Here is a 114620-nt window from a genome sequence, read left to right on the forward strand (position 1 = left end):
AAATGAAATTCATGTTAAGTCAAATTTGGTATTTCAAATGTTTTGAAAAGAGAAAGAATATTCTGTATTCAAGGATTTGAGTACTTTTAAGACTTGTTTAACTTATTAATGATTTTTTTTAAAAAAAGAAACTTTTTCATGAAGTCTTTTGTTTTCTTGGCAAGAATAAATTGGCAAAAAAAATGGTATTTGTGCAAAACTGAACTGTGGCATCAAATCAACATTTTTTTCCAAAGAAGAGAGGTTCTACCAACTCCAACATACTGCAGCTGGAGATACTGAAAAATGGAAGCTGTCCCTAAAAAATGAAATTTGAAATGAATGTGCATAGGTATTACAATGTTCAAACTAATATTTGGGTGAACCTGGTAACTCAGTGAGGATCATTTGATGCAGTGAAAAAAAACACTTGCCCTAAAAGAAACATAGGACTCACCACATGCTGTGGCAGGAAATCTCCCAAGCAAGTCTGCAACAGGCTTGTCAAGCATTTATTCAGACTACAGCAGGTGACTTAGACAAAGAGGAGGAAGAAAGCCTAAAAAACGTGCTAAAACCCCTCAAAGATAGGAGCAAAGCCGACAAATTCCACTTATATTTTTCATTTCAGAATAGTTCCTTTTTAGTGTCAAGAATCCACCAGAAACAATAGGACCTATCTGGAGCTGTGCCTGAGCCCTGGGACACCACTGTATTCCTACAGCAACAAATTGTCACTGTTTTCATTCATTGCCTTTCTCGCCATGAGGTTCAGATCATTGATGTTCTTCTCCACTATGCAAAAGTAGTACAACAGCCTGTCCCCAAAAGCCAGGTGGGTTCCAACTACCAGTGTTAAATCTGCATAAAGTGAGTGGTATGGTGGCTTGCAAAACTATCCCTGATTCTTGGACCAGGCTCCACCTGTGAGCTGTAAAATGGTAGCTTTTTTTACAAGGTTGCTTTGTAACAATTCTGGATCTGCCCTGTGAGCATCCACTTGGAAAAGAAAACATACCAGAGGAGTTGCCAATTTTTCTGTAATTTTGTTTTGCCTTTGAAATAAATTCACTATCTTTGGAATTTTGACAGCAAGTGTGAGTATGATCATCTTTCCAGAAAAGTGCAAAGAGCATACGGAGGAGTGTTTTGACATTACATGCAGACTGGAAAAGAAGATTGCATATAATTATCTGGATGTCATCATCCTTAGGAAAACTTCTGGCATCCTTTCACTCAAAATATTTGCTTCAGCCCAACCTCCACAAATGATTAGGAAACATTTTGTGATGCCAACAGATTATTTGTAGGAAGTTTGTAAAGAAAAATATAATTGATGTAAAAAAGGAAAAAAATCCCTTTTAATCGGTTCCTCGTGCCAAAGATTAGCAGTGATGTTGACGTGTGCAACATAATCAGTCATAATCAAATCCTAGCTGGAATAGTACCTCAGATGTTGTTAATTGTATTCCTATTAGCCTAAATTTGGTTTACCCATTAAGTGCTGATGGAGGAGGCAGAAATTTGTTCAAGATACTGTATGTTTTCTGTTAGCAGCCTAATCAAATGGATGGAAATACACAGCAATGGAGCACACACAGTGGCAGATTAGAAATGCCCATAGGGATTGAATGTCTGCCATGGAGAGTTTGCCTGATCCTCCCTGCTTCTGAGCTTAAAGACTTCAAAATGTAGCTGAAAATAATATCATCTCTACCAGATATTCACACTATCCTTCCAGGATTTAACCATAAATTACAGAAATCCCAACATCATTCTTGTAGTACTTCATTAAATTCTGAAGGCTTTTCCCTAAAAAGGTACAGACTGCCTGATATTTCTCTTGGCTTTTCCACTGCTCTGAGATTTAGGTAGCCTGCTAGCATGTGCAGTTCAATATTGTTTCAACCTACAGGATTCAACATCTCTTTTTGAAGTGAAAATATGATGCCCTGCAACCTCCGTCAAACATGCAAAGTTCGCAGCCCTCTCTGAGACCTCCCACTGTGTCCAGGAAGAAGTTTTGCTGAAGTTCTCAGATAATACATACTTTCCTCACCTCACTTCACAATACTTCTTTCCCCATTTTGTCCTATACTCCACTTGCTCCTTCCCTATTTTAAACTTCTCTACTATGTTCTATCAATACTACTTGCCCAAGATTTATGAAACAATATATAGGGAAATAAAAAAAGCTAGCTATGGTTTAAAGAAGGAAGAAAATTTGGCAAAAACCCTTTTGAAAAGGTAATGTCAGCAGGGAAGTTGCAATCACTTCAAGCACACATTTTTCAATTCTTGAGGCTTGCACACTTTAGTACAGTGCAAGTTCATGATCATACTATGGTTCACCATATCCAGGTATTGTACCTGGCTTCACACTCGCATTTCTCTCTCCTTTTGTTCAAGAGAACCCCATGAAAAACAGCCATATTTTTCCAAGGAAGGGCAGTTTCAATGTTTTTGCTTTTCTTCCACAGGTGGGCTGTAGACCAATGCACATGACCAAGACCTCTGCATACTGCTGGAGCATAAATTAATTATAAAACCGTGTAGTCTCAAAGAAGTACCTTCACCAAGAGTATGTGAACATACTAGCCACTTAGGGAAACAAAACAGTAGCTAAGATTCCTTTACAGAGGAAAGTTCACTGTCAAAAGCTTTTTTCCCATAGGCTAAAAATGCTCATAAACTACATGAAGAGTATATTGTAACTAAGATGAAGCTGTTTCAATACATAATGCTAAACTTTTTGTTTCTACTTCCTGCCTTCCCATGTTTTAGCCCAAATCCAAAATATAGGGTGACTGTGCATGCCCCTTCTATTGCGAGATGCTGGCATGAAATAGCACCTGCTTCACAAGATTACCAGGTAATTCATAGCAATATCTCATTTTGACGAACATCTATTGTTAAGGAGGTATCATTTGACCATTTCTACCAGCTTATCAATTTTATTTTTGCCCTGTTTTCCATGTGATACACATTTTTCTTTTCTCTGAGGTTAGTAAACTACAGCAGCAATGTTTTGCATCATGCCTCTTGCACTTCCTGTATCAGATCTAGGACAGAACATGTACGAATCTGACCAGAGGTCCCCATAGCCAGTGCCCTTCTCCAGAAGTGGTCAATGTGGATAAAAAGAGCAAAGTATAAATGTAGAGGAAGAACACAGAAGTGTTTTCCAAGAAAAATCTGCCTTCCTATGACAGTTTGTGGTGAGGCACCTCTTGAATAAAAAATGCTACCTTTGTATATAATTCATTCTTGATAGGTTTTTCTCCCAGACTAGTGCAAAAAACGTCTGAATTGGGATGGAAAAAAGTTCTGTTAATTCTAGTACCCTACCTCTCTCAAAAATAGTTTGTGGAATTTTTGACCTTGCTACTACTACCTATAGTAGAAATTACACCAGATATAATGGCAAGCACCATTCTAAATAGTGGTTAACAAAATGGAGAATACTGTTTTCTCAGCTTGTTTCTTTGAATGTGCTTTTTGGTTTTTTCAGTTCAGTTTTAAACATCATCTTGCATAAGGAGAGATCAGCAGAAAATTATTTGCAATACATATTCTTTGTTTTTTAAAAAAGCCTCTATACAGCAAACATTTGGAAACACAGTTAGTTTTCCTCTTGAAACATGGCTTGAGTCTGGTTGCCAAGTTGCTCTTTCCTGTCACACATTGTACTGATTCTGCAGCTGAGCTGCTGAGTACCACCTTCTGTTTACTGCTATTGTGCCAAGTGTGCAACAACAAAACCCATGTAAGTATAGTTTAGCACAATTCATTCTGGCTCAGCAAGCAACCATTGTCCCTTTGGTGCTCTACAACAGCAGTTACCTGCAAAACCTCGGTGCTCTCATCTTAAATCTTTTCCTTTTGGTTCCAAGTCCATGAGGTCTTTAAGACTGGTGACACCACAAGCAGGCCAAGATTCTTCTACACAATCGTGCCTGAATGCCCAAGATTTTCTTGGATTATCTCAGTATTTAGGGATTTTTTATTTATTTATTTTGTACTGCATTAACTCAGTCATTTCTAGTAGAGAAATGGCAATGCTGAGTAGAGAAACACCAATAATAGCCTTAAATTTACACCGTCTACACCAAGATATGTTTAGACTGCCACAGCATGTGATATTTATGCACACAGATCAAGTTATCTGCCCAGCCCTCCATCCCCAAGCACACTGAGCTGTAGCAAAAACTCCAACATAGTTTTAAAATATTCAGACTTTGGAAAAGAGAATCCCTGCCTATCTGCTTATATTTTTTCTTGGTACTTGCTACCAAAATGCCACTGATGGAAGGAGTTGAATTACCATGTGAATTTTGATCTAGTTAGCAAGCTGTCATTAGATATTTTGTCTTTCATCTCCACTTGTTTACTCTGCTACCAGGCAGTCAATGGGACATCTGCCACAGCCGGTGTTAACCATAGGTCACTTGTGGTCTGTGGAACAGTAGGCAGTGTTTCTTAGGAAAAGTCAGTATATGCTGTTTTGTTCATCATAGAAAGCAGGAGTCATGAGCTCTTGTGTCATTCACCACGGAAATGGGATATCATAATTATGTTAGTTACATCATCCTTTTCTTCTGCTACCACATACTACCCTATCTACCTCCTCTCCCAGTTTCACAGACTCTCTCTGAGGACAACAGCTGCTGTCCAAGATGTTAAGAAAGACTTAATGTCTCTACCTTGTAACTTTATTTTTATCTCCTGTTTGTTAGTATGGGACACAGAATTTTGCAGACTTTATTACTAAAGTGAACTTGACAAGTGGATTTCCTGTCAATATGGCATTGCCAGAAATGGCTTTTATGCTGTATTTTACACAACACAAAGATTTTTATGTGAAATTTTTGAAGTTAGGATAGACAGGTTTTTTTCATTCAGGAACACAAATAGAAGGGGGAAAACTAGGAGAAAAAACAACAGTATATCCTTTAAAAATGTTTCTTTTGCAGACATCAATAAAACTTATACTGAAGGAAATAAAAAATTCAATTTTGCCTTAATGAACTAAGATCAGATTTCAAAAGGATCTGGGGAAATTGAGCTGTGAAGCTCAATCTCTATATTCAGTTGCTGGAATGAGACAGATGCATTTGCAGGTATTAGGAGGACCCACACAGACTGCTTTCAGTGCTCCCCATATGCCCCGTTAAGTGAGCCAGTCTGCTTCCAGAGAGTGTCTACCATTTCCAAAAGAAAATGGCAGGTTCTTCTGAATACCTGACATCCAATTGTCCAGCTATGGGTTCTCCAAGAAAATGGAAGAGTGTCGTGGCTTTGATGTGCTGAATGTCAATTCAGTGGTTTCCAAAAAGCAATCAATAGAGATTTCAAACATAATGAGACAGGTCAAGTGCTTAAGTATTTCCAAAAACCCAAGGAAAAGTCGGTTACACAGCACCTTCTGAAATCAAGCCTCTGGTGTGCCAGTGCTGGTAGCGGTGGCATGCAATCTTGGGTGAGATTTTTCCAGCAGCTCTTCAGGATCAGGCACTTCCTACACTTTGTCAAGTCTGGCTTTTAGGCATTCCTAAAATGCAGGGGGATCATGAAAAGATCTGTGCAATGAGGAACTTGCCATGTGGTGAAAGGGACTCAAACTAGGTCCCTCCCTGAAAAAAAACAGATGGAAAAATACAGACAGACCACATCAGTGCTCCATGACCTACATCAAACCACCCTCCCAAACATCTCCTAAACCAGTCAAGAACCACATCAGAATAAACTTCCTATTGCTGAGATCTGTCAGACCAACAGCTTACAAGCATTGGGGCATGACCCAAAAATGGGTCACCAGAGGACACCCAACTGGGTTTCATCTCACCAACTGAAAGGGCAGTAAATCCCTGTGGTTGCTAAAACCAAGTTGGAATTTTAAGCCCAGTGAGAAGGAGCAATTCTTTCCCTCACCCACACCTTCCCTTCCTGCTGTAGCTGTGCTTGCCCTGGATTCCATCTTCACTTGCCCACAGCAAGGTAGATGACCTGCTCTTGAGTTGCCCTCTCAGACCCCCATTGTCCCTGTTCAGCACTGACAAAGTGCCCATATGATGCCACAGTATTTGTCAAGGAAATGTTGCCCAGGTGCTGAGTAGCACAGGAACAGCCCTATTCCACCCCTATGATTTGTCAGGCAAGCAGCCTCCAGGCTTCCTCACCTTCAAACTCAAACCGAAGCGGTTTCCAAGGTCTCAGCTCATGCTTGATTACCAAGCCCACTTGGTTGCATGATTATTATTCCCCACATTACTGGTCAACTGCTCATAAAGGGACAATGTTTGTATTAGATATGACTTATAATGCTTCTATTTTTGTTAAATGTGAGGAGGAAGACAGCAAAAGCAGTCACACACAAACGTAGCAAGAGCTGCCCAGTCAGTGCTAAGAGAATATGAATAAAAAGTTAAATGGAAAAACTAAGAAAGTTGCTAGGCCACCAGTCAAACTGTAAAGTCCAGCATTAGAGGAGCCTTTTAGTATTTAACAAATAGAGCTGACATTTCACTAGCTGATATGAACTATCACAGCAGTTACACAGGGGCTCTCTCAATGGAACAGATGGGAAATTTGTCTTCCAGAGTTTTCTGCATAGGGGCAAGTCAAAATGCAGCCGTTTCTACTTGATAATAGTTGTTTTACTAAGTACCAACGAGAAAATGAAAAAAAAAATAGAAATAGTAAGAATGTTTACTTGTCTGGAGCGCTGTGTCCCTCTGGTAATTGCAATGCAAATAGAGAGTGAAAAGAGTGTTCCTGCTGCTGTTTATATTCTAAAGAAATGGGCAGATAATAGCACATGAGGAAACAAGACAGCAAAATCTGAAGCAGGGTTTACAATACATCAACTGTTATTATGTTTTTCCCTGAATATCATGTTAAAAATTCCAAGGCAAGTCCTGCTGTGTCACAACTGCTGGCACCCTACTAGATTCCAGTAGGGCAGGGGTGGTTAATGGTATTTGTGTTAGAAGCACAGAAAGCACTGTTAGTTCCCTAAAGTGAGAATCATACCTAATTTTGCACTAATACTACCCTTTTCTCTACTAAAGAGCTTTAGGCTCTAGTCTCAAGCGTTTCATAGGTTTTATGGTTTTAACTTACTGTGACATCCCTCAGCAGCTGAAGCACAGATAACGCTATCTTGCAGATAACAAGTGTGCATGTGGGTAATCCATTTAAGTTCTTTCCTAGATTATCTGCCGGTAGCAAATGTGCTTAAAAATTAATCATTCTTTCTGTTGTGTTTTGCTCAGAAAATCCATGCTCTTCTTATCAGGAGTCAATAAAAACTTTTCCAAACATTAAGATAAGTAAGTATGGCGGTGAGTTTTAAAACATTGCCTTAAAGGAATTCATCAGTATATACTTTGCATGACTAAGCTTCTCTGATTCACTGCTGGGCTCTGGCTGTCTACATTGACACTATATAACTGTGGCCCAAAACCACCCTGCCCCTTGTCTGACATCTCTCCTGCTGTGTACACATGCTTGATGTGGTTTTTATGGTGTTCACAAGATATTAATGAGGTCTTGATGTGTTTTGTTGCATCAGTGATGCAGTTTGCTAGAGATTTATACGAGTGTTTTCATTTGGGTTTTTTGTCAGGGAGAGACCTATTTTGAGTTCCTGTCAGTTGAATGCATATATATTCATCATTGCCTTATGATTTCCTGGGATCCTGAGAAAAGCAAGAAGAGCAAATCAAAAAAATATTCTGTCTTAGGAGAATAAATTGAAAAAGCATATGATGTTTAGATTATTTTATCTGAAAGGCAATAGCTTTCTCAGAAGAGTTCTAGAGTCCTGCAGAAGCGGCTCAATGAAATACAGATCTGTATGGTACAGACTCACATGAGGTAGACAGCTGCCGTGGCAATTTGCCAGGTGCACCAACCATCTTCCTGTCATGGGATACATAAACAAAACAAAAAAATGCAGTGGTGCCCATTTTCTTACTTTTTGGTAAACTCATTTCAGATCTCTCATTTTAAGAAATCCTCTTCTTTGGGGCGGCAATGGTGATAAAAAAAACCCCTCTGCTCCTCACCTTCTAACTCCCTAGAATAAGGTGAAAAATCACATTCCTTTTTTCTCTACTCCTTTTCATTAGGTACTAAAGAATATTCCTCCAGTTTCTTTTTGCTGCCTGATTAGACACTTTTCATCTGCTCAGTGTAGCCACTGAAGATTAATTTGAGCTGATTTAAATAAAAACTACAATTACATATGCTCAGTTGAGCAGATTTTTACTGAACCATATTGATGCTATTTATTTATCTTCAATACCCAACTCTGGTTACATATGACAGAGTTTAACCTGTAGAAGATTTACGATAGTGAGTTTAAACCCTAGAGAATGGCAAAACTCTATATTGTAGTGACCAAGCCATGTCACACCATGTCACGACACACTATCCAAACTCCTTTCACTCTCCAGGACAGGCATTGTGTTCAGTAGTATCTCTGATTTTGGGTAAAATTGAGAGGTCCATTGCCCCTCTTAGAAGCTGGATATAAATTAACCACTGACACTGTTCTATAGGATCTGTCCCACCTTCCTTTGGTCTCAGTGTCAGCTCTCACACCTCACCTCCCCTTGAACCAGTGCAGCATAACACGGATGGAAGAACCAAAGCTAGACACGTAAGTGTGATATACACAGCGTACTTTCAAAACTCTTTGGTGCAAAGCCAGCACTGGGTTGTTGAAAAGCATGATAGAAGGCTGTTACTTACTATATTCCAGCTGCTGTCATAAAAAAAATCATGCTGCTTTAAGTAAATGCTAGTAAAATATCACATTCCTTCCTTCAGTAATAAATTAAACAGTTTGTGAAAATATTACTGAATGAAAAATATTTGGGAGGATCTGGTTTTTCATAAAACAGCTGGACCTGCAAGTTTTGCAACATACAGCACCATCTCCATCTTCTGAAGTAGAGCATAGTGGTGAATACCCAGTTGGCTGTTTTTATCCTTGCCCACTTCTCACACAGAAGCCTACTGGATGGATAATCTCAAAAAGGAGAGAAAGTATAGATGTAATACAGTTGATAGAATTAGAAATTAATAGCTAGGAGATCAGTGATCTAATGCATATTCATAGAAAGAGGCTCCCTTCATATATTTCAGATATCTGCACTAGTTTCTGTGCTGATCCAATCCTGTGGTATTAGATATCCCCAATGCATGAAATCCCGTTTTCTTCTCTCTTTGAAGTTGTGGTATGACTTCAAGGGGAAAAGGAAAAGGCTGGTAGAGCTTTTGAAGGGCTTACTGCAGGATCTGTAAAATTAGTAATTATTAATATTAATTAATAATTACATTTGTAAGCACAAAACATAAAAAAGGACTGAGGTCTGTTGCAGAGAAAACACTCCCTAGAACGCTAGGTAGGTACAGCATTAGTCTTGTGCTGCAGGTGTGGAGGTTAGGCTAGAAAACAGATTAAGCAAAGATCTATTAATTCAGAGTCCATCTCCCTGAAAAAACAAGAGATCAGGCCAAACTGAAATTGATGCCCGGTGACTTCAATGGTTAGATCATAGTCTCATGATACGAGGCACATCACATAGTAAACTGAGCTGAGGCCAAGAATAATGAACAGAGATCTCATTAACTGAGATTATGCAAGTTCTAAATTTTACTAAATCATTTTAATGTCACTTCTCACCACAAGTGGCAAAAATAATACAGTGAAAGCACTCTGTATTTGCAGTACCAGACATGCCTAGCATACTCTCTATGAGTCCACAGAGATTATAAAAATACAAACAAATATTTTTTAATCAGACCCAATTAATTTATTCTTAATCCTGTCCAAGTTTTTTTTCAACAATAATACTGGTGTGCTGTCCCTGGAAATTTTTTATCACACAGAGGACATAATTATTTTTAAAGCTGTGGGAATGCACATGCAAATATGCTTTGCAAATGTGTAGAAAGTATGAACAAGGTTATAATTTAATGAGGACTAAATTGGACAAATTCTAATCTTACAGAATACTTAAGATAACCTACTGTTCTGTGTAACAAACAATTTTGGTGTGCCACAATGCTTCAGTGAATGATAGTTTTAAGATCTTGGGAGCAACAGACTTATAGTGTTCAAAACATAACTGTAGTAGAAAATATGTGGCTATGTCAAAAAACCTTTTCACATTGTTTATATCTATCTGCTGTCCACGTTTGCTTTGCTGGTATCCTTCTAGTCTGATCCTTGTAAAAGTAGATCCACCAAGGAGAAATGTCACACAGAGTTGGAGAATTCTTTTAATAGGAAGGAGGAGCATGGAAACATTTAACAGGAAAATGGAGTATATCATTCCAGTGCTAATGAATAAAGTGAGAGCAGATTTATGTAAACACAGTCCAAGTTACAGAGTTTATAATTTCTGTCTTTGGAAGCTGCAGGAAGAATGAGCTGTAGACTGAATTATGATCTACCTCAGCATTGACTGTCTGGTGTGATAGGGAAAGATACTAGTGTATTGGGTTGACCCTGAGTTGATGGACAGTCTTTAAGACCAATTACGCTTCTCACAATTTACATATTTAAACCACACAGAAAGGCGGGACTTCCCCTTTTTGTCGGAGGTCGCCTGCTGGGAGGTGGGGGGGGCTCCGAGCCTCCCGGCCCCCCCGGGCCGGGCCGGGGCCACTGCCCCTTTCCCCCTTTCCCAGCGCCGCGGCACGGACCCTGGGTCGCTGGGGGGACTGTCCCAGAGCCGGAGGCAGCTCAAACCAGCCATGGACTGCCACAGCTAAACCCATCCAGCGCGGCTTCTGGGGACAGGCGGGTCTCTCTCCTCTCCATGCGGAGCCGGCGGAGTCAACGGGAGCCGGCAGAGCCTCCTGTCTGCAGACAGCACACTCCGTGCCGAACTGAAGAAGACACCACGCAGCCCGCAGCACAGAGGGAGCGAGGCTTTCCCCACCGTAAAGCCTGAACAAGAACACCCTTCAACATGGCAGCTTCAGAGTCAGAGAGAAAGGGAAGTGAGTCCCGTGGGACGGAGCTGGAAATGGCGATGGGAGAAAAGAGGGCGGTGCCGCGATTCTGGCGCGCAGCTTAAAAGAAACCTTCTTGCATGCCGTGGTAAGGAACTGTAATACCACAAACTGTTTGTCTCTTTAATCCATTTGAAGAACATGGGGGGATGGAGTATCTTCGTGTGCCTGTGAAGATTGTGAAGAGTGCCTATGCCAGGCTATATAGAAGTAGTAAGAGGCTGTTAGAGACTTGTGGCGAAGAAAAGCCTTTGTGTGCAGGCCAAAATAACTTATCCTTAAAAAGATGAATAACCCCATGTGATGGCCCATGTTTTGTAGTGTGAAGGAACTGTGAGATTTTTCATGGGAGAGATGTTCTACACACAGCAGATTGATTGTTTCCGGGCGGATCTGCTGTTAGTGGCAGTTTGGGAACCACGTGCAACTGAAGGAAAACCCTTTTTTCCTTAAGCATAAGAGAGAGACTTTTCAAGAACTGGAACACTGACTAACATCCCATGTTCTGTTATCCCCTGTGTGAGCTGGGTAAAAGGAGAGAAGTGCTGGAGGGGGGATTTGCTTTAATTTTGTTTTGTTATTTTCTCTTTACTTTTAATTCTATTAGTAATAAAACTCTTTCATTGTACTGCAACTGTTTAAGGTTTGTGCCTGCTTTGCTTTTCTCCTAATTCTTATCTCACAGAAGGAAAATAAGTAAGTAATGAATATTTTGAACCAAAACCACTACATTTAATTGGTGTTTCTGCCTGGTTTTGAACTCAACCCGCTACAACTAGTTATGCAAAACTGTGTAAAATTCAGTCTGCTTTTAATCACATTTTATCAAGAAATCTTTTACTTAGGGATATACTTTTGGCCTATCAGGCATTCTCATAGACTAGAAATTTTGCTACATTTCACGGAGAAGTTAGATCAGCAATGACTGCGTGAGATTAAACCCAGCAATTTTGGCAACAATAACAACAAAAATCATACTCCACAAGCTGGAAGACTACCTGTTCAAAGATTATCTGATTTCTTAGACCAGGAATAACACCATGCTAGGCTTCCTGCAGAATGTAATTTTGTTTTAATCATGTTGATCGTTATTACAAAGACTTTTTTTTCGGAGGCCAACAATGTCACATCCTCTATGTCAAAGGAGAAAGTGGATTTCTATTACTGGTTCCTTCCTCTTAGGTGGCAAAGACCTGTGAAGCTAAACTTAAGACTCCTTCCTTCTTTATTTTCAAATAATTGAACTTGAACTAAGGGGAAGGTAGAAATCTATCCAGAAAAAACAGTAAATTTTATTTTTTTCAGAATTTCTTGCTAATGAACTGAGTAAGTGTGGAACGTCTGCAGAAATCAGGAATAGCTTTTCAGCTCTTCTTGAAGCTGTCATCTCCTCAATGACTTCAGGAGGAGAGATGAATTCTCCTTGGGAGGGACTCCTGGAGGACAATATTTTGTATTTGGTGTTTCAGGTGGTAAGTGATCTCTGATGATCCAGGGAGCTTATTCCAGACCCCTCCTGACACTACCACCCTCTGTAAAACTTCTGCTGGATCCTGTGACCGCAGTCATATTCCACAAACATTTTGAGCAGCTCCAGACCAGCTCTGCCAGGAAATTTATGATGTGCCTTATAGGAAATAAATCTTTTCATGTTTGGAAGAGTCTACTTCAGTCGTCAAAATCAGAAGAGTCTGGAAATCAAAAAGAGCAGCAGACCCACAAGCAATTATCTTGGCTCTTTCATTAACTGCAACTGCTGAGTTAAGTAACAATTAGGGCTTTATCCTCTGTAGTAAAATGAGCAGATTGTCAGGTTTCCTGTGAAATTTCTGCCCTTTTTTGAAACCATCTCCTGAGATGTACAGCACCGCTTTTTGGCCGGTGTATTATGGGCACCTGTATGGCTCTCTGCCCGCTCCTTCAAATAAGAACGAAAGCCACTTTACCATTTACAGCACATCAGGCTCACACACCAGGCCTGGTAGAATTTCACCACAAAATATCTGCATTATCAGTATGACAGCATATAAAACCAAAACACTTTTATGTATTTTTAAAGAATTGTCTTTCGTTCTTTGTAATTAACTGACTTTTGTGCATGTAAATGCACAAAACACAGTCATAGACATTAAAATTCGATTATATATTTCAAACTCAGTTCCTTGAAATCAGTGAAATCACTGACACTAGCAAAAGCAATAAAAATGTTCCTTTTCTTGTGAGGAAAAAACCCACAACAAATGCATGTATTTTACATTTACATGGGTATCTTACATTTGAACATACTCACAACCCAGAAAGGTGGCAGTCATAATAATGATACAGATAATTGGATCACACTCAAAATAAAGTTGTTACTTGGAAACAACTCAATTTTTTGACAAAAGCATATGGCATTTATTATCACATTTTTCATAAATTAATGTCAAGCCTTTGCTTCAATATTGAAAGAGCCATATGTCCAAATTTGTCTCTTGCACATCGGGTGATAATCAACACGGTCATTCACAATGTAATAACATCAAGATTTAAATACAACAAATGTAAGGAAAAACTGTAAAATCTGGATGCTTATCCTATGACTTTGACAAAACCGTCTGAACTTGATACCTTTGCAAGGCTGGTCTGGAAATACAAAGGAACTGATATTCACATAGAAGAAACAGATTGTGTTATCTTATAAGTTGTTTACTGCAAGATTTCTCTTGCTGCTCACTCTTTGAACCATGAGGTAATGTTAAACTAACCAGTCTTTAATCAATGCGTTCATTATTCCTAACTAGAGTCACATAAAAATTAAAAGCAATCAGTACTAACAGCAGAACAAGTAGATCCCCTGAGCTATTACTCTTCTATTCAACACTTTTTTCTGTATAACATTATGGTACTTCTTAATCAGCACCTGTTTCCATGATCTTGGAAATATCAAAGAAATAATATGTATAAAGTTTTGTTCATATGTTTGTTTTGTAAGTTGCTTCTGAGCTCCTTTTCTTTTTCAGTTTGAAAGAACAACTACATTTATGTATACAAGAAAAAACATCACCATGTGATTTTTAAGTGTACCTGGAAATTTTTACATTGAGAACTGTCAAATGAGGGGGTTAAATCCATAAAATAACAGTAAATATGATATTGTAAGCATTATTGAATAACTCCATTCCTGCCTCCAAATCACAAAATTGATTAGAGACTCTAGATTCTTTAAAAAAATCCTTAGGGAGTTTAAGTATTGCATTGGGAGAGCTTTAGATACTTTGCTTGAGTTTTGTGGCCCCTGTAAATCCTCAGCTAACATGGCCACCTCTGAGTATACTCCTTGCCCAGCCATGTACCTTCGCCTGCTCCCCAAGGAAGTTGATCAGTTTCCAGCCTCCACTTTGCAAGTCAGAACAGCCAGTTATTTGTTGCTAATCAAATACACATTTTCCTATGACGGCAGTTGTTCCAATGGACCTCAAAAGAGCTCAGGTTGTTCTCAGGCCACAGTTTGGATAGCACTGATGGAAAGTTCCCTAAGGGCTTTAATTTTCAAGGCAAAGTGTTCATGTAGAGGTGCAATCAGGGAGCAATTGATAGGATGCATGTGCTTTGTATCTGCAAGCACCCCACAGCAAACTACATGACCCAGATAGCAGTTGCCTTTAAAACTATGGCTCTTTCATAGTGCTGCCTGTCTCTCAGTGTCATTACTTGTCTGTTGTGAACTTGACTCTCTGTACAAAGAGAGCAGCTGACAGTGAGACAGAGGATCACAGGCAAACTCACAGGTACCCGTTATTCTTAGTTGACTTCAACAGCACTAGACTTTTGTAATAAAGCTGGGGACCAAGTTCAGACTGTGCCAAATAAAAGTTCCTGCAGGTGAAACAACCATGGTCTGGGAGAATCAACCTTGCCAGTAAATTACTGTATGACACATCTTTCTTATAGAAACAATTTTCACAATAAAAATGGGTCCAAATTCTTGCCAGGTTTGGGCTGAAAGGTCTGCTGGTTCTCATTTGGTCAGCAGGTCAGGAACACTCTGGGACAGTCTGTTCTGTTTCTCCTTTGCAAAGCAGATTGTCTGCAGTTGGACACAGATGTTTACGGGTTGTCATACCATGAACCGTGTCTCCTATCAAATTACAGCCCCCAGTCCACAGAGTGAGTGTGCCACTTCAGTTACATCTCAGTGTGTTTTCCATGAAACTGTGGTATTTAAATTTGGGTCCACCCTGAGGATTCTAACAGGACATAATTAGAAAGGTTGTGTCTTGCCCAGGGTCCCACCACCCAGGAACCATGGGCAGGCTGCAGCCTTTCAGGGTAGTGTTTTCAGGAATGTCTTTGATGTGATTTGCACTCACAGAGGTGCATAGTGTGAGTACAGAGGTTCACACCATCTGCAATGTTTGTGCAAGTGGGCACAAGAATAAAAAGTCCCTTTGTTGCCTGCCCTCATCTGCTCCCACACTCAGCTTTCAAATGTGGGTGCTGGATTCAGATGGCACTTTTCAGCACCTACAATGACGTGACTGATGCACTTTAGGATTAAGCCGTGTAGCCTTTTGCCAGACTGAGATATTTTGTGTAGAGCCTCATGTTTAAAAATTCATCAGATGTTAAAAGTTCAAAGTGGTTTCAAATTATCTGCATCTCAAGAAAGCGTCTGTAATTGAGCACATTTGAGTTTCATTTCTTCCTATGCCACCACCAATGAAAGCTTCTTGTTTAAGTTTCCTTAGGTAGAAAAAGGCAATAACAACTTAATCATTCACTGTAACAAATGTGCCATGCACAGCATCATGGTGCTGAGTAATCTGAAGACATTATTTTGTTATGATGCTATATTTCATTCCAACATTCCTCTCTACTGCCTCAAGAACCAAGTTTCACCCAAAGATCAGAACTTTTTGGTTTTTTATCTGAGTGTTAGTAGCCTGGAGTGAGTGGTACTTTGTTTTCCTTTCACAGTAAGGTCAGAGAGTGCATATCTGCCCCACCAGATTAAGAATTAACTGGTAAGGCATCTGATGTTCAAAGGAAGTAATATATTAGTGCAAAAATCACAAAGGTTTCACCCTCCAGCTTCCAAATATTTACTCTTAATAATTTCTTCATCACCAAAATTTCAGAATTTATATCCTTACCCCTGTCTAAAAGACACAATTGAAGACAAAGGCCCCCTACATTGCAGTAAAGCTCTTACTCAGTGGCTCTTTCTCTAATTATTGTTAATTGATTTGAAATTAACTAAATAAGCGATCATTTTTATCTCAACAGGAAGAAGGGGGAGAAGTTGCACCTCTTTAGCTGTACCTTTTTGTTTCATCACAAAACACACATCCTCCCTGTCTCTCAGTGCTAATAACTTCAGGTACTGCTCTGTGCTCAGAACCTCCCACGAAGGGAGTGCTGGACCACACCCTGCAATAAGTACAGGGGCAGGGACAGGTGAGTGTAGGAAACTTGTGGTTCAAATTCTCCTGGGTATGAACAGCCTGGAGAAAAGGGTGCAGGGGTGTGTGTGTTCCTGGGGAGCTCATGGATATTTGCCTTGAATGTATTTGGTTTGAACATTGATATCAGGTGCCACAGCTACCTAACCCAAATGAGGTTTGGGCTGTCATTCCCTAGCCTGGAGAAATCTTGAGATTTTAAATCAGTAACTTTGTCTTTCCATATGTTTCTCATTCAATGAGATTTCCAGTTAAAATAAACTTGGCTTTGGGATAACAAAGATAATCAAGGCAGCTCACTATCCCACATCAAACTCCTCCCTTCCTCTGCATTAACATTCTCTGGCTTGGGTCTGATGCCATTTTAAGTGTTCCTACTGCTAAATACTGTTTTCTTTCGCTGTCTCACACTCCCTCTTTCCCCAATAATAAGGTTGTTTACTTGTTCTCATGTAACCATAGTATTGTTCTGTCACTTCCACACATGCAAAAAAACTCCCTTTGCAATGGAAAGAGATCCTGCAGGGAGAAAGCAGAAAGGAAAAGGCAGCAGAAGGGTCCTGAGAGGAAGTTCATGAGCTGGCCCAAACACATAAACACAGACGAAGGGCAGACCACCCTTCATGAGTCCCTCACACCTAAAGGAGCATGTGCAACATTTCTGTTGGAGGGGGCTGATGTAGAGGATTGCAGTGCCCTATATAGATTCAGGTCATACTAGCAAGCTCTAGAGCATGGACAGAACCTTTGCATTGCCCAGCCCAACATTGCTGAGGTGTTCAGAGGCCATTGGTTTGCATGGTGGGGCTGTCCTCCCAGAAGCAAGTTTTAGCATTTTTTTAACACATTTAGCAGAAATCCTTTCACTTCAAAAGAAACTGTTGTTGACCACACCAAAACATCAGTGATTACTGGCTTTAGAATAGTAATAGTAATAATAATAATAATAGTAATAAAACTTATTTCAAGGTGAGCAAGGGTCACGTAATGCTCATGAAAAGGTCACCTTGTAAGGTGGCTGAGAATGAGGAATTCTGACCTTTAAGACTGAACGTAGCCCTCTAAATGTGTCTGCTTTTGCTAACCCTGAATACAACATAAACTCCCAGTAAATGGGCAATGGCTAAGGAAACAAAGAGATCCTGGGAATGAGACTGCTGCCTTTCTCCCAAAGAACCTCCTGTTATCAAGAGAAGTGAATGGTCTGGAAGAAAATTTGTTGATGTCTGTCTTCCCCGAAGGTACTTCAAACAGTAAATGAACACACAAGATCCCATGTTTATTTTCTTTTAAATATATTTTTGAAAATATTGTGTGATCCAAAATATGTGTTTTTCAATTTTTCATGGCCTGGCCATGAGTGATGTATTTTATCCATATTCATAACAGTGTACAAACTTTCTATTTATAGCTCTCTCCACAGCATAAATTTGGGTGGGCATGCTGGAATTTCCTTCTGTGGCATATGGTAATCCTTTACCTGAGGGCTTGCTTCAAATAAATGTTTACATTCCTCTGACAGCTCACTTGAAATGTAAAGGAACAAGGTATGTGAGTCTTCCATTAAATAACTGACTGCATTTACATGTTTGGGGGAGGAAGGCACATAACGTTCCTACACTGGACTGGCTGCAGGAATGTCCAACCTTGTTTCCTCTCATAAATATTTCATAATAGAAAGGGCCTTAAAAACATGCCAATCCAAACTGCGGATTGACCCTTCCAACTCCAGGCATCATAGCTAGGAGGGACTGAAATAAACACCACAAGTAAGCAGTGCCTGCAGTGGGCAGTCATCTGTGGAAACCACAGCCTCCTCTTTGGTCCTGGGGGCCATCGTTTCATTTGGAGGCTATTCCAGGGAGGGCTGGCTGAAAGGGAGGGTGGTGGGTGGCAAGGGTCACACATCAAAGGTGCAAAGAAAGGTGGAAACGATCTGGAGAAAAACTTCCTAGTCTGGGATAGGGTTTCATTTTATGTTACACAGCTCAAGCAAATGATGTTTTTACTGATGTAGATGAAAGAATGCCTCAGCAGCTAGGGATAAGCACATTGAAGCAGTAAATAGGAAAAATGTCTACACATGGTGATTATATCCAATTACTGAAGTAAACGTGCCACTGTTTGCTTATTAGAGTACCAGGTCTACTCAAGCTCCTGTGATTCCAGCTAGTCATATAGGGTTTCTTTAACCTTTTAATCATTATTCATACTACCAGGGCTATTCACTTAGCCATCCTCCTTTAAGCTGCTACCAGACTGGGGCTGGCAGGTTACCAACACATCCCCAAGAGAAAGAGAAGCACAGGAAGTCAGGAGTTTGTTATTCCACAGGAATCCAAACCCACAGCTTTCTCTGGTCACTCCTGCCCACCTTCCTTGGCAATTGAGTTCTAATAAGATATCCTTCAGCTGCCTTTGATATCCTTTACTGAGGGGACATGATGTTTAGCCCCAGGAGGAAGGTAAAACACAGAAGCTCTTTCTCCTCTGTTGCTCACATTCCTGCACAGTGAAAAATGTCTCTTTTCCTAGTTACAAATCCTCATGATATGACCCCATAAGTGGTCATCAAGAGGCCCACATTTTTGCTATTCCTCTCAAATGTTATCAAGATCACTCTCATGCCTCTCTAAATGGGAACAAGGAACTTGTGCAAACTGAGTAGAAATAAAATTAGTATTGGTTTAAGCTGACCTCTCAAAAGCTGAAAAGTGCCTGAGTGGCATCTTGTCCAGGACACTTAGTGGCTGATATGTACCCAACAGCTCTTCTTTAAAGGAAGAAAAGCTTCATGGATGTTACATGACATGGATGTTACACTGGCATAAAACTAGGGGAAGAAAATGGACCCAAGTAGCTACAGTAAATTATAATTACCACAATAATAAACACCAGCCTCTTCTCTGAGGAGCAAAATTTCCTCTGTAACCTTTAATTAAGTTGGGATCTGAGCCTTTTGTGGGCTATTTTCCTGCACAGTGGCCAATTTACACTGTGGATACCAGCTCTCATATATGTAAAGTAACCTGTCTGAGTGTGACAGAAGAAGTCAAAGATACAGCCAGGGGCGAAAACAAACCAGACCATAATACGAATGTACACATTTCCCACTAGAATCTGATAGCACATTTATTCAAGCCTAGATTTCATTCTTACTTGATAGTCCTACACTGATACTGTCCCATAGCAGCTCATGCATATCAGCCCAACCTTTAGATCAAAGCCTCCCAGACTAGCCTTGCAGCATGTCCCCAAGGTAGGCAGGCTGATTGAACTTTTTGTCTAATGATGGAGGTACAAATATTGACATCTTAAGATTTCAGTTGAGTTTTTCAGTGGGATTTCCTTGTATTTGGAGAAGTTCTACGGTGTTTAGCGGGTGAACTGTAAAACCCATCCATGGTCCTTCAACAAACAGCTTCAGAAAATCATTGCAAAGGGGAAGAACAACCCTTAAAACTGGGCTGAAGTGTATCACTATATTTGGTTTTGTAATCTTAATGAAGACGTTCAGACACACCTCCTAAATAATCAGGACATTGCAAGGCATGTTCCAGTAGGTTTCAGCACACTTCTCACCACATGGTCAGTTTCATGCAGTTGTCTCCACAGAAGTGGAATTTAGAGCCCTGTCATTCTAAAACACTCCTCTAATACATGGATAATGTTGTATATCTACAGCCTGCCTGTATCATTAAGTCCCATTACAACTGCACTTTGGGCTTCCATGTAACTTTTGTGTGGCAGAAGCCAAGGGAAGGGGTTGCTGTTTTCTGCTCTCAGGAGAAAAATCCACACCAGGGACTCTGCATGTAAGTGAAAAATTGTCACTGCACAATAACACAAACATCTGGTCACACAACCTCGATTCTTAAAAGAGAGCTGGGTCCTCCCCCCAGACACACAAGGGAAGCTAGGTAGTCTTGTATGGCAAAACTGAACTACAGATTACAAATTGCAAAGCGGCAATCAGATAATGTCTGTCAGATTAAAGATGAGAAAATAAGAACTTTTAAAAATCTATGTAGGGTTTGAAATTATATCTCTATTGTCACAGTCTGAAGGCAAGAAAATCTGTTTTTAAAGTGCTTTGTTCCTCCAAAGCAGCAGTGGCATCTCTTAGCATCCAAGTATTTAATATGGGTTGGGGATAGACTGTTTAAAGTCTTTGAAAATAAAAGGAATTTTCTTTTCATTCTTCTTTACCAGAGTGGAAAGTTGCTTCACAACTTTTAAATATTTGCAAATTCATCCAGGTTTGAAAAAAAAGCCCACCCAAAACACTATGTGAGATGTATAAAACCACAAATTCCTTGAGGCTTGTTTATTTTCAAGTTAAGAAAACAAAGCATTTTATGGCTACCAGAAAGAGGGCAATGTGCTTTTGTGCTGATTACATCAAATACGGTTTCCCAGTGTCTGAGGAACAATTTTCTGTCAAAAAAAATTGTTTTGACCGAGCTTTGGGTAGTAATGAGCTTTTACTATTCAATAAAGTTCTGCTTATCACTATCAATCCAGTTGCAGACTGTGAATTACTTCTATTTGGTAATCTATTGGGATTTATAGCTTTCTGTGAAGCCAGCAAACTGTCTCACATACCTCTGTAGGTATGTCACAAAAAACCCACAACATCCTCTGCAAATCAAAAAGCAATCACTAGAGTAAATATTCTAGAAACATCGCTGGTTTAGTACATTTCAGCTTTTACTACATATGTGTACACAGATACCAAATTTTGCCTGCATTCGTGTACTTTGGAAATTATTGGTAGGAGTGCATGACTGCTTTGGTGTATAATTCCCAGTGACTCACTCTGTCTGTACTGGGAAAAGACAAACCAGTCCACAGAGGACTGAGTGCCTGCATGTCAGACTATTGGTTGTGCGTAGGCTGACATCTGTGCAGTATCACAGGATGTATTAGTGGTGCTTGTCCTCATCAATATCACTACATTAGCACTTGTGTTTTGTTTCTAGACTCACCAGTTAGATGCTATTGGTAAATATAGGAAAAAAAAGAGCAAGTTGTATTTTTTTATGCACTTTGATGTTTTAAAACCTGCACAAGATACAGCTGATTTAAAAACCATCCAGTTACAAAAAAGCCCAACCCACATTATTCATTATGAATGATTTTGAGTGGTGTTTTGGACCCTGAATGGGAGACACACCCACAGAATTAAAGCTGTACATTATACAATCTCATAACTTTTGAGATTTCAGTCAATGGGACCTCAAAACACTCAATGCTTCAGAAGTGTGGAAGTTATGTGATATGTTCCTTTGAAAAAATCATGTTAGTATCAGAAGTTAGTGCACTGCAGAAACAACAAAAGACTAAGGTTTGTAAGAATATCCAATTAACTACTGCTGTTGTACACATTATTTTATTGAAAGTATGTAAGGAAAACCAAATTTCAAACAACCCGTATGTTTGAATAGTAAGTAACATCTTGAACTACATCTGTTAAAGCACTTGGTTTCTGGATAGATTACAGCTAGCCTTCACCAGCCTCTTAAGTCTGGGTGAATGTAGAAGGGGGAAGGCCGAGTTCAGAAAACACCATTTTGCTGCCCATTTTTTTCTGTGTCTTTCTGGAGCATTGTTCCAAAACACAGGGCATTATATCAATAGTGCTGGTATCAGCTCACAGAGCATCTTTCTATCTCCTTGGGGATGTCACAGCTTGTGTGCCAACTGACCAGGAAATGAAGAAGCATATTTATAAAAACAGGAACAGAAACTAATCCATATGGCAGTCTGCTTCAATCAAGTTCTTCAAACCTTTTCATGTCTGTTGGACACAGGCAGGACCAGGCCCCCACTCTGCCAGGCAGCTTCCTTGCAGGCATACTCAGCAGCAAAAATCTTACCAGTTATTCCTAAATGCATCCATCCTTCTTTGAACTGGAGGTCTGAGGTCAGGGATAATTAAAATATCATAATATCTTCCACTATGCACTCTTCTTTGTAGAAGCTTGCTGTCTGTGACGCTCTTCTCTCTGGCATCAGCAAGTGAAAGAATAATTCATCCTTTGTGTCCTGTATTATTTTTAACCTCTCAAGGATGCAGAAGCTCTTTTCAGGAGACACTAGGTCATCTGAAGAATCATGCCCACAGCCTCCAGTAGACCATCTCCACGAAGACATCCTCTTGGGATTCAGCCAGTTCTCTTGTTCCACAATCTGAATTGCCTCTTTCAGATGCTCATCTGAGAAGAGGTGAGAAGAGTTAAATATCAGCCTTGAATGCTGCTTTTCAAAGACAGCCATGTCATTACTCATTTTAAAGTAAACAACTCTTGCACTGCACAGTAGAATGAGCTAGGTGTTTCTTGTGCTATCTATAAATTGGTGGTTTTGTCTGGTTTCTTTATTTCCTATGGATAAAGGTCTGTAAAATACGAAAAAGCCTTATTTATTTGTGTACAGCTTTGTAGCAAAACCAGTTTTCACCATTAAATCACATAATGACCTTATCACTCCCTTTTATTTCAGCAATATTTGGACACACTCAGGCCTCTGTTGAATACCTTGAGGACATGACAAGACATAATCTGACCACAACTGTGTTCCACTGGATTTTTGCTTGAAGGTCTAGCATTTTCTTCCTCTTCCCTCATATTTCTATTTTGTTTTTCCCACTTAACTCTATTACAAATTCTGCCCTTGCCTCCCTCTTCAATGATTTTTTTCAAAATTCTGCTTTCATACATTTTTCCTCTACCAAGATAGCTCAGCAAAGTCATCTGTTCTTTCATCAGGAAGCCAAGAAATGACAGTGACAGCGTATCTCTAATAGCCAATTTAAACAGTGAGGAGTTTAAATGCACCATGGATCCTTTTCATCATTCATCCAGATCCATTCTATGAGCTGGCAAAAGAGAGGAGCTTCTGCAGACACCATTACTGGTCGTATTAATGATCTCATCTCCTCTGACATAGGAAACACAACAGCTAGTGGTCAAGGTGGCTGGGAGTAAGGAATGTATTGTATTTCTTAAACAGAAGATGACCAAATGACCACACAGCCACTGCTGCTAGTTTAGAGGGGAAAAAAAGAAAAATGCACTTTTTCTTGAGTTTCCAAACTATCTTAGGAAAAGTACTATTACTATATGTGTTATTTTTAAGAGAGATAAAATATCCTTGTTGCTTGTGACACTTTTCAGTGTGAATTCAAAGTAAGTGGTAGGAACTGTGTGACAATGGTTCATGGCCTGAAATATCTGCTTTATTCCCAGACAGCCAGCTCTGCTTGAGATGCTGTTCTTCTGTAAAGTGTTAGAAGGACCATCAGAGCATGTATCCTGTCTCACTTCTTCAGATAGGTCCATACTTCTACCAAGACAAGCTAATGATATGTTTGATTCATGTCATTTGAAAGAGTGTGAGTGAGAACACATTACACTGAGTTACCAAAATAATCTCTCAGGTCTCTGAATTTTAAGAAGCAATGCATGTAGATCTGGATCACGGAAAAAAAAATAAAATGCTGATATAAGATGCAGGAAAAGCAATTCTCCAGGCCCTGTGTTTTCCATGCAGAGATTCCCTTCATGGTGGCAAAGGAGCATTTCAGCCCATCAATTGACTGACTGTTGTAGTATTTGTCGTTGTGGCACTTACTTGTTTTGCTAAAGGAAATGCTTTTGCAGGGAGCGCACACACAGCCTGGCACAAACCGGAGTGTGCCCACATTCCTGACAATGATGGTTTACTTAGCTGTGCAGCGGGAGGCTGTTTTCAGCTGGCTGGGTAGAGTGCCCATTTTTTCTTGAAAAAGGGGAAACAGTAATACCATGAAGAATTGTGGACTTGAGCTGCCTGATTTCACCACCAGATCTAAATTCTTCCAAAACAAAATACCTCAAAACTTCCAGTGGGCAACAAGTTTGTACTCTGCTGTGGCAGGCTGTGGAGTGTTTTCTTTATGGTGACTTTCAGCTAGCTCAGTGTTACAAACCAGGCACAGTGGCCTTATTTAACAATTGGTCTCCTGGATGTTAATGTGGCATAACTATTTTTGTCCAAAAACTCTGCTTTTTTTGTGGATTTGTTAATCTACAAAAGTTAAGCGCCCTACGATGGCTTCTGCAGAGAAAGTAATGGAGGATTCTGCCTCTTCCTGATGGCTCTCTAGTGACATCAAAGAGGCTGCTTCATTTAGGCTAAGTTAGCTTCAGCTTAAACCTCTCCCCAGATAAAGAAAATTTAACTTAATGAGTCCATGACAAAACTAAAAAAGTCATACAGTAGAAAAAAAGAAACCAGCACTATGAGATATTTTTAGAGCAAAATAAATGCTCAAAACCCAAAAGACTCAGGGTGAAATTTTTCTCCCACCATGTCAGCCATCCACTGACATAAAGGCAGAGGTCAGACACAGTGGCTCAGTTACATCTTTCTTCTGTTCTGGCAGTGGGATTTGAGAAAATTGCACAATTTAGGCAAAAATGGTCAGTATCTTGAGCCAAGCGCTGTGTACTTTTGACTGCTGAGAAACAGCTCTGGTAGCCTTGCTCTAGCTGGTGAATGGGAACTAAGTGGATCATATTTTTTACATCAATTTCAGGAATGAGATTATAGCCCTTGACTCAGAAATTACATCCAATATTTATTTTGATGGATTTCTTTTAATTTATCAGGACTGACTCCTTCAACAGTCAGTCATTGTTTTCCCCACTAAACCCACGCCATAAATTATTTCAGTATATTGCCTTTTGGTTTATCTTTCCTTACAGTAAGCCCAAATTCCTTGATGAATGGCAATCCATGTGTAAGCTGTCTGAAAGATAACCTCTTACTGGAAACTGTACCATACATAATTATGAGTCAGTCTGAACAACAACAGAAACAGCCTCAGTGTTTTGATTCGTGAGCTCCACTGTGAAATATTAAGCCATCTTGATAACCCAGGGCAATAAGACAGACTGCCTGATTTCAAATTTTCTTTGTACCGTCTTTTTGCACCAGAACTGCCAAATTGCCCCTGTTGAAGATTACAATTAGGTGGAAAAGAATGACAGAAAACAGATTTACTCCTGGGATGCTGTCCTCTCTGCTGATCACATAAGAGATCAAATCTTCACTCTCTCCTTCTGTAGAACCTGGTGTTTTGGGCCTCATCTCCTTCCTAGGAAAGGTATTTCATTTGGAATGATCCTTTCTGTATTTATTTCAATCTTATTCTTACCAAGCTGAAGTGTGTGAAGTAGCCTGTTGACTTTCTGCTTCATGCCTTATGCTGAATTCCAGATTAGCACAGCTTTCTTGCAAATGCTGGGATTTATTGATACAATGCGTTTCACCAAGTTTGCATTTCCAAGAAATCTGTCTCACATGCTAAGGGGGAGTGTAGGCTGGAGCTGCTCATGAAATGAAAAATGTTCTCTTGACTACCGTAGGTATAAATTGAGGTTTGATTGAAACTCATCACAAAAAAGTCATCCAGAAAGGATTCAGAAGGAAAATTAGTCATTGTCTTGGTAAAGCTGTCCTTGTATTTCCCAACAATGCACACAGTTTAAAAATAACAGTCCCTGGAAACCAAGAGAAATATGACTGATGCTGACTTGATTTAAGTGTAAATGAAACAGCACAAAAATTTAAAAATACCTCGAAGATAAACACATCTGTTTGTCTGTCTCATCATCTGTCTCACTTTACAGCAACTCTTTCTTTTTCTGTTCCTGTTCTGTTCAGCTTCGCCATCCCAAATGGAATCCTGTCTTTCTTTTATTTAGTTTTATTTAATTTAATAGAAACCATTTATTTAATTGCTTTTTTAAACTTAATTTTTAGAAATATATATGAACCAGTATTAGGATATTCATCAGTCTGCATTAATATTGCCTGCAGGAATTCCTTGGGCCTTATAAACAATTTTGTTTCAGGCAGTTTGTTGCCAGGATACAGGAATTCTTGATGACAGTGGACTCAATTAGCAATTGCACATAGGCTGTGGGCATGCACCCTCTTGGACTGTGCCTGCACCAGCTGAAGAAGTCACTGAAGCAACACCTCATCCCCATGTGCTCATCACCTTCTCTCTGTGGCCCCTATCCAACGTCCATCCAAAAGAGAAGAGACAATGCTGAGAATTTAAAGAAGACTGCTCCTGTTTTTGACTGAAACAAGTTATTTGACTGAAACAAGTTATGGGAAGTCACATGTAGAGCCTGGACAGCAGATCAGAGGGGATGGTAACTTCCAGTAGCAGCACGGGGAGGAGGCTGTGGCACTCTTTTTGTTGGCACAGCTGCAACTGGAACAGGGCATGCATCCATAGCCTTGCACAAACAGCAGCTGCAAGGGAGGAGACGAGAGAGCCAGCAGAAATGCCATATGGGCAAGTCAATGTGCATGCAGCTTGAAGCAAAACATCTTGGGATTGCACTGAACTTACTCCACTCCAGGCAGCGGGAGCTTTGCCATTTATGTCTGTGGCAGAAATAATTCTGAGTTCTGAGGACGACTTGAACTGCATTAAAACAGTGAAAGGACTGTTTATCACACATCATAAGATGAGTGTCAACTTGCTAAACCACATAATTAGATCATGTGTCCGAGCCCTGAATTCTTACTTATGCACCTAAAGAAATAGATTGAATTTCATAAGCACTGGGAATCTAGGCATCTCCTGTTGACTTAGTCATTCCAAAGGCAACTGTGAGGTACCCAAATTTTGGGAAAATGAAACCATTTATATGGCCATGGAACCTACTTTTAAGTGTATTTGTGTTAATCTTTCAGACTGTGAAACTGAATGCAAGGAAATAAAACCTAATTGGAAAGGCAAATTTTAAATGATGCCTCCCTTATTTAAAAATACAACAAAAACTGTAAGAATACCCAAATAGATTAGAGCAGCACAATTATAGTGTTTTGGATAACTGTGGTAAGATCTTAGTTTAGTATCATCATGGTTAAATTTCTGCTAGGTACATAATTTATTTTCTACAGAGCATAACCAGTTATTCCCATCAAAACAAATCAGTCTCTAATTTCCAAATCTAAAAAGCGTGTCAGTAACTTCAGAAGCTCTTATTTTTCAGACGCAAGTAAGTAGACCTTTCAGCTTTTGTGTTAAGTGATAAAAGAAATTACTTAAATGACCAACAGCTACCACTGAATAAAGCAATGACATTTTGCCTCTTCATTGATTTTACTGTATCTTTCACAGTGTATTTAGAGGTGAAACTGCCCCACTGCCAGGGATGGAAAGATTTACAATGGTTTTGTACTCTTGACTGAGAAGTTTCATGAGAGTGAGGCAAAGAAATTATTCTCTCAACTTGATGGTTTCTAGATTTGAATGTGGTTGGAAATGGAGTGTTTAACCATATCAGTCACCTTGTCCAAGCTCACTGAGCAAAAGGTGTGGCAGCTGTAAAAGGCTGTGGAACACCATGTAGTGAGCATGGTGTAACCAGACCATGATTCAGTGTAGAGGGGGCTCTTAACCTTGGAAGGAACAGACAGGAAAAGAGACAGGGAATGGGGAAGGTGAAACTCTGAGTAATAGGAGATATTAAAAAAAAAACAAAACAAAAAAAACAGGTAAATTCTCTGCATGTACTGCATGTACTTAGTCTTTTTCATTACATCAAAACCATGTGCAGTATACTGTAGCACACTCATTTTTACAGGCAAAGTTATAGATATTGCAGTATCTCACTTTCCAACCCTCCTTTCGTAATCTCTTTCCCATATGTTAAGGATGTCATAGTAAAGAATCAGATCTGCTGGACACAAAGTTCATATGTCAGGCACCTGAATATTAAAGGTGGTAAAGGCAGCTCTGAACTGCTTTTATCGATTCCCCAGACCCAGAGCAGCCAGTGCCTCAAAGTGTCTGGAGAGATGAGGGAGCAGTAACTTGTCTTTCCTCCTTTATGCTGCCTGCAGAAGCCTGCTGGGGAAATCTGTGCTGGCTGAAATCTGGAAGGAATTAAGATGTTGTGTGCATTGCCCAGACAAACAGTGTCCTGACATGGGCCAGGTCCTCCTGGTGCCCACCCCCAAAGCTTTTGTTCTCTCTCCACTTGCCATATGATGTCATCAGGCAGTCAAGCCCTACCTTGAAAGCGTGTTCAACCCGATATACATTTATTCAACCCATAATTTAACCTAACACACAAATGAAGGTAGTAATCGGTTACTGACTTTATAGATCAACCAAAGTGATGTCTTGTTACCAGGGACCTGTCATCTCAGGGACTGCTTGCCACTGGAAATATATGAGAGCAGCATGATGTTCTTGCCAGCCTTCCCCCTCATCTCTTCCTCATACCTTGACTGACCCCTGCAATCCCCTGTATCAGCACACTAATCCTATGCTGGTACACAGCACAGGTCCATGCAGACCATGTTTAAAGTGGACTTTTGGAGCAGCATTAGGTGAGCTCTTCCTAACTGAGGGATCTGACCATGCATTTGGTAGTGCTCTCCCTTGCTAGGAAAGCAGGTGTTCTAACATGAATAGGAGAACAGTGCCATTCTACCTGCCATTGTCTGTGTTTGAGCATCAAACACTCAGACTGTGCTGAGTCCTTGAAGTTCAGATGGAGATTGAGAATGAAAAGCCTTCCCACTTTTAAGTGTTCTCTTTTTCAGTACAAATGCTCAAATCAATTCAGCATTAGTGAATCAACAATTAAGGTCCTGAATGAAAAATCAGTTGTGGATAAATTTCACTCAAAATATATTATGGCTTAACTCTACACTGAAAATACTTACGTACATGTTTGCTCTGATTCAAGAACTATTTGGTTTAGCAAGAATTAAGTTAAATACATGTATTAGTGCTTCTAGGCTGAAGTCTAAGACCTTGATTCAGTAAGTGATCTCCTCAAATGAGACACAATCATTGGTCATGATAGGTCCCAACCTAATGTGCCAAAAAGCTGCTACCTGAAGGGTGAGACAAAACATCCAATTTTGCTTCATATTTGCATGCACTAGGCATGCATATCTGTCTAGTGACTACATCTCAGCTGACTGTTGGCATTATCTTAAGTTAGCATTGAATTTCTGACTCTGCGAGTATTAAGCTGGGTTCACAAGTGCAACAAGTCACGGGTCACAGCAGGTCGCAGCAAATAATTCCAGCCTAATTGCTTTGAAAATGTCTAATTTCCAATCCCTCTTGGCATTTATTCATCTGCTTTCAGCCATTGCAAGCGCTTCCATTCTGTCAGATTTCTAAATCATTATGCAACATGTCTCAGTCTAGTACTGGTCTGCTCCTCTCATCTGGTCTTACATGTGTTCTTAGAGCACTTCTACTAACGAAATATAACCACAGTAGAAGTGCTTCCACCTTTTTGCCCCAGATAATATTTAGCTCCATCCTCCTCTTCCCACTGAACTGCAAGAAAAGCTCTGAACAGCAGTGTGAGATGTTCAGTCCCAATTCCATCCTCTCCTGAAAGTCCTTTTCATGTCCCAAGGATTTAGAGGTGAACACTATAAATTACAGGCAATAGACTGCTCTGAGATCTTCTTTGATGATTTGAGTAATAAACTACAGTGAATAACCACATGCTCATTAGATCAGAGAATAATAATGAACAATTTTACTGACTCTTGGGTCTGATATTCCCATGGCCAGGAAAGCACCTCAACTGCCATAGTTCTTGACTGCTTGACTATGTTGCTGGAGGTTTTACCTCTGGTAGAGGAGCCCCTCTTCCTTGGCTCACAGCTCTTCAAGGCTCTGCCCTGTAAAATGCTGCTTTTTGCCATAGATTGTGTGGGAACAATCAATACTCCTGTTGTTTAATAATTATCCAGAAATACTGCATCCAGTTTTTAAAGGCAAAGGAAAGGAATTAAATTTCACATTCTTCTCTCTTATCGTCCTGTTTCTGTTAGCCCTCGTATTATTGAAGAAAGCCCACAATGGCCATAATCTGTGTGAATTTAGCATAGCACAGGTAGGCAGTGATTGAAGAGAGCTGAGGATAGTGAATGCTGATAAAAAACCCCTGCAATTGCCTGCAGTTTAAAGATTGTGAAGAAGTGGATTTTCAGATAATATTTACTCTGGTTTAATTTTAATAACACTGGCTTTTTTTGGATCCTGCTGATGAGGATTTAGACCTCTCTGCTTATTGTGAAAGGAGGGTGGGATTCTTAACTTTCAGGCAGTGAAATTGTTTAAGACATCTAAAAGACTAAAGCTGCAGTACAACATTGAAAATTCCATCCTGAGCAGCAGATTTTTAGTGGTTTAATTCCCACTGATTGACATCAGTCCAGGTGCTTTTTAGAAGTTTATCTCTACAGCCTTAGGTCAGTCTCCCCAGGGCAGGGACCAGCTATTTCATCTGTCTGCAGAGCAACATCTATTCATAGAGTTTACAGTAATAGCAAATGCAGTGGCAACCAACAACTTACTATCAATTTAGATATATGAAGTATGCCACCTGGCCTGGAAGCATTTGTTTCTTCTGCCCTTCCCCTCCGCATATACTGCTCCCCTTCATCTGAGAGCAAAAGATTCATCACTATCTCCCTCCAATGGTAAACTTCGGTAATTTCTTTTGCAGAATGAAAAAAGATATTAAAAGATACCACAGTACCCATTATTTAGAAGTTTTTCCAGTCTGATGAGTAGAGGGAAAGACTGATGATTTTAAAAGTCAAATACCCTTTAGAATGTGCAGAATGACTCTCATTTATTATGTATTTATTCATATATTATAGAATCACGGGGTTGAGCCAGAGGCTGAGCAGGAAGCTCTATTCCAAACTCCTGCTCACAGCAGGGCCAGCTATAAGCTCAGACCAGGGTGCTCAGGACTGTGTCCACTCAGGTGTGGCAAATGCCCAAGGGGTCCCATTTTCCTCAGCATGAGAAAGCTTTTCCTTACAGCCAGCCTGGACCTCTCATTTCACCTCAGGCCCCTTGGCCCTTGGCCCCTCATCATGCAGCACTGTGAAGCCCTGGCTGCCTCTTCTCAACCACCTGCTCATGGGTGCTGATTCCACCCCCAGGCTAGACCAGCCCTGTTTCTCCACCTCCCTGCACAGGAAGAATGTTTTGTTCCCAATGCTTCAGAGGCTCTCACTGAGCTTGCTCCAGTTTGTCCATGTCTTTCCCACAGAGAGGTCCCAGCTGAAGGCAGCACCTACACATGGTCTGACAAGTGCTGAGCGGAAATACCATGTAATCTAGTGTCTGTGCTATATGACAAAATATCAAGCTTGAGAAAGATCTCACTGTCTTTCTTCCACGCTCACGCTGGATGTCTCTTTCTTTCCAGCATTTGGATGAAGGCAACTGTCAGCCTTTAGCTGATGGCCACTGGGCAGAGTTGCCTCTCCTGTACTCTCTCCCAGGCTCTGGCCTCTGAGAGAAGAATTCATATGGCAGTCCTGGCCCTTTACAAGACCTTTCTTTTCAGGGCGTGAAGAGGGGGTGGGCCAGAGAAGAAACATTCAATCAAAGCATGTGTCCTTTACTGAAAACATGGAAAATATGAATGTAGCTCAGCTGAGAACACAGATAGCACAAGTCAAGGTTGGGTCTTGCTGTGGTTTCACTGTTTCCCGGTAGAAGTTGCAAGAATTTCCATGCTTTTCTGATCTGAATTTCATTTGGAAAGTATGTAAATAGCTATTTTCATTGCTGGTACTGGCTTAGTCAGAAACTCATGCTGAGGAAGCCAGGCATTTTCCAGAATTTTCACAAATAATAAAGCCATCATAGCTCACTCAAGAGATGCTAAAAGAGAGGTTTGACAGCATACCTGTGGAACAGCTCAGTGTGGCAGAGCTACTGGTTGTCACAACTCAGCATGCAACACTGGCAGGCTGTACGAGGTAGCAAAAGCTGTGCTATTGGACTCCAAATCATCCTTGTTAATAGCTGTGAATTTTCTTGCATCCTTTGTTGTGATACGCTACTCTGCTCCTGGCTTGCAGCGATTTAGTCAGCAACATGGTACAATAAATATTAAGTGTTCAAGTGTATGCAGTTTTTACAAATAAATTCAAGGGCTATGCTCACACAGTTTGCAACTAATTCCAGGGATTAAAATGATGTGCTTAGCATATGTGTATTTATGCATAAAGAAAGACATGGAATAAAATTGGAGGGGTAATTTACTCACAAAATCTAATTTGACAAGATAAATTTTCAGAAGCACCTCTGAGAACTGCAAGTCTTGGTCATTGTCACTGTCAATGAGACTGAAGTGTTACTCCAGCTAGTTAGTCTAACAAAGAATTGTCATCCATGAGATGCTCGAACATTGTCACATCTTAAAATCTAAATGTGCAAAGCAGAGAGAGAAAAGAAAAAACCACTGCAAGCAGAGCCAAAGAAAGTAATTTTGGTGCCCATGGTGGAATATAAATTAGTTTTTCCTCCTTCCCAACCCTCAGCAGACAGCAAGCAGCAAACTCAAGGCAGCATCAGCACAACTGGAGAAAGAGGCAATTTTGGAGAGGGGAACTGATTATCTGAAACACACTGGGAATTAAACTTTTCAGCTTCTGTTTGTCAGAAGATGGCTGAAAGTTTCATTCCCTGTTCCTTAGTACTTGTAAACTGTGGAGGTTAGGATCCTGGTGAAGCCTGTCAGCGAGCAAGCTGTGCCTGGTGAGAGGCACTTGAAATGGTCCAGCATTTACGCTTTTCCGGATACTCAACACAAGGGCCACCCTACAGTAGTATACAAGCCTGGGAGATGGTTCCTCTTCCCTTACCCTCCTAGAATGTTTATTTCCTCTTGGCAAAGAAGCATATCTGTCTTCTAATTGCTCCATACTGTGATTCTCTGTCAGATGATCCAAGACGGTGCCTCTGGGGACACAAAACTGGCCTTCTTACGGGTCCATCGCTCTGGGCTGAGCATTAAGCATGTAGTGAACTAGGTGCTGGATTTCTTACTATCTCATTTTTAATGTCTTTAGTCTGATGATGTTATTGCCTGTCACATTTCCCCCTGCCTCTTTCCATGATAGATCAAAAGTCCTAGAAAGGGAAATTAGCCAAATCTAAAGGGTACCATATTTAAAATTTGTATGATCTGAAGATCTATCTCCTAGTCTTTCACTGTAGAGTCATACCATTCCAAAGGCTCAACATACCAAAATTACTTTATTTTACAGATACATAGACTGAATTCAGGAACAAACCAGTATAACAACATGAAAAAAAAAAAAGGATGAAAAATTAAATAATCATCAAACCCTCATGTATTGCTCACCTCTAAAAAATGATTATTTTTACTATAATTATTTGCCATTCCAAATGGTAAATGATAAATTTTAAACAAATAGGAATAATAGGAAACCCTAGATTTATGTCAACAGTCTGAAGAATTGTGTGATAAAATATTTATCCTAGGCAAAAAATTTTTACTAGGATGATTTCATACATTGCAGAAAGAAAAGGTAAAGCTGTCTGACAGGCAAAAGGGAAAATGCCATTTTCAGGAGAGAAGGTACATACAAAATTCAAGCTGGGACCAATATTTCCTAGTATTATGTTTTTCCTCTCTGTACATTTCTTATGATCAGAATTGCTTCTTAATAAGTTCCCCTAGCAAAATTTCACACTAAGGAACATAAAAGTAAAAAATATGTTATTCTTAAACAAGAAAACAAAGAATTCTTGGAAAGAATGTTTGCTCTCTTACTTATAAAGTGCTTCTAGTGAATGTACCTGATCATTTGACATGAGGTCATTTGGGGGCATGTACTTCTTTGTTATGTTTTAATGACACACTGGTGTGTCATTAAAAAACAGGGATTACATAGATAACCAGACAACACTAATGATACATTTTCTTAACTATGTAAAACTTGCTAAGTGGGCAGGTACTCACTCGATGTGGTACGTTTCTATCTGTATTCAAATCTCTTTTTTCTCCATCGGTTCCTAAATATTGCTGAATTTTATTGGTTCTGGGCTGAGATCCTGTTTGATGTGCCTGAGTACATTTCAGCACAGTAAGATTCCAAAGAAATGCATTATACCTAATTCAATATACAATTTATATAATAGATGACACATTAACAGAAATACATTCTAAAGGGTTTTTTTCCAAAGAAGCAGAGAAAATGAGAAGAGAGTCCGAAGAAAATCCTGCGTTAAACAACCAGGGAAAGGTCTGTCCAAGTCTGCCATGGGCAGCTCTGATACACATTATAGCACATAGTGTTCTCTATGGCAGAATCCCACAGACATACGAGAGCACAAATATTTATTTCAGAAATTTGGCCTCTGTGGTGGAACATAAACATTTTGTATGTTGCCTGTAGCTTATTATCACAGATCTAATGTTATATTTCTCAGAAATCAATCACCTAGAGTGCACTTTTTACTGAGATCCAGGCTAGGCAAGGAATAATAAGGCTGTGTATTTCAACGATAATCCAGATGCAAGTATAGGTGTATCCCCCAGGAGCCTGCTGGAGAGCCCTGAGTGCCTTGACTGTGGGCCAAGCCATCGGTATTGTACTGTTTATGGTCCTTTCCTCACATTCACAGCCAGCCCTGGAGCCCGCTCTGTCTGGACGCTCCAAGAGAGCTGGGTGTTCTTGGCCAAGGAGCGGGTGTTTTTCCACAGCTGGGACAGGAAAGGCTCAAGTGGGTACTCATGAATGGAGGGGAATTGGACAGGTTTCTGCTGCTGGGAGGAGGTAACTTCTGGTCAGGGGTAAGCTGTCAGCAGAGGAAGAGATGTATGCACATGCTTTTCATGGAAGAAAAGACAGAAAGCTTGGTAGGAAACACACTCATTTCTCCACTGAGAAGTCTGATATCCGAGATCCCACGTAGAGGTCTCAACTGGCAGACAAGAGAGATTTCTTGTCTCATATGTATCCAGAGATATTTCCACACTGGGGAGAATGTCAAGTGCGATTTTTAAAAACGTTTGAGGTTCACCGGAGTGAATCACATCTACTGCCAATTAATTTACTCTTCTTTATTTCCCCAGTAATTAGAATAATGGAATAATTAGAGGCAATGCTTCTCCACCCGCAAGATACACTTTGAACCGTCCCTTTGCAGTATCAGATAACTGAAACATATTCACTCTGACCACAAGAAGTATCTATTTTATGAGTTGAAACAAAATATCCCTCAGTATTAGAAAAATATTATCCAACTGTATCCACGTGTGCATTGGACTCTTTAAAAATGTATGGCATGAATTGCATAAACTGGCTACAAAAAAACTTAAAATTTTTGTTCTTAAATTATTGCACAGGGATAGTTACAAATCTCTCTTTGTGCTATGATACAACATAACAGAGGAACTGTTTGTGATTTTGTTTTCTACAGACCAAGTTCCTCTCACCTTTTCTGAACCAGACATGAATAAATGTTGCAGTTTTTCATGGTCTGCCCTAGCTCACCAGATCGCTATCTCAGCCTCAGTTCTATTTGTCAGCCATTTTAATTCTTGACTGTGGTTGTGGTACCCACAGCACAAATTAGGGCAAACTTATGAGCTGCTGTAACATGCAGTCTCCCATCCATGATACTAAACCTTTCTATTACCTAGAATTGGCCAGGAACAAACCACCCTTTCTCACTTGCATGCCATGGACCTCAGGAGAGTTAGAGTAAGGCACTAAAAGGCTAATTGTGCTAACTTTATAATGCATGTGAGAAATCCCCCGAGGGAATGTTTGGGGGGAAATCGAAGACTGTTGGTGTTTATGCAGGCATGCTGAGAGGCACTGACTTCACTGAGCACCAGAACCTGGCTCTCTATTCCCCTGATTGTGCCAAAAGCCCAAAGAAGGAACAAATGAAACTCCTACTGATATTTTATGCCCCTAGGACCCTGCAGATTAAGAGAATAAGAAGAATCCCATGTTGTACCTTGATGAGAAAATTGGCATGGTGAGATGGAATCTTCTATGAGGTATCAGTACTAAAACTTGGATTAATGCCCATTAATATAAGGATGAGTCAGGAACTGGCTCCTGAAGTCTCTCAGTGATTAAGGGAAGTAGTAAGCTTATGAAAACATCCAATATTATCTGAGATTTGAGTAACCTTTTGGATACCCTTTTGCCTTTGACTATAGAGGTAACCTGATAGGCTTCTGCAGCCCTTCAGTGTTCACTCTCAACTTTACCACCTTAAATAACTTGTTATTATTGGTAAATTTTGGCACTTTGCTTCCCAGCCACTTTCTAGAGGACTTCTGGAGATGCTGAGGACAGATGCTCGCAGAACACAATGGATGACATCTTCTGTTGTGAAAAGTTGGCACAGCTCTCTTGGTATTATAATCCTTTTAGATCTGTAGAGACACCAAATCTAAGTACACAGCTGTGGCTCATCTCAGCAGTTACGCCACTCTGTCATGAAATAATCACCAGTGGTATCTTCAAAATATGTGTCACTCCTTAGAAAGGTGGTGAGAGAAGGATAGAGATTTACAAATCATGAACTGTGCAATAGATTTGAATAAGAAATTATATTTAGAGTCTGTAGGCTGATTTTCAAAGGTTGCATGAGTCAGTAGTCTTCATGGGGCTGAATCAGAATTGTTGCATCTGAATATATAGGAAAGTGTGAGGAATTTTTCAAAAATTATTATAAGTTCTCCTTGCCAGTGTTTTTGAGCACCCGGTTTGGGTGCCTGTCAGAAGTCCAGAGCAACAAAATTCCCTTTAAATAAATGAAATTAATAAATGATCAGTTACTCATTTCATTAAGCAATCAGTAGGAAGATCACCTGAAACTGTCTTGTGAAACTTCAGGAAGCCAAAATCTTGAGATTACTTCCTTGATTATTTTAATTGTTGTTTTTGTTGCTGTTGTTAATTGTGGATGCAGCAGATCATCTGTCTTGAAGAGGACCAAAATTCACTTTTAAAATACTCCCATGAGATATAAGATACTACAAATGTTTTTTGTATTGTTTTAATATTGTTCTTTTTTAAACTTCTATGCCTTCTACAGATGTGGTCCTAAATTAATTAAAGGGAGGTTAAATGTAGTGCAATTTCACATGCTTTAAAATAAATTGTTCTTCAACACTTGTGATTAAAAGAGAAACTCATTTAGATGCAGAGAGTGGCTAAAGCTCTGATTTAAAATAGGTGTAAACCAGCTTGAAGATCACAGACCATCTGGGTAAGTTCAGACGCAGTGAGAACATCTTGACTCAGTTTGCCTCCAGGTGCACAGGGCCAAGAAAATTCAAGGAGGTAATGAGTGATTCAGGCTGACTGCTGGTCAGAGACTGTCAAATATCCAATTCTCTCTTTTCTCCATCTCTCAGCTTCCAGCCTAGAACCTTAGCTGGCAACTCAACCTGTATGCTGCTCTCCTGCTAATAGTAAGCCAGTACTACGTTGTGATATGTGGTGAGAGAAACAGCATCCTGCAGATAATGAAGATTATTGGTTCTTCAACAATGTGTGTATGTGTGTGTACATAGAGAAAAATAGAGTGTAGGTGATACGAAAAGAGAGAAAAGACAATGAGAAACAGAGAGGAAAGAAAGCATTTGCCATTGATTAATATTTGCTATGAGGATGGCCCCTGTACAGAGAAAATATTTTCCCCATCAGACTGCTTTTGCTTTTTTTCCCCAAACCGTAGCCTGAAGAAAACAGGAAGAAAGAAACCTTCTGTTTTTCCAGATATCATACCAGGATGCCAGCCTTTTCCTAGGTCATCATATCAACCTTGCTGATTGTTCAGCCCACTGTGATCTGCGTAAGTTGTTTTAACAGTTGTGTACCAACGGCAAACATTTGCCTGTTGCCTTCCTGTGTCACTGAGCTCCTCTCTTTGCCCAGGAACTCCTGGCCAGCTGCCACAGACAGTAGACTCACCATCTTGCCTTGGTCATATTTGTTACCTCACTCTAGATAAACACAGCTGACCAGCAGCAGCCAGTGTCCCTTACTCAGCTACTTTTCCTGACAAACTCTATAGTCATGAGGCGCATTGTGTTATTGATTTGGAGGGTGACTGTCTTCACAGGGCTCTGGAGAAGGATGCAGTCAGAAAGTGTGAAGAGTTAAAACACAAGGCTCCAAAACAAGCCCTGTGAGCCTCTATAACTCCTAGGAAATAACCTTTTCCAGGTTGACTGAGGAAAGCGTGAATTAACAGACACCAGCTTAATCAATTCACTGGTTCCAATGTAAAATAACACTTCTTGGCTTGCCCAAAGAAAGGAAAGAATGTGAGTTTAAAGAAGGGAAAATATTACAGCTAAAAGGGCATAGTTATCTTCAGGGAGGGTGATTAATTGCCTGAGAAATACATGGTCTGAGAGCTCATGTATAAATGTTTAGGAAGCACCCAAAACCAGTTCATAAAAAATTCCCTTGAACATAGCTTTTGCCACACTTGTCAGTTTTGCTTTTATCTTAAAGATGCAGGGATATCTTGCACTGAGGCCACAGTTGCAGAAAGGATGAGTGTCAGTGATTGATATGGGTACCTGGGAGAGTTGCTGCAGGGAATACAGCATCCTGGAAGCCCCTTCCTGCTCTAATGATGCTTCTCATCTGCAGTGACTCTGGGTAACTCACATTTATGAAAAGAAAATCTTAAAAATCAGAGAGCCAGACAGTGAGCAGAATGATTTCCTGCTGTTGTCTGGTCTGTCTGCTGTCTAACCCTCTGCCACTGCACCAAATTACTTTTCTTGCATTTTCTGGTTTGAATTTTTCCTTCTCATGCTCTGAACAGGACTATTAAAGCTCTGCTAAACAAGTTCTAGAAGAGGAGATTTCATTTGATAGGTGCTGGTAGGTGATCTCCAGATACAACCAGAGATCTGTTGTGGGAAGAAGGAGAAAGGAGAATTTTCACCACTGACAGCTGTAGCATAAATCTCTATTAGTTTTATTGTATTTGGTTAAAATAGTTCTCAGCTGGGCTCTCTGTGGAAGTCAAGGCTACACGTTGCCCCTGTTTTTCACCCTGAATAGGGATTTTGTTCCTTGGATCCTCTGATGTCATGAGCTCAATTTTACTCTTGATGCAATGCCCACTTGCTTTTTCCCTGACTGCCAGCAGCACAGAAACAGGCACACAGGGAGGAGGAAGCCCATATGTCCAGTCACCTACCCACTAGGGCACACAGCTGAAAACAGAAAAGGAAGATGAATGGAAAACAGTCCAAAACCCAGTCCGAAAGAGCTGAATAAAGCTACAGAACTGGATAAAATGGTCCCTCTTACCTTAGGACCTGCTGTCTCAGCTCTGGAGGCAATAACAAGCTGGCTTTGTTTTTGTGATCCAGCCTCTGGTTTGTGGGAGAAGGCTGGCAGCCAGAGGCCCTTGCCCCGTGCTGGCAGGGGAGCTGGGGAACGCTCACTCCAGGACAGTCAGCGGGGAGATGGATTTAGGCATATTGTGCGCACCTCCATAAGTCTTCTTTTCTACTATTTTGTTATTTGGGCAAGCATGAACCTTTCCAAGGAAGGCATGATACAGTAGAAACAATATGTAATGTTTTCCAAGTAACTGGTTGCTAACCTACTATTTAAAAAAAACAACTTGATAATCTATTGTTGGCATATACCCTGTTCTACTGAAAAGTTATTGAGGGTAGAGCAGAAGAGAAAGGGAGGCAAACTAACTGATTTTGATACATCATTTTCCAGGTGATTTATATTTCTTTACACAAAAGCAGCACAGAATTTGTTAACATTCACAACTGAATTAAGAATGAACATTTATGGTAGAGTCTGGATAAGCCTGCAAGAAACTCGACAAAAATACTGAATTTCAAGTTTTTAGTAGTTCTCCCTTCTAATAATCGCAATTCAGAAAAAATCTTGCCAATTCTTCCCCGTATGATCAGAATGTTGAAGAACAGGATGATAACAGTGAGTGGTAATATAAAGTATTAGCTTCTGAAAAGTTCATTAATTTGTCTCAGCTACTGCTATATGTCTCCACAGAAGATGAGTTAGAAGAGAGGTAAATATCAGCATTGATGAAATTACTCATCTTTGCAGCAGGATTATTCTAAAACTGCTGAACCGTATCAGTTACTACTAAGGTTTCCCCATCATTTCCAATTTGCAGGTCCTATTTTCAGTTGTGTATAATATTTCTGAATGCTTCATTTGGAAAAATTTTTCCATGTCTAGTGTCTGCTTTAGGCTGCTTTGTTTGTGGAAAAATTCAGCCAAAATGATTCATTGGTTTCCAAGTAAGAGGTTAGTTAAAAATACAATGTTTTTCACACAGTAAAAATGTTCTGATCCCTTTTCCCTGAAGTCACTGAAGTATCCCTCTTGTTTGAAACCTGGGATTGGGTTTAACAAGAAGGCTGAAAGGAAAGGGATGCTCAGGTAGGACAGGTGGGCCTAGAGCATATTCTAATGTATAGGTACTAAATCAGCAAGCCTGACAGTCTCTCCTCACTGGGGTCCTGACAGCAGATGTCTGACAAATCTGCTGCTGGGTCATTCATCCTTTTCCCCTCTTCCATATCGGTCACTTCTGGGCGAGTGTTGTTCAGCTGTCTGCAAGAACCAGGGAGCTTTGGACTGTGTGCTTGGAATGCTCCCTGGCTGACCAAAAATTGCAGATGCTCCTCTCTCCTTGTCCAGGAGAAACTGAATTGTGGACATTTGGCTGCTGAATTGTCAACACCTGGGAAAAGCAGCTGGTATTTTCATGGGCAGCACCTAGAGGCTTTTGTCTGATTTTCATGTCTTGCTATTTTTAAGGATGAAATTGCAGGAAAAAAAAAATTAAGAACATCTCCCAGGTTGCAGAGTCAGGCCTTTTCATCTATGGTTTTTACAAGATGTCTGCCTTATCAGTTGTAGAGAATAAATACAGGGAAATATGAACAGCGCTGAGAATGGTCTGGCAGGTTTTAAGAAATTCAGCAGCTGCTTATTCGGAATAGGAAAAGATACATTGTTGTTGTCTCATCTCTTTGCACAGAGGGAGTACAGAGCTGTGGTGCTGGTGGGGAATCCTCATAATCCATCAAAGAAATGGGGCACTTCTGGGAGACTGCTGGTCTATGTGCTTGTGTGGGCATGCCCTGCACTGCATCAGCGCATCCTGTCCTGGCTTCTCACTCAGCTCCATTTCTAATTATTTCCTTCTGCACATGTGTAGGTAGGGGGGTATAAGTGTCAGGAGCTGGAGCAGGACCATGGGTCATGTGTCCAGGTACCAGCACCCAGATTGGGAGAGGGTGTGTGTGTCAGCGTGTCACTATCCGACAGTATCACGCTGGTTTAGCTGGTGCACAGGACAAGGGGCTTGCTTGGGAGTTGAGGAGGATGTCTCTGTGTGTGTGTGTGTGTGTGTGTGTGTATTTAAACACCAGCAAATGGAGCAGGGTAGTGGGACTTTGGGGCTTGTCAGTCCGGGGGACAGCAATCAGAGGGATTCACATTACATATATGGAAATATTTCCCATTGATGGGTCTTCATCACGAACTGCTGGAGGAGGGAACAGGGCTAGGCTGTTTTTGCTGTCTGTGCATGTGTAAGTGTCACTGTTGGTGTTGCCTTTTGGGGTCAATCTGTGTATTTGCATGTGTGCATGCCTCATGTTTGGCCATGTGTGCCTGTTGGGGATACACGCTCAGTCTTGCCACTGGCTAGACCTGGGGACGTGCAGCAGCAGCAGCTTCACCCCTCTTGGGATGCCAGATACAGCAAACCCAAATAGTTATGGTATTTTTAAATGTAGAGTAAGCACCCTGTGTGCTAATGGGAAGGTGAAATGGACAAATAAAATAGGCAGATAAAGCTGATAAAAGTATTTTAGTAGTTCCCATTAGGTGACAACTGAAATGTTACAGTATTTTAACCCCTCCCTCTCCCACAGCCCATCAGTTTTTTAAACAGTGATGGGTGTTTGAGGCGCTGCTGGCTGCCAGGGAAGCAAGACCAGGACGGCTGCAGAACTCGAGTAATTCTCCCTTGGTACCACAAGATGGCAGGACCTTAGTTTTAAATATTTCTGCCTTATTGATTCTTCTTGCTTCTTTTTAAAATTTTTTTTTTTTTTTTTTAATTTCCTGTCATTTTTGGGTCGCCTGATACTCTAAGATACTGATATTTACATTATTAAACTTAGAAACTGATTATAAATGATGCTTTCTTAGTTATGAGGTTTTGTCTGCATAGTAGCTTTTCTTTAGCTCTGGAGGGGTTTAAACACTTTAAAAAATGGTAAAGTAAGTATAGCTTGTTGTAGGTTAGTGCACCTGTCTGATTCTGGATTTGTACCATTTTTTCCCTTTTTGGGAGTAGGCAAATATCTTTATACTGGTAGAAATTACAGATGTAACAGTTTGCACATAAAATGCCCCAGCTTTTTTCCCTGGGCAACACCTTAGTTAAATGACTTGTTTGACAAAGGCAGATGCTCAGCTGTTGTTGGGGGGTTTTCTACTTTTGTAAAGGTATTTTCTGAAGTACACTGGTACTGCCTGAGTTCAGCTCTTCCCCTCTCACCTCTGCACCTGCACATGATGCTACCTCAGCAGGCAATAAGCCAGATGGGGGCTGAGGATGGGGTTCTAATGCCTGAGTGTACATTGGGCCTTCCCTCATTCCTTCACTGCCAGTGAGTTCTTCCCCTTGCCTGGGAGGGCAAACAGCAGCCTTTAGGGCTGGCATAAAAGACTGCTTAACACCAGCTCTTTGTTTTTTTCATGGTATGAAGTGTCCCTTTTATTGAAAAGCTTTGAGCTGATACCATGTGCAGATCTCTCAGAGGGCAGCAGAGAGTGCTGTTCAATAAGCAGTTATTTTTTCTATCTGGTTCTCTCTTTTTCAAGTTTTAAAGCAAAATTGAATAGGAAACCATGAAAGGAGGGGAAAGAAGTATTTTATTCCTTCTGCTTATAGGAAAGAGCCCTCCCTCCTCCATAAATTAAGCAGTGTACTAAATATAAGCTGGATGTGATCAAAAAAAGACATGAAGAGCCTCACAAGTTTGGCAAGTCCATTTCTCCTGCCTGGGTACCTCAGCTGTCCATTGCTTCAAGGCTAGCAGGTGGGCAGGGAGGTAGGTCCACAGCATATTGTGGGGAAACTGGCAATTACCTGCTACCATTCCAGAAGTCAACACTTTAAAATTCCTCCTCTGTTGTTATCCCACTCTGCAGGCAGGAGCAGCAGAGAATACTTCAAGTATTCATCAGGGCCAAAGAAGCAAGATAACAATTTCCTTGTGCCAGACAGAGTAAAATATGTGGCCTTTTTTTTTTTTTTTTTTTTTAAGACAAAAGAAAAATTAAAACCTTAGTAGTAACACCGTGATTAGCAGAGATGTTGTATTACATGTTTTAAGGTAGCAGAGGAACAGAAAAATTCTAGATAGGTTTGGAATAGGAATAGTGGGAGAGAAGCCAGAGAAAGGAAATTATAGTGGTAAACCAGCTGGGAACTGAATCCAAAGAAATGAAGATAACCCCTAGTCCACCAACTACTAACGGAAAGAGAACAGCCCTACTTTTCCTGTTGTTGCAATATTTGAAAACTGAGAGTTTTCACTGAAAATTAAACCGTGACGAGGATACTGTATAGATGGATCTATTTTACTCACTTTGTTGGGGTTGAGGCTGACTAGAGAATCTAGTATGAATATTTTTCTAATATGAAATCTTTTCCTCACCTTGCAATTTTCAAAATTTTTAGCGTGTTGCAATGTCATACAAGCAACTTTTACAACAAAATAGAGACACACTCTTAAAAAACCCGGTCTCGTTTAAAAAAACCCTACCAAACAAACAACCCAGAAAAGAGCCATTTCTAAGAATCAGTTTTGGCAGACAGATATTAGGCCTTTAACACAGACATTTACAGAAAGAAGAGGTCCTTGGAAAAGGTGAATTTTATCTTTCTATTTACAAGGGAAAGCTCTTGTCTGGTTACCAGACTATCTACTGCTGATTCAGGAATGTCCTTCAAAGTGGAGAGTTTCTGCCATATCTAAGATTACCTGTCCCAGATAAAAAATTGCTAGGACTTCAGATAGGAGATGAACAACAAGATGGACAGATTTCATAACCTGAAAGTCTTGGCTAACTGTCTTTTCCAGCCTTCTATAATTTCAGTTTGCCTAATTGTCCCCAAAAAATTCCCTTTAATAATTTCTTCACTTCTGCACCAATATACTCTCTGTATATTTCTGGCAGTTCTCTGTCTCCCTGTGGTATCCATTTTCACAGATTTATCCATCATCACCCTTTCTTGAGTGGTTTGGAGGCATATTTCTTGTGATGGCATGGATAGACTACTGAACTTGGGACTCCTAAGCTTGGTTCCAGACATTAGCTATGAACTCAATTGTTCTTTCCATCCATCATGCTTTTCAAAAATACCTGCAGGTTTCATATTTAGGGATCTTTTCTCTTCTCGCTTTAGCTCAGTTCTTCCACACCCTAGCTAAAAAGCACTAACCTTTGGGGGTATGCTCAGTTGGACACATCTATCTTTAATTTTCTTCCCCATGGTCTGATTCCTGAGATGCCTTTCTCAACTTTCTGACCTACTTTTCTCTGTCTTGCTGGCCTTGGAAGACTAACTCCTCTACTGCTGAAGGAGGTTCCTATAGCTCTATAATGGATTTGTTTCACCTTACACCAGCAGCAAATCCAACCTGTCAAATCTAAAAATGCATCCAGGTTCAGTATTTCACTTACAGTCTCCCAGAGAGGCACAATCCAGGAATAGCTTCTCTCAGATTTATTACATGATGCCACAAATAATGGCCAACACTTGAGCAGCTTCTGAGCTTTGCTCAGAATGGTGCAGACTTGTTACTTGTTACTTATCTTGTTACTTATTGCTTGTTACTCGTTACTTATCTAAAATACATAGATATATATACATTTACTGTATTCCCCAGAAATGCCTTGCAAGGTTTTGCACAGGTTATGAAGAGGTTTTCAAACCTTATCCCCTTAAACATCTTGAGATATCTTCTAAAGACAAGCTAGTCATGCAGTCTTAAGACAACCTGTGAGAAAGAAAAATATACTGCACAACATCCTCTTTGAGACCTAAGGGCATAAACTCTCCATGAAACCAACAGGAGACCCACAGAAATGCTATTTGTCTTAACAAAGTAGGCATTTTTAACATATTTTCTCTCGTACTGATAATGTGTGCTTAAAGGCATTTGAGATTTTCACATTATTTTTATTCCTTCATAATTCAAAATGTTTCATAGGGTCGTACCAAGCCGTAAGAAACTTTTATTCTCTAGTCCACAGGTTAGAGCAGGGGAAGGAGTTAGCAGCTTGGATTTTGCCAAGTTTTCTCTCAAGAGATTAGAATTTTTTTAGTGAAAAAATACTGTTATGTTTCTTAAAAATCGCTGCAAAGAGGGAAATTAAATCATGATTAAATAATGGCAATGTGCTCAGGAAACACTTGCTCAAGCCTCTCAAACTAAAAGACACAGTAATTTTTCTTTTTTTTTTTTGGTATTTCCCAACAGAGTTATAAACTACAACTGGTCTGGTCTGGTGTCTCTAGTGAGAGAACCACATTCAGATCCCAGATGGTTTCTTGCTTGCTAGGATGCAAGGAGCTTGGAAGCATTTACAAGGTGATGTATATGCAACCCATGGGAGGCATCCATAGGAAAGGAAAGAGCAGTCTCACAGAAGGCAATTTACTTTGCCAATAACTCTCTGAGTCCCCAGGAGTATTTACACAATCTGTTTGTGTTTCTCAAGAAGAGCTTTCTGTCCCTCAGAGCTCACCTCCACACCACAGTGTTAGCTGCCATTGGTAGTGAAATTGCAATATGTTGTCCTTGAGCAAATGTGAAGCCTCAGATTTCCTGTTACATGAGTCTGTTGCATGCAGAGTAAAAAGACATGTGCTTAAAGTAAATATTTTGGTAGTATGCTCAGAAGCAGACTGTAAGTCACATTTTTAGTCATAAATTTTCTAATGTTTACCTGGTATCTTACGGTTTTCCTGTGAAATAGAGTCACCACAAAACTAAAAATTCAGTCTCAGTAAATAGTCTACTTTGCTTGATTTGATGTACCAACATTAAATGCTCTCATACCTTTTGCCTAGGCGAGTACCCTAAGCACCAGGCCTTAGGTTTTGGTAGATGGGGCAACTGCACCTGCACCATCAGCAGTTTGCAGGGGCTGAAGTAGGGAAACTTCATGGCTGTTCCCTTTGTTCAGCCTGTGTCTGCCTCAGTGCACCTGCAGAACACTGCTGTGGGGATGGCAAATGCTCCTGGGGGCACCTATGACCTATGGAAACCTATTTGGGGGTGGAGGAAGCAGGCTGGAGGAGCTCTCTGTGTCACAGCTGTCATTTTCTTCTCCCAGCTTTCCCCTCTGCTAAAAGGTTGAGGATAAGTTTTCTCTCTCTCTCTTTCACCCTTATGGAAGACATAGATGTACCAAAAACCAGAAATAAGAGGCAAAGGGCAGAAGGAATAAAAATTCTTAAACATCCCAATAGTAATAATTGGTCTAAAAATAGTCACTTTCTCCTTGATGGAAGGAAAGAGGAGAATAAGGCCAGTATTTCTGCTGGATTTTATTTATTAAATTTGTGCCCCTCTAGCATCTGAGATAATACAGCCAAAAAGCCTCTTTTAAACAAGCCAGACCTCCTCAGTGAAAGGAATTAAGCCCAATACAGTTGCACTCCCACCAGCTGGGGCTGTGCCTCTCACCCTTGTGCTGGTCCACACTTGCACCCAGCCTAGATGTCACTGTATTCAGCCATGGATGGGCTGACATGGGATTGTATGATGGGCCTCCAGGATGGGATATGAGATCAGAGAATGACATCCTCCTCTACAGGGACAAATATCAGAGCTACATAAACTCCAATGCTCCCTTCTCAGACTTCCTGTGTCCTGTTTTTACCACACACCGGCAAAATCCCAAAAGGTTGTTGATTTAGGTAAGAGGAATATTTGAGGAGAGCCACATGTTCATTAAATGGAAGCTCTGTAATGGATAAATAATAGACCCAAAAGGGATTAAATACTATAAATTGTGTATCTATAAACAGTCTGCAGGTGACAGACAGCTGGACCATTTTGTGGGGGAAATGATTAAATCAGAGTGGGATTTTCAGCATTTATTCCAGAATGCAACCCACTAAGTATTTAATCCCACTAAAATATTTATGTATTTAGATTCTCACTAGAAACTTTTAACACATTTCTTCACAGAGAGAAAATAATGAATAATTGTTAAAAAAGGTATTATGCTTAGTAATTTTTGTGCTCATCATCTACAAGTCATAGATTTTCCAGTATATACACATCTTCTCCTGCACCATGGTTTGCTTGATAATAGTATTTACTGTATATGCTTTTAACTATAATTATTCTGAATGCCTTGGGTAGAAACACAAAGCAAGAACATATGTTTTACTAGAACTCAATAATGAGAGAAAACCACAGAGATCTGTGTCTGAGAGCTTTTTCATGTGCAGTGTGACTAGGTGTGTGTTTTCTACATGTTTTTTCTTCAGTGACATAGAGTTAGCTCATGGCATGTCTCACTTTTATCCTTCGAATTTTCAACAATTTCAGACTGGTTTTTTTATTTGTTTTCTGGTTTTAAGTTTCTTTAATAATGTGCTCACATCTGTCTTGTATCCTTTTATTTGGAAATATCCCAAAACTCTATAACCAGTTTCTCTTTTTATTTACCTGTGAAGCACAATTTTCCTTTCCATTCCTCCAGAAGCCATAAAACACTTGTGGATTAAACAAAAATGAGTATTTAGTGTATATGACAGGTCTTCCTGATATGCTGTCAGCTATGTCTCACAGACATCCTTTCTGAGCTGGCTTTGCTTTACACCATCTTGTGGCATACTGCATGGCAAAAACAAACACCCATCTGTTCACATGTTCTTAGGATGGGTGCCCACAGAAAGGAAATCCCTGTAGATAAGAAACTGCATCAAATCAGAGAACAGACAGAATGGAAAATAACCCTAGATCTGCTTTATATTTGTTGCAAACCAAGTCAACCTAGGATGGATGCCAGTGGTAGCAAATGAGACATAACACTGCATGTGAAAGGGCTCCCCTGTCCGACACAAAAGCTCTTCTCTCATTTCATTCCCTGTTATTTTTCCCCTTGCTTCCTGAAGAAAAGCTGTTCAAACATGCCCATCTTAGAAATGGGTTTAAGCATAAGAAAGGCTGAGGTCCCTGCCGACTGCTGTTACAATAAGATGCATCCTAGGCTCCATGATATCTTAGATGGAGGATACCCTTCACTTTTCACATTCAGAACAGATCTGTACAAACAATCACTCAGAAGATGTTTTTGCCTATATTTCACCAAGACTGCTCTTTGTTTTTTGTGTTTCTCAACCAGTTGTATTTGGGAACACAAAACAGAAGAGCATAGTTCTTCTGCTGGCAGGAAGAAGACACCTACGTAGATATATTTCTGTATTGAAACATAAAAGAGTTTTGAATTGAATATTATATTGAATATTTCAGGAGTTTAATCCCAAAAAATCCATCTGCTGTTTGGCATACGCCTTCTCCTTACCTTATCCAGGACCAAAGGGAAGAATGACAGAATATATCACTGTCCAGGTATATTTAGAGCAAGCAGCTGCCCAACAATGGTAAAGAAATTTCCCACATGGGAGTTTTTCCTAGCCAAGTATGGATACAGCATCAGAAGGATAAAGCAGGCCCTGTGAACTTTTACCTTCATGGCTCATTTTAAACTCCCTTTATGCATAAGTTCTGTAATGAGATTGTTATAGCTCCTAGAAAATTAATCTATCCTTGATTAATTCTCTCATCTCTGCTTGAGGCATTAGCTGCTTCAGTGCCTCTCTCCTGTCAATTATCATATGCATTGTCATTTTGGCTACATGCAGAGGTGCCCTATCAGCTGTGTGATGTTTTCCTTTTCACTTTTCAAATTCAGCGAAGATGGTTCCCAAATCCTCTCCTCGTCTTCCTTCTTATGTGATTTTTTTTTCACAAAACAGCCTGCCCTCCTTTAGAGGAAGAACTTTACAGAGAGCTGGTATAAGTTAACAGTCAATGAACAAAAATGGGCAGAAAACCATTTTATCTCAGCTCAGGTTCTCGATCTGCTCTGGACTCACCACAGTGCACAGGAGTGCTCAATGACATAAAATGTACATAACAAAGCCTGCGTGTAACTAAGTCTACAGAGGTTAACTGTAGAGCAGGTGTTGCAGCGAACAGGGAAGCACTCTCAGCGTCCAGACTAACTTATTTTTACAGCCACATTCCTGAAAAGTTTATGCATTACTGAAAAAGTTATAGCTTACTGTAACTGCAGCATGGCTACAAAAATGAACTTTTTTTTTAAATGTTCAAAGCCCTTTTCTACCGTGTGCCATAATTTCACTGGGGAGCAATAAACTGTGTCTCTTTCAGGAATCTTCCCTACCCAACACCATCTAAATCAAAAAGTTGTGATTTCCAAATATAAAAAAAAACACTGTACAGAAAAACTACTTCTTAATCAGCTATTTGGCCAGTTGTGCTGCTCAGTGTGTGCTAACAATAGCTCCTGGCAGGCTTGGCTCTCTGTGCATGCCAGAGCCTAAATGTGAGATAGATGTATATTGCTCCTGCTGTCCAGATCAAATCTAGAAAAGGAGCGCCTACTTCTCACCAAAGATTTACTCACTGAGCAAGTATCTTAAGAGAGAAGAAACACCCTGAATTGCCTGGGATCAGGAAAAAGAAATGCCAACCAAGCCAAAGGATTTGTACAGGATTCACTATGGGGAGACTTGGAAGTTCTGCCTGTCTTTTCATCCCTTTAACACCCATAGCTCCCAAGTCTCAGGAGCAGAGATGTTTTTGCAGTGTGTTGCTCCCAGGAATGTCCTCCCTGAATGAATCCTTCCCGTAGCTTTATGGCATGTGTCAGTCAGACATACCCAAATATATGTTTGCAAGACCTGTCCATACGGCAGTAATTTCATTACCTGCAGATGTCAAGAACCAAGGCAAAATAATACAGCACGGACCAGGCTGAATGTGGTTAACTAGGTTGCTTTTAGTTTATTAATTTTACCCATATACATAGATGACTTTGAAAGCACCACGTGAAAGAGTCTGAACAAAATATAAGAAAACGGTACAGGAAAAGATTTCAATATTCAATGTGTCAGTGTACCTACTGTATTTCATACATATTTTACATTGAAAACCAAAAACCCCACAGTTTCCAGAGGATGTATACATTTTGTTTTGATCCGGCAAATTTAGTTTATTAATATGTAAAAAAATAAATCTACAATAGCAACAGTGCAAACACATCAGAACTTGCATGGCATACAGAACACAGATGAATAAAAATTATTATACAGAGAGCCCAGTGTTTCCTATGGTACTGGCTGTGATGTGTACAACAAACAACAGGGTGAGGAATAAACTGCAACTTAAGCAGGAAGATGAGCTGCATATTACTGGCTCTGTCTTGTATGGTCTCTCTATTTCAGGAGGTAAAGCTGTCATGCCTTGGATCTGAAATTAAAATAACAAAAAATTATCAGAGTTTTGTCACATAAGATCAGTAAACTCTTTTCGCTCTCAAGATAATTGGCAGCTTGCCTGAGAATCTATTGATAGTTTTGTACTTGGATTGTGACTCTCACTGTGGAAACATCAAGCTCAGTAAAAATATGAATATATTGCATGCCAAATGATCAGCCAGTGTGCATATTCAACGTTCTCATCTTGAGAGCAGCAGTACACACTGGCATCCTCTCCATTAAAGCAAGGTTACACTTTGGTTTGTTGGTTTGAATGACCTTATTTTGCTTTGTGGGAATGTTTGGATGGTTTGGTTGTTGTTTTCATCCTTCTGTCAAATAAAAATGAAAGCTGGCAGTGGCAGTGTCACTCTGCTATAGGGATACAGGATGATATTTGAATGCATTCATTTCTGCATGAAAGGCTCACACTTGCACGTCCAAAGCAGTTGTGTACACATTATTCCGTGGAATCACAGAATGGTTGGAAGGGATCTCTGGAGGTCATCTGGTCCCATGTCCTTGCTGAAGCAAGGTCACATGCAGCAGCGTCATATTGCTATATATATTGAGTATTTTTCACTCTTCCCATAGAACTCAGTGCAATTTTATGGAATTGGATGTAACTACATGTTTGTTATGGTTTTGACATGAAATTAGAGACATTTGTGTACACTGCTCAGCTTGCTGTTCCTAAACTTACTCCTCACGTGTCAAAGAAAATAAGCTCTGCAGAAAGTAAGCTCCTGGGCACATTTTTGAAAGTTTGAATGCCCACCTGTACAGCATATGCTTACTTTGGGGATTTTTTCTATGTTGCTATTATTCTGTACTGTGGAAAGAAACCCCAACTAAATATTGACTTAATCTTAGCAAACACAACACAAAAGTAAAACTGAAATAGGGACCAACTCTATAGAAGGATGATGGTATTTTCAACTCAGTTGTCTGCTTCAATTTTTTTCAGTCTTGTAACAACTCAGGGATTGTTTGACCATTCAGGTTAAATCTGTTCTTGATTTTGATGAGGATGATCATTTAAGTGTAATATCACTAATACTGGAAGGGAAAGGAAAGAGTTCTAATCTTAGCTTTGATGAATATGTCCATGTCATTTGAAAAAGGAAAGTGTGATTAAGGAAGAACTAAGAACTCCCAGTTCCAGTGAGCTCATTCTTTGACTACATTCTTTAAGTTGTAAGTATTGTTCCTTCATCCTGTAAGATAAAGAGGAATGGCATTTTCCAGAAAGTATACCATTAAATAAACCCGGCCTATCCTCTTGATAAAATTTCTGTGTGCTTTTCATCATCTTAACTTGTCCTCTGACAAATAATCAGTGAAAGAGTGACTATGCAACTGCTACTGGCCAGCAGCTGTAAAGGTCAAGAAGTTTAACCAAAACTGGTGAACAGTGACATGTACTGTCTGTCTACAACCACTTTTCACAGGAGGTCTACCATGGGACAAATACTAGAAAAACCCAGAAGCTCTTTGATTACTTACAGCACACAGTATTTCTTTGACATCCAATGGGCAGAACAGTCTGACCTATGTTGGAAAAACCCAAGAACGCTGCTGTAGGAGGGGCAATTTCTTCACTACCTGAAAGGACTTGTGTGACATGCTATGAGGCAGCACGGGCTATCTTCCAGGGTGAGGAGAATGAGGCAAAAGTCTTCTACTAGGAAGTACTTAATCAATAGTATCTCATAGCAGCTCTGCTATACTGGACTGAAATCACAATAGGAAATAAGCCAGTACAATGAGACTGTCACCCCTTCTGAGCAGAAAATCTCAAAAAAGTAAGAGCCTTGAATGTGGAGTCTGTAAAGGAGTTCAAAGAGCAATAAATATTTTTAAGTATTCCCTTCAGGGATGATACTACCTGCACTAGCCATTCTCTATAAACACACATCAACATTAAAGATGACAACTTTTCTCAACAGTCCTGGTAAAATACCAGTAGATATTTAGAAAAAATAATAATTTACTGGGGTGTTATTTTTTATCTTATAAGGTTTTTTCATCAAGACAACAAGGAAAGTAAAACTACAGAAGATAAAATCTAACAAAGGTGCACAAAGGAAACAGACTATCCAAATGTATTTTTATGGTCCAATACTATAGACAATTCTAGGACCAATAAAAAAAAGACTTACTGGAAGATTGTTCATACAACTTTAGGTTGTCTAGATGACCAAGTTAAGAAGGTAGATTCTTTGTTATGCAGTCAATAAGCTTTCCCTTAGAAGGTGACTCAGAAATGCAACCTGATTTAGGGGTTTTGAATCATCCATTGCAAGACACTAACATAAGTCCCTGACCATGGCAACAGTGAGGTAGAACAGCTTCCTGGCTTGGCCAATTAGTCTGGACACACATGTTTGCTCTCTGATCAGCTCCAGATCCACTGAAAGACCCCATCCTCCCATTACTGATCCCAAGTACTGATTAAAGCTCCAACTTTTCTATTCTTTTTAAATGCTGCTAAAACTCAAGTTGGGTGAAAGCACTGCTAAAACATTCTCATCATTTGTTATTGTATGTAAATGCAATATAGCTGTGTAAATATCCTGAAGAAGTATAACCAGATATTTATTCATATGCAATGAAACACAGTAAATCAAATTAGTTTTGTAGCATCCTTGCCTCCTTTTCAACACACGGACTTACCGACCATTCTGCATTATCTGTTTTTGAACATCTCACATTGACAGGTAGTTTAAGCACAAGTTGATTATAGGAGAGACCCTCTGATCTGGACCATTTGAATTTATTCATTGCATCCATAAAAGACAGGTTTTTATATTGCTTAGGACTCTTGATAATGAAAGGCCAAGTCCTAAAGAAAAATAAACAATTAGATTTAAAACAAGATAGATACATACATACTATCAAGTTGAAACTGATGAGGAAAAGCTTTTGGAGAATCTCCTCAGAAAAATAAATGCACTACTACTATGTATATTATGCCTAGTTCACATTCTCAGCTAAGTTCTCTTCTACTGAAAACTGATGCAGTTTCATTGATTTTGACAGACTTATGAAAGGCTGTCAGCATGTTAGTACTTGCTGCCAGATGCTTTCAGAAATGAAGGACTTCAAGAGTTACATTGTTGTTCTCTGATCTACAAACTGAATGCACAAGCAATAGAAAACAGATCTTCTGCTGTAACTTCTCAAAAAAACAAAGCCAAAAGAAAACCACACCCTCTTCTAGGCTTGGCAGGCCGGGCTGCCAAGAAACATTTGCCATCAGGAAGCTGCTTCCAGATGGTTTTGCTGAGCTCAGGTCAAAGCTGAGCCTAGCACAGGAATTGCTCTGATTTGCACTAGTTGGCAGCAGATAATACCTGGTGTTGTGGACATTGCCTTGGCATGTTCCTGCGGGCTGGCTGCAAGGGCTCATTTTGGAGGGGTGGTTTAGAGACCTACTGCTCTTCTCTGAAAAACCTATTTGCCCAAGTGTGGGAATCGTCCCCATGAACAAATGGGGGCTATCTCATTTCCCACCAGCCAAAGACATGGAAAGGGAAGGAATGAGATTCTATTTAGTAAAGAAAACTAAAGAATAGGAACAAAGGAAAACTAAAACAAAAAAACCAAAAAAAACCAAAAAACCAAACCCAAACCTTTTCCACTGTTTCTGCTTTCTCCTTGTTTGACTTTGCTGGGATGAATGGAAACAACATGGTGGAGGGATCAAGCTTTTATGAACACAAAGTCAATACAGCTTGCAGAAGAATAAAAGTATCTAAAACTTTATCAAGCAACCTAATTAATACTGCGTTTGGAGCATGAGTTATCTTCTCAAAATAGTTTTGACAGATCTGTGTTATCTTGCAGTAGGCTGTCTCCCACTTGCTTTGGGTAAATTGCCTGTGCCAGAGTTCTGCTCCCCTCAGCATCTAGGCATAGAGGACGTAATTTTAATCAACTACCTATTTTGGTACGTGGGCCACTACTGTGGCCCAATCACTTTCATCTCTGCTCCTCATGATTTAAGCCATTGTCTCTGTTACCAGACAGAGGAAAAATATTTTAAAATGAGCCACAATGCCTTGATCCTGCTCCTAGTTTGCCTTCATGTGTAAGTCAAGAGAGACTTTGCTAGAGTCAGTGAAGCAATTCCAGTGTTAGACTGACACAAGAGAAATGTGTATCAGGTCACATATCCTTAGGCTGACAGAGCTTAAAGAATTGTGGATTAGGTCATAAATACTAGAGGCATTATTAATCTCCTCTTCTAATTACTATTCCATTTGCGGCAGACAGTCTGCATACTTACTCTATTCAGAACATCATTATTTCCCCAGGCCAAATGTGCATTTTTTCCTTAAGTACAGTTATCATGAATGAACACTCAAGAGAGCATACATTTGTTAGAATATTTTCTTTCTAAGCTCAGAAAGACTCTTTTAGACAGGACTAATTTAGAAATTCTGTTCTCCCTGTATTAAAAGAGGTTGTAAATGGAAATAGTGTGGAAAATTATGTAGACATTGATTGCACTGTGACTTCCTTCAAATTCTTCTTTGAATATAAATTTCAGAACTAAGACCACTAAGCCTGTACGTCAAATTATTTTCCAACAATAGTTTATAGGGTTTGTTAATATAAACTCTTTAACCAAAGACAACTTTTAAATTTTGTGGTGACACAATATCAGTCTATCAATTTGATTTTAAAATCTTACTATTACCTTAGTTCTGTGTAACAAACAAAGAAGTGTAATTCTTTCACACAAAAAGTGCATTCTGCTTTTTATTGTTTGATTATTTTTCTGCACTTCATTTATTTGGGAACTTTGCTCTTTTGACTGTTCTCACTCTTTACAATCTGCTGTTGAGACACTTTAATTTTAAGCACTATAAGGAGCGTATTTTTGTTAAAAGAATTGCTGACAACAAATCTACCCAGGGAAATTCAATAACCATGCTCACAAACCCCTTTTCAAAATTATCTCTTTATATATGAAACATTGACATGTTTTAATAAATTGATAGATTTAGAACAGTGGTACATAGACTTTTTACAGATGATTGTGGTGAAAAAAAAAAAAAAACCCATGTGAACAATATTTTTTCCTTAAAAGAAAAACTGCAAAAAAAAAAGATGTGAAATAATTTGGCAAGAGAAATACATAGCAGCAGAGCATATTGACCAAAAAAAAAAGTGGCATGAGTGGCCATTTTGCACTTCCAGAAAGAAAGAAAAGTTGTATAAAAATGATCCAAGAATCCCACAGACAGAAACAGAGGTGATACACATATTCATAAACGTTTTACATACCTGACTGGTCTATAGATTTCCTTAACGCCAATGAACTGGAGCTGTTCCATTATATCTGGAATACTTGCACAGCGGGTCAGGTTGATTCTTGGGTAATAGAGCAGATATGACAGGCACATTTCATTCCTGGTGCTCAGACCACCCTGAAAATCGGATTTTTCTTTAATCAGGTAGCACTGGAAGCCCACACATTAAATCACTGATTAGCATTTATATGCTAATGAAAGGTATATCAGGAGGTCCAATTCAACAAGTTTATCTTTTACAGGAGGTTATCAAGTAGCAAGAGTTTATTACATGATTAATTACAATACGCTGGAAGCTCAAGCAATGGCTTCCAAGTTAAAAGACATCAGAAAGAACAACAGTGAATAAAATAAGGCTCATATTATATTGAAGTGTACTGTCTGAGAAGTTCGGGTTTGCTTTCAGTTGTCCCCAAGGTACTTAGATCTACCACATTTCAGAAAAGGGCTTCAAAGTGGAACAGAAGAAGAAAAATCCTTGTAGGATAATTAATCTGTTTAATAAGAAATTAAGTGAGCTTTACCTAGTAAAATGGAGGCTGGGATGGAATATGAATCTATCTGGACTCTGCTTGTAAGTACATATGCAGATAAAGAGTGAAAAGGAAAATAATTATTTATGTTAACAGGTAATGTTGACTCAAGAAAAAATGAGCATGCATTATAAAATCACTAATTAGAATATAATTTCTAGCGAGCAGAAGAAATAGACTCTTAGACAGTCTTCCATTGAGAACTGTGGGGCAAACAACTAACTTAAAATTACTCTTGGTAAACATGGACAAGATTATAAACTGCATGTTCCTAAATCCTGTGTGGGGAAAGTTCCACAAGTCTCACAGAACCACAGGAATAGGCATGGAGAAAACAAAACACATGAGCCAAAAGTTAGTGTGGTCACCACACAGGAAAACAGGACAAAAACTCAAAAGCCCTCATTCTTGGTCTTTTGCTTTTCATTGTATAACTACTGCATGTGCCTAGATTCAGGAAGAGGTATCCCTGTGCTCTCTGGATGCCAGGAACTGCAAAACAGAAACCCCTCAGGTCTCACTTCCCAGAGGTCTGGATTCAGCCCCTCCCCAGGAAGTGGGATCAGACCCTGGCACTGGCAGCTATATCCCTCCCATAGACATAGTGGGTTTGGCATCACTCTATGTGTTCCTAGCCAACTGGCACAGTCCAGCTCATGCCCGAGTTACCAAATTTACTTCACCTCCAAAACCCAGTGGCTGCATTGTAATGGCCAGTGCCTGGCCTCTGTTAACCTATCCCAGCTGCTTCTGGGACACTGTGCACTGCCGTGTGCCAAACCAGAGCAGGGCACCCTTGATAGGGAGGGGTGGTTTCTCAACTCCTCTTCCCAACCCAAAGGACTTCATTCTGCCTGGATTCTATGTTAGGCACAAAACTAAATAGTGGAGAAACATCCTGGCCACAGCTTATCTAAAAATCAAAACATAAGAACTGGCAATTACAACTTTGGGGAAAAATGCGTAACAAGATCATAAAAATAATTCATTAGAGTACACAGAATTTGCATGTTAATACCTGTTGTGAAGAAAACACTCCTTATACTAGAAAAGCTTGACTTTTGAGGAGTTTTTATGAGCTGACCTACTTATTTTTATAAACTAGTCATATGAAAGCTTTATGCAAGAGATCAAACTAAGATCACAGTAGTTCAGATGACTTTAAAACCTAAGAATCTGTGAAAGACAATAAATAATTATATGCACACAGGCATTAGCAAGTAAATTCACTCATTTTTAATAGTGTTCTATGAAAAACATTTTAGTCCCCAATATTATCTGTGTATTTGTTTTGATCCACTAAAATATTGCTTACCCATGTCATGCGAATTCGGTCCACAGTACTGTAGTGGCATTCTGTGATTAAATTATCCCCCTGAAACACAAAATTTAGAAAGTTCACAGTTCTGAAGTTTATCAACACCAGCTTCAGGTAACCACAGATGACAGCAAGCACTTAAGAAATAAATATCAGAGCAGTGGATATGACTTTTTGAAAGAGTGAAGGATTAGGTAATTGCCATATGTTAAGGCCTTGGCAGTTAGCATTCATATTACACCAGATCCTCAGGGATCCCCCATGGATTTAAAACGGAGTCTTGTTAAGAGTGTTGTCTGGCTTTCGTTTAAAATAGCAATGAAGGTACCCAGTTATCATCCCATTTTCTGGAAAATTATGTAGTAGACAATGTATACAATGATTCTTGCTCCAAAACTCCTCCAGTGCTACTTTACCCAGGCTAATTTACCCTGCCAACTTCAACAGAAATATTTGGCAAATGAGGAAAAGAAGGCTTTCTACATCACAAAAACAACTATTTCTCTGCCAAGCCTGGGAGTGGAGGAGTGGCAGGCAAAGACTTCACTACATTGACAGATATGTATGGGAAAGGCTGAATACTTCCCTTCTCAAGTACATACAATTAACTTTTTGGTGTCTTGAGAAACTGATCTACCTATTTGGTAATACTTTCACTCCCTGTACCTAATCAAGTACAAATCCAAAAATCACCAGATAATCAAGTGGAATTTTTTTTGTATCATCATCTTCCCTTATCAACCACTGTACTTCCCTAAAAAAAAACAGATCACCCTTCAAAGGCTGAGAATTTCTCCTTTCCTACAGGCTGTTTCTCCAGCCCAATGCTAGCACAATCTGTACTCCAGACTGCTGGAAGAAGGTGCGTCAGCCTCATGTCAGCCAAGTGGAGACAGAGGTTTCTGAAGTAGCATGAACTGGCACACTGTCACTGCTTCCAGTGGGAATATGCTGTTCCCACCACTGAGGTCTCCAGCTCTGTCTTACAGACTGGATAACATTCACTAAAATTGTTACTTCCGTGAGACTAGATCTGTTGCTTCCAAATGGAGGAGAGAGTGCTACTGTGTGAAGAAAGAAAGTAACCTGACTCCACAAGCTGAAAGAAAGATATAACCTTGGGAGAGCTTATAGAAACAGAGAATAACAAGAACTTATATGAGAAATTATACTATTAGTTAATTGATTAAACTGTTCTCTGAATTACACCAGATGATGACTGTAAAGCTGCACTGGTAATTTTGCATAAGATGAAAACAATGAAAGGCATAAAAAACTGTTCTCTTCTGAGAAAGAATTCCATCTTCTAATTGAGCTGGCTCTTTTTTCAAGTTTCTGTTACTATCAAATACTGTTTATAGTTTTTCTGTTGTCTATTTCCTTGTGTTCTTGAATTTCAAGAGGCCTTTTTGCTATAATCTGCATGGATTTTCCTAAAAATATTACAGGCTTTCTCTGCAAACCTGTCATCTTCTGCCAGCCCTCTTCCTAAACCCTTCAACCTTCTTTCCTGAAGGAGGTAACACCGGTTTGTCTTTGAAGTCCCTAGACTACAAGCAATTTGACTTCAAAGAGTAAATTCTGCACTTGAACATCCAGATTTTGCTGTAGAAATTAAACTATAAAGTTAGCATTTTAGCTTCTTGTCTTTAAAGTACAAATATCAAAGTCTCACAGTGTGGGAGAAGAGATATAAGAGAGAAAGGGGCTTGAAGAAAGCCCCTGAAGTTTAAACCATGGGGCTCCTGACCCTACTTGAAGTTCAGTCGTTTCAATGGTCTTTTCAGATCCCTCTCCCTTAGTGGTTCCAATTATGAACAAATCCCATTTTTCAACGTTTTGCATCTGGCAATTAAATAACATGCTTCTTTACATGCACCAGGACAAGCTGGCCTGATCTCTCTGCTGGCCAGATCTGGAGCACCCAGATTTTGCAGCACTAAAATTTCTGTCATCATGCCAGAACTTAAAAAAGATGCTGGGTGGAACTAACAAAAGAAGAGTGAATAATTTTTAAATGAGTGACTCACACAAAAAAATACAGACTCATTTCATGCAATACTTATGCATAGCTACTGTTTTATAATATAATTGTAGTTGGAATATTCCTACAAGTTATGTTACATTATTTTCCGGAATACTGTAGGATGTTGTATGATACAGAATTTTATGATTTCTTCTTTCAAAGGGTTTTGGTTACTAGTGAAACATCAGGTGGAATGTGATCATGGAGTTTTACTTCCAACAACAAAAAGTGTGAAACAAACAGAAGACTTGGCTGATTTTTAAACATGTTTGTAAGGCTGGGTACTTGCTGTGTGCAAATACTGAAGATCTGCTACTTGGTTCCCACAGCCCTGTAAAACCACGAGGCGGCATTTCCGTTACTCTTCTTGCTGGATGCATCAAGATGGTACAGCCAGGCACATATGGGATTTTCTAATCTGCTTTGTTCAAACCTTTGTGGTAGTAAAGTTCAAATCAAGTTATTGTGGATATCAAACATACCCAAAGAATAGCTTGATTTGATGGACCAAGCCAGTTCATGTGGACACTCCTGAGACACATTAGTGACTCTGAGATAAGTGGAAAAATTAATAGAACATCCAAGAATTCTATGATGCTATACCAAGAAATTATGTAGCAATTTAATCCTAAAGATGAGAAAACGCTGGGCACATGATCTCTTAAACACTTTCAGGAAAAGAATTAAGAGTGTCGTACTGGCAAGATGGTTCTTTCTTCTTTCAGGTACTGAAACTCCTGGAAGTTGAAGTCAAACTCGTTGTCATAAGCAAGCAGCTTCTGTTCCTCGCCGTTGTGGAAGTGGCGCATCCTGATGGCTCTGCCAGCAAGGTGAGCATGGAGAAGTACCGCAAACACTTGAATCCCAGCAGGTCTCTCAGCACCTAGAGCCTGGCCAAGAGAAACCAACATCATCAGTGTTCCCAAATGCAAAGTAATGTAATGTAATGCCATGTGCAAACAGAGTGAAAGTACATTAATTAATGTAGTTTGCATTCACTCCGTTTACTGAAAAATGCAGTCTGGGGCAAAACCAAAACTGTAACTGAAATTCAGGGTTTATGTACAAAAAAGGCTAGGTTTTTTCTGTGGTTATTTTTTATAACAAAAACATGTTTTTACTCCTAATGCACACATTTTTTAAAATGAAAATCTACTGGACTGCAAATAATTCTCAATAGTTTTAAGACTTTCAAGGGAATCGTACTAAAACCTGCACATTAATTTACTGCTAATGGCTGGTAACTAATGAATGGGGGTGTTTGTTGTGAAAAGGAATTTCTATGCAGTTATGAATGATGCCATCATCAATATTGTGCTGAAAGATGCACTTAAAATTGAGAGGCTGTAGTTGTAACATCCTCTACTTTCCATCTTTAAGTGAACTGGTAGTGAAATACTGAAAGTTTATATTTAAAACTTTTTCCAGGTCAAAAATGTTTGCAAATTAACTTTTCCAAATTGACACAGATCTGACATCATTCCCATTCTAGCTGAGATCTACCGTTCTAAACTTTGAGTATGCTCAAATTTTATTCTTGTTCAGTGCTCTAGATAGAAATAATCCGTTATCACAATACCTTTTAAGAGCAGCCCTAGGGTCAGAAACCTCATGATAATAGGTTACTCAAGTGTTTTAAGGATGAAAAATGCCAGGAAAATACACAATATTTAACACCACCAAGAACAAATCTAAATTCTGTATCTAATGTAGCCTTCATTGTAAACTATGTTATTAATTCAACCTTTATAAATGACAAAGTATATGAAAATCTCCCATGATGCAGTCACCACAGATTTTAGACAATGCTTCCATTACCTGCAGAGATATTTAAGTTATTTTAATGAAACCAAGTACTTAATAAATGCATAATTTTGTACCATGGACCATTCAACAAAACTTATTCAGGTCTTCAGTTTCTGTGGTGGTCTACTATCACCTTTCAGGCTTTCACTTCATCATTAGGAGCCTTTCACACATCCAGGTCTGAATTAGTCTCAACTTTTTTTTCTGGGCTAGCTATTCCAAGTTATTAATAGCTTTGCCATGGAAAGTAATGTATGCTTACATATTGAACACAAAATTAAAACATTGCAAGTCCTGTGTCATTCGTTATTACTCAAATAAGTAAAACAGCCTGAGTAGTGAGCATGCCAAATACCCAGTTCAAAACCACAACACTTTGGAGGACAACATGGACCACCAGACTCCTTTGCTCACATCTTTTAACTGTAACTCTCAATCTTCCCAAGAAGTTCAAGTGACTCTCCCAATTATTTCTATGAATGAAAACCAATGGATTCAGTCAAGGGACATACCTCTTCCAGACATTCCAGTGTGCAGTGACCCTCTGACACAAATTCAGGCATGCCTGGTGGGATATTGTGGAAGAGGCTGACCCAAAGACCAGCTTCAATAACCCCAGCATCATATTTCCTTAAAACTGGAGTGTAAATCAGCCTCAAACCAGAGTTATCTATCATGCCTGCAACAAAAGAACACAGTCAGCCATGGCTGAAAATCAGTGTTTAAAAGAAGAAAAAAACCCAAACCTAATTGCTTCGTGTTTTTCATGCTATGTCCTAAGTTTTCTGAAGGAAAATCAAGGAATCAACCTCAATAACCTTGAAATGAGTCAAGCCATATGCAGGAAGTGGTTTTTTCTCTTTAAAGTTTTCAAGCCACGTGCTGTCTTCTAGTTGAAAATTTTATCTATTTCTTCATCTTGAGTCCTACCATTAATTATATTTTTCCTTTGTTTTGGATTGCCTGCTACATTACAGTGTATCTGAGATGACACATCCCTTTTAAAATCTCTCCAATTAAGAAGGCATCAATTAAACATGAAAATTGCCCTACTAAATCCCAGAACTGTAGACAATACCCCCACTTTGAGGGAAGTAGACAAGAGAATTGCAGAGTACTTTAATGTTGCTCTGACTCAAGCACTTCTCTTGATTTCAAAACTTAGTTTAAATAACCAAAGCCTGCTGTTTGGAGGCTGTGTTTTTAAGAGTCAAAATAATACAAATCTATTTTGTTCACCCACATATGTTTAGCCATATGTGTTTGTTTGCGTATCTATTAATAATTTCTGTTGCCTTTATCATCTAAATGCTTAGAATTACTTGTCTTGTATTAGTCATTTTTATTAGTCAAGATATACAGAAAAAAAGGATTAATTTGTGTTTGTACAAGAACTACATTTTGTTAGTTTTCTGTTTATCTCTTTGTATTTTGGAATAGTAACTGAAATAATTTCAATTTTGAAAATTAAAAATGCAAAAACCATATCAAATATCTCAGAGAAGGTAATATGCTTCCTAGTGACCTATATTAGTCTTCTGAAAAACAAAACAGACATAGCAGTGCCTGAAGCCAAATTTTATATCAATATGATATCAGCAGTCTATTTTAAGATAAGCAAATTGCAGAGGGACACTACCCAGTCACTAAAATACCTAAGATGGAGTAGTGCATATGATTTTTAAGGAACAAAGGATAAGAACTGTGCCTAGTCAGTTAAGAATGGTAATCAGCTATGAGACGTTCTGCAACATACAAATCACATTTAAGGTGATAGATCCTGTTCCACAACATCCCAACTTTAGCATTTGGGAATCCATACTCATTCCCTTCCTGGAGGAATTTGTACAACCTCATCAACTTGAATTTTTCCTTTGTGGTATTCCTGCTTCAAGCTTGTTGCTAGCATCTAAATGTCAGACACTCTTATGGTATGTCAGTTTCTGGTAAACAATTCCAAAAGAGACCACCTTTCAAATGAGAAATGAATGTTAAGGACTACAAAACCAGAAAAAGTGAAAACCATCCATGTTAAACTAAAAAATGTTTGAACTCTTCCTAGCTGGGAGCCGAGGCTCACTACCAACCTGAGTCACTTAGGAAAACATTAGCCCAGGTCACGATGTGAGGGAAAAAGTGCAGCCTTTCACCACAAGACCCAAACTGGGAAAATGCAGGTGCCAAAACACACAGATGAAGGTGACCCAGTGGCAGGTTTGCTGTTGTGTCAGAACTCATTTTTCCCCACCTGAAGCAGATGGAGAACCCAGGTCTACTCTCTCACACTCCTGGCACAATCCTATACTGTGTATTTTGCCAGGAAGGGGGAGAAGTATGACCTGGATTACAAACACCCTGCTCTGCCTATGCTGTCTGAATTTTCCCAGGTCTTTTGGGAAGACTATCATACAGCACAGTCAATTCAAACAAAATGATGAATTTAGGGACACAGCCAAATCAGACACAGTTTTTCAGCATGTGACTTCTTGGGCTTTCATGCAACATTTTATGAAAAAGCATACAATATCAAGGATGCAAATGAAGTTTATTGCATCTCATGCAAATCTGCATGCTGAAAGGACAGAGTCTGCCACTAAATAAAAAAGAAATTAAGATAGTTCATTTAAAAGATGAAAATGGGAAATGACAGTAGGGCAGAACACCATAACCCACACAGCAAATTTTATTTTAACACATGGGGATGTAAAGAAAGGCCAGTATACTATGCTGCATTGGATTTTACTCAGTTCATATATAGCAATCACTACAGTAGCTTAATAAACTTCTGTTTCAGAACAAAATATATCTTTCCCAAAGGCATCTTCAAAGTTCTCCTGATTTTCCTGGGATCCTTGGTTTCTTCCTTTTATTTCTTCTAAATATAAATTAAATTCAGAAAGAACAATTTTAAAACACAATTATAAATGAAAAGCCTATCTTTGAAGATAAACTGACTTTACCCAGTGAATGGTCTAGAAACGTGAGTCTATACTTCTTCTTCAGAAACTGCCCACAGTTCAGGTAGACCTTTTTTTAAAAAAATACTAAAAAAAAAATTGAAAGGGCAATGGGAAAAACACTGTGAACCAGGAACTATTGATCAGGGAAAAATAACCCTCAGCTTTTTATTTGCTCTGTTTGCCATGCAGTGCAGGGATGAGGACTTGTGTGTAGTGCATTTTCCAGCCCAGATGTTTTAAAGCGTGTGAGGCTACAAACCTTCTGTGTATGATGGATTGTCATAATGCACCTCCATGAGGACAAACAGAGGGTCAGCTGCTGTGCCAATGGATAAGCCAACATGAGGAGGGTAGGTGAAGCCCTGGAAATCAATACACAGGGAAATCATTACAGAGTTAACGTATTTTTTGCCACAGTTAAGAGTTAGTTTCTCTTTATAAGTACATTGACTCCTTTTTCAATGATATGATCATATTAATGAAAAAATTTAAAAATATAACTTCTTTTACAGCTTTCTGAACTTGGCATTGTGATAAAATATACTTATTATATACTCAATAAACTTAAAAACTATGTCAATATAAAATAGTAGATCCCATGCTTCCCAGAGGACAAGGCTCTGAGCAAAAGAGTATAATCTCACCTCTGACCTTACTTCTACTACTTCTGAGTAGGAAGCTGGATTAGAGACTTCCTGAGGTCCCTTCCAACCAGCATTATCCTGTGATCTTATGATTATTTATTCTGTATTTATTGTTTGAGCAGAAAAGGAAAATTCAATTTTAAACTTATAAACATAACATCATCAAGCATTTAGTCTGACAATAAAACCCTTATGAAGAAGTGAATCAACATTTTAAATGTTCCCAGTTTCTAAAAGCAGTAATTTCCAGGGAATACTGTGGTTGCATGTAGTTAACTTGCTTTTTGTGCACAAATAACTGTATTCTAAGTAAAATGGTTTGACCAATAAAGTTGATCTTCATGGCTACATTTCCATTAGCAAGCCAATAGTGCAAAAGAAGTAGCTCTGCACAGTGAAACAGCTTGTGCTGGACCCACCCAGATGCTGCTCCTTTGGACAAGTTCTGGTCAGGTCCCATGCACTGAACCCCATTTATTGCTAAAGGTGCTGGGTTCACCCCTGCACATTTAGTTTAACTCCATCCCAGAAAGGCTTGTGCTTCTCAAACCACTCATGATGATAAACAAAGCTTTGCAAGTGGTGATAACTGGGAGATTTACTTCAAAAGCTCACTCATGATTTAAACCAAAACACCAGTATCTTGTAACTGAACTCATTCACCAAATTCACTTTAATTGGAATGAATGTGCACCATTTTATAGTATATAGCTAATATTTTAATATGCAATTTGACATTCTAACTTTCTGAAATGTGCAATTCGTGATTCCAGCTTTCTGATGCTTGATGGACACTAATGAATTAATTGTAGTATATGGCCAAAAATATTATCACCTTCATTCTACACAAGGGTAAACTGAAGTTAGTGAACTGGGTACTTGGGCAAACCTGGATGTAACCCAGATCTGTCAGATTCCTCTGCACAGATCTTTAACAACAGGATCATCCTTGCAAAAGCCTCCATGAGGCTTGTCAAATCATAACTTATTTATACAAGTTTTTAATTTCACTTAGATTAAGACAGTTGAAAGTACAAATACTAGGTCAGAGCATAGCTGATGGCAAAAATGCACAAAGCATACACCAGGGAAAGTATTCATAGTGGATTAAACTTCTTTTCATGGGTCCGTGTAACAACTCTTGCTTCCTCACGCTGCAGCGTTTACAGATGGTTTTGGACTGCAGCTGGCAAGCGAAGGTTCCAGAAACTATCATCACCCCAGTCTCTCTCTGTGCCCAAACCATCATTTGGGTGGTCACACAGTGAATCAAGGGTGTAAAGAGCTGGGATTCTTTTGGCAGTCATGCTGTGTTATGTCAGCTGAAAGCATTAACTGCTGCCTAAATTAACATGAAATAAACTGAAAACACAGCCTGGGGTGAGCATGGCATCACAGCCCATATTTTCTGTAGATATGACCCACTGCCATCAGCAAAGTGGTCCTTATGTTGGCTCTGCACTGACACAGGATCTCTCCTACACTGAAATGATGTTTCTTTGGACTGGGCAGGAACCTGAATGGGGCAACTCTGAAACCAGGTCCTGGTGAGGCACAAAATTAGTGAAGTTTATGTATAACTTCATTTGGAGAGTCATGCCTCTGTGTCTTGTATGAAGTCACCTAAAGACACTGCTTTTCTTTCTGTCATCCTCCAGGTAGCAGATACTGGTCATTGCTGAAGGTATTTCCACAGATGGGACAAGCTGATACAGGGACAGATTTCCATGCTCCAAAGCTATCTTTCTCCCCTAAGGCATCAACTCCACTCCCCCTATATTATTTTCATTACTTTTGGCTTGGCACTCAGGATGATCATTGCATTGCATTCTTGAAAGGCCAATAGGAGGTTCAGGATTTACTGGTGAGGCATTCAGGGATTGTAATCCCATACCCGTAAAAACAGACAGATTAAGTAATCAGTAATATACTAGGAAGAAATTTCATGGTGATACATCACCCCATTGATGAACCATGCTAGACAGACGTTCATCCTACCTCTCCTCCAATGGCCCAAGCAAAAATGACAGTCTCACATGTGAGGAAAGAGTCTGGCATGTTGGGGTGGTAACACTCATGCCCATAGTCCAGCACACTGTCATTCAAATTGCTGCTGCACTGGTAGAGCAGGATATGGTGCACCAGGTTCTCGTGGCCTTTCTGGATCAATGGCTCAACCTATCAATGGTAAAATGAAAAGAAAAAAGAAAACATATCTCAACGTGACTATTTCAATGCAGGTATGAAGATAGGACTAAAAGTTCTACGGTATTTTTATTTTAAAAGAGGAGACTCAATGTTAGATTGTAGTTGAGATGTAACTTCAGCGCTCTGCAAACTGAAGGAATGAAGTTTCCAAAATTTTCATTTTGCCCAAGTGCATCAATGTAGGGCAGGAAAAAAATTCTGCATCTGGGCAAAACCTCTGTTACAATCTTGCTTGCTCTCTCTTCTCCCATCCTAGTCTTGCATGGTCACTTGTCTTTCTCACTGCCCAATCTTGTTTAGCCACATTCCAAGGAAAGGATATACCTAAGGAAGGGGATATAAACGAGCTGAAAGTCTGTTCAGCTGAACCAGCTTGGTGCCTGAACTACTCAGAGTTTTTCATCCCTGTTTCTGCCTCTTTTGTGCTATTTCAAATTACAGCTGCCCATAGATTCTGTAAATCTAGGGTGAGCCTAGAGGTATACCTCACATTCCTCAGCAGCTCAAAATAGACTTCCAAATTTTTTTGACATCTAGAAGAAATTAGAATTTTTTTTTTTTTTAATCTGCTCAGTTGTAAAGACTTTATTAAGATGAAGTTATCCTTGAGAGATTGGGTGCTCCAGCCTTTTTATGGCAGTGATGAGCTGGAGGGCTCTCAGTGGTGCTCCAGTGCCCCCAGTATAATTAGACCACAGAACTTAAGAGTAGGCTAAAATTATTTAATTCCCATGTAAGTGTTTGCCCTCTGTTTGGATGGATGATGTTAAATCATCTCTGTCAGAGATTATGTCCCTGGGGCAAACATGAATACTTCTGAAAAGAATTATTTTGCATTTCAGAAAGATCATATTTCACAAAATATCATCATATAGAAGATATTACTAAAATTAAAAGAGTTTTTCCCTTGCTTTTTCTCTCAAAAATTTCATCCCATTCTATCATATCTACCTTCAAGTTCAATAGGATAAAGATTAATATTTTCACGAGAAAATTAAAGCTTTGGCAATGTAACTCTTAAGACACAGGGTGCCATGCAGTATTGCCTTTCAGCATTAGGAAAGAGGTTACTTTAAATCGGAAAAGAATGTATATACATCCTAAATTTGCATCCATTTTCTTTTGCAAGCACATTCATGTGCTACCAGAGGATCAGAACAGGGTAAGCAGGAGCAGTTTATTACATTATTAAAGTACTGTCAACACAATATCTCTCTCTGCATTTCATTCACACCGCTAAATCAATTACAAAAGAAGGGCAGGAGAAAGCAGCCAGAACCTGTGCACATCAAGGCCACCTCTGTTGACATGAATCTGCCAAGTACATTTAAGTTGGGCTCTCGGGGAGTCCAGATGCTGCTGAGTAGCTGCATGTGCACCAAGAAGTGCTCAACCCACTTCACAGCACTTAGAAATCAGTGGAAGGATGCCAATTTGATCAGACGCACCAAAGTTTTGTTCTGGAGGCAAGACTGAAGAGTCCATAGGGGATGTTCCCGATAGTTCTCAGTAACCCCTGTTTCAGTTAGCATTACCATTATTGTGAATTACTGCACTACAGAAGTAAAAGGTATTTTTGAAGAAGACGAGTCAGTTTTCCCATGAAATAAGAATTTATTCCCAAATATATCACACTGAATGACAAAGATTCAGAAATTCGTTTCACCTTGATGTTGCTTCTTCCCTCTGCTCCATCATATATCTGCATATTTACCCAAGTGCTGCAGAACCCAAACACACTCATAACATGGCAGCTTATACATTAAATACCAGGATAGACCTCAAGAATTTTGAAGCTCCACATACTGTATGGTTAGTCAAGGAAATGCTTATGGGAATATTATCCCTATATCTACCAAGAAAGAAGAGAACTTTTATCCCAACACGTGATAGTTCTGCCTGCTGCTACAAGATCCCAGCACCTGCTGTGCTTACAGTCACTACTTCAAAACCAGCTTCCCCTCAAAACAATGGGACATCACCAAAATTAGAAACTCACATCCTGTCACTGGTTTTTAGCATCAGTTACCTAAACAGTTACAGCACTTGAAAGAGCAGTTTTGTTCAGCTTTCTTAAGTGAAGAAAAGAAAAACAAAACCTAGAACAAATCCATAAACATCTTTCCAATGCATCTTGTAGGAAAACTTACATTTTTCAGATGCAGAAAAAAATAATGAAGAGCAGCTGTGAAGTTATGCTTTTCACACATTTTTACTACAACTTGGCTAAAGAAAAATTTCTCTTCCCCCTTTTAAACAGCATATAAATAAAAAAAGAAAGAAAATACTAGAGTGGTCAAAATTCTATTTAAAAAATCTTAGGAAAATCTCATTAATCCTGAATTGTTCATAAAGATATGGAAATATTTTAACGGCCAGCTCCCTAAAGCTCACAGCATTATTTCTAAATGAAGCAAGAGAAGGAAGAGTGACACTGAACCATGCCGAAAATCAAATCCCTCCTGGTGGGAGAGGGAATTTTAAAAGCCCTTGCAAGGAGTTCGTGAGAACAAACAGAGACTCTTCCTGGATTTTCACTGCTGCCAGATAGTTGTTTATTAAGTCTTATGAGAGGAACAGAGCCACTAGCATGACCCAGGCATAACATAGAGCACAGAAAGCAGGAGAGAAGTGTGTGTTTATCAAGATTTACACAGCCTTTTAAAGATAATTTAACCAATGGTTACTAGAAACGTATATTATTTTTACTTTCCTACCAATTATTCAGTAACACGGGCAGGAACTGCAGAATTCTTTGTCCAGTCATCCCAAATTACTTTTATTGCAGAATATGGAGTAGTAGAAGAAGAAGAAGAAGGTTTGGAGAACAACAGTCCTCCGTTTTGATGTTTTTTGCTCTTATCTATTTACGACAAAGAGAAGCCTAAAACCTCTAAATTTTTCACCCTGTGACAATCTTACATAGTAGTCTATCACCTAATTCACACCACTGTATTTTCTAGTTCTTGTCTGATTGTAGGCAGTTTTTTCCAAGGTTGGAGGTTAAAACAGTGCTGTTCAGGGGGGTAAGAACCCTTCAAAACAGGCAGAGAAATATCCTCAGCACTCTGGGTTCCTACAGAAGAGGATCAGAGCCCTTAGACACTACTCTGATCTGAAGAATAATTAACTGTTCTTACTTAGCAGAATAACTTTGGCAGAAAAGAAAATTTTAAAATATGGTCCCATACTCTATTGTAATGATTGACTGGAGCAGGGGTTTAAATCTGCCATTCTACATCCCAGGTGAGTGCTGCCCTATTTACTCAGCTATTAGTTATTTTAGCTTATAGAATAGGTTGGTTATTTAGGCTGCCTCACACTTCATCTCTCACTTTCCACAAAGAACAACTGTACAAATTACCTTGCTTCAAGCCAAAAAGAAATTCCCAAACTTCATTTTTTCCTCAAATAAACAAAAATCTTTTTTTCTGGCCATCCTTACAAGTGATGATGAACAACAACCGAGTTTCTCAAATGAGGGGCCAGATTCAGAAAATCATTATTGCGTTTAGAAGTGCACAAGAGTAGGTGTAAAATTAGCTGTTAAAGCAAGTATCTGTAATTGTCTAGATCAGGGTGGCCTGATTACTAGAGTACTTGCAGCCTCAATGAATGATGACATAATTTTCAGAGCTCTACTCTTCCTGGTCTCCAGTCACAATGACAGTGGACCAGCCCTGAGGAGTCACCACGACCATTTTATTAATTTGTGCTACTTTTAGGATACTTACGGAAAGAAAATAATTTGAAGTGGCACACTAGAGCAAAGGAGTGAAATATACAAAAAAAAAGTGATAAAAACGGGCATGGTACGTAATAGTCATTAAACTCTACAGATTTAATTGAACAGCTAATTTTTGTTTAGATTCTCTCATACACAGCCTTTTTTGCTCTGGTCTCTTATTACAAGGGGACTCTAAAATGACATTTTGAACCAAGCAATAAGATAAGCAATAACTGAGTAATTTAGATGGGTTGCAGTGAACATGGGAATCTACATTTTATTTTCAATAATTATGAAGAAACCTGTGACTTCGAAATGCATTTCCTTTCTTTGTCCTCGCCAATTCCTACCAACCTCTTGTTAGCCAAAGAAGTCAAGAAAGAAGCTGAAAGGAGACTAAAAAGGAATATGCATATAACTACCTATTTTCCCCATTTCTCATTCTTTGAGGCTCATCTGTGGAATTTTCACTGTTGCTGACATGCAAGGAAGACCCAGATGTCACGGTTCATCTCTTTGCCATGTTGTGAATAAGCCTGCAGAGATACTGCACCACCAGGCACCTCGGTGACTTCTTCCCCTGCAGGCAAAGTGCATTTTCTGCTTGACATTTCCTAACTGCCAGAGGCATGGAGAACAAAAGCCCTACATCCACCCTACATCAAAATGCCCAAGGTGTTTGGGATTGCAAAACATAAGTGCATGCAACAAGGCACAACCTCTCCTGTTTTTCATGAGATCTGCAGGAAGAACATCAAGGTTTATTATTCATGATCATTTGCTTTATGCATCCTCCTCTCCACCCTTCTTGAAAGCTTGGGCAAAAAGTCCTTCAAACTGAGCAAACTGACATACATGAACCTATCTGGCTCCTACTAACAGAGGTAAAAAGTAATAGATGTACTATAAACCCCCAGCACTTCAAACCAGGGCTCTCAAGGAAGGAGATATTTAAAATACACCGCATTCAAATGTAAATGAAGGCACTGCCTTCTGCAACCAAAAGTATGGGTTACAGTCATGGTGCTTGGTTGGTACTCATCAGGCAGGCTGAGAGGTTTTGCAGAGCTCCTTTCATGGTACAGAATCTCTTAGGACTTGTGAAAATGCTGGCTTTCAAAAAATACAAAATATAACGTTTTCTAGTCATTATAATGTTAAACCAGGTAAGATGTATGCTGTTCAACTCTCATTTTAACAGAAGCCCTATTTTAGTCAACAGGCTGACATCACATGAACAAGGAAAATGTTTATATCTGCCAGGGCTGGCTTACTCATCGTCAATTTTTATTCCTTTCTTCTTTGTTTCTTTACCTATTGCACAAACCGAACATTGTCACATGCTTTGGGTTTTCTTTCCTTAAAAAAACAAGCCAAAATTTTAACATAACAGTGTCTTGCATCTCAAGCTGATGATAAGCAGGGTTAAGATATTGATGTGTGATGTATTAAACAGGAGGAAAATGCAAACAGCTCAAGTGGTCCAAGAAGTTAGATTTCCTAGTAGTTAAAAACATCTCCAGAAACCTGGAAGTCTTTCTTTCTTATTCCTGTTTTTCTACCTTTTTATTTGCTCTGATTTCTTTGATGTTAATAATCGTGTTTTGTTCTTTATGCCTGCTTGTGCAAATTATGAAAGTTAGTCAAATATATCCATAGTCCATCATAGTGTCCCTGTTTAGAAAATGTGGCCCACCAAATGTCAGACAACAAAAACCTGACTTTATTTTTATGCATGGAAATGCCAACAGTTTCTGATCTGTTTGCAGCGATGTTTCTACACTAAAATGTAAATCATGATTTTGTTTTCTGGCTCAAACAGGTAGTTCCGACTTAATCTTGCATTTCAAGCACACGGTGGCATGGTGGTATATTGCCATGTAAATGCTTCTGAATAAGGCCACAGCCTTACACAACACTTCATGTTGGTAGACAGTGGTGACACAGGGAAGAAAACATAATTCCAAAGTCTCAAAATGGAGAGTAAAAATTTGATTTTTATACTAGCACTGCTGCATGTAGGAGAGTTTCTAGTCTGCGGTTGGTTAATTCATTTATATGAGCTTGCCATGTCTCTGATTAACTCAGAGCAAAAAGTGATGGCTGTGAAGCTGAGTACTGGCTGAGTTCACTTGAGAATTTTTGCAGCAGAAGACCAAGTTATAGGGTCTCTTCTTTCTGTACTCCTCATCAGGAAGAACCTTTACATTTTTACAGATTACTTTGGCCTTTGAACTTCTTTTGAAAATGTGTACCATGCACACATATTAAAAATTTATCTAACTTAGAAAACTTTTTCGAAGGTTGACGTGATTTCTTCTCATTAGGATTCATCAAGATGTTTTCTGAGTTTTTGTAAAGTGTAATTGTGAAATGATCAAATATTTATCTAAAACATCTCCTTTAGGATTTTAGATTTTTCTTCAGAAAAGCAAATACTTAGAATATTTGGCTTTATAAAGTTGGGTCTTTTTCAGAAAAAAAATCCATCTATTTCAGAAAAAACTCTCAGTAATATGGTTTTACTTTCTTAAAAATATTCTGAAAGAAAACCACCAGTCATTTGCTGCCTAACACTGCTCCTTGCACACAACCCAGAGCTGTGCTGAGCATAAACTCAAGAGCTGGAAACATGCCTCTAAGCTGGGGTAGATGTTGAAGTCCACGACACCAGCGCAGACCAGGATTTTAACACTAACAGCCTAACAGCTATCTCATGTTAGTAGAGTAGCCTGCCCACACCAGTGTCACATCTGGGATGCTAATCTGCTGCAGACTTTCAGCCCAGAGTTAAGGCATTCTGGGGTCAGGCAGGGACCACCCTCCCCATGCCTCCACCCTACCCTGTCTGTCAGAAAGCATTAAATTAATGCCACAGAATAGTTAGAGCTGAAAGAGACACTTCCAGTGCTCAACTGGCTGCAGTCTAGCACGGACTAGCTGCTGTAATCTTTCCTCCGATCATTTGCACGTACACAGCTAACTGCCTGTTTTCCTCACTGCGCAATCCTACGTTCAGTCATCACCTCTAACAAATCCCTTTAAATCACTCTCTATTCCAAGTGCCTCTGAGTTTATACTGTGCTACTTACAAAGGTGTATATTTTGGTGAGTTAATTGCAGGAAGCAGAACAAAGTCACTGCTTCTGGCTCCCTCATGGTCATCAGGGATGATTACATCTGAGATACAACAGGGAGCATTACTGCCTAACTTGAATTGTCCTTCAAACGTAAAAATGTTAACCCAAATTATTCTCATACACATTTTTCACATCTTCCAGCTGGAGAAAAATATAACCTGAGCATTTAGCAACAGTGCTTGATTTTTGTATTTAAATAAAAAAAGAGATGTTGACAAGAAAAACGGCCAGGCAACAGAAACCATCCCCAGCCCTAATCTCATAATGTGATTAGGTAAGGTTTCCTTAGAGGATGGAAATTTTCCAGACTGAACCTTCCATCCAGTTTAAGGCATTGAAATTCACGTGATTTGTACCTAATATGTGTAGAGGGTTTGTTTTGGGTTTTTTTTTCCCAAAGTCATATTCAAATACTGGACATAATTTTAATTTGAAAAAACAGTGTTGTCTGATTGATTGATTGATTGATTGAAACCTTATTGTTGGCATTTGGTCTTAACTGGCTTTGGGTATACTTTCAAACGCAGAACAAAAATTCTAACATCACTGAGGAGGAAAGGTCCTTACCATGTGAACGGAAAATCTTATTCAAAGAACAGATACTTCCTGCTCTTGGTGTAAAGAAAGGATTGGTTTACTCTGTGACTGCATTGTTCAATGAAGGCTCTTATTTAGGTTTTATTAGTATACAGCATTAAGAAGGAATTACCAGACCTCTGTTTTAAGCTGCAAAATTTTTATTGGAAAAGAATATGTACTTTCAGGTAAAAGTTAACTGTTGCTGTGCTTTTAGCTTGGAGAAGGCTATATATCTAAATTTACATAAATCCTTCTGTCCCCATATAGTCCTACTAATAAGTAAACTGTATATCCAGAATTTCTGCAGGTCACTCTGCTGAACAACTTAAATATTCTAATTAAGGAAGAGGAATCAAAAAACATAATAATCAATATGCCCAAACATTTAAAAATGAGAATTAGAGATGGGTTAAGGACTTCTTGTCCTCTCTGCCATCAAGTCCATTTTTAAGTTCTTATTCCTAATTAATTACCTGGAACTCTGCCACTCATAAGGAGTTTCAGACTTTAAAGACTTACAGTAATTTAGACTAAATCCAAAAGAAGTATACCTCAAAGAAACACCCATAAAACAAGAAGTATACCTCAAAGAAATACCAATAAAACATTGTTTCTGCCTGACGTATGCCTGAAGATTTAAGATAATGCATTTAGCAACAGCTAAAAAGTATAACCCTGAGGAGCAATCTCATAAAAAGCTCAGGTCAAGCAAAAACATGTTTCACTTGGTTAGGCTTCCTGGCAATACACTTATTGTACTCCTAAGCAGCAGAGCCACTGGCAAAGTGGTTGCGGTCTTCAGGATGGCCACAGTCTCTCAGCACGGTTGACACACTTCAAGCAGAATTAATTGGCAATTAATCATGAGCATCATTACTTCCTTGTGGAAACAATATCATAATATAGTAATATGTAACCAAGTATGTTTCAGGTCTAAGGCCAAAATGGGTAGCCAATAAAGAGTTTATATTTATTCAAGAGGAACATATAATTTGAATTGCATAAATAATACAGACGGTGAAGGTACTCCCATTTGTCCATGGAATCACCATTCTTGCACAGCAATGTATATTTCTTTGAGGCAGCAATGGAAGAGGTTTTAATTCTGTTGTAGAACTGCAAAACAATCCCCTTGATCTTGCAGATAAATAACATTACACTTTTTCTCCTGCTTCGGAGTGAAGACACCACTTTGCCTGAAGACAGAACACGTGAGAATTGACAGTGCGTCCCTTTCCTGTTTTACACATGCAGAAGCACAGTACCAGGAAACATGTTTTCTGAAAATGACATGCCGACTTCTGTGAAGGGCTACCAAAGTGGAACACACGTGGGAAAGACCTCAGGCATTTGGATGCCGAGCTCCTAGAGGAGCCACCGACCTGCACAACTTGGCACCTACAGTTTGAAGGAAAAGCAGGGGGTAAAATAAGCACAAGGCTCATGATTTTGACATGACAGCCTCCAGAGCAACTCTCTGGAATTATTGCTCATAATCCTCTAAAAATTTATATTTACAAGGTTAACATACAAACATAAGAGAGCTTACAAAATAAGTGCAGTTAAGTAACGATCACATTAATACTATTTCCACCTTTTCTCACACAGAGTCAGATTCTGGTACCCTTCTGTAGGACTTCAACACCCATCAATACATGCGGGAAGTCACACAACAAAAGCTATTTTCAGATTACAGGGTTCTTTTAAAGTCTGCATTAAAATTATACTATAGCAATTCTATAGAAACCAAAACCATGATTGGCACTCATAAAACAGAAAGACAGTTTCAGTCCCAGCAGCTAAAGACATAGTAATGGAGAAGTCACTGTAATGAGGGGTTGCAGAAAGCAGACCAAAGAGCATTAACTTGTAGTTTATAAAAATTTGGTTAGATATTTAGCTTTTCTTAGGTAGGGGTTTTGGGTTTGGGGCTGTATTTCATTCCAAGATATAAATTATTTCCACGCCAGCTAAAACATCAGTCTTGGTGCAAAGAGAAATTATTCACTATCTACCTGTGGTTCATTTGTCATCTGTGTGGATTTTAATGTCATGTATGTGTAGTTGGTTGGTCCTGGCTAGATGCCAGGCATCCACTAAAAGCCAGTCTATCACTTCTCTGCACAAGTGGGCAGGGGAGAGAAAATATAACAAAGATTCATGAGTTAAGGACTGGGAGAGATCACTCACTGAATACCACTGCGGGCAAAACAGACTCAGTTTGGGGATCTGAACTGAATTTATTACTAACAAAATCAGAGCAGTATACCACCTTTTCCCTACCCCTCCCTCTTTCCCAAGCTCTATGTGCTACCCCAGCAATGGAGGAAGATGGGAAATGGGGGTTATTGTCTGCTCATCACACCTTGTTTCTCCCACTGCTCAGGTAGAGGAATCTTTCCCCTGCTCCATTGTGGGGTCCCTCCCATGAGAGACAGTTTTCCATGAGCTTCTCCAATGTGGGTCCATCCCATGGACAACAGCTCTCCACAAACTGCTCCAAAGTGGGTCACTCTTCCACAGGGTGCAGTCCTTCAGGCACAGCCTGCTCCAATGTGGGTCCCCCACCGGGTCATAAGTCCTGCCAGGAAACCTGCTCCAGAATGGGCTCCTCTTTGCATGGGTCTGCAGGTCCCTGCCAGGACCCTGCTCCAGCACAGACATCCCATGGGTTCACAGACTCCTCTCAGGCATCCACCTGCTCCAGCGTGGGCTCCTCCACAGGCTGTGGGTGGATCTCTACCTCCTTGTGATCCTCCATGAGATGCAGGGGCACAGCTGCTTCACATTGGCTGCAGGGGAACCTCCGGTGCCTGGAGCAGGTCCTCCCCCTCCTTCTCCACTGACCTTGGGGTCTGAATAGTTGTTCCTCTTGCATGTTCTCACTCTGCTCTTCACTGGCCACAGTTACATCTGCACCACAACTCTTTTATTTCTCGTTTTTAAATCTGTTATCACAGAGGCATTGCCACCATTTCTGATTGGCCCAGCCTTGGCCAGTGGCACATCCATCCTGTAGCCACCTGGGATTGGCTCTGCCAGACACGGGGAAGCTTCTGGCAGCTTCTCACAGAAGCCACCCCTGCAGCCCCCTGCCACCAAAACATAGCCATGCAAACCCAATGCAGTCTGCTATGTGTGGACATGGCAGAGAGGCCTTGTCTGACCATTGTCTGTCTATTTTTCCGCTGTTATTGGTGTGGAGTTGACAAATCTGTGCTCGGTTCATAGCTGTGACTACTGTGCATTGCAAGTGGAAGCAAAGATGAAGAGAGCCAGAATATAATTTTCTGAAAACTACCCCCAGCAGCTGTGGTTGCAGAGTAAAAGACTGGTACTGAAGGGAAATACTTCAATCAGATCAGAGTAGAAATTTCTGCTCCATTTACAGACCATTGGAGCAATTAAGTTTGCCCTATAAAAAATTTGCTTAAGATGCTGCTACAATGTGATTTGTCTGAATTAGAAGGTTGATCTTCAGAAACAATGCCAAGATGCTAGTAGGACCAAGCTAGGTTTGTTCTGTGACCCATCTACACAAGACCCATCAAGACAGAGTTTGCTACTGACGAGCCTGCTGTTCTGGTATTTGCACAAAGGATGCTTTACAATTGCTCATCTAAGGCCCAGTGCTGCTCTGAAGTGTTTTGCTGCCCGCTATGATAAGAAGCGTTGGATGTTTGGCTGTGGCCAATTTTCTTATCTTTTCAGTGCATCACCTAGTCATGGGCTTACTTTAAAATCATATACAAAACTAAGGATGAGGAAGAAAAAAATAAAGACATGGCACCAGACAAAATGGGGCTAATGAATAACAATTATCAACCCACAAATCCTCTCAGAATTGGGAAGTAAAACTCAGAGATCTTCAAAAAACTGTGCTTTCCCCTTTTCCATGCTTACTTTTAGTTACATTTTAAGTTAAGGCTCTTGTCATCTTACTTTTATTTAACAAGAAAATCACACAGCACACGTTTTCCTACCACATGCTGGCATGGTCAATACATTGCCATAATGGATAGATGTTGCTTCTATTTAGAAAGCAAAAATCGAAGAAAATGGATCAAATTAGCTACACATTCAACTTTGCTGATGACAGAAATGAAGTAGGTTATTTTTGCATACAAAGTATGAAATAAATAATGCAGCAATAACTGCATAAATTAAGAATTCTTATAGTTAAGATACACAAGTGAAATGAAAGAAAACTACTGCAAAATAAAAGTGTGTAAGAAATATAGGTAGGACAGTAAAATCTGTGGTCATGTATAATTTAATCTTTGATCACAGAATGAAATAATATCTTAAGCAATTTTTCATATGCAATAATCTAGCAGAATATGAGAGAATAATATTTTTCTGTTATTTCTTCAGACAGCGCTTGGGAAACTTTTAATTTTCAGCCTGTTCAGTTCCATGAATCTTTAGCACTGCAAAGCCTAATGGGCCAATTCAGGCTTGCACTGAAGAGCCAGCCCTGCAGATCAAAGGGCAGATAGCTTACAAGCTCTGCAGCATAAGATGATTGTTTGGTTGCCAATCTAATTTACTGAGGCTGAAATTGCTTTGTAGGGGAATGCACGGGAAAATATAGAACATTTGTTTATGTCAGGCTGCATGATGCAATTTGCTAGAGTTATCACATTAAGCAAAATGTAAAAGTTCAGGCCAGAGAGTAACAAGAAGTTACTGTCTGGTATCACTCAAGTTAAAAATCGGTGCCCTCATTTAGGTACTGCAGGCTACAAGCTGCCCTTCTGGCTTCCAATCAATCAGTCTCTTAAACTGGAGTCCCTTTGTATTTTCACACTGGGGTCTTTGGTATTACTAAAGCATTCCACTGTCAAAAAGCAGAGTTACCCTTGGCAACAAGTTTTTTGGAGTTTTTACTTCCTTATCAGTTTGCCCTGAAACAGAACATGAAGATTAACTGGCAGCTGCTGGTGTGTTCTCATACAGGCCTTTCTTTAATTGAAAAGAGGCTCCCTCTTCTAAGGAGATAAGCAATGGAAAACTTTAGTGCTGATACAAAAATATGCCTAATGTAACATGCCTTCTCAGCTAATGCTAAATAATTAAGTTTTTTTATGGTTATATGGTTGGCCTGTTTCACTAGTCACATCGTAAGCTTAGTGCCAAAAAAATTACACAGAGCTGTGCTTGAGAAAAGATCATTTTTCCTAAAGGCAAACTGAAAAAAAATATTATTTTGCGATTTTTGCTTTTATCACAATCTCTTCTCTCCCCTGACCTTTTTGGTTGGGGTATATCTCCCCTGATTCATTCATCTGAGAGTTATTTATCTAATACAGGCTGGTGGTCTGGGTTCTCTCATCCATCAGTGGAGAGAGAAATTGAACCATACATGGGATGCTTGAGCTCATACATTTCTGACAACTCCTTTGGGATGATACAAACAGCTAGTTTTGCCACTGTGAGGTCAATTAAGCAGCTGGCTCAGACCCATAGATAAGTCAAGTTAGATGAGAGGAAGCCCATCTCTATGGCTGAAAATTTACTGTCTTTAATATGTTGCCTGAGTATTTATGAGTTGTACTGAAGAGATACTGAATTTTGAGCACATAGCAGCCCCAGCATGGGGTTTCTTCCCCATTTCAGCAGAGCTAAACCTTCTCACTTCATTCTCATAAGCAGGTTCAAATAATGCACATGGAAGGATTGCTTTATACAAGAACCAAACTTCTAAGAGCTTACAAAATGCAGCTGCTATCCTCCTTTCCAATGCCAAATGCCCTCTAAAACTGGATGTCCTATTTAAAAAGTTCTCTTACAGAATTAGAAGTATTTTATGTTCTTGGGCACAGCCACATCACAGCATTTCTGCTGGTATTTTTCTGTCTATACTAGTTTTGAAACAACCTATAAAGTTTAGAACTAAGGAAAAATGAGTAGTTCTTAGAGAAAAGACACGCAGATACAGCTAAGTGATCCTACTACAGAGTTTTGGGGTTTATTTTACATAAAATGTTTTTTCTACTCTTGGAGTAAAATTCAATATTTGACATGTTTTTGACTAGGGAATTATTACTAATGAAGCCTGGGGAAATACTTTTCTTGAGGAAAACACAGTGTATTTAAAAGAAATTAAGAAAACATAGAGGGAAAATTTACAGCGTTGGAACTAGCACAGGCATGCTATACACTGAAGCCGAAAAGCTTCACACAAATAGATTATGGCATGTCTGGCATGTAGGATATACATACCAGGCTTTCAGCAGTATATACTGTAAATTTGCAGTTTACACACAGCATTAAGCAATTTGTTGGGTTGAGAGGGAGATCACAGGTCCAGGAAATTCACAGAAAATCTAGAGACAGTAGAAGAAACACTGTATCTTAAGGGTTTTTAATTGAAGCAAGAAAAACAGTCAAGCACATAGGAGACCTGAGGTAAATGTGAAGACAGAGTAATGAATCCTTAGCAGATGCAGTTATTTGAATAAGCAATACAGTTATATTGAAGTGACAGAAGACATAGAGTATAGAAACCTAAACTAAAGATAGTAATAAAAAAGAGCTGCATCTGTAGAACCACAAGTAGAAAAAGTAGTTAAGAACAAGCTTTGAATATAAAGCAAGAGCTGTATTTTTCTGAAACACTGGGAAGTATTTCTCATAAATGTAAAACACATTTTCACTTTCTTGCTGCTGGTAAACATCTGCATGATGCCCGCTCATAGTGAGGAAAAATTAAATTCAGCAAATAGGCAGAAAAAAACTAACTATCAGCAAGTAGACTTACAATTTCTCAAAATAGAGAGACATATGTCAGCACAGACATATCCACACACAGTGACAATCATGAAAGTCAGACTTTTCAACAGCACAAAAATGAGAGGATTTCAAAAAGCCAGTCTGCTGCCCCTGAATGATTTTTTTTTAATTGAATGAGCAAAAAGGAAGAGACAAGCCAGATAATTTGCAAAGGCAAGGATGCTGCAGAGACCTGTTTTCAGGGTGTGCTCCCCGGGATGATCACCTCTGTCTCTGTCAGCCCTGCTCCCAGCCCTGGTGCAGTGGTGTCTCTGCCTATGTGGGCTCTCCACACCCAGGGACCTGCCCTCAGCACGGCTTTAGCAGGGAGACAGCAACATTTTCATGCAGAGACAGGAGTGTGGACATGCCTGTGTGTCTGCTCTACCAGTGGATCGCACTCTCCCTCCTTCTGAGAGGTCCTGCTGGAGTGGAAGTCCTTCCCGAGGTGCAGTTGGTGCAACCAGAGAACTTTCTTTAGGAATGTGATTAAAAGGCATATTCAGGATCAGTCAGAATAATGACATTTACATACAGAAAACTGCAAAAATCCTAGCAAGACATAGTCTTAAACTCATTGCCAGAAATTCTGGGCTAGAAAGTGGAATGCTTTTTTCTAAGAAACCTACTTCTGAGAAAGCTCCTGGCTAACTTCTGTATGTGAGAAAAGTGAAAATCCCCCGGGTAGTGAGCCTGAGGCACATACCGGAGCCTGAAGCTCAGAGCAGCAGAACAGGCCAATGCACACTTAGCTGCAGGCGGAGTTTGCAGACGGGCAGCTCTGTGCTCTCCCACGTGAAGAGCAGCCAAGGTCCACCACTCTGGGACCACTGTGGGGCTATCCTGCAAATAGCTGATTTGAATGCCTGCTATTACCTCCAAGCAATCCCTTTCATCTGTTCTGAATATATTATTTTCAAAATTTACCTATTACACTCATAATTGGTTCTGCTAGCAGAAAATGCACTGGGGAGAAAATCTGTACAAGTTTAACAAATTTTCATGGAGCCATGATTCAGCCAGGTAGGCAGCTTAAAGCTGAGGAGTGATATAAACCATTAGAGCCACAAAACCAGCTCAGTGCCTGGTTTTGGTTGTGATCTGGGTCACTATTGTCACTATTATGCCTAGCTATTGAGAAATTGTCTTATTCTGTTGTATGTCTTAGCAGGCGTGTTATTATGAGTTGTTGCTCCAGAAGTTCCTGGAGGCATTAGAAACAGAAGGCATTGCAGGAGCATGTAGGAAGACACAATCTCTTCCCTGAGGAAAAGGTTGCAAGAAATATGAAACAAAAGAATATTTAACAGAGAAGTTCCTAAACCTGGTTAGGTGTCCCCTTATTGCAGTGAAGATCTCTTCTCCATTGGTAAATGCAGCATAAGGAGAAATTACTTATCCATGCCCTTATTCTACCCATGAGATGAACACAAGATTACAGTCTTATCTCTTGCACAGTTTACATGCTGTGTAGAGCAGCTTGATCAATGAAAATATGCTGTTTCCCATAACCTGTGATTCCTGGAAAGTAACATGAATATTGTGTAAAGAGATAGAAAAGACCTAAGGTCTTACATAATCTATCTTCAACTAATACTGAGATCTCTTGTGCTAGTTATTATTTCTTCATCTTGTGCTAACAGAAGAAACTAAAACTACGGCAGGTGAATCCTAAGACCCAAGTGTTATCAGTTATCCAGCTGTTGCACCATTAAATTGTATCTACAAAATATATTTGTAAATACCTTAAATATATTCTGGCTTAAAACTTAGTATTTTTAAAATAATGCATCTTCAATAGAAATTAAAAAACCCTTTTAAATTCAGAACTTGAATTCAGAATCTGGTATTTGTTAACCAGAGACAATTAAAAGTCCTGGCCTCTACCTTAAATGCCAGGTCTAACTTTTTCAGTTTCCCTCATTAAAACATCATGCTTTCCTGATGAAACTGATATTTTAAAAAGTACTTTATTATGAAGTGCTCAGAGCAATTTTCAAGAAGGAATGAAAGACAGAGAACAGTGGAACAGTAAGAAAAAAAAATCCAATTGTGGCCGTAGCACCTACTTGAGACCCCAGATCGGCAGCAGATTTACACATCTGCACAGCTAAGCACACACTGATGATAGCCCACACTGTCCAGCAAGTGCCAAACTGCACAGTTCAGTGCTCCACAAAATCACACAGGAGCAAGAAATGGCCAAAGCCAGCTCACATGTACACTACTGAAGTAGACTAAATTATGCCACAGACAAATTTGCACCATGTCTACACCTTTTTTTTTCCTGTCTGTAAAAATGAGATGTGTAGGTTTGTGTGAAAACCGTGCTGCAGAAGGAATCCAGAATCAACATCTATGTAAGTATTTAACTAACACAGACAGTTTGATCAGGCCAAAGAGTTCATCCGCCCTCCCCTTTGTGAAATTCAATCTTTGTTTGCACAGCTAATATCTTCCCCAGTAGCCATAAGCCCCATCCTTTGTGCATCAGTAGGCTTTAGGAAATGTTTAATCAGTTTGCAAGAGCACATAGATACAATTCCGCAACAACCCTCTATGTGGCATCTAAAAAAGTCATTTATAGGAAAATATAAATTTTGCCCCTGAAAAGAAAGGCTAAGGAAGTGTTCCTACTTAAATCTACTCTCTTTCTGTATTCATTTTTTTCTCTCTAAATATTTTTTAAGCAATATGAAATTTTCTTGCTCTTCTGAAGATGGAAAATCACTGAGAATTGTACTCTAATTTTTAACTTTATAAAAAAATATTCTGATTTGAAAATGCAACTTCTAAAATTTTAGTATTCTTTATATATTATTGTAAAAATTAAGAATATAAAACTATTCTGAAAAATCAGTTAGTGTATTTCTGAGCTAAAATCTTGTTTTAGCTTCAACCAACCACAATTTTTTTGAAGACTGAGCAACTGTATGTGCAGTCATGCAAAGCATTTAGGAAATAAATTCAGAAATTATAAATAATGAATAATTCTAGGGAATTTTTAGCAGAACAGCAAGTATCTACAACTTCCACCAAATTTAACATGGAAAGCTTGATTCTGATACTACCATTTTGAAGCTCTCTCACTTGAAAGCAGAAAACTAGGGATCTTGACATACATACTGTAATACAAGCAAATTCTCCGTTTCATACAGATCTGTGAAAATAGCTGTCATAAATTTCAAATGTGATTAAAGATCAAGTACCCGAAGGCAGAAATTTGGGCCTTGCAATTGTTCATTCTGATTAAGTGCAGAAACCCACAATATTTTAGAGTAATTATAGGTATTTATCATACAGACGCTGGAGAGCACGTTAAATTTCTCTGAATTAATTTCAAGTTTCAGTCTTACTGAATGCACTGAAGAAATATGACTGACAATTGTAACAAAAGAGAAGAAATAGAATTCTACACTTAATGCTTTTTTGGGTTCAGAGAAAGATACAAATGAGGGCCAGAACTATCTCTATCATATCTAATATGCTATCTTCAGCATATTAGAAAAATAAGAATTTGTTGTTTTATGAGGTCTTCAGTATATTGCTTTCAGGAAGAAATGAGAGAACCATCTTCCCCTCAGCACTCTTAAGCTTTCAATTCCAAACTGAAAGAAAAGTTAGAAAATGTGTTATAGGAAAACGTTTGTGCATGTGGGTTTTCAAGTCACCTAGGATCCTGCTTGTATGAATGTTTGCTCACGTATTTTCATTATTTTTTAAATAAGCTGTAATGTTCATCTCTTTTTTAAATACTCTTTGGCTTTTACACTGCTGAAAATACTGATGTGTGTTCGTAGCTGATGAAACCTGGCTGCACAGTGGCCATCACAAGAAAGGTGATTGGAATCAAATAAGGACCTGGCCCTTCATTTGAACAAACATCACCATTTAATTATTTTTTAATTTAAAATAAACATCTGTTAAAAGAAATTCATTAAATTCCTATATAAAAGTAGAAGCTTGATGTGCTTTTAGACAATTTTACTTAGTCCTTGCCAGAAATACTTACAGACAGAAATAATTTTCAACCTCATTTTCTTAAGGGAGACAGGATGAAGGAGTAGAGAAAAAAACTGAAAGAAAGGGGGTATGTCACTGTGCATACAGGTTGTCAGGGCACACCTGAGCCAGGTCCTGGGCACACATAAACACACACTTGATACATGTTTGTGAAGACAGACAAGAGGTCTTGTTTTCCCTCCAGTAAGCAGTGGAAAAAACTTCAAAATGCAATAACTGATTTGAAATGTAATTATTATCTAAATTCTTCTAAATTTGCTAAGTCTGAATCACTCACCTTTGTCACATGATGCTTTTCATGCTGTACGGGAATCTTAAACATTTGGCACCAATATGTTGTGTCCTTGTCTGGTACAGGCACCTGTCTTAATAAAAAGGGCAAGAACACAGTATTATCATAGAATTACAGAATGGTTTGGGTTGGAAGGGACCTTAGAGATTGTCCAGTTCCAATCCCTTGCCTTGGGCAGGGACATATTCCACTAGACCAGGTTGCTCAAAGCCCCATCCAACCAGACCTTGAAAACTTCCAGGGATGAGGCACCCACAGCTTCTCTGGGCAGCATGTTCCGATGCCTCAACCTCACAGTGAAGAATTTCATCCTCATATTTAATCTATACACAAAAGTCACACTACCTGTTGTGTAAGCCCAAGGCTTTGGTTACCACCTTATTCCCGTCTCCACAGAAACCCAAAACATGGAGTAACTTACGTCTTTGTTTGTCAGGTCAAAGTATGGCAAAGAGGCAGATAAGACTTCCTCTCTCTCAGGGTTCAGCAAACGCAGGCTCTTTGTACCACGATTAGATCCATGGTAATTTTGACCTGCTTCTCCCAAGTCTTTGTGGTGGTAGGCCCATATTACCCGCACTGTGCTCTCCTGAAAAAACAAAGCAAAATGTCCGCAAGGGATATGAGCAACACCTTCCTCACACAGCTCACAGGATTCCTACAATAGCTGTGATATAAGTGTATTTAAACAATGACAGTGTATTCCAGAGGAGCAGTCATCTACTTACATAATTTGGCCTTTGAAATAAAAAATGTTTTATACTCAAAGGGTTAATTGGAAATACACAGAAATTAAATCGTTCTCTGGTAGATTCCTTCCCTAATGTTGTGAATTGAAATCATATCTTCAAAGGGCAGAACAGACTCATAAAAAGTAACCAACTAAATTCATTAGAAACATTTTTCTACAGATGTAATTTATTTGATCAGCAACCAGAATGCTTCCCCCCCAAAAATTTCCCAGGCTTAGGCCTGTGAAGATGTGAATAGCTTCAGTGAAATGCTGTCCTTAGATACTATGGAAAATTATCATTCAATTACAGAACAGATTTACATCTTAAAAATCAATCTACAGCCACTGCACAGATCACTTCTCTGTAAACCATTCTCAGATTGCAATAATGACCCATGAGACAAAGTGCTATAATAAATCCTGAAGTGTTCCAAAATGCTAAATTATACTGAGAATTTGGAGCAGGTGTGCAAAGCAGAGGTTCATTGACTGCCTGGAAAACTGGTGGTTTACACAGCTGTGGTTGGCTTCCTGCATTTTCAGCCCCTCATGTTGCTCTTATTGCATATATTGTAAAAACACAGATAATGAATATAGTGTTTTACTCCTATAGTAACGCTTCCAAAAGAAGTAGTAAACAAGCCAAAGCATAGAAAGCCTTGCAAATCTCTCCAACCTATCTGTCACTTCCAATACAGAAGTCATCAGCTTCATTTAATTTAAAATTATGCTTAGGAAATAGCACAGCACTCCCTAGGGCAACAGAAGAATTTACCATTAAAATTATTTTACCATGGAAGGTTTTACCATAAAATCTTTTAACTTTTAATTTTGAATAAAGAAATAAAACAAACAGATGCTTTAAATGTATCTTCTTCAATTTTTTTAGAAAATCTGTTTCTAACATCAACTACTAAGATCAAGTTAGTGCAGAATCTTAAAAGTATTTCTCAATTTGGCCTCTCTTGAATGATTGTGACAGTGGCATATAGGACTTGATGGCCCAGAAGTATCTGTTTCAATTCTGTGTACACTTGTTAGAAATTACAGAACATAATGTATTAAAGTAGAAGGACAAACAAAGCTGAAATTTAAACATAATAGTTTAATAAAGCTATCACAATTATTTTACCCAGTTAATTTCAGCAAAAGGATATTTTGGAAAGTGATTTTCTCTAATTGTCTCCTTGTACTAAAAAGAGGTTTTAATTACCAGCTTAATTACCACATATACATTTATTCTGTATCGATTACTTCGTCTGTCTACGTATAATCAGAGACTATTACCGTTATGCTCTTGTCATTTGTGTCACAAGTGTGCAGCTCTCTGCTAAAAGCCAATATTGTATGTGTACTGTTTTCCATGGCATATTCCAGATGGTAATCCTGTTGGGGGTCCTTTTTTAGTACTCTGTTTTCATCTGTAAAATAATCCTGTTACAAAAGAAAGGTGACCCATTATTAAAATCTAATATTAAAAATGAAACTCTATGTCCACTACTGAAGCCCTTTAACACACGTAAAATTTTGTAGTATCAGTTTTGAACCAAATGATAAATTTGAGGTGGCACTGAACTATTTTTTATCTCCAAGAAAGCAACTGTCCATGATAAAGAGCTTAAAGAATGCCTTAAGTAACTTTAGCAACACACTGCCTGTATGTAACTGCAGAAAAAAAGCTGGACCCAGCAACCAAGAAACCTTATTTATCATAACTGGGATGTCATGAACTCCAGAAGAAATTATAGAGAGAACGAAATTCACTTAATATTTGCATCAATAATACTGTTGCTCCCTTACTCCCACAACTTTTCCTACGTTTTTTTCTTTCCCACAAGAAACAAATCACTTGAATGAGCATTGACTGGAACCAGAAAGCCTACAGCTTAACTAGCACGAAAAGCACTCATTTCATACAAAAGCTGCTGGGATTAGGTTAAGGTTTTGGAAGAGGCAAGGGAGCTGTTTGTAAGAAAGATGCTCCCTATCCGGGGTTCTGCAGAGGCCCGCACAAAGGAGTATCTCGGCAGCAATGTCGGGTCATTAACCTCCTCACCCCGGATTCCTGCAGCCCCCTGCAGCTGGGACATGTCCCGCCCTCTCCTCCCACCCGGCCACCTGGGAAGGGCCTCAGATGCACCTCCTCTGGTCACCCTCCTCTGAGTTTTAGGCTGTTTCTGCCTGGTTTGGGATGGGCAGGGGTCCTTTAACTAACCAATGTATTTCTCATACTGAGTAGGCTATGGGGAGACACCATTCATTGTGTGGTGTCCTTTGCAAAGTAATGCAGCGCTGGCTGGTCCCAGCAGGCAGTTATTTTTTGGAGTTGTTCGGACCTCTGTTCGCTTTTGGAGAGATTTCCAGCTTTCCGCTTTTGTTAAGGCTGAGGTAACCAATCTGAAAAACTGTAAAATGTTATGCCCAAGTATTTTGATACCAGTAAAAAATAACTGAAACTTCATTAATTCACTAAAGGGTCATTTAAAAGCTGTAATCTTAAACTTAATTCCACCCTAGAAACCTGTGTGTGGGCAAGACACCAGAGAGTTCTTCTTTTCCTATCACCACATCTTATAAATACAAATGATTAAGTATTTACATGAGAGAATAGGCACAATGGAAAAATAATCACTAAAAAGAGCAAAAAGGGGGCCTGGGACCTGAAAGAAAGTGAACTGGTGAGTTGTATTTGTTTAGAGAAATAACTTTGGATTTGCTGTTTTCCAGGCAGAAATAATAGACTTGTTTTGGGATGGTTCTTTGAAGATGGGTACTTTATGGGATCAAAACGCTTCACTTTAGCCCTGCATTAGAACTTGGAAAGAGGCAGTGTATTGTCCATACATAATACCCTTCCTGCTCTGAAAACACTCTTCTGTGGAATCCCTGCTTCCATCTCTAAGTTAGTAAGGGTTTGTCTGGATGAGAAATGTAACCTTCTGAACATCAGTTTTTATTGAAGTGTGGTATCTTTGCTAACATCCTACCTTACATTGAAGGAAGACATTCTTAGTAAAAGCGCCCACACATTGAAATATTGAGGAATACCAATTCAAGAGCAGCTTTTACTCATGTGAACAGACTGAAAATCTCTGCCTGCAACCAGTGTGAAGGGAAGCTGAGAAATGTGAAGAAAAGCTAGTTGTGCAACTTCAAATGCTTTGTGGTGAACTTCACCATTTCATCACAAGTCTAGAGGACACAGCTCTAACCAGAAAAAATCCTCCTGTGATATACTCCTGATTTCCACGAGCCTGAGGCAAGAATGCAAAACCAATGCAAAGAAGTTCTGTAATGAAGGTATAAGCTCAGATATGCCTTGATAACGTGGCTGTCAGTGTAATTATCTCACTTGCCCAGATGACAGTCAGTCAGGTCACAGCTCTGGCTCACCACGAGGGGCTCATTTTGTGGCTGCTGGCAAATGCCTTGGGGATGGTGGCCCCAAAGCCCAGGCCCCCAGAGAGGACCAGGCTGCTCCCCGTGGGATGAGAGCTGTGTTGGGCACTCACATTGCTGCCTGCTCAGGCACTGGCTGCCCACCCCTGCTGTCAAAAATGAACAGAACCTCGCTGATGTCAACGATTGCACCTGAAATTATTTTGTGGCTAGATGTGGCTATTACTATTTTCAGTTCCTTTGTTGAAAATTTTCCAGATGTTCATAATAAAAATAAAATCAAATCATGTAACAACAGAAAAAAATGCCTGAACAACTCAAAATTTGATTGCTCAACCTCTCACACAAAAATGGTTTGTTTCCCAGTTTTAAAACAAAATAATGCCACATTGTCCAGGAACCATATAAATCTGTTCATCGAGAATATTTTCAGTTAAACTATGCAGACTTTGCTCAATTTACTCATCAGAGCTTAAAAGCCTTTAAGACGTGTTTGTGTACAAAACAGAATGAACAAAAGGTTTCAAAAATGATGACACAGCCACAATCTGTGATGTCACATCTTTTTCAACTGCAATTTGGAAAAATCTGCAACCTGGAAAAGTAAAAAAATGTTAGTTTTAGATAGATCTATGTAGATATATGCCTGTACCTTTATATATATCCTATGCTTCCTTTCAGAGTAGAAAACTAAAATTAAAGTCCTGCTGCCGAAAGTCCTGGTGCAAATGCAATCAAAACCACCACATTTGGACTGCCTACACTCCACTTAAGCTCTTTCGTCTAGTCAGAGGAGAAAGATGGATACTTCTGAAGGCCTTTGAAAAGTGGCAGTACAGAGGATGGATCTACCAGGGGCCAGAGAGGGTAAGCTAGGCATTTGAGCTTCAGCTAAACTAAGGAAATATAAATTTAATTTGAAACTCTCTCAGGCCCACACTACTGTAACGCAGAACTCAACCAAATTCACAAGTTTCACTTACTTAATTCTGTAAAGAAAGGAGTGGGATGCTTTAATCCACAGCATTACAGTGCTTTGATATCTACCACAGATAGTTCTAAAATGGGCTTCGTACTAGAACAGTTTATTCTTCCCAACAGGCAGGAAAAGGCTCTAACATGGTATAATCTTTTTTTTTACACAGATCTGGTTTTGCTACCCCACACAGTTAGCTAGAAAACCTGTGTCTTTTGTAGGGTAGATTATACTGATACAGGTCCCCTGAATTTCGTGGAGTTCCAACAGAGATCTACAATAATTGTCAAGTCCTTTAAACTGGATTTCTGAAATGCTCGCATGTATGTGGATAAATTCACAACATCGATTTATGCAGTGATTCAGTTCTTGCATCCAGATTTTTCAGTTTCTTATACAGACAAAAATATTTATATTATATGTTTAATGAAGAGAAAGTTTTCAAACTACACATCAGCTTTACAGAAGTACAAGAATTAGTGAAAGAGAAGGGTGAAGTGACTCTATTTTTCTAGTATGAATATCTCTGGTTATTTAAAGACTAAGTGTTTAAAAAACATTTCAGAAATGTTATTGGTCATTCTACATGATAACAAAGATGTCTATTTCAGGATTTGCTTATGTAAATTGTTTACATGTGAAACATTTAAATTTTCTGCACTCCCTTTGATAATGTTGCATAAAATGGCATATTGTATTCTGAACTAAGTTGTGCAATCCATCAAATAATTAAGTATCTCCTTCCTCATATTACCTAAAAGTTGAAACAACATATGGAAAATGAAAAATCTTCCTGACATTGCAAGATAGTTTATGCTCCTTTCCAGATGTGAAGCAGATCGTGTTATCCTATTTTTCAGACACCATTAGCTTCTCTCCTTCTTAAAAAAAATATTTTGTGGTTTATATGGTTTCTGATTTCTGCTCCACAAACAAGAGAGTAATTTCTTAGGGATGTGAAAAGATGCTGGTTTCTCCTTCGAGAATGCAAGCACAGCTGCAGAGGGAAGCCTGACCCCAAAAGCCCTACCAGCTGTCATCACAGACTGAAACAGGTGTTTATGGGACTCCCTCCCCAGATCTTTACAATGTACAAGATTGTTTTGTTTATGATATCCATTTCCAGTCCTAAATTATATATATCACCTTTCAACCTCAAGGAGCATAACATAATTCTCAGACTGTGGCCCCATGCAGCAATCGCCTTGTGCGCTCGGCTTGTGAGAAACTCAGCCACCCCAAATTATATGTCCTGCCCTTCTCTAACTGGGCCATCACTGCTGTTTCAGCAGCAGACTAATACTTAAAAGTGAAAAAAGGGACAAGCTAGGAAACGAAAATGACAGAAAAACAAGCTGTGTTTCAACTTGTCCTCACTGATACTCTGTAGCCAACCCATGGAGTTTCAAGCATCCCTGAATTACCAAGCTGATGCCAATGACCAGGACCAAAAACAAGCTTTGCAGAGAGGATCATGAAGCTGTAACAAATATGAAAGTTGGCGCAGGAGAGGATCTATCTTAGTATAAATAGGGTGGATAAACTGCTATGGTAAGGAAAAGAACTGAACGAAACATTTGTTTGAAATAAGCACCGAGTTAAGCCTTTCTAGGTTTCCAAAAAAATAACTGTGGTTAACATTTCTCTTTTTTTATTGTTGCATTCAATTTAAATGGAATCCTTTTGCTCAAGGTTCCAGTACACACTAGATATTACCACCTAAAAGAAGCTGGTTTTACACTGTATTTGGCAAGAACCAAACAGAGCAAGAGTTTACAAATAAGCAAACCAAACTGTTTTGCAACCTCAAATAAATTTCAGCTTGAGTTTCAGGCGAAGATCTTACTATGCTCTTATGCTGGGGAAAAGCAGAGCCCACCCACAGCAACCTAACACAAAGCAGGAGCCTGAAAGCATCGATGCACAGTATCGATGAAGAATGCTCTCAAGAACACCTTGAGAGCATTCCAGTTGACTGAACCAACCTTGAGATTAGCTGCAAATGGAAAAATAACTGTACAAAGGGTACAGCAACAGCAATCAAGTAGTTGCAATAAGTTCCTAAAGTAACTGGGATCAGTAAGTTCACATCTTCTGTCCCATGAGCTGTCTGTTTGTAATTAATTTACTGGTTTGAGGGAGGGAAGGGGGAGGGCATGGTGTGTTGGGTTTTTTTCAGGGTTTTTTATTGTTTGCTTCTGATTGCTGGGGTGGGTGGCGTTTTGGGTTTTTTTGGGGGGGGTTTGATTTGTTTTGTTTTGCTTTTTTGCCCAAACAGCAGATTAGCATGAAGTGTTTCAGTCCTTGTTAGGAAGCCTGGATCTCACTCACGCAGGCAGTTCTGAGAAGCTCTACAATTAAACTGGCTGACATATGTGAGTGAGTGTGGATTATTTACTTCAGGTGCACTACCAGCTCTGACAAGGACAGAAAATTTCTATCTCTGATAAATAGTTGTGGATGTGTCTATACTTGAATGCAGACATACACATGTACACAAAGATGCACATTTCCATTTGTGTATTTACAGAAACAGATCATGCCTGTGTATGTGTGTGTACATGTTCACGCATTTTCTTTAGAAAAAGAAGGCTTGTATTCTTTATACATGAAACAAAATTATTTAATTAGGAATATGCCTTTTCTCATTCAGACTGGGTCACTTGAATACACTTCAGTGTACTTCTTACATCTAGTTAAACACTGCCGGGGGGGGCTTCCCGGTACCCTACAGCTGGCAATGGCATCACTTTGTTTCTGTGACATTCCTGAGGCATAAAACATATCACTTTGTCTGCACACAAATGAAAACACTGAAGTGTGGAGACCTGTCTAACTTAGCACAAGAAGGTGTAAGAGGCACTGGTGGCTAGAGGTTGAAATAGGACATCACATACTGGCACGGATAATTTGACATTGCAGTGGAGTCTCAAGGGCCTATACGAGTCTTTACATCGAGAATAAATGTTAATTTAAGAGTTTATATTCCAGTTATATCAGAAGATAGGATTTTTAGATTAAAGGCTGTCCTAACACAAAGAGACTAGATAAAACACGTAGCAAAGTGTTTTAAGGGAAAGAAAATCAGTAAGGAGGAGATATTGCATGATACAATCTTACAACTGCACTTTATCACAAGAAACATTCCTTACACAGGAGCCACATTTATCCGGTACAAGTTTTCTGGGTTTAATTACTTTAATTACTTCAATTATGAGGAAGATTAAAAACACTTAGGGGATTTTCAAGCACAACTATTAGTGATACTTGTTCCCAAAATTCCTGGATCTGCTTTAGAAAATCTCCCTTCTTCCCTCTCCTGCTTCTGTGATACTTGTTTATATCGGGAATTAAATCATTCCCCCTTTTTAAGCCTTTGCATGACTCAAGGTGGCTACAATTCCATATTTCTGGGGAGATGTGAGAAAAATTCATTTTCTTGGCGCTTCCAAAATCCAAAGGAGAAGAAAAAATATGACAAAGAAAAAGAGCAAAAAAGAAATACAATTCCAACCAAACTCTTGAAAACAGTCCCCCCAAGGCCTGCAAATTACAAGAGCTTCAGAATTCTTCTCATCTTTTGTTCACCAACTGTTGCTTCCTTGTCCTAACTATTGTACCTCTGAAAGGGAACTACAAAGCACCCAGCCAGTGGAGATGTACACTGGAGTGTCTCTTTATGCCCCACACTGAAGCCAAGAGGGAGACATTAGTCATCTGGAGATTTTGCCCCAATGCCCAAAGGCATGAAATACCTCCAACAAAACACTGACTGAGATATGTCAGTGTGGCACTTGCTTTGCATCTCTCTCGGTGCCTTTCAAGTTGTTTTCTAAACACTTCTTTTGTTGCTGTTGGCATGAGTGCACTTAAAAGCAGCGTATCGTGAAGTACTGAAAATGCTCACTGTTTTCTGTCCTTTAAAATCTCTTCCAAGTACTTCCCTGTGAGCAATTAAGCTAACTCTATGGGATACATTTGATAACAGATATTCTTTAGTTTGGGTGACAGTTAACAAGCAAGGCTCTAATGAATAATAAAGTACTTTTTAGTGACACACAGTCCCTATTCACCCTGAGTAGGGTCTATTTTTGTGCAAGTTCAACAGAAGATTCTAACAATGCAACCCTCTTGTATAACTTGCACAAAATAGGCATTCATCAAGGAGGATTACTCTCCCCAAAATGGGGCTCTCAGCAGCTACGTGCTGTGGGTGGGGATGCACAATTCCAGACAGGGGTGGAGACCAAGGAAAAGGCATGGGTCTAGCAAGAAAATGCATGCTGTGTCAATTCATAAGCACAAAAGAGATGAATTAGGGAAAAAAGAAAAAAAAAAAGAAAGGAGAAAAAAAAAACAAAACAAAAAAACTAGATGCAAGATCTAGGGCTGCCCCAAGATCTTGTATGAAGAATAAGACATGCTGCAAATGAGCATGGCAATATTTCAAGGTAACATTTTGCGAAGTATGAACTCTCCTAAATCCAGCTCCTCCCTAGAGAGATGAAAGCAGCTTCCAGCTTTCCAATACCAACCCCCATTGGTATCTTCTTGTTCTCAAACATGCTCACACAAATGCCACATAATCTGCTGCTCTGACACCACAGGCTCTCAGTAACGTGTGAGAATAGTTTGTTCACTGATCTCCTTTTTCTCCTTCTGCTCAATGGAGGTACCTCCCTCATGACAAAACATGAAAGTTATGCATGTATGTATCCACATATCCATGCTACGTCCTCTACATCCTCCCAAAATATGTTTAGGTTCCCATTTCAAATATCAAATTTCTGAAATGTTAGGACAGTAAATGTATAATTCTCTGATCATTCCAAGGCTCTTCAAAAAACTACTCTGGTACACCATGAAGGTTTGTTCTTCTCTCATGCCATTGTAACACTTTTAATCTTGATATATTTAGACAAAACTAAGCTGCAGACTTCCAAATTGTTTTAGCCTTTCCTTACGTCAGATACCCTTTCAGATTAAATACAACTCAAACATGGAAAAGCAAACCAAAATGAGCAGCTCATTCCACCCAAATCTGGGATACACCTGAGAACTGAGAAAGCAAAATCCAGCCCTGGCTATCCAGGACTTTGAGTCACCAGGTTTTTTCAAGAAAAACACTGCCTGCTGGTGGTGGGAATAGCATTTATTTGCTCTGAGTGGATGAGGAATAAATGCCAGAGGGAACATTTTCTTCTCTGAATACTGCCTGGCAGTTTTCCTCTACCTCAATATATGGATCTTCCACAGACTGAGAAGTATGTGCTTTTACCCTCACTGGCAGCTGTAGTCTAACTACATTTATACATTTATTCCCAGAAGAGAACTCTTACCTCTGAGAACATTTTCTATTTTTAAAAAAGGAGAGAGAATTTGGGGGAGGGGGGAAAGGCAAAATTGACCCAAGGGACTAGAAATTTCAATGCCCACTTGAAAGGCTATAAAGGTGTTTCAGAACATCTGAACGTCAGGCCACTAACAAGCATCTCAAAACTTTCAAAGAACCCAAAAAATGACCCCTCTAAGAGTTTAGACCACGATGCACACTTTCCAACGGATGGTCATGGAATAAAAACATATTTCTAAAACCAAAAAGAAAAGTAAGTTCATTCATTATAGGGTGTACATATTTCATGGAGTGCAGCTAGGCATAAAACCACATACTTTCAAGGTTGCTGTCTATGAAAAAAATCTTTTTCAGTAGTAAATAATCTAAATTATGATGATATACTCTTAACACAGAATGTATTTTTAAAATATTAACTGTATTTGTTTGTCCAGTAAAGGGAAGAATTGGATATTATTGAAACAGCATCTCAGAACAAGTTGTTCATTTTATAGCAATCTTTGCTGCCTGACCAGAAAAAGCCTTTGGACAAATTTTGTTTATCATCTTTGTTTCTGGCCTTTCCTTGTTGGTGCAAGTACAGAAATATTTAAACTGAGCAACTTCAGTTCAGTTTAGAAAGAAACCATGCTACCTAGAACTGAAGAAGGAATGGGGATGGAGCAAGACTAGAGTGGCAAGCAAGCATAGCAGAAGTATTTTTTATGTATCTTACCTATCAAAGGTACAACAAAATAACTCATAGCTCTTAGCATTACAGTTTATGTGCTAAATTAGTGCTTCAGGAAAAATACCACAAGGTTTGTATCAGCAGGAATTTGCAACAGTCTTTTTCTATTTGTAACAGAATGTTGGTGGATAAAACCTGCGGAAGAATGCAGTTTGCATGGGGCCATTTTTAAGGATGCTGAAAACCTGTGAAGGGTGCTGAAAAGAGCCACAAAAGTTCTCTGAATGCTAGGGAAAATGTCCTGTGATGCTAAAGAGCTCAATCTATTTATTTAATGAAAAAGAAAATTGAGGAGTGACTTGATTGCCTCGATTGCAGCATATAAATAACCTTATGGAGGCGGTAGGCAGGGGGAGTAGAGTTTTTAATATAGTAGAGAAAATACTTAGCTGAAACCTAAACCAAGACAAACTAATCCTGGCAATCAGGAACAGCAGAGACTCGTCATTACCACAAACTGTCAAGGAAAGTGATGGATCCTCCACCACTGGATATGTTTAAACTAGGTTTGGATGTCTTTCTAAAAGACTTGCTTTAGCCTAACAGGATCTATGAACTAACCAGGCAAAAAGTTTAGGTTTCTTTTAATGGTTAATAGATGTCTTCTGAATTGTAAAGCCTTACAGAAAGCCTTTCATTCTGTGAGTGAAGAGCTCACTTCTCAATGAGCAGACTAGGGGGGTTTTTTACTATTATTATTCTTTTATTTAGGCTTCAAGAGGAATTATCTTCATTTTGAAATATGGAGAAACCAATATTCTGAAAATCACTGGTCTGAACTTAGAGAAGACAAATATTTGCCTAAACTTCATACAGGAAACTAATACGGAAATAGAAAAAGTAGAAGGAAAAAAATATACTAAAAGGTCTATTCTTCTGGAAAAGTTTTGATTTTATAAAACCTTGATAACTAGTAGGGAGATCATATTATGCATTTAGTTTCCTTACCATGAATTTTTAATGAAAATCCATATGCTTAAGAAAAACCTCTTAAAATTTAAGCAGCAGCTTCAAAGATCAACTAGCTCTAACATAATGAAGGAAAGACAGACAACTTCTCCTAGACCATACTCTAACAACCACTCTTAAATTGCATTTCTAAGTTATCATTCAAGCAACTGGGGGCGATACCATATCATTCCAGGCCTGATTCCCCTTTCAGTCATCTGTGAGACAAGCTGTCCCTGCTCCCCTGAACCCAGAGCAACTCCTCCTGGCTGGATCTCAAGTTAATGAGAGGGGACCAAAGGTGTGGGTCCCCTCCCCTCTCATGGCTCCTACCCCACCAGTCACCAGTGCCTCTTGGAGGGGATGACTCACTGGGAACCCCAGCAAGGTCTCTGTTCCACACTCCTGTTCCCAGATGTAGCCCTGACTATATCTAGACTACTACAGAAAATTAAGCCATTAGAGTTGGGCCCCTCTGAGGTTGCTTTACCAGACCAAGGACATGTACCAGGAGTCCCAGTGGTTACTCTGCAAGTCCTTTCCAACACCTGGGTCAGAACACCTCCAGGTGAGGAGAGGAGGAACACCAAGAACAGGAGCAGCACCATCAGAAGGGAACGTCAGCAGGCTTGCAAGCTGGTGGGATGCTGCCCTCATGCCAGTGGGATTAGAAAGAGGAAGTTGGCACCAGGACGGCCAAGCTCCGCCAGATGTTGGCAGGGTGAGGGGAAAGGTGCCGCACCTCCCTGGGACAGACTCTCCCCTCCCACCCCTCTCCTCCAAGGGTCTAGGCTCAGCGGGCAGGCAGGAGAGAGTGCCCCAAGGAGAGAGAAAAGGGCTGCTGCACTTTCTGGATAAAGAGGAAAGAAACCTGACACCTTTGACGAAATCCTTGTAAGAGTTTAGAGGGAAGGTTGGCAGGGAGCGGATCGAAAAGGAGTATCTCCTCCAGGGGAAAGGAACGCAGAACGATAGGGAAAACCCAAAGGGGGGAAGGAAGAAGTGAAGAGGTACAGGGATGCAGGGCAAGAAGGCTGCAAAAGAAACGCGGGGCAGGGAAAGAGGGGCGTCCCGAGAGAGAGACAGCGGGGGGAAGGTGGGCGGACGAAAGAGGCCCCGGCAGGCGGTCGAGGAGAAGGAGCAGGGCCTTACCTGCAGGTAGGGCTGGCCCCTCTCCACGCCCCCCACCACGATGTCGGCTGAGGCCATGCCGCCGCTGGCCGAGAGCCCGAAGCCCACGTAGCCGCGGGTGCGCACCTCCAGGCGGAGGGCGAGGGCGCTGCCGCGGCGGCCCCAGCGCAGGCGGTAGGCGCCCGCGCCGTCCAGCACCGCGCTGTGCGGGTAGCTCCGCAGCGCCGGCCCGGCCCCGGCAGCGGCCCCGGCCCCGGCACAGGCACACAGCAGCCCGCCCAGCACCAGCGCCCAGGGGCGCAGCCGCCGCATCCTCTCGCCGCGCACCAGCGGCCGCCTCTGCGTCTCGGCGTGTGCCCGGGCGCGGTGTGCGTGTGCTGGGGGTGTGCTTGTGTGCCTGTGTGTGTCTGTGTGTGTCGGGAAGGGGGGCCGGGTGCCCCGGTCACCCCGCCCCCGCTGCGGGCGGCACCGCGCCGGCCGGCCCCGTCGGGGCAGCGCGCCCTCGGCAGCGCTTTGTTCGCTCCCGCCCCGGCCCGGCGCTGGCGGCCGCCCCCTGCTCCCCCGCGCCGCCCGTCGGGGCCGGGCCGGACCCCGCCGCGCCGGGAGCACCTGCCGTGCGCTCGCCGCGGGGGCTTCTCGCCGAGATGCTCGGAGTTGGCGTTGGCGAGCCAGAATCCTCCTCCTGACCGGGGAAGCGGAGGGAAGGCGGTGGACGGGGGACATCCCCGGCCCTCCGGCAGCTCTAACTCCGGTGGAAAAATTCCACGGGAGGAAGCCCGGAGGCAAACGAGCGCTTCCCCACTCTCAGCCACCTCCTCACTTAGTGCGAGCGCACGATGCGGCGGCGGACGGATGGAGCTAAGCAGGAGATCCCCCGTCGGGAGAGTTTTTTTTGCGTTATAAGTGGAAAACGAGGACCCCCCGAGTAGTTTGCACTGAGGCGGCTACAAAAGCACGTCTCAAAACCCCACTCGCGTCCCTTGACACCCCCGCAGCCTTCCCCGGCGGCACGGCCCCTCGGCCAGCCCGGCCGTGCGGTCCCCGACACTCCCGCAGCAGAAGCTGCCTTCCCTTCCCCTGCGCACAGCACCACCGCCATTGCGGGGGCGAGAACAACGATCCGAAAGATGCTTTTGGGGGAATGTTCCCCAGCCCTCTGCAAATCTGGATGGGAGCAAAAAATAGCATGGCACCCGAAACGGGAAATTAAGGTTAAGATTAAGATTAAGGTCCACAAGAAGTCATATTAGCCCTTGAAAGCTCTGAGCTGTATGAAGCCGGTTTTTAAAGGAAGTTACACTGTTTGAAATGTGTTTTCTTCACATTTAAATGAAAGAGAAAGAGCCTGGTACTCAACCATAATGACATACTAATTCAGTGAAAACCAATCAAACTAGTACATAAAGGAAATTAATAATGCTCCTTTTTTTTGGATTTACATGACAATATTTCACTAGTATCATTGAGGGTTGCCAGAATACAACCCCCCACTGTGATGTGAGGGATATATTAAAGTACAAAACGACTTCTAGAAAAGAAAATGCTTAAGAAAGGATAAGCACCAAAAATTACTTTTACCTAAGGCATCATAAGAAATGAGAGAAAAAAAATAATTAGATACTGGTGAAATGAAAGCAATCTTTAGAAGGAATAGATTAGTGTGACCTTTCTTCCAATTATAGCAGTAACTTCAAAGGTACAGACTCAGATGACTGACAAAACAGACAATTGTGAGATGCTGAGTGTTTAGATTCTCTTCAACAAAATTGCTAACACCTGCAAATGGATATGGATTAATTTAAGGAGAAATTGCAAGTGTGTGGTAGGCCCTGTCAAGGCCAAAGGTGTGACCTTGGCACCTAATGGGGGACACTCAGCCTTTGTAAAATTGTGTGCTAAAGGAGGGATCCTTAGGACAGTTCCAAAAGTGCACATTTTTCTTTTTGGAGGGCAAGGATGATGAAGGAATGAAGAATGTTTCATAGATTTAGGTTTTTTCTTAATTTTCTTGTAAGACTGCATTATGTTCTTACATAACAGAAACCCCTAGGTAAAGTTTCAATCATGTGGAGATTACAAGTTCCCTCTTTGAAAGAACAATTGAATTACACATCTAGTACAAAATTGCTGCCTTTAAAGCACAAGAGTGGTCACTGAAGTCCAACTGGTGCTTCCTATAGCATGCATTGTATAAGCATTTGTACAAAAAAGTGCAAAATGCTCACTTTGAAGTACTCCAGCACATCTCAGTTTGGTAAGGATGGTACTGATGTCATTTTAGGAGCCTGTACATAACACGGGATGTTGTAGTACAGGGAAGGATAATGGACTGTCCTATACAGCCTGCTGGGCTGCACAGCCACAGCAGACAGAAATAGGGTTTCCCAACTAGCCTGGATGCAGGTGCCATGAGGGAAACAAAGCTGGAGATAGGTGTGCACTGTAGAGGCTGTCAGAGGTACAGCTGCACACCTCCCCATATGACAGCCCCCCACATGTCCAGCTCCCTGCTCCTCTCACAGCAAACAGGCACAGAAAGAAAACCCCAATTCATGCAAACTTGTGGTTGGCTGTGGTCTTTCCAGTCATTCAGCCAAAAGCCAAAGCAGCAGGATTATCTAGTGCCTTGGACAAACTGCAGTATCTCAGGCAAGAGAAGCCAGAGTTTTGTTATAGTGGGTCTGGTAGAAGTGGTAGCACTCATGGGAAGCAGCCGTGCTGTTTCTGGTGAGCTGCAGCGGCCTTGGAGGGTGGACAGTTCCACCCAGCCCAGCATGGGAGTCCTGTGCTGGCAAAGCCAGTGGCCAGGGCATCCCTATTTCATGGCTCTGAAACTAACCCCAGATTGCTCCTGAGCTTCACTTTGCCTATGCAGTGAAAAATGACATTTTGGAGCCTGAGAGTTGGAATGGAAACAATACTGGAATTCTTGAAATCTCCTGTGGGACTAAATGATCTTGTCTCTGCAGAGCTCAAGGGTCGGTCTGCTGCTTCTCTGCAGCTCTGAAGCCTGTACATCCCAAGCCCAATGACTTTCTACCAAAACCTGGGGGTGATGTCATCCTGTCTTCCAGCAATATACCACACCCAGCAGCACTGCATACCCCATCATGATGGCAACATTTAGACTAGTAGAAGTGCAGGAATTGCAGTCCTATTGCTTTCCAATTTCCAGCAAATATTTTTCCATTAAAATAAATAATCCAAGCAGTTTTACAGAGCTGAACACTTGATCTACAAATACTGTGACAAAACCAACCTTTTTCAACTTGCTGCTATTTATAATCCCAAGAACAATACTCATGTAATAAAACTTTCCTAGTAGAACTAGAAGAGGCCCTTTGTGGGCAGGGCTGTACAATTCCCAAAACTCACATTAAGAGAGTTTGGCAACTTCACCAGAAATTTTTTTGCATGATTAGGAGACCAAACAAATGAAGAAAACACAGTCTAAATCAGTCTAAATCTGATCTTGGCCTATAAGTAATGCTGCTGGCAGGAGCACAGGGAGACATCAGGTTACCACTTTCTCTGAACTGAGCTCAATTTCACTACTTCTCTTCTGGAGGAAGGCAGTCACCTAACCAAGCCCAGAGAGATTCAGCAAGTGTTTTTCTTTTTTAAAAACTCTTACTGACACTACTGAATATCAGCTTGTCCATTGCTCCCTCACACTATTGCATTACTGGTGCATATACTGAAATACTGATTAAAAAGTCATAGAATCATAGAGTGGCCTGTGTTAAAGATTGGCTAGCTCCATCTCCCCTGCCATGGGTAGGGACACCTGCCACTAGACCAGCTTGCTCAAAGCCCCATCCAAACTGGCCTTGAACACTTCCACAGATAGGGCATCCACAACTTCTCTGGGCAACCAGTGCCTCACCACCCTCACAGCAAAGAATTTTTTCCTAATATTTAATCTAAACCTACTCTCTTTCAGATTGAAGCCATTCCCCCTTGTCCTGCCAGTATGTGCCCTTGTAAAAGGTCTCTCTTCATCTTCCTTGTAGGCTCCCTAGAGGCACTGGAAATTAGGTCATCCCTAAGGTACAAAATTAGGTCATCCCTAAGATGTCTCTTCTCTAGGCTGAACAATCCCAATTTTCTCAGCTTTTTCTTACAGGAGAGATTCTCCCACCCTTGAATCAACTTGTTGGCCTGCTCTGGACTTGCTCCAACAGATTGATGTCCTTCCTGAGCTGGGGACCCCAGATGCAGCACTCCAGGTGGGGTCTCACCAGAGCAGATAGAGGGGAAGAATCCTCTCCCTCATCTCTGCTGGCCCTCCTGGCTGCTTTGGATGCAGCCCAGGATACAACTGGAATTCTGGGCTGCCAGTGCACATTGCTGGGTCATGTCCAGCTTCTCATCCACCAGCACCCCCAAGTTCTTCTTGGCAGGACCACTCTTGATCTGTTCATCCTCTGACCTGTGTTGATACCAGGGGTTGCCTTGAGCCAGATACAACATCCTGCACTTGGAATTGTTAAACCCCATGAGATTCCCTTGAGCTGACTTCTTGAACTTGCCCAGACCCCTCGGGATGGCATCCTGTTTTTCAAGTGTGTACTTCTCTACTGTTCCTTAACGAGTCAATTAATTATAAAGGTTTAGCCTGATCATGGGTAATGACCTAACACCTGATTTAGTCCTGCTGGTGTATTCTGGCATTGAGGTGTTCTTGCTAGGGAGCAGCCTAGCATGTGTGCCCTGTCCATTTTCAGGCAGCAGGTTTTCTCAGAGGCATAAAAAGGTTTGGTTTCAGCCTATTTCTAATGTACATTGTGCTCTGGGGCATGCTTTGAGTTAGTTGCCTGCTGGCTCTTCTCTTATGCAATTTAGCTTCCATGCAGAAAATTCATGAATGCTGAACAGTGATTATACACTAATTAATGCAAAGTCTTTTATAAACTTTTTGTAAAGTAGATAGCCACTGGCTACATCAACTTGCTAGTAGAGGGCAACAAGAATTCTGCTCCCACCTGTGAAATGTAAATAAAACACCTTTTATTACCCTTTTAATGTAATGATTTTTGTCATTGGAATGACCTGCATGAATCTGGATTTTGACATCAATGCAATGCAAAAGGGTAAGAGAAGCAGCTTGCAGATCCAGTTGGAACCTTTTTAAAGTGGAATAATGCCTATGCAGAATAAAACCAGCTCCACTGACAATCCAGTTTGTGTTCAATGTGGATAGGGAACTGAGAGCAGGAAAGGTTTTGGGTTGAACTGGATGTTGTCTTTGGAATGCTGAGCCAGAAGGATGGGCTCCTCGGGAGCATTACTGCCAGCACAGGTAGAAGGAGTTGGAAAACTTTTCTGTCTTGATCCAAGTCTGTTTCTTCAAGAAGAGCAAGGTGGACACATTCCACCCACACCTCCATCAGCATCAAACATGCCCTCAGGCACACATGGTAACCTGGCTGCTCTTAAAGATGTGTTTAAGGCATTTATCTTAAAGAAAAAAACTTTCAAATTTTGTGTTGTCTTAACCTCCTTAACTAAGGTGGGAGAACAAAGAATCATGCTTATTTTATTAATGTTGGTTAAAGATGCACTGGGGAGAATAGCAATATAGGCATGTAAATGTACCAGGAATTGTGTATTGATCTTTAATGTTTTATTCCTCTCTTGTTCTTCCCCTGATCTATTTTCCAAATACTTGAAAATTATTCTTACATTTTAAAGTGGAAAATGCCTACAATTTAATTGATCACTGTAAGCAGAGTAACTGCATGAAGGCTTTTAGAAATTTTTAATTCTCATTCAATACATTTTATGTGTTTGTTTTGAATTTTTCTTTTCTTTTGCAGGTAGTAGTAGAGAAGAAGACACAGCTGGTTTTGCTTTCAGATAGGCATACTTAAGGACATGTAAATTCTTCTCATGAAGTAATATACATTAATCACCAGAGCTGGAAGCAAAATTTGGGACTGGTGAGTACAGAAGTGGACCTTTTTCTACCTTTCTTTCTTGATGCAGCCTGACTTTGGCTCAAGTTAGGATAGTTTTGGAGCTCTGCTGTGGTGCCTACAATCTACATTTTAAAAGTTCTGTTGATCTCAAACTAGTATAAATAAAGACTAGTATGCTTTCAGCTATTCTTGTGATGAGTTTGGAGTCATGTCTGTTGATGTTTTAAATTACTTGCCTGAGGAGACAAAAATAAAATCATTGTTAGAAAAAGAATATTTATCCAGCCCTGTGCTCAGGGCAAAAGCAGAATGATTTAGCTTTCTTTTCCTCATCAGCAGGCTGGTTTCTGCAGACGTTGCCAAATTTCCAAATACCTTGACTCAAGTTCATAAAAACTTCTTACTTCTCTTGGGAGAGAAAACTGGAGGGCAAGAGTTTTATTAGACCAGTTAGAAAAGCCAGCAGGCTTTACAGCAAAGAGTTTCTCATTTCCCTCGGTTGTGGGTGTTGTCTTTTCCCCTCTTTTACGAGCACCTCTGCTAAAGGAGGTACTTAGCTGCAGTCAGTGGTGCAGTGTAATCCTGGGCACTGATTCACAGGAAGTCCTACAAGGGGATACCTCAGCAATGGAATTTCTACACAGTCATGGCTCCTCAGGTGTGGGGAAGAATTCATTTCCTTTCATTTGAATTTAACCTAATTTCAGTTTTTTTACTTTTCACTGAGTGTATCTGCTCTGGTGCTGATGATCTGTGAAGAGGAATAGCTTTTAACACATATACTTTTAAGGATAAGTACCACTTTAAAATGGTTGCTTATGCTTCATATATATCTTTGCTAAGGTAATTAAACTTCTCGCTGTCTGTCCAGCTATCTGTCACAAGGACACAGACAGTTTAAATGGTTTTTGGCATTAGATATTAGATATATAGATATAGATATGTAATACTTACATATTAGGAAAAAATTCTTTACTGTGAGAATGCTGAAGCACTGGAACAAGTTGTTCAGAGAAGTGGTGGATGCCCCATCCCTGGAAGTGTTTAAGGCCAGGTTGGATGGGGCTTTGAGCAACCTGGTCTAGTGGCAGGTGTCCCTGCCCATGACAGGGGGATTGGAACTAGATGATCTTTAAGGTCCCTGCCAACCCAAACCGTTCTATGAATCTAAGATCTTTGCTGTTTGCTCCTCAGCTCCTATCAACATCTGGGAGCACCCTCAATAAGGCAAAACCAGGAAGCCAAGTGCATCTCTCACTTCCCAGAACTTGTTAAAAGTCTTTGTCTGATTAATGCACTTCCCAGGTGACAATTAACTTTCTGAGACCACCTAAGCCAAACCGTGACTCACAGACAGGATCACATTTTTGCTGTATCAGACCTGAGAGATGTCTGTTTAGCCTTCCAATTATGATGTCTATCAGTGCAATTTTTTTCTCTCCTCCTTTCTCCTTCTCCCTTTGGATAGAATTAACTCTGATCCATCATCATTCTTCCTGTTAGAAAGCTATGTTAGGTGGCTGATCTTGGAAGCAGCAGTTTAGGCCCATAACTGCTGTTCTGCACCTTATGTATTTATTTGACAGTGTGGAAGCCAACGGCTGCTTTTGGAGGGGAGGAAGGCACTTCCAGGTCCCTACCCCTCACTGCCTTGTTGTCTGTCTCAATCTCATTCAGAAAGCAGCTGGTGGATATAGGTTTTCAGCCTGTGTGACTTTTGTAAGAAACTGAAGAGCATCCCTCCTGTGCAGCCTTCACAAAGCTCAATAGGCATCCAGTTTTCTAAATCTAAATGAACAATCTCCACTTTTTTCCCTAATTGGACAGATGGATTCAGAGAGCATAATTGACCTCTGGGTTTAGTTTCCCCCTCTTATTTATAATGTTAAAATTGGCAGAACAAACACAAAACAGAAGGAGAGCTGGAGGAGGAACTTGGTACCTTTGGGGGGATGCGTTGCTCTGCAGAAAAGGAGAGCATCCCCATGCCCTACCTTCTGTGCAAACAGCCTGCATAGCCAGTCAAGGCTATGAATACACACAAGAAACAAAAATGTAGCAGTAAGAGGATGCCAAATCTCCTCATCTTCTGGACAACAGTAGTAACATCTGTCTTCCCCAGAAATTAAGATTATCTCGCAGTTACTCCATCTAATGAAAATGTCTCCAGAATTTTTCAACACAGCAAAATATTGAACCCAAACCTGTTATCACTGAAGTCAGTGGTAAATTCCTGACACAAGTAGGAGAAGTAACCTTTCTTTTGAGAAGGAAAACATTTTTTGGTGGAAATAAACACCCATCTCTAAAACTTTCAAGCATTCTGCTGAGCTTTTTTACTTCAAACTGATGCAACATATTTTGCTCCTGTATATATAACACTCCCATCTGCACCCTCAGGCACTTACACACAAACAAGATGGCTTGTATTGAAGCAAAGTCTGTTGAAATGCAGAGTTTATAAATAAAGTGTGTGCATGTAAAATGTACACAGGTTAAATGATGAGATTCTTGCCTGCTGACTTGATGGTAAGTTTACTGTAAGGTTTCCAAGAGATGATACTCAACATGGTCATCATTACAATGTCTGACCTTTCTCCTGAATTTGTTGAGTTGTTTGTCACAGTCATAGATGTTTTTGTCAAGTTTACAGCCTAGAATGACAAGCACTCTTACTATGAAAGTGAAAGGAATATGACAAAAAGCAATGAAATTAAAATCCCTAAAATTAACAAATGACATCACCTATTGGTATTGTCATCAGTTGATCAATAACTTCCTGGGATACAGTAGCCTTGAAGAAAGAATAAAAAAAAAAATGCAAGACTATAAGATCAAGGGTAAAAAAAATGAAGTCACAGGTGTATGATAGAAAAAGTAGCCTGGAAGCTGTGATACTGAAAGAGACTAAAGCATCTTGGTAAATAATCTACTGAGCAGGGACTTCCAGTGTGAAAGAACGAGACAGAGTAGAACTGGCTCTGCCACCAGGGAAGAAGACAAGCATGGCTGTGCTCTGTCCCCTCTGCCAGGATCCATGCGCTGAAAAGGCATGTTGATGCTCTGTTTGTTTAGGAGATACTCTAATAGAATTATTTATACATTTGTATTCTAATCCTTTTATAAAACAACTATGTTGAAGATACAGTGTTACCAATACACATTATTTTACAAATCACTGACATTTTTTCAAAGACATTACTGCAAGTGTTGCAGAAAAACAGTAGGTATGATGGACAGATTCCCAGACTTTTTGAGAAAGTTGAAGTCCAGACCACAGCAGATTTTTCTTCTAAACATCAGGAGGAAAGCAGCTGTCTGATGTTTCCATATGAGCACTACAGTACAGATTTGCAGCTGTCTAACATTCCTAGGCACAAAGTTTTTCAAATTCAGGCTCACTTCACCAAAGCTGTAGTATTCCAAACATAACTAAACAAATCATTTCTTGGAGCACACAATACCAGTCCAAAGCATGAATACATGTTATTTCAATTTTTGGTGATGACAGGTTTGTTAATATACCCATGAGGCTGTAGCCTGAAACTCAGACTTATATAAGCAACCTTTCGACATGTGACTGTACCAGCTGAGCTCAATAACCACGGACTATTTGTGGGGACTTCTGCAAGGAGCTGTATTTAACACTTTCTGCTGGTGATACCAGTTTGGGTCCTTGCTTGCATTATAAGCCATCATGTGTCTCCAGGCATGCTAAGCTGCGTGGGTGTGAGGGGAGAACAAAGATCATGCAGAAGCATCTGCCTCTGTGCTGGCTTTTGTTTTAACTGAAGCTTTAATTCCTTTTGTATTAGCCACAAGTCATGATATTAACAAAATAACACAGTTAATCCCATTTTGAAAAAAAATTGATGGGCTGTGGAAAAAAGAAACTCCCTCTTTAGGTAACCAAATTTGCTCTGCACTTCCAGGAGCTGCAGCTTTTTATTATGAAAAGGTGACAAAAGTACCCCAAAACATCTTAAATATTAATTTTAATTTAGGTAAACACTTACTTTGAATATGAGGATCAAGACTGATTACTTGATTCCTAACTTTACTTCAGCTCAGGTTCTGTGATTATCTTGTGATTGGGGTGGAAGAAAGTAGGGGAGAGGTTGCACAAAAAGAAAGGGAGCCCCCCTGTTCCACTTTTGCTCCTCTACAAAAATACCAGAGCAGGGGCTGTCCTTTCCCACTGCCAAAGAGAAAAGATTTCTGTAAGAAAAAACCCATAAAGACAGGACAACAGCTCTGACCCCCATTCTTGCAGGATTGTGGGGTCAGATCTAGCCTACAAGCTGTAAACTAACAGGGGTGCTCCTTTCGCAAAGCCAGTGGCTCCGATGTATTCAAAGCAGAATTCAGCAGCAAAAACCATACAAACCATTAACAACAAAAATATAAGAGCAGTGGCTTCTGTGCAACCCAGATATGTGAATACATGTGCACAAACCATCCTTCTCAAATGTCCCTCCCAAGGGAAGTCAGAGGCCTCCCCAAACTGCATTTTTGCAAAAGATTGGGGGATTTTGCTGGTGCCAAGATTTCAAGCAGCTAACTTGGGCATTGCTGTGTGATGATGGAGCCTGTGAAGCACCTTGTGAACAGAAAATTCTCCCCCAGTCCATGATTTCTTTATGATACAGCATTTTGAAGACAAGTAATGTTTTCATACACTAGTCTATGAGGAAAAGAAGCTTCTTTTTTGTTTTTTTCTTTCCCTTTTCCTTCAGCAGGATAAAAATATCACCATAGTGAGATCAACATTTTCTTCTGGCAGCATAATACTCTGGAGGTCACATATCTGGACTCATAATGGTTCTGCTTTAGAAACAGAGTTCCTCAAGGAAACAGTGAATTCAGCACCTTTCCCAGACACTCTGGAAGCTGGAGAAGGCGGTCACAGCACACATCCATCTGTGGTCACAACCTCAGAAGGCTCATTTGATACCAATGCTGTTGCTGACCTCTTCTTTCCAACCCAGATACACTATGTATTGGGGTTTGCACATTTTCAGTACATAGCAGCATTTCACAGACTTTAAATCATAATGACTTTTTTTGTTTGGCTTCATTCATTCATTCTTACAAGACTGACATTGCAATAGCCAAATTCTCAGTTTTCAATTAAATAGAAGGTCTACATGTGATGAGTTTTAGTTTGTTGGTGGTGTACTGCAATTTCACAGTGCTAAGTATAGACCAGAGTCTGACTCCTCAGCATTTTTCAGGAGCATCTGTGTTATTTTAGCACCATACTCTTGTTATCCCTGGTAGGATGTGAGGTTGCAGTCCAAACCCAGACTCCCCTGCAAATTACTAGTTTATTGCTCACAGCCTCTTGACAGAGTTTTCTCTGTGAAGTACATCGCTCAAGGAACAGCCACAGCCACCTGTTTAATTCTTCCAGAAAACCTGCATCTTGACTAATTATCTGAAAAAATATTCTTGAGGGTTTTGCAGCAGATCTTGGGCAGATCTTGCACTGTGTGTTACCAAACTGTGCTCTTACAGCTGGTGGGAAAAAAAGACACCAATAGGGTGATTGGTGTGGAGGTTGTCCACGTTGTTCTGATCCTCTTTGAGGGAGAAGACAGCCTAAGTAGGAATGCCACAGCATCTCAGGCTTCAGACTCTACTGCTAGGCTGTTGTCTGAGTTTCAAGCTGACACTTTGGGTTTGTTGATTTGCCTTGTTGGCTTGTTGGGTGTTTTAAATAAATGATTTCCCCATCACTACTCAGAAGCAGCACAGTTCAGAGGTGCGGTTGTCACCTACTTGTTCTCATCCAAGATAACTCCCACGCAGCAGCCCAGACTAGCCCCAGTCCTGTGCCATCCTGTTAAGTCTTCTTCATCCCCTTGCCCACAGCATCTTTCACGGAATAAACACTCAGGTTACCTTGGCACCCATTAAAAGCAAACCAGTACTATTAGCACCATAATGACTAATGGTCATTAGGCACTACTCAGCACAGTGGGAAGTACTCTATAATGAGCATCCATGGAAAATTTTGCAACCCTACCTAAGTAGAAAAAACAAAACAAGCAAATCCTAAAAGGAGCTCATGTTAGAGCTCGGTTAAACAATTTTTTAAACAACTTGAATTCTCCTTTCTCATTTTGATTTACAAACCCCATATGATTTCTTTTTTGTCAGTCAGAAAATTTTTATCAGACAAATTGTTTCCTGGTAAAGCATTTGATAATGTACTTTTTGCCTTCCTTAAATGCTTTTGGTCTGATTTTGTTAAGGACCTCATCAAAAGATCCTCCATGTGCAAAGCCTAATGAGGAAAGACACAGCACTTAGCTGAGGAACCTTCTCCTTTCTCCCTCTAGAAACAATTTCTGAAGGCCAGCCCAAATCTGTGTCTCAAAAAAAAAAAAAAAAAAAAAAAAAAAGTTTAGTTGCCAGATGAAAATATTCAAGGTGTCCCTAGCATCAAAGAGCAGCAAGTCAGATTAGCATAAGATTTTACTACATCCTCCATACCAGCTGTAGTATTTTGTATACACCTTTCAAATTATATCAGTCTTGAAGAGTCATGTCCTTGCATTCCTTTGGGGATTGGAATTGCTGCATACAAGCAGAGAACATAGCTTGGGGCAGAGTTCTTGTTAGAAACATCCCAAGAGAATGGAACAGGAGTATTGCAGATATGATTTTGGTGCAAAGGAATCATGTTGAAAAGAACAAATGAACAAACTTGCATAGGAACACCTCATATTTCAACAGCACCTTCCAACAAAAGGGCATAGATGAAGAGGCATAAAAGTAATGAAGAAAAAAAAGTAATTAAAATACAACACCCTCTAACTTTGCAATCTCAAGGATGTTATCAAGGCAAAAATATTTATGCCTTCTTGAAATTACGAATACGATTTAATAAAATATCTGACTTGCTAAGTGTTTGAGTTTTTGAGACTGACATGCATTTGTCTCATAGCAACTCATGCATAGCCGGACTGAATTATGGCTGTATAGCTCAATTTCTTCATATTACTATGATGCCAATACTTAGGTCTTCTTAATCCTTTTGCAAACCTTCCCTAGCATGTCCTGCTTCTGCTCCAGCCCTCCTTGCATTTTTACTCCAAATGCAGCCCTCCCAGAAAACAAGAAAATAACTGGCAAGTCAATAAAAGTTCAGGGAATTGACCACTTCCCTAGAGTCATAGCCAAAATGACTCCACCAGACTGCTGAATTCTCAGGAATCAAATGAAACACAACATGCAGAACATCTCCTGGTTTTGCCCTCCAAAAGCTGTAAAACAACAACAGCAAAGATGTTTTTTCTGGCTGTAGAGAAGGCCAGCTTCAGAAGGATATTCATAGAAGAGAAATTTCCAAAATTTGAGACATCTGTACAGTGTGAGTGTCAGCCACCATTTATTGCCCAAAACAATGTTGTACAGTGTTATTCAGTTCAACCCTCCACAGTCACCTCCCGTTTCCCAGACCTGCAGTTGTTACGTTTGTTTCTGCCCTTCTCTGTAGCACAAGTTATAGAAAGATCCTTTTCTGTTCCCTTACCTCATCTTCTCCTCTCAAATATTTTTCTTACTTTCATTTAGTCTTGTGGTCTTTATGTAATATTTCTGGGTTTTCAGAACTCTTCTCGTCTATGTGCATGGTTTACAAAATATTCCTTTAGCCTTTTTTTTTTTTTTTGGTAGAACTGTGTTTGCAAACGGATGAATCATAAACCTCTTTTTTTTTTTTTTCTTGAGAAATAATTTCTACCTAAAATGCTGAGGAGTTGCAGTTTAGCTAGAGTGTTTATGGATATCTTATGTCTGAAGGGAAAGAGAAACTTGAGGTCAAACTTCTATGGTCCTGGAAATGTTCAGAAGTAAATTTGGGGCTGGGGGTGGGCACAGGAGATGGGAGGAGGGTTGACTTGCAAGGAAATGCTTGGCTCACTGGGTATTTGATTGTTTTCAGGTGCAGTTCCATCATAAAATTAGAATTGCAGGGCTTAAATAACAAAAAATTCTCACTCCAGTGTCTGCCAGAATAAACAATCTGAATTTTCCTGTTTACTGGGAAGAGCACACTAACAGCAAGGCTATAACTGGTTGAGAAGTTCATGGAAGTTTCTGAGTTGATGATGTAAAATTGCTTCATCACTGAATGCCTTTGACAGTGAGTGAATAGAATGTTTGTTCCCAGCCTAGAACTACTGACTTGTACAGAAATCATGTAGCCAACCTGACCTTATTTGCAGAAAGGAAGTCATCACAGTGGAGTAGGCAGAGCCTCAAAGCAGAGCTGGTTCTGCCTGTACAGGCTGCCAGGCAAAGGCTGGAGCAGAGGATAAGTTGCCAGTGAAAAAGGCAAGACCAGGAAAAGTCATGCGGTGTTTCTTTTTAAAAAAATGACTTCCTGCTTGGGTGAATTGACACAATGTTAACATCTGATTATTACACTTACTAGAGAGATTCAGCCGCTGCCCAAACTGAAGTGCAGGTGAGACCATGTGCCAAAGTCAATAGTACAGATTTTATTTAACAGTGAATGTCAGGTAGAGACAGAAAGAAATTGAAAGAGAGGAGAGGGTGAGAAACAGCTTAAGTAGGAAATAGTCACCAATCCCATGGATCCAGTGGCATCCTGTTGCTCCTCTTCACCCTGGTCCCAGTGGTGGGGGTCCCAGGAAACATGGAATTCAATGGATTATTATATGTTCAGGTGTGTGTGGGAATGCCCAAGCACCTCCCCTGCAGGGAGTAGACCTCTGGTGGAAGGCCTCAGAAATGAGCTGGGGGGGGTCTTTGATGGTTTATGACCCCCTCTAAGACATGACAGCTGCCACCTTCATAACTGAGCCAAAACTCTCCAAACACCCCAAAACTCTCCTCCTCCTCCTCAGCTGGGGGGAGAGTGTGTACACTTGGCCTTAGCAAATGAGTCTGTGGGCTATGGCCTCCCCCTGCCACAACCAGACAGAGCTGATTTTCAGGACAGCTGCTGACTTGACTTTCCTTGTGGATACATGCTTCTCCCCAGCTTCTCCTTGTTTACTTCTCCTTGGACCTGAGATAACCGAAAATTAGTGATGCCCTGTGCTTTTGTATGGCCACTCAGCTGCCAGATTGCCCTTTCCCAAGGATGCCACTGTGGGG

General features: G+C 40.0%; 1 protein-coding gene across 2 annotated transcripts; it reads right to left on the reverse strand.

The window, feature by feature from the left end:
* Positions 1-50448: 50448 nt before the first annotated feature.
* Positions 50449-100385, reverse strand: MOXD1 (monooxygenase DBH like 1). 2 transcript variants are annotated; one of them, XM_032101737.1, is made up of 12 exons: positions 100177-100385; positions 88318-88464; positions 86719-86886; positions 86283-86366; positions 67553-67732; positions 65170-65272; positions 62463-62629; positions 60843-61034; positions 58116-58175; positions 56242-56384; positions 53623-53791; positions 50449-50938 (listed from the first exon to the last, which is right to left on the reverse strand). In XM_032101737.1, the coding sequence occupies exons 1-12, from the start codon at positions 100288-100290 to the stop codon at positions 50774-50776; spliced, it is 1692 nt and encodes a 563-aa protein (XP_031957628.1). In that variant the 5' UTR covers positions 100291-100385; the 3' UTR covers positions 50449-50773. The 2 variants fall into 2 exon arrangements, with proteins under 2 accessions (XP_031957628.1, XP_031957626.1); XM_032101735.1 differs by lacking the exon at positions 100177-100385 and adding an exon at positions 99589-100005.
* Positions 100386-114620: the final 14235 nt, after the last annotated feature.

The sequence above is a fragment of the Corvus moneduloides genome, chromosome 3 (genome assembly GCF_009650955.1).
Source record: "Corvus moneduloides isolate bCorMon1 chromosome 3, bCorMon1.pri, whole genome shotgun sequence".
Taxonomy (NCBI): Eukaryota; Metazoa; Chordata; class Aves; order Passeriformes; family Corvidae; genus Corvus; species Corvus moneduloides.

Excerpts from the sequence above, each read along its gene's own strand:
- MOXD1 (XM_032101735.1), bottom strand. The coding sequence starts at position 99,879 with ATGCGGCGGCTGCGCCCCTGGGCGCTGGTGCTGGGCGGGCTGCTGTGT. Across the intron at positions 56,385-58,115 it reads ACCGAATTCGCATGACATGG|GGTGGTCTGAGCACCAGGAA; the intron begins GTAAGCAATATT and ends TCCGATTTTCAG. Across the intron at positions 53,792-56,241 it reads GAAATCTATAGACCAGTCAG|GACTTGGCCTTTCATTATCA; the intron begins GTATGTAAAACG and ends ATTTTTCTTTAG.